This window comes from Chiloscyllium punctatum, chromosome 8 (genome assembly GCF_047496795.1).
Source record: "Chiloscyllium punctatum isolate Juve2018m chromosome 8, sChiPun1.3, whole genome shotgun sequence".
NCBI classification, from domain to species: domain Eukaryota; kingdom Metazoa; phylum Chordata; class Chondrichthyes; order Orectolobiformes; family Hemiscylliidae; genus Chiloscyllium; species Chiloscyllium punctatum.
In genome coordinates, this window is record NC_092746.1 from 24358017 (window position 1) to 24502195 (window position 144179).

At 41.1% G+C, this 144179-nt stretch overlaps 2 long non-coding RNA genes across 3 annotated transcripts; one reads left to right on the forward strand and one right to left on the reverse strand.

Moving 5' to 3' along the window:
* Nucleotides 1-10878: 10878 nt before the first annotated feature.
* LOC140480415 (uncharacterized) lies at nt 10879-26629 on the reverse strand. Of its 2 annotated transcripts, none has more exons than XR_011961287.1 (3): nt 26447-26629; nt 23715-23822; nt 10879-11337 (listed from the first exon to the last, which is right to left on the reverse strand). It is a non-coding gene; the product is annotated as an uncharacterized lncRNA (long non-coding RNA). The 2 variants fall into 2 exon arrangements; XR_011961286.1 differs by having other exon boundaries at nt 26340-26629.
* An 8-nt stretch (nt 26630-26637) lies between these two features.
* On the forward strand, nt 26638-111686 carry LOC140480416 (uncharacterized). The gene is made up of 3 exons (XR_011961288.1): nt 26638-26867; nt 44031-44163; nt 110615-111686. It is a non-coding gene; the product is annotated as an uncharacterized lncRNA (long non-coding RNA).
* Nucleotides 111687-144179: the final 32493 nt, after the last annotated feature.

The following is a 144179-nucleotide window of genomic DNA, read 5'->3' on the forward strand; positions in this document are numbered from 1 at the left end:
AAGCCATAACTATTCATTTAACCTGGGGCAGTGTTTTGCAGAGGAATAAGACGGTGTTATTTTCTGGGTCTGTAGATTGTGAAGGAGCAAAAATGGCCTTTAATAGAGTGATATGTACTTCTTGTCAGATGTGGGTGGTTAAAGAGTTTAAGGGTTACTGCGGAGTATATCTGCCATAAATGCTGCTGGCTGCGAATCTTATCAGATCGAATGGATCAGTTGGAGAGACAGTTAGAAGCGATGAGGAATTTGCAACAGCAACAGTTTGTGATGGATGGCAGTTATAGGAAGGGGGGAAAGTTTCAGATACAGTCACATAGATGGGTTAACTCCAGGAAAGGTAAAAGGAGTAGGCAGCTAGTACAGGAGACTTTTGTGGATATACCCATTTCAAACAGGTATGCTGTTTTGGAAAACGTAGGGGGTGATGGCTTCTCAGGGGAACGTAGCACGAACAGTCAAGTTTCTGGTATTGAGACTGGCTCTAATGCAACAAGGGATACATCGGGTTCCAAGAGATCAATTGTGTTTGGGGATTCTTTAGTTCGAGGTACAGACAGACGATTAATTACTTCACTGGCTTCACACAGAGTTCTTGGGTACACCTGATCAGTTCCTGGGGATTTATCCACTTTTATGCATTTCAAGACATCCAGCACTACCTCCCCTGTAATATGGACATTTTTCAAGATGTCACCATCTATTTCACTACATTCTATGTCTTCCATATCCTTTTCCACAGTAAATACTGATGAAAAATACTCATTTAGTATCTCCCCCATCTCATGCAGCTCCACACAAAGGCCGCCTTGCTGATCTTTGAGGGGAACTATTCTATCCTTAGTTAACCTTTTGTCCTTTATGTATTTGTAAAAACCCTTTAGATTCTCCTAAACTCTATTCGCTAAAGCTATCTCATGTCCACTTTTTGCCCTCCTGATTTCCCTCTTAAGTTTCCTCCTACTGCCTTTACACTTTTCTAAGGATTCACTTGATCTATCCTGCCTATACCGTACATATGCTTCCTTCTTTTTCTTAACCAAACCCTCATCCAGCATTCCCTATATCTACCAGCCTTTCCTTTCACCCTAACAGGAACATACTGTCTCTGGACTCTCGTTATCTCATTTCTGAAGGCTTCCCATTTTCCAGCCGTCCCTTTACCTGCGAACATCTGCCCCCAATCAGCTTTTGAAAGTTCTTGTCTAATACCATCAAAATTGGCCTTTCTCCAATTTAGAACTTCAACTTTTAGATCTGGTCTATCCTTTTCCATCACTACTTTAAATCCATTGGAACTATGGTCGCTGGCCCGAAAGTGCTTCCCCACTGACACCTCAGTCACCTGCCCTGCCTTATTTCCCAAGAGTAGGTCAAGTTTTGCACCTTCTGTAATAGGTACATCCACATACTGAATCACAAAATTGTCTTGTACATACTTAACAAACTCCTCTCCATTTAAACCCTGAGCACTATGGCAGTCCAGGTCCGAGGTTGAAAGTCCCAAACCACTGAAGTGTTCTCGGACTGGGAGGGAACACCCCTGTCTGTTGATTGTTGTGTGATGTCCAATCATCTGTTGCCATAGCCTCTGCTCGTCCTGCCAATGTACCATACCTCAGGGCATCCTTGCCTGCAGCGTATGAGATTGACAACATTGGCCAAGTCAATGTTGTCCCTGCTACGTACCTGGTGACAGGTGTCCCCATGTGTAATGGTGGCATCAGTGTTGACACTCTGACACGTCTTTCAGCGTCCACTATGGCAGGGTTGTATGGTGTCGTCCTGAAGGCTGGGCAGTTTGCTGCGAACAATGATCTGTTTGAGGAAGCTCAAACCTATTTGTTTTATCTCATGAGTGACTCAGAACTCCCTCTGCTGGCTTTTATTTGCAGTACATGACCAGAAGTATCTACTTGTTTACATTGAAAGTCTATGGATGTTCCCACGATCTCCAAATGAATCTCAACATATAGCTGAAGCTAACAGCAACTTCACCTTTGCTTACTTTTTGCCACTCACCTGTTTGCATCATGCTTGCCTCATTCATACGAGTTCTGAGGTTCAACATTGAAGATGATCTTAAGGTATCATAATTCAGATGCAGGGAATATATTTTGTGCACCCCTTGCATTCAGAAATGTATCTGCCCCAGAGGCTCAGTGTGATGGACTTTAGAGCTGTAAACTATGGGTGTGGGAGACATTAGAGACCCAAATGTCTCCCACATGGCGTGCATTTACTTCTGGTGCAAATCATTAAGACGCCATTTTTATTAAGAAGGAAGCCGTGTCTTGCGAGCATCTGCTTAAACTATGCAGAGTACACAGATGGCAGATGTCTGGGGTACCAGCAAAGTCTGACTGGAAGGTCCCTGTGACAGAGGTGAGCAACTGAGTTTGGGGAGGGAGTAGCTTAAGGGGATGGAGGAGGTGATTTAAAGAGAGGAAGGGAGGCGACACAGTGAAGTCCCTCTCCTTCATGTCTGACACCAGCCCACCCATAAAATCTGCCAGGCTACCATTTGGTTTGGACCTCTACCCGCCTTAGGTAGTTTGGGGGGAGTTAGGATGAGGCACTTGAGTCGCCAGTAATTTGATTGTAGACACCTCAACGCAGCTGGTTACACTTGTACATCTCGAACAAATGTTTTTGTGACATGCTTTGAGCAGTCACATTAATGGTGGATGCAATGGATATGAATTGGGACCCATTATTCAAAATGGCATCTATTTTGTCAATGTAGTCACGTCTGTTAACTTGCAAGTATATATGTCAGGGTTGGCCTTTCAGCCTTGCAATGCTACAACACATTCACAGTACATATGAAAACTGGATAAATCATTGGGATATCCTGCGATCCAAGTATTCAAATCTGCTGGGCTTTTCATACATATACAGTGTGGTAGTAACATGAGTGGTATTTCTACTCAAAGGATGTTGCTGCCAAGCGAAAAAGACATTCTGCCTGCCAGGATAATGAATAATGTGGTGTATGAGTTTATTATAGTCCTGGTTTATCATATTACAGGACAACTCAGATCCTAGAATTAGGTGTAGCTTGATAGCTCATATGATTTTTTAAAAAATTCAATTACTGTAACAGTTATTCACCAAAACAGTTACATGAGGCTTCAGAATTCCTTTAAAAAAAGAGTAGAAGTTTATGACACAAAAGAAGAAATAAATAAAAACAAGTTTATGTGCGAGGTACATGGGTTTTATGTTCCAATGATTAGAAACAGCACTTGGCTCAATCTGTGTACAACAGCCAGAGTGTTGACTGCACTCAAACCATAATAGGCCAGATTTTCAAGGAGCAGTAATCTCATGCTGGTTGCCACTCTGCCCTTCTTCTGTTATGAATGGATAGAGCTCCATATTTCTGACAGAAGATTCCAATCAAGTCACCTTCAGTACTTCCATTCTAAAAATTCCCTCCTGGTAAAAAATTGTCAAGGGAAGCTAAACCACACCGCATTTTCAAAGCAGTCAGCTGCTGTGTCCAGAAATGTAAAGTCCAGAATCACAGACAGCCACACCGACACTTTGCTGTTAGATGGTAAGTACTTAAAGGAAGTATGAGGTTCGGGGATGGGGTAAGGGTGCCAGGTACATAGGTGCATGGGGACCAGGGTCTCAATTAAATAGATTGTCAACTGAATAGGGATTAGGGTGCCGGCTGGGTAGGATGTCAAGTGGGCAGGCTGTAGGGTATGAGGTGGGTAGGATGCCATGTGGCTAAGTGGGTAGGTTGCCAGGAAGATGGGATACCAGGTGGGAAAAGTTTTCTGGGGGGGGGGGGGGGGCTAAGAACCAAATGGATAGGATGCCAAGTGTCTAGGAGATACATTGGCAGGAAGTAGTTTTCCAGGAGCATGTGAAGGAGGGTGGATTCTTGAGCGGGTGAAGGGGCTTTGGGACTGGAGCATATGAGGGAGCATCATGTCTCCACTGGGGGAAGTGGGGGGGGGGGGGAAGCGTAATTGAGGTTAGTTTAATTATGGCTGCTTACAGTTGGGCATGTGGTAGCTTTTTCATAGTCAGTACACAGCAGAAATCTGGTAGTAAGGTTGGGATATATTTTATTTTATATTTAATTTGAGAAATTAATAATGGAAGAACATTGCAGTGCATTTTTTTGCAACTCTTCAAGTTCATTGAGGGAAATCTAAATGGTTTCATAGACGGTGCTGTGTGTCGATAAACAGCTCAGTGAGTTCTTGGTACGTAACTGAATAAGAGAAGTGGCAGGAAAGAATATATTTAGGGACAAAGGGGGAATTCAACCCTAACAAAGAGACTCATGTAATTACAAAAGAAGGTTTTACATTTGAATGAGTGCAACTAAAGTTAGAGATAAAGTAAATGCTTTCCTCACTGTGTTGGAAAAGCATACTTTTGAAATAATTCTAATCAATGTTGCACGTGTAATCCATTACAATGGAATACAGGCAGTCCCCAGGATACAAATGAGCTCTGTCTTGAGTATAATTGTAAGTCCATTTGGTGTGCAAGTCAGAACACAATACAGTAGAATATAAAATAGCCATTCAGAAGTAAGAGCAAACATTTGCGTGTCAGATCTTAAAGATGATTAATATTGGATTTTGTTTGTAAATTGGACTTTCATAAATTGGGGACCACCTATATGCTAAAGTTATGAGATTCTGAACTCCTGTTCGGGCACGTCTAAGAATGTAAATTCACTGAGAATTGCATTCTATCAAAGTAAATAATTGTTAAGTGAGATTGTTGTAGATTACATTTTAGATTAGATTCCCTACAGTGTGGAAACAGGCCCTTCAGCCCAACCAGTCCACACCGACCTCTGAAGAGCAACCCAACCAGACTCATTTCCCCCTGACTAATGCACCTAACACTCTGGGCAATTTAGCATGGCCAATTTACCTAACCTACACATCTTTGGACTGTGGGAGGAAACCAGAGCACCCAGAGGAAACCCACGTATACACATGGAGAATGTGCAAACTCCACACAGACAGTCACCCAAGGCTGGAATTGAACCTGGGACCCTGGTGCTGTGAGGCTGCAGTGCTAACCACTGAGCCACCATGCCACCCTATCTTAAATTAAATAAACTTCTTCATCATTGTGGATGTGGTGCAAACTTAGAAATCAACCTTAGAGATACTTTCATAGGCATTCAAAAGAACAATAAAATTCAGGATTATCTTCTGATGAAAGACAATAAACTGATGTGGACAGGGCCAGTAGTGAGACCAGGGTCAAGGCAATAGCAGAATGTCCTCGTTGCAAATATTAAAAAGAATTATTTTCCTGAGCTGGTAGGGAAGGCTCACCACATTTTGAGGCTATCACAGCCTTAATGTCAGAAATTTAAACATTAACACTGCCCTTGGTAGCCACATCTCATTATCCACATTTTTAACCAAAGTATTCTATTGGTGGAAAATGCAGTCATACACAAACAGCATGCGTAATGTTTCAGGTCTCAGTCAAATTTCAGAAGATCGTAGTCATGTATCCGGTCGAGTTTATGGTGGGACTCCTTACTCCTACTTGCTACTTGCTGTAAAATGTCCATTTGCTTAAAATTATGCTGCAGAGGCAGATCCAGATTTTTAAAAAATTAGATGAGTGTTTTCACCTCAGCCAGCAAACTGGGCAGTGAATTCCAAGCACCTGCCATCCTCAGTTTTTCCTCATGTCCCCCTCTAATTCTTCTTAAATCTGTGCCGCTTGGCTACTGATCTTTTCACCAGGGGAAACTGGTCTCCCTGTCAACTCTCTCCAAGCCTTATTTTGTACATGTAAATTCGGTCACCCCTCAGCCTCCCTCAGTTTTCTAAGGATAACAACAATAATCGATCCAATCTTTCCACATGGCTGCAATTTTCAAGCCCCAGCATCATTCACATAAATTTCCTCTGTACTCTGTCCAGAGAAATTATGTCTTTCCTGTAATGTGGTGACCAGAACTATACACAGAACGCCAGCCTCTGTGCTAACCTGTCTCTTACAAAGTCCCAGCATTATCCTGCTATTGCAGTCAATATCTTGTCCGGTGATGGAAAGTAACCTCTATGCATTCTTTCCCACCTTATCTACCCGCCCTGCCATATTCAGGGACCACTGAATATACACTCCAAGGTTGCTCACTTCCTCTATGTGTCCCATATTTTTCAATATTCTTTTGCTTTATTTACCCTCTTCAAATGCAAAACCTCACACTTCTCCAGCCTAAATTTCATTTGCCACTTGTCTGCCAACTCACCCAAACCACTGACGTCACCCTGCAGTTGATAGCCATCCTCTTCACTATCAATAAAATGGCAATTTTTTTTGTGTCCCCTGCAAATTTCCCAATCGTGCCTTTCACCTCAAGCCTAAATCAGAAGCAGCAGGAATACAACACGGAGCCCTGTGGAGCATCATGAGAAACAGCTTTCCATTTGCAAAAGTCATTATCCTTTGTGTTCTTTTACTGAGATAATTTTGGATCCAGTTTTCGATGATTCTTTACAACATTTCAAATACATCTGGATAGTTACATGTTAGTAAGGATTGAGAGGGGTATAGGCCAAATGCTAGCAATAGGACTAGATTAACGTTGAACATCTGGTTGGCATGGATGAGTTGGAGGATCTGTTTCCATGCTGTATATCTCGATAACACTATGATATTCCTCTTGGCTTGTAACCCATTGGCTTTAAACTTTTGGACCAGTCAGCTGTTTAGGATTTTGTCAAAAGCAATGGAGTCAAACCCACGGCACTGCCCTCCTTAATCCTATTTGTTACTTGCTCAAAAATTCAATGAACTTATTAAGACAGAGAAAGCAAACTTTGTAAGGTTGAACTTGGTCCTGGATACTATTCAATTCTAAAGCAAGAAAAGCTAAAAATGTAATTTTTGCATCATGGTGTCATGTGTAAGATATGTGGGTCATCAAATAGATTAAAAAGGTATCCATTCAATGCAGAAGGTTGAGACAATTTAAAAGTAAAAAGACTAAAGATCAAGAACATCATAAATATTCATAGGGCTGGCAACATATTATTACTCTAAAATCACCCTTGACTTAGCAGATACATTCACGTTGTGCACAATTGCTCAAAGATTGACAGTGACCTGTAGTGTGCTGGAAAGCATTTAAATTTCTGAAAAAGGTTACAGACTAGTGATGCTGTTCAGACACACAATTATCTCAAAAAAAAGGTTTTAATGTGTGGTGCCTCACCGAAGGAGTTAGATTAGATTAGATTCCCTACAGTGTGGAAACAGGCCCTTCAGCCCAACAAGTCCACACCAACCCTCCAAAGAGTAACCCACCCAGACCCATTTCCCTCTGACTAATGCATCTAATGCTATGGGCAATTTAGCACGGCTAATTTACCTAATCTGCACATCTTTGGACTGTGGGAAGAAACTGGAGCACCGGGAGGTGCAGTTTTATCTCAAATAAGTGGAAGGTTGTGTGGCAAACCTGAAGCATATGCTTCACGTACTTTAATGAAGTTTGATCAAAATTACTCACTAGTTAACATAGACACATTCATGATCATGTCTGTGTTACAAAGTTCCACAAATACCTCTCTGGTAGGAAGTTCACTTTATTAACTAACGACCAAATTCCTAGAATCAGAATAACAGCATGGCTCCAGAGATGGGTATTGATTTTGATGGCTAATTAGTACAATATTGAGTATTATGAATCAGCAGTTCATGAAAATAGTAAAGAATGCAAATACTCACATGCAGATAGGGAGAAAGAAAAGTCAAATACACTAATTAAAAACATGTAGGAATTAAGAAAGATTAAGTTATTCTTTTCATTGTTTCTTCTCAAATGATAATTTTTTTGTGAAGCATGTTTGTGCGCTTAGGAAAATATATTTTATGTGTAAATTATATTACTAATATTGAATGTGTGTGTTTTGGTTGTGATTACTGTAAAGTCCTGCATGCACACAACCTTGTTAAATTTCAGGTATTCCTGATGTTGGAATATGCATATCACATTTTGGCAAGTTATGTGCATGCACCATTTTTAATGTATACGTTTTTTAAAAGGGAGGCTGCACATCTGCTGCCCTCTTTCTGAAGTTGTCAGTTATGAATCAGTTTTATGTCAGTTAGTTCAACAATATTTCTTTGCATTGAGTCCACACTAAGATTCTTTTCTCAGTGCAGTACACAAAATATACACAGAGATCTGTCAGAAAGGAATTCTAGAGCTTAGGGCCTAGGCAGCAAGGCCCAACCACCATTGGAATAGAGATTAATATTAGGGATGTTGAAGAGATAGAATTAGAGACACACGTCTCAAAGGGTTGTGAAGTTGGAGAACATTACAGAGAAATGGAGTGGTCAAATCATTGAGAGATTAGAAAAGAAGAATGACAACTTCAAAATCCTGGAGATTTGTAAGAGTATGTATGACAGCATTTATTATAAATCGGGACATGTGCAGCAGAGCTTTGAATGGCCTCAAGTTTAGCAGCTGGAAGAACGTGGGAGGCTAGCCATGGGTGCATTTGAACAGTCAAGTCTGGAGATAACAGCGGTTTTGATGAGTGCTTCAGCAGCAACAGAAAGGCTGAAGATAAATCATGTTACAGAGATGGAAATAGTTGTCTTAGTGATGATGCAGAAACATGATTGAAAACTCAGGAACAAATATGATGTCCAAGATAGCAAATAGTTCAGTTCTACCTTCAGATGGCAGGACGGACTCAACAGCTGGGGAATGGAGTTGTGTCGGAAAGCAAACATAATGGCTTCAGTTTTTCCAACATTTAATTAAAGGAGATTTCTGAGCATTCTGCACTGGATGTCAGGTCAGCAAACCAATAATTTAGAACTAACAGAGAGGGATGAAAACAGGTGGTGGTGAGATGGAGTTGGCTATCATCAGTTTTAATGGAAGAACTAACATTATATTTTCCATTGATTTGACAGAGAGGAAGTATGATTGGTTTAAGGATGGATCATTAGACATCACCAGAGCTTTCTGTATAGGAATGCAAAGAGAGGCTCCTAAGTACCCTGGCCAAAATTTAATTGTTCGACCAATATAAAGAAAATGATATCACCTGGTTATTATCTGATTGCTATTTGCTGGATTTCATTGTGTGCAAAGTTTTGCAGGTGTATTTCCAATGATACAACAGTGACCACACTTTAAAAAGTGCTTAAATTGCCTTAAAATGCTTTGGGTCATCTAGAAATCTATGTAAATACCAATTCAATTTGCAGAACAATAGTTGAGACTCCATATAGATATTTACACAAAACAAGGCCATCTAGCCTTTCATTCTTGGGCTAACTATTTGAAGATCAGCCAGGGATGAAAATGGAGGACAGACAAATAAGAAATAAGGAGAAAACATGAGGAAATAGAGGAGTTCTCATCTTCACACAGGGGTTACAAGGTCAGAGGCTAGGAATCTTCCAAGACCTCTCACAATCCTCTAACTCCCCTCTGGCTCAAAGCCTGCCCACCACCCACAAGGCACAGGAATATGGTGCACACTCTCCACTTGCCCATATGAGTGTGTCTTTAACAACACTCAAGGAGCTTGACACCATCCATAGCAAAGCAGCCCCTTGATTGGCACCACATTCACAAACATCCACTCCCTCCACCACTGACGGTCAGCAGTGGCAGTGTATACAATCTACAAGATGCACTTCAGAAACTCACCAATGCTTCTCAGACAACAGATCCTAACCCTTCCAAACTCACAAGCACTTGCATTGAGAAGGACAAGGGCAACTGTCACAAAGCTGGCCCTATTTCTAAAAGCCATTCCTTTTCTCAAGGATACTGTGTCCTTGATTTTTTTCAGAGGGATCATAAATACCTCCAGGCTCCAAAACATCTAGTTTGGTGCAGAGGTGAAAAAGGATTTTGAGAGGCCTTTTGTTTATATGAAAACAGATGAGACTTCAGGCCAAAGTGGTCATGTTTTAGAAGTGACCTGATAATGAAAGGGGAGTGGGCAGTTCTGAAAGCTGAGCAGTTCAGTCCAGAACTAGTTAAGGAATGCAGCAGTGGGCTGTGTGGAAACAGTCTGCTAGACTCTGTCCTTCTGCCCTTCTAATTTCAACCTGTAAGTATTTATTTCATTTTTACTGTGTTCCGAGGGTAATTGGGACTTTGGTGTATATTCGGAACAGCACAATTAAGTCTAGTTTGGATAGACTGAGTTCTGTAGGGGTTCTTTATGCTTCATTGTGTAATTTTATGAATCAATTTCTGTCTGTTTTAAAACCTGATAGTCAAACTAGCTAACTTACTCCAGCTAACTTTCACTGTATACTTGTGAAACAAATTGCAAAGTTATGATCTGGGTTGCCTGCTTAAGAATGTTTTGAGTGGTCTGGCCTAGTCCATAACACAGCAGATATATATGTGAACACCACCATTGGTAAGTTCCCTCTAAGCCACTCACCATCCTATCTTGGAAATATATCATTGTTCCTTCAGTGCAGAAGAGATAACATTCTCAAACTCCTTCCTAAATGGCATGTCAGTCTGCCAACGTCACATGACTGTATCGATACGAGGCAGTAGCTGACCATCACTTTCTCATTGGCAGCTAATAAATACTGGCCCAGCCAGTGACACCCACATCATGTGGATGAATTTATAAAAATGTACACCCTCCCCACAACAAGGAAGCAAAGCTTTGAGATGTTAGCATTCTCAGTTAACAGTGGTAATTCATTGTATTCTTACAGCTGAATTAAGGCTGAAATAAAACAAACAAATGTGACAAATCAAAAGGGTGTGCAAATGTACCCTGACAACAATGGCCAGTTTGCAGTAACCCTTTCCAACTCAGGCACGTTACACAGTGAGATACACAAAGGGAACACGAGTCAGTGGAAGGTCCAACACAATTTTATTGAACACATTATCAAGGAAAAACAGACACTACTATTATACACTAACTTAATTCTAATTTAAGTCCCTTCACAGGATTCTTCATTAAACAGTTTTAAATCTCTAAATAATCTCAAACCTACACTAGTTATGTATTTCTGACATGCCCTTCCAAGGATGTGCTACACCCTATCCTCATGTCCCCGTCACTGTACCTGAACTGTTTGTCTGAAAAGACTGGTAATACCCTTCAGTAATGCTGGGACAGACTATTCCTTGGTCTTTGAGGGTCAGCTGATGTTTCAGGATCTGGAGTCATCGATTTGGGCTTCCCTGCTCATGTCGGGATGGTTCTGGTCTTTGGGTTGTCTCACTGAGGTGTTTTTTTTGGGTCAGGTCGGTCTGATGATGCTCACCACAAGGTACAAGTCGCTGCCAGTCGCAGGTGCTCTCTGGAGATGCTGGTGAAGAAGGTGCAGAAAGCAGTGAGAGCTGGGGTTCCAGATTTTCTCTTTCTTCCCTGTTTTCAAGCCTTTCTCGCAGACAATGTAGCCTGAATCCAATACTAGCATTGGGTAGGGACAGCAAGATCCAATTAGATCACTACTTTCCATATTTGGAGGTTGCAGAACCTGGTTTTGAATGGTGAACTAAATCCAAGAGGGAGGATGGGCAAACATTATGACTGTTAGAGCTGCTCCTTTTTTTGAGATTTGTCAGTGTTGGAGCTGATTTCCTTTAATCTTTGGACAGTTATCACTATTTTATAAGCTATTGCATTGTTTTGGAACTTCAGAAAAGAAAAATCAAAGCAACAGCACTTTAAAAAAAAGGGAGAGAGACACAGCATATACCACATGGGAGGTGAAAACCAGAAAACTAAACCTCTGATGCACCAGAGAACCTGCACAGTTGACTGCCTCTGCTGTTTAGTAACAAGTATCTCTGGAAATCAGAGTTCAGTCTAAGAAAAATAAACAAATAGTGAAATTCACAGTTGACCTTGGAGAACAGTGTGTGTGGGAGCTCGCAGCACTGGAACAACTAAGTGGCGAAATTTAAAGTGTAACATAACTTTTTTTTGTAAACCTACAATAGTGAGTAGAGAGGTCCGTCTCTTGATTAAACTTTAAAAATATAAAACATAGGTACTAAGTTAGCCTGGAAAATTGTTTTTAGAGCAGTAAGATGGTGCTATTATTCTAGGTCTGTAGATTGTTAAGGTGCAAAGATGGCCTTCAGTGGAATGATGTGCTCTTCCTGTCGGATGTGGGAGATTTTCCATGTTACTGATGATTATTTCTGCAGGAAGTGTGCTTGGTTGCGAATCCTATCGGATCGCATGGGTTGGTTGGATCGGCGGTTAGAGGCAATGAGGAAGTTACAAGAACCAGGGGTATAATGAATATCAGGAAAAGAGAAAAACTGCAGATATAGTCAGGTAGATGGGTTACCTCCATGAAAGGTAGGATAGATAAGCAGATAGTGCGGGAGTCTCCTGTGGCTATCCCCACCTCAAAGACGTCTGCTGTTTTGGAAAGTAGAAGGGGTGATGGACTCTCAGGTGAGTGTAACACCAACAGTCAAGTTTCTGGTGCTGAGACTGGCTCTACTGTAACAAAGGGTATGACAGGTTCCAAGCGATCAATTGTGATAGGAGACTCTAACCAGAGGCACAGACAGATGTTTCTGCAGCCAACAATGAGACATCAGAATGCTGTGTTGCCTCCCTTGTGCGAGGATCAAGGATATCTCAGAGAGGGTTCAGAATATTCTCAAAGGGGAGAGGGTCCAGCAGGATGTTGTTGTACACATTGGAACTAATGACACAGGACAAGAAAAGAACGAGGTTGTGAGGAGACAACACAGGAAATTAAGCATCAAGGTAAAAAGTAGGTCCTTGGGGGTAGTAATATCTGGATTACTCCTGGTGCCACGAGCTAGTGAGAGTAGGAATAGGAGGATAGAGCAGATGTATGCATGGCTGAGGAGCTGGTGTATGGGAGAAGGCTTCACATTTTTTGGATCATTGGAATCTCTTCTGGGATAGAAGTGACTTGCGGGAAATTAAGGAGCAAATTTATCAGGTAACCTCAGTTATCTGTAAGAATAAAAGAGGGATAATGGTAGGGACTTTTAACTTTCCAAACATAGATTTGGACTGCTACAGTGTTAAAGGCTTGAATTGACAGGAATTTGTTAATGTGCTCAAGAAAACTTTCCGATGTACCTATGAGAGAAGGTGCAAATCTTGACCTACTCTTGGGAAATAAGGGAGGGCTGGTGACTGAGGTGTCAGTGGGGGACCACTTTGGGGCCAGTGACCATAATTCTATTAGGTTCAAAATAGTGATAGAAAAGGACAGACCAGATTTAAAAGTTAAAGTTCTAAATTGGAGGAAGGCCAATTTTGATGGTATTAGACAAGAACTTTCAAAATTTGATTGGGGGCGGATGTTCGCTGGTAAAGGGAGGATTGGGAAGTGGGAAGCCTTCAAAAATGAGATAACAAGAGTCCAGAGACAAAATGTTCTTGTTAGGGTAAGGGCAAGCCCGGTAGGTGTGGGGAATGCCAGATGACTAGAAAAATTGAGGTTTTGGTTCAGACAAAGGAGGTAGATACAGCAGCGATTCTCACGAAGAGTATAAATCCAGAAGTATATGTAAGAGGCAAATCAGGAGGGCAAAAAAGGGGACATGAGATAGCTTTGGCCAAGAGGGTTAAGGAGAATCCAAAGAGATTTGACAAATATATTAAGGGCAAAGGGGTACACAGAACTTAGAACAATACAGCGCAGGACAGGCCCTTCAGCCCTCAATGTTGCGCCAACCTTTGAAACCCATCTAACCTACACTATTCCATTATCAACACAAAGATACCCGAATGGAAACATACAGAGCCTTGGTATCCCAAAGCAATTCGCAGCCAATTAAATACATTTGTAATGCAGCTGCTGCAGTCAATTTGCAAATAGCAAGTTGCCACAAACAGCAATGAAATAAGGAACTCACTACAGACTTGGTTCAAAAACAGACAGAAGAGTTGAATTGCGGAGGTGAGCTGATGGACAGCCCTTGACATCATGGCTAAACTTACTGAGGGTGACATCAAGGAGCCCGAGAAAAACTGCAATCAGGGGGCACACTCTCCACTGGTTAGAGTCACAGATGCTTGTGGTTGTCGGAGGTCAGTCATCTCAGTCCCAGGATCTTCGCCAAGCCAGCAATGCCCACATCTCATCAGCAAATAGAAAAAAAAACTGAATAACCTGCTTAAGGCATTTGAATCCAATACCGCTGCCAGGGGCAGTATCCACTGAACCAGAAAGCACAGGTTCACATCTCTCTTGTCCGAATATGTCAGATCAGGTCCAATTACAAATATCCCTACACGTGCCAGGTCATCTTGCTTCCTTAGGATCAGTGCCTCGGAACTACTATGGCCAGCCCAGTGGGGAAGATGGTTCCTCACATTTAACAGCTCATCCAATGGCAACATTTATTGCCCCTCCCTAGTTGCCCCATGAGAATGACGAGAATGAGGGTAGGTCCGATCAAGGACAGTAGTGGGAGACTGTGTATTGAGTCGGAAGAGATAGGAGAGGTCTTGAACAAGTACTTCTCTTCAGTATTTACAAATGAGAGGGACTGTATTGTTGAAGAGGAGAGTATGAAATGGACTGGTAAACTAGAGGAGACACTTGTTAGGAAGGAAGATGTGTTGGACATTTTGAAAAACTTGAGGAAAGACAAGTCCCCCGGGCCTGACGGGATATATCCTAGGATTATTTGGGAAGCAAGAGAGGAAATTGCAGAGCTGTTGGCAATGATCCTTTCGTCTTCACTATCAACGGGGGTGGTACGAGGGGACTGGAGAGTGGCAAATGTTGTGCCCCTGTTCAAAAAAAAGGGAATAGGGATAACCCTGGAAATTACAGGCCAGTTAGTCTTACTTCGGTGTTAGGCAAGGTAATGGAAAGGGTACTGAGGGATAGGATTTATGAGTATCTGGAAAGACACTGCTTGATTAGGGACAGCCAGCACGGATTTGTGAGGGGTAGGTCTTGCCTTACAAGTCTTATTGAATTCTTTGAGGAGGTGACCAAGCATGTGGATGAGGGTAGAGCAGTGGATGTAGTGTACATGGATTTTAGTAAGGCATTTGATAAGGTTCCCCATGGTAGGCTTATGCGGAAAGTCAGGAGGTATGGGATAGTGGGAAATTTGGCCAGTTGGATAGAGAACTGGCTAACCGGTCAAAGTCAGAGAGTGGTGGTAGATGGTAAATATTCAGCCTGGAGCCCAGTTACAAGTGGAGCTCCGCAGGGATCAGTTCTGGGTCCTCTGCTGTTTGTAATTTTTATTAATGACTTGGAAGAGGGAGTCGAAGGGTGGGTCTGTAAATTTGCAGACGATACAAAGATTGGTGGAGTTGTGGATAGTGAGGAGGGCTGTTGTCAGCTACAAAGGAACTTAGATATGATGCAGAGCTGGGCTGAGGAGTGGCAGATGGAGTTCAACCCTGTCAAGTGTGAGGTTGTCCATTTTGGAAGGACAAATAAGAATGTGGAATACATGGTTAACGGTAGGGTTCTTAGTAAGGTGGAGGAGCAGAGGGATCTTGGGGTCTATGTTCATAGCTCTTTGAAAGTTGCCACTCAGGTGAATAGAGCTTGTAAGGAGGCCTATGGTGTATTAGCGTTCATTAGCAGAGGGATTGAATTCAAGAGTTGTGAGGCGATGTTGCAGCTGTGCAGAACCTTGGTAAGGCCACATTTGGAGTACTGTGTGCAGTTCTGGTCGCCTCACTTTAGGAAAGATGTGGAAGCCTTGGAGAGGGTGCAGAGGAGATTTACCAGGATATTGCCTGGAATGGAGAATAGGTCGTACGAGGATAGGTTGAGAGTGCTAGGCCTTTTCTCATTGGAACGGCGAAGGATGAGGGGTGACTTGATAGAGGTTTATAAGATGATTAGGAGGATAGAGTAGACAGTCATAGACTTTTTCCCCGAGTACAGAGTGTTACAAGGGGACATAAATTTAAGGTGAAGGGTGGAAGGTATGGGGGGATGTCAGGGGTAGGTTCTTTACCCAGAGAGTGGTGGGGGCATGGAATGCGCTGCCTGTGGGAGTGGCAGAGTCAGAATCATTGGTGACCTTTAAGCGGCAATTGGATAGGTGCTTAAGCTAGGACAAATGTTCGGCACAACATCATGGGCCGAAGGGCCTGTTCTGTGCTGTATTGTTCAATGTTCTATGTTCTAAGGTAGGGGTCAGCTGCCTTCCTGACCTGCTGCAGTCCATGTGCTGTGGGTTGACCCAGAATGTTCTCAGGGAGGGAATTCCAGAATTCTGACCCAGTGACAGTGAAGGAACAGCATTATACCACCAAGTCAGGACGGCGAGTGGCCCGGAGGGGAATCCGCAAGGGATGGCGTTCCCAAGCATCTGCTACCCTTGTCCTTCTAGATGGAAGCAGTTATGGGTTAGTTAGGTGCCATTAAAGGAGGTTTAATGTATTTCTGCAGTGAATCGTGTAGATGGCACACACTGCTGCCACTGTGCACTGGTGGTGTAAGGAGTGAAAAGTAAAGCTGGTCAATGTGGGGCCAATCAAGCAGCTGCTTTGTCCTGGATGGTGTCAAGCTTCTTGAGTGTAGTTGGGGCTGCACCCATTCAGGCAAGTGGGGGTGTTCCATCACACTCCTGACTTGTGCCTTGGAGATGGTGGACAAGCTACAGGAATTAGGAAGTGAGTTATTCACTGCAGTATTCCTAACCTCTGACCTGCTCTTGTTGTATTTGTATGCCTTTGTTTCCACTCAATGCTGCCCCATAGGATGTTCATATTGGGGAATTCAACAACATTAATGCAAGGGATTGTTAAGGGGAAGTAATCAGAGTCCCTCTCATTGGAAATGCTCATTGCCTGCCATGCTGCAAATGTTACTTACCACACAGCAACTTAAGCTTGGCTGCTGGCCAGATCGGACACTTGCCTAACCCAAAGGAAGATGTTCATGGTTGTTGGTCATCAATCACCCCTGTCCCGGAACATCATTGCAGGATTTCCTTATGGTAGTGTCAGTGAACATCCTCACTCTGACCTTTTGGTGGAGGGAGGTCATTGATGAAACAGCCAAAGATGGTTGAGCTAGGACACCACCCTGAGGAACTCCTCCAGAAATATCCTGGAGCTGATAGGATCCAACAATTATAAACATCTTCCTTTTTGCTAAATATGACTCCAACCAGTGAGCGTCCCCAGCGATTCTTACTGATTCCAGTTTTGCTGGTAACTAGGGAGAGAATAGGGCACCTCAAAGAACAGCAAGGCTGCCTATGTGTAGCATCACAGGAGATGGGAGAGATACTAAACAAGTACTTTGCACCAGTATTCACTGTGGAGAAGGACATCGAACATCTAGAACGTGGGGAAATAGAGGGGGACATCTTGAAAAATGTTCAGTTAACAGAGATGGTGCTGGACATCTTAAAATGCATAAAGGTGAATAAATCCCCGCATCCTGGTTAAGTACATCCTTCAACAATGTGGGAAGCTAGGGAAGTGATTGCTGGGCCTCTTGCTGAGATATTTGTATCATCGATAGGCCCAGCTGAGCTGCTGGAAGACTAGGGGTTGGCTAATGTGGTGCCACTGTTTAAGAAATGTGGTAAGGAAAAGCCAGGGAACTGTAGACCAGTGAGTCTGACATCAGTGGTAGGCAAGTTGTTGGAAGGAATCCTGAGGGACAGGATGTATGTGTATTTGGAAAGGCAAGGACTGAATAGGGATAGTTAACATGGCTTTGTGCAAGGGAAAATCAAGTCTTACTAACTTGTGCTCCTGACGAAGTAACAAAGAGGTTTGATGAAGGCAGAGTAGTGGATGTGATCTACGTGGATGTGATCTATGTGGATTTCAGTAAGGCGTTTGACAAGATTCGTCATGAAACAATGGTTAACAAGTTTAGATCACATGAAATACAGGGAGCAGAAGCCATTTGGATACAGGACTGGCTCAAAGGTAGGAGACAGAGGGTGGTGTTGGAGGGTTGCTTTTCAGACTGGAGGCCTGTGACCAGTGATGTGCCACAAGGATCAGTGTTGGGTCCACTGCTTTTTGCCATTTATATAAATGATTTGGATCTGAACGTAGGAGATATAGTGAGTAAGTTTGCAAATGACACCAAAATTGCTATGTAGGTGACAACAAAGAAGGTTACCTCAGAGTAAAACGTGATCTTGATCAGATGGGCCAATAGGCTGAGGAGTGGCAGATGGAGCTTAATTCAGATAAATGTAATTTGGAAAAGCAAATCAGGGCTGGACTAATGGTAAGGTCCTGGGAAGTATTACTGAACAAAGAGACCTTGGAGTGCAGGTTCATAGTTCATTGAAAGTGGAGTCGCAGGCAGATACAATCATGAAGAAGGTATTTGGTATGCTTGCCTTTATTGATCAGTGCATTGAATATCGGAGTTGGGAGGTCTGTAGAAGATATTGGTTAGGTCACTTTAGGGTCTCCCTGCTATAGGAATAATATTGTGAAACTTGAAAGGGTTCAAAAAAGATTTACAAGAATGTTGCCAGGGTTGGGCGTTTAGAGCTATAGGGGGAGGCTGAAGTGGCTGGGGCTACTTTCCCTGGAGCATCGGAGGCTGAGGAGTGACATTATAGAAGTTTATAAAATCATGAGGCGCATGGATAGGGTGAATAGCCAAAGTCTTTTTCCCAGAGTAATGGAGTCTAAATCTAGAGGGCATAGGTTTAGGATGAGACAAGAAACATTTAAAAGAGACCTAAGTGGCAATGTTTTCACACAGAGGGTGGTGCATGTATGGAGTGAGCTGCCACAGGAAGTGGTGGAGGCTGGTACAAATACAACTTTTAAAAGATATTTGGATGGGTGTATGAATAGGAAAGGTTCAGAGGGATATGGGCCAAATGCTGGTCGCTGGGACTAGATTAATTTAGGATATCTGGTCAGCATGGAGGAGTTAGCCAAAAGGTCTGTTTCCATGTTGTACATGTCTATGATTCTACAACTCTTAAATGTTATCCTTGTCACGTTATGCCTTGTCACTTGGACTGAGTTGGGTGCCACCAAGTCTGTGTAGCATTCTTCTAATAATGCAGCCTCACTGAAGGTCAAAACAATGGTTAATTCTGAAGCAAGGAGGCCACTAGTACCTGGCCAAGGAGATTCTGGTTTGACAGGAAGTTGATTGTCCAAGGCCTGGCTGCATGAATACTCTGTTCCAGCTCCGCAGTTTGCAAATTGCAGAATCCATTTCTTTTAAATTTTTAATCCATACTAATAAGAAAATGTCTAATATTTCAGTAACAATTCTGGAGGTCATGGGTGACCTGACCATAACTTTGGATAATGACAGCACCTAGCCTGCTGCAAAAGTTCCCAATTACCATTACATCCTGCAAGCTTCATGTTTCTGTTAGTCATTGTGAATGTCATTAGCTTAAGTGCTGAAACAACTTCCTAGTTCACCCTGCTCTCCTGATTTGCAAAGACTCCCACTTTCGAGGTAAATAATGTCATTTTGACTCCTCCCATATCAAGACAATCTACTCCAGTCTGCTATGTCCCTTCATCTCGATACAACGGAAATACCATAAGGCCATAAGATATGGGGTCATTATTAGGTAAATTGGCCTATCAAATCTATTCTGCCATTCAATTATGGCTGATATGTTTCTCAACCCCATTCTCCTGCCTTCTCCTCATAACCCGTGATCCCCTTACTAATCAAGAACTTATCTACCTCTGTCTTAAACACAGTCAATGACTTTCTGGATTAGTGGTGCTGGAAGAGCACAGCAGTTCAGGTAGCATCCAACGAGCAGCGAAATCAACGTTATAGTCAATGACTTGGCCACCATAGCCCTCTGTGGCACTGAGTTCCACACATTCACCACCATCTGGCTGAAGAAATTCTTCCTTATCTCAGTTCTAAAGGCTGTGCGCTCAGACCCTAGTCTGTCCTACTAGTGGAAACTTCTTCTGTATACGTCCACTCTATCCAGGCCACACAGTATTCTGTACCCTCAACATCCTAAACTCCAAGTACAGACAGAGAGTAAATAACTGCTCCTCATACATCAAACTCTCCATCCTCAGGACCATTGTAAGCCTCCTCTGGACTCATTCCAATACCAGCATATCTTTCCTTGGAAACAGGGCCCAAAACTGCTCATAATTTTCCAAATGTGGTCTGACCAGAGCTTTACAGGCTCAGGAGAGAGTGAGATCTGCAGATGCTGGAGCAGGCTCAGTACTACATCTCTGCTATTGTACTGTAGCCTTCTTGAAATGAATGCTAACATTGTATTTGCCTTCCTAACTGCTATCTGAACCTGCATGTTAAGCTTAAGAGAATCCTGAACTTGGACTCACAAGTCTCTTTGGGCTTCAGATTTCTGAAGTCTTTATTCTCTGCTGATTGTTAAATAGGACATTGGTTAGGCCACTGTTGAAATATTGCGTGCAATTCTGGTCTCCTTCCTATCAGAAAGAGATTGTGGAAACTTGAAAGGGGTGAGAAAAGATTTACAAGGATGTTGCCAGGGTTGGAGGATTTGAGATATAGGGAGAGGTTGAATAGGCTGGGGCTGTTTTCCCTGGAGCATCGGAGGCTGAGGGGTGACCTTATAGAGGTTTATAAAGTCATGGGGGGCATGGATAGGGTAAATAGGCAAAGTCTTTTCCCTGGGGTGAGGGAGTCCAGAAGAGACCTAAGCGGCAACGTTTTTATGCCGAGGGTGGTATGTGTATGCAATGAGCTGCTAGAGGAAGTGGTTGAGGCTAGTACAATTGCAACTTTTAAAAGGCATCTGGATGGGTATATGAATAGGAAGGGTTTGGAGGGATATGGGCCGGGTGCTGGCAGGTGGGACTAGATTGGGTTGGGATATCTGGTCAGCATGGACGGGTTGGGACCGAGGGTCTGTTTCCATGCTGTACATCTCTATTGCTTCACCATCCTCTCTCGCTTCCTCTTAATCTTCATCACAGTGTATGCTTTCTCTTTTGCTTTTATGCTGTCCCTGACTTTCCTTGTCATCAATGGTTGCCTCATCCTACACTTAGTACTTTTCTTCTTCCTAGACATTAATTTCCGTTATGCCTCCCGAATTGCCCTCAGAAACTCTTGCCATTACTACACCACTGTATTCCATTAGGCTCGCATTCCAATCAACTCTGGCCAACTCCTCCCTTATGTCTTTGTAGTTACTTTTACTCAATGGCAATATTGTTACATCTGTTTCCAGCTTCTCCCTCTCAAACTGCAGGGTGAATACTAAAATATTATGTCCACTATCCTCTAGGAGCTCCTTCACCTTAAGCTCCCTTATCAAGTCTGCCTCATTTGACATGACCAAACCCAGAATTTCCTTTTTACTAGTAGGCGAAAGTGAGGACTGCAGATATTGGAGATTAGAGTAGAGAGTGTGGTGCTGGAAAAGCACAGCAGGACAGGCAGCATCCGAGGAGCAGAAAAATCGATGTTTCGGGCAAAAAGCCCTTCATCAGGAATGAGGCTAGCAGCCTTGGGGGGTGGAGAGATAAATGGGAGGGGGGTGGGGCTAGCGGAAGGTAGCTGAGAGTGCAATACTTGGGTGGAGGTGGGGGTAAAGGTGATAGGTCGGAGGGGAGGGTGGAGTGGATAGATGGGAAGGACAATGGACTGGTGGGACAGGTCACGAGGGCGGTGCTGAGCTGGAAGGTTGGAACTGGGATAAGGTGTTGAAGGGGAAATGAGGAAACTGGTGAAACCAACATTGCTGCCATGGGATTGGATGGTCCCAAGGTGGAAGATAAGGAGTTCTTCCTTCAGGCATCGGATGGTTAGGGAGTGGTAATGGAGGTGGCCCAGGACCTGCATGTCCTTGACAGAGTGGGAGGGGAATTCGAAATGTTCGGCCACGGGGCGGTGGGTTTAGTTGGTGCAAGTGTCCCGGGGATGTTCTCTGAAGTCCTCTGTGAATAGGCATCCTGTCTCCCCAATGTAGAGGTGACTGCATCGGGAGCAACGGATACAGTAAATAACATGTGTGGAAGTGCAGGTGATACATTGATGGATGTGGAAGGCTCCTTTGGGGCCTTGGATGGAGGTGAGGGGGGAGGTGTGGGCGCAGGTTTTGCAATTCCTGCAGTGGCAGGCGAAGGTGCCAAGAGGGGAGGGGGGGTTGTTGGAAGGCATGGACCTGACCGGGTAGTCATGGAGGGAACGGTCTTTGCAGAATGCGGATAGGGATGGGGAGGGAAATATATCTCTGGTGGTGGGGTCCATTTGGAGGTGGCAGAAATGGTGGAGGATAATGCAATATATCGGGAGGTTGATGAGGTGGAAGGTGATTCTGTCCTTGTTGTTGTTGGAGTGGTGGGGTTCAGGGAAGGAGTTGCGGGAAGTGGATGAGATGCACTGGAGGGCATGATCGACCACGTGGGAGGGAAAATTACGGTCTTTAAAGGAGGAGGCCATCTGGTGTGTTCTGTGGTGGAACTGGTCCTCCTGGGAGCAGATACGGTGGAGGCAGATGAATTGGGAATAAGGGATAGCATTTTTGCAGGAGGCAGGGTGGGAGGAGGTGTAATCCAGTTAGCTGTGGTAGTCGCTGGGTTTATAGAAGATGTCAGTGTTGAGTTGGTCACCATTGATGGAGATGGAGAGGCCCAGGAAGGGGAGGGAGGTGTCAGAGATGGTTCAGGTGAATTTAAGGTTGTTTCTTTGTCAGCTACGTAGAACAGTCCATCTTCCGTAGTTACACCAGCACCACTCTCCATCTTTTTCTCCATTACATTGATGACTGCATCGGTGCCACCTCGTGCTTCCACTCTGACCTTAAAATCACCTGGACCATCTCTGACACCTCCCTCCCCTTCCTGGACATCTCCGTCTCCATCAACGGTGACCGATTCAACACTGATATTTTCTACAAACCCACTGACTCCCACAGTCACCTGGATTACACCTCCTCCCACCCTGCCTCCTGCAAAAATGCTATCCCTTATTCCCAATTGCTCCGCCTCTGCTCCCAGGAGGACCAGTTCCACCACAGAACACAACAGATAGCCTCCTTCTTTAAAAACCGCAATTTCCCCTCCCACGTAGTTGATGATGCCCTCCAGCGCATCTCATCCACTTCCCGCACCATGGCAAAATACTGTTTCTCTGCTCAAAAAGAATATCAGGCAGTTCAGGAAAAATACAGTTAACTCACTGTAAAAGTTTGGTTTGCGAAACTTTCAAACCAGGTGTGTTTGACATCTACAAGTTATTAAAAGCTGAGAAAGTCTAAGCCCTCAGTTTTATGAACATTCTTGTAAAATGACTTCAGGGTTCACAGGAAAGGACTGGAGAGAACCAGTTAAGTTGAACCTAAAGGTGTAATTTCTGTCCATTTGAGTCTCTGTAACAGACTGTGTGAGATGAGATGTGACTTTGTTTCGCTGTGTATATAAATTCTTTCAAACTGTGATTTATATATAGATATCTTGGTTTAATTTTTTTGTTTTGCCTTTTCTTCTGTTACATTGCTAAAGAAACTCTTCAGCCTTGTGTAATGGTTTCAGTGAGTGACCACCACCTTAATGAAAATATTTTTTTAAAAATTCAATAAAGTCAGATATTGTGTCTGACTTGTCCACTAGTACTATTAGTTTGGATCGTAACACTTGGCCAACCTCAGGAAATTAATCTTCTTCCTGAGGTGTGTAATAGTAAAGTTTGGACTGGACTGTGCATTTAGAGACTCTACCCTCAGACTACAGGAAACATTATCTTCCTGCTCTTATTTCATCTGGAAAGATACTTACTGAGACATTGACAAGTCTATAATCCTAAATGCAACAGAATTCCACGTGGACCACTGCACAAACCACTGATCTCCCCACAAACTTGTCTCTGTATCAGTCATTGCCACCCTGCAAGAAAGAAAAGAAATTTAATCACTTGTGTTTTAAATGCTGCTGCAGCCTTCTCTCTTAACCATGGTAATTTAGCTGGCAGTATTTTGTCACTGTTGTATCATTCACAGAATTAACATGGTTCTGTGAAGAAAAATGGGTGGACAATTGAATTCAACACTTTGCTTACCTATCAACTGAAACAAATACTAGCCCCAAGGATGTGATATGGAATAAATTTGGACAGTCTAAATTCCATTTCTTTGCTCACTCACAGAATGTGGGCATTTCTGGAGATGTCAACACTTATTGACCCTTTCAAATGCCCTTGAGAGCACAGTGGAAGCCAGGTATCTCCTTCTTAACCAAATGCTTTTCTTGGCCTCTTTTTTTAAAAACTATTCACTTGTGGGATGTGTACATTGCTGGCTGGCCTAACTGCCCTTGAGAAGGTGGTGGCCAGCTGCCTTCTTGAACTGCTACAGTCCATGCACTGTACAGAGACCCACAACATCCTTCGGGGGGGTATTTCCATAACTTTGAACCAATGACAGTGAAGGAATAGTGATATACTTCTGAGTTCGGATGAGTAGTAGCTTGGAAGGAAACTTGCAGGTGTTGTTCCAATGTATCTGTTACCTTTGTCCTTCCAGGTGGTGGTGATCATGGGTTTGAAAGATGCTGTCTAAGGAAATTTGGAGAATTTCTACAGTGCATCTTGTAGATGTTACACACTATTCATACTGAGCTTCAATGGTGGAGGGAGTGGATACTTGTCAGTGTGGTGCCAATCAAGTGGGCTGCTTAGCGTTAGATAGTGTCAAATTTCTTGAGTGTTGATGGAACTGCATTTATCCAGATTCAGACAAGTGAGGAGTATTCCTGACTTGTGCCTGTAGATGGTGGACAAGGGAGTCAGGAGGTGAGTTCGTCATGGCAGGATTCCTAGCTTCTGACTTGGTCTTCTAACTGCTGCATTTATACAGTGAATCTAGTTGACCTTCTGGTCCCAGGATATTGATATTGGGGGAATTCAGTGCATGTAATGCCATTGTAAGTCAAGAAGCAGTGTTGAGATTGTCTCTTATTGGAGATTGGTATTGCATGGTATGAATGTTTTTTCAAGTTTAAAAGATAACTAAGTCAACTATGTCACCATGGGTCTACAGTCATAAACACTTCAGGATGGAGGGCCTTGTTGTGTGATAATAGTATCCTTATCTCTTGGTTTGCCAAGGAGGTTTGTTATAACCTAACTGAACTGGAAATAAAAGCATCTAGGCCAAGTTGTGAAAGCATTTTTCTATCTTTTTTCAAGGTCTGTGGGTATTACTGATTGGCCAGCATTTACAACATATCCTTATTGCACTTGAGAAGACATTGATGAGCTGATTTTTTTAAACTGTTGCAATCCATGTGGTGTAGTTAGTAGTCAGCAGTGAGTTTCATGACTTGGAACAACCGAAGGAACAGTAATCTAGTTTCACATCTGAATGGTGTGTGACTTGTAGGTGGTGGTGATCCTACCCACCTTCTGCCTTTGTCGTTGTGTTTGGGTTCACAATTTGTAAAGTGCTGTATTTGCAGCGCATTTCTGGATGGCACATATTACTGTGCATGTTGAGGGAGGAAGTAAATGTTGAAGAAGGTGAATAGGATGCCAATCAAGCAGTCTGCATTGTCCTGAGCAGTGTTGACCTGGTCCAGTTCAATCTTTGCTAAATAGTAACCTCCAGAATGTTAATAAGGTGGCAAATTTCCTTCATTAAGTGGCATTACTGAACTGGCTGGAGTTTTAATATCAACTGTCAGTCGTTATAGTTTCAATATTACGAATACGAGCTTTTTGTTCCATATCTATTTAATTAACTGAGATTAAATTCTGGTGCAATTATAGGATTTGACCTCATATGTCCAGAGCATTAGTAACATAACCACAGAGCATTAGTAACTTAACCACCCTTCCTAGTGAGCGAAAGCTCAAAAACAACAAAAAAAAACTTGTTTCAGCATTAATTTGAACTCCTAGAGGCCACTAAATGCGGGAAATTTGTACAGCAAAAATTGGCATTGAGATGTTTGGACAGACCTCAAAAATCTTTGGAACTGACAAATCTAACTTCGGAGTACAGTCAGAGACTAAAGGTTCATCCATCCCCCACCTTGATGAGCCGGGGTGGGGGGGGGGACGACGAAAAGGTGAGATCTATATAAAAGGTTTCAGCTAAATCATAAAACTGAAAGCCAAATGATATTTTGACTTTGGAATGCAGTATGTTCGAACGCTGTTAAGTTATAGTTTAATTTTCCCTGGTTACGAGGCTCGTAGGCGAAGCGAATTTTGACATCGGCTTGTAATTAAACTAAGACGGTCGTAACTGAAATAAACTAGGAGTACACGAGAATTAAAAGCATGGGTGTGCTGTGAGGGTCTGTTAGCGTGCAAAATGCGGTCTTGCTTTTGGTTGTAAAAAAAAGATGAAAAATACAAATATTCAACTACTCGTGGCTAACACAGCCCGCTACAGTACTCACCAAAAAGGTATTGTCAAAATCGGTAAACATATCACAGTTAAAAAAAACATGGTACAAACGACGACATAAAAGAATGCAGCGTTTTATGCAAGAGGAAATTTGCTCACATTGCATTCCCGGTTGGGAGCACGTTTGGAGAATGCGGGTAAAATCGGCTTTGTTCAGTGCTGGCTGCTCCCAAACTGCTGCTGCTTGGCGTCTACGGTCATGTGGAGGCTCTCGGCGACTCCCCCTGGCGGAGCTCCGCACTGGGGCCATCGCTCACTTTTTCTGGGCTCAAGGTCGCTGTCTGCAGCGCCTCGGGGAGAGGGAGGTCAGTTTGGGATAACGCTGTCAAGGAGCTGCGAAGCCCGATCAAAATTTGCACGCCACCCTGGAGAGGGATAAGCCGCGCCGGCATTCTAACGGCAATAATGGAAAGTCGACCTGAAGAGAGAGAGAGAGGAAAAATGACGAAGGCGTGACGATGTGAATTTGGCGCGGTGAGGAAGGGCCACTTTTGAAAGTCCAACTTTTCGGGCGCCGCAGGTAAATCCTCCCTGAACAGCTGAGGGGAGCGAGCGGTGGGTGGTGCCGCCCCGCCCCCGGGGAATCACGACAAGGGCTTCAGAGTAAGATTGGGCCAATGTTTACCCGAGAGGAAAATGCTTGGAGGGGGAAAACATCTTTAAATGGCCGCCTAACATTGCGTCGGTGTGTGAGCGAGAGGAGCACTGTCACTTTAAAAGGACTTGTCTCTCTGCAGGTCCCTGGCAGCGCGAGCCGAGCTTTCCGTCTGCTCCAGGGGCGGAGTGCGCGCGCCGCAGTTGGAATGTATCGGCCTGCGGTGGCCAATGACAGCCGCCGGACTTGTCACTGTTTTTGCTACATTGAGGTGCACGTTCGATCCCAACTCGCTACATTGTGGCTGCACTTGAGGGAATTCTCTGCTGGGGCTCTCTCTGTCAATCGATCTCTCTCAATCACTTTCTAATCCAACTTCTTGGGGGTGGTGGTTCGCTATCCCCTCAGCGCCTGTTTCTTTTTCTCTCTCTCTCTCTCTCTCTCTCTCTCTCTGTCTGTCCATGGGGAAGGAGGGTTGGGCGAAATGTTTGTTGAAACGCAGCCCTCCCTCCCGCACTCTAAGAAAGAAGCCGTGCTCGCTCCTGCACGGGAGCGGTGCGCCTCTTAGGAAAATCCCGCTGGAATATGCTCCGTGTAAGTAGCTCGCATGAGACTGACACGTCGCCTGTGGAAGGCGTCCAGATTTTTTTTTAGGAAATGTCCTGAAACCAGTTGGTGTGTGCGGACCTCGGGGAGAAGTTGAAGGAAACGCTTTCCTTACACTGGAAGTAGAAGGAGTTGTTGCGATTTGTTTGTGTTTTCTGTGTGTTGGCGTTGCAAGTCACAACACCGTCGGACGCCGCCGAGTGTTCCACTAGAGAACTGAGTAGATCGTCGAGGCAATTTATTTAGTTTGGGGTGTGCATGGTATTTTCCCTTCCCGAGGAAGAGGTTGTAGCTAGTGTAGGACTGACCTCTATATTCTCTTAACACTTAGCCCATTCTGTGCTCCTGTTCTTTTTTTCAATGTTGATGTTATGGCAGTGACATTTATTTTTCGGCTGGTTGACTGCGGTCTTAACATAAGACGCAGGTTAGTCGAAGGAATGCTGAGCAGTCGAGAGGTGAAGCAAATACCCATCAGAAGAAAGCACTTGCAGGTTAACAAATGCACTTTTCTTTTCGCCGGGATAACTGATTGGAATAGAAGTCAGTTTAACTTGGTCCCTCTGCATTTAAGTATTGGTGTTTCAATACTTTTTTTCAATTTCGAGTAGTTTCTCATAATAAATGATGACCGTTTACCTTGGCCCAGCGATCGAATGTTTGGGGATTTGAGTTCCCCTGGAGAACTGAGCCTCTGCACTTCGGCTCACTGCTGAGGGAAGTGCTGGCCTGTCCGGATGGAGGCCTTTGAATGAATTATCACATTTCTGTTAATAATGCCATGAGATTGTCAATATTCAAAGAGCAGAAACCTCGTCAAAATGTATCTCTTTACCGACATTACTAAAACAGTTTGTTCTAGATGTTGTAGTAAAAGTGATGGGGAGACCACCAGCCCTCTCTGTTCTGAGTGACTCTGTCTGATAGTAACTCACAGCAGACCACATTGCACTTCGAACAACTCAGTTTCAGCAATTGTTTGTATTGCCTTGCTCATCCATAAGGTTAGCTACACTTGACATTCAAGTATGTGAAAGACTGTATTTGTAAGTTGTGTATGAATTTTTGTGATTTACTAATTTCTCTCCTTCCTGTGCCTAGTAGCATTTGAAGCAGATAAAGCATATGCTTACATCTGTTCCCAAAGCTGGTTTTGTTCTGAGTGCAGGTTGCCAATCTGTTTCTAGATTAGAGTGGTGCTGGAAAAGCACAGCAGTTCAGGTAGCATCAGAGGAGCAGGAAAATCGGCTGTACACTCTATGCTACTTTCTCCCCACCCCCACCCTCCTCTCGTTTATCTCTCCATCCTGCAGGCACTCTGCCTCTATCTCTATTCCTGATGAAGGGCTTTTTTGCCTGAAACGTCGATTTTACTGCTCCTTGGATGCTGCCTGAACTGCTATGCTTTTCCAGCACCACTCTAATCCAGAATCTGGTTTCCAGCATCTGCAGTCGTTGTTTTTACCAAGTTGCCAATCTGTTGTCAGAGACTAGAGCTTGAGAGGCAGTACAACGCAGTGTGATTGATGTACGGACGTGGATTGTTTTTGGGGAAGTGTAAATATATGAGAAGCAAGGATGCCATTTTTGGTTTAGAAACTTAATTTTGCCTTTTGATATTCTCTCCTGTACTATCATGTTATTCTATGCAAAAGTTCACCTTTTTTTTTCTTTCTCTATCTGTCTGTAGCATTGATTGCAGTCTTATAAACTATCCTCCTCCAACACGTTGTCATCCAGCGGAGTGGGACTGGTTTCTGTGAGGTTGCTTATTATGCAGCCAGTACTTGGATGTGAGGAAATGTTTTCCCCCCTACCCCTACCCATCCATCCCGATGCCTTTTAAATGTTGCAATTGTACTAGCCTCCACTTCCTCTGGCAGCTCATTCCATACACATACCACCTGCTGAGTGAAAGATTTGCTCCTTATGTCTCTTTTATATCTTTCCCCTCTCACCCTAAACCTATGCCCTCTAGTTCTGGACTCCTCCACCCCAGGGAAAAGACTTTGTCTATTTATCCTATCCATGCCCCTCATAACTTTGTAAATCTCTATAAGGGTACCCTTCAGCCTCTGACGCTCCAGGGAAAACAGCCTGTTCAGCCTCTCCCTATGGCTCAAATCCTCCAACCCTGTCAATATCCTTGTAAACCTTTTCTGAACCCTTTCAAGTTTCACAACATCGTTCCAATAGGAAGAGGACCAGAATTACACGCACTATTCCAACAGTGGCCGAACCAATGTCCTGTACAGCCGCAACGTGACCTCCCAACCCCTGTACTCAATACTCTGACCAATAAAGGAAAGCCTTCGTCACTATCCTATCTACCTGTGACTCCACTTTCAAGGAGCTATGAACCTGCACTCCAAGGTCTCTTTGTTCAGCAACACTCCCTAGGACCTTACCATTAAGTGTATAAGTCCTGCTAAGATTTGTTTTCCCAAAATGCAGCACCTCACATTTATCTGAATTAAACTCCATCTGCCACTTCTCAGCCCATTGGCCCACTACTTGAATTATTGCTTCTTGATTATTCCTGATTTTTAAATACTTCTATAGCTACGTGAAGAATAAAAGGATGACGAGGGTAGGAATAGTGCCAGTCAAAGACAGAAGTGGGAAATTGAGTGTGGACCCTGTGGAGATTGGAGAGGTGATAAACAAATATTTCTCATCTGTTTTCACTCTGGATAAGGAGAATATTGTAGAGAAGACTGAGATACGGAGTGTTTGACTAGAAAGGTTTGAGGTTATTAAGGAGGAGGTGTTATCAATTCTAGAAGGTGTGAAAATAGGTAAGTCCCCTGAGCTGGATGGGATATGTGAGAGGATTCTCTCGGAAGCTATGGAGGAGGTGGCGGAGCCTTTGGCTTTGATCTTTGAGTCATCATTGTCTACAGGATTAGTAGCAGAGGACTGGAGGATTGCAAATATTGTGCCCTTGTTCAAGAAGGGCAATAGAGATGACCCAGGTAATTATTGACCAGTGAGCCTTATGTCTGTTGTAGGAAAAGTTTTGGAAAGATAGGATTTATAATCATCTAGCAAGCAACAATTTGATTGGAGATAGTCAACATGGTACATCAAGGACAGGCCATGTCTCACAAACCTGATTGAGTTTTTTGAGAATGTGACCAAGCATGTGGATGACGCTAGGGCAGTTGACGTGGTGTGTATGGACTTCAGTCAAGCTTTTAATAATGTTCCATATGGTAGGCTTTTGGAGAAAATTTGGAGGCATGGGATTGAGGGTGATTTAGCAGTTTGGATTGGAAAGTGGTTTTCTGAAAGAAGGCAGCGAGCGGTGGTTGATGGAAAATATTCAGCCTGGAGTCCGGTTACGAGTGGTGTGCCACAAGGATCAGTTTTAGGACCACTGCTGTTTGTCATTTTCATAAATGACTTGAATGCAGGCATAGGTAGATGGGTTAATAAGTTGGCAGATGACACTAAAGTCGGTGGCCAGCTGAATTGGCCATGCTAAGTTGCCCATAGTGTTAGCTGCATTAGTCAGAGGGCAATGGGTCTGGGTGGATTACTCTTCAGAGGGGTGGTGTGGACTTGTTGGGCCGAAGGGCCTGTTTCTGCGCTGTAGGGAATCTAATCTAATCATGATGATGTTGGCTTGTATGAGGGGCATAACTGCAAATTGAGGGTGATAGATTTAAGACCGATATCAGAGGCAGGTTCTTTACTCAGAGTGATGAGGGTGTGGAATGCCCTACCTGTCAAAGTACTTAACTCACCCACATTAGGGACATTTAAACAGTCCTTCTGTAAGCCTATGGATGATGATGAGATAGTGTAGGGGGATGGGCTTAGGTTAGTTCACAGGTCAGCGCAACATCGAGAGCTGAAGGGTCTGTTATGTGCTGTATTGTTATAAGTACTATCTGCTGCAATCTTTAAATTCTGGAATTCCTGCATTGAACTATTTAGTTTATTTCTATATTTCCATTCTTGTTTAAGGTACTCTGCCTCTTTTTGGTTTCCTGCCTTTCTGTGTTCTTATGTGATCCAGTATCAATTTGCTTTGTAATGCTTCTTCAGAATTTCTTGAGGCTTTATTATGTTAAGGGTGTTATATAAGAACAAGTTCAAGTAAATGCTGCTACAGAATTGACTGTCCATGTCCAGCTTCCCATCCTTTTGTTCTCTGTAAACTTCAGTTCAACTAGAAGTTTGTTGCTGACATTCTGTCTGCACAAAGTCCTAATTAACTTACAATGAGTCCCACCCTCTTAATTGTTCCAATTTAAAATTCTTTGGATACATCTTTAAATTCTTCATGCTCTCCCTAACTCCACAAATTCCTGAGACCAACATTAGCTTGAGCTCTGCAATTCTCCGGTTCTGGACCATTGTCCATCTCTATTCCTTCTTGTCCACATGCCACATTCTGACATCCTCTTCCTCTGGCCCCTCTTTTCCTTGAAGTCCACCTTTTCTTGATATTAGTTTCTTGATGCTTTGCATTTCTGGACCGCTGTTGGACTTTTTGATGGCAAAGTTGTGATTTACATGCAAGGTTTTAATGCTAAGAACTGGCAACTTTAAAGCAAGACTTCTTGTATGAGGACATGTGATTGTGTTTCTTAAACCTATTGTGTGCAATGGTTTATTTGAATAATTTTTCCTGTTTAATTGATTTGTATTTTAGTGATTAATTAACTTAAATTCCTTCCACTGTGACTGGCATGTATTTGCTGGAATATTATGTCCATAATAAATACAATTCAAATCATGCTTCTCGGTGTTTATCAGAGTTTGTGATCATTTTAGCCATAAAGGCTATAAATATTTTGTTTGTGGCAATCCTTGTGACAATACTAATGTGAGATATTTAAACAAACGATTAACTTGTAGTAGATCTAGTTCACACTGCTGCAGCAATAAATAGATTGCTGCCCCCCAACCCCCGACTATCTCTCCCACATTCTCCTGTTCTCTTGAAGATCTTGATGCTGCCACTCTATAGATGTGGGTGGCTTATCCACCATCTGATCTACTTCATTTTGAAACTGTATTTTTTTCTGTTTTTTTTTTCTAATTCTTACAGCACGTTGTTATTGTAATGGATGGCCGTGCTACATATATGGGTGATCATGAGTAGAACTTCTGGACTACAGTTGCTTTATCTTGAGCTTTCAGCCATTCGCTGCAATCTCCACATGGAGATAATGGTCCAGATGTCTTGGGCTGTGGGTGTCTGTACAGACTCTGTCCTTGAGGCAGCTTCATCCTTATCACTAAGGCTCTTCAACTCCTTTTGTGCTGTAATATTCCTTTATTTACATCTGTTTCACAGATTATCAAATCCAGCTCTCCGGTGTATTGTTTCGGGCCTCTCTCTTTTCATGTGCTCATTCTAAACTGGCACTTTTGTGCTTACTGATAAGAGTCATGTCATAATTACTTCATAATTTACAAGAATCTAATTTTAAAACAATGACTTAGCGTAAATGGGAACCTGATCCACTATTCCTGAGTTGGAAGCAAAATATGCAATAACTAATGACAAGCCTGTCTTGCCTTGCTGTATGTTCAAATCAACATCATACTCTGTACTTCAGTCCTGTGATAGCTCAGTGAAGTTGGTGTAATTTTATTGCTTTTTAAAGATGATTGTGGTCTCTTGTGTTAAGCACAAGTGGATTAATAGTGCTATTATCTGAAGCTCTGTTAATAATGGTTGTATTATATACAAATTCTGTTTTTGGCATGAAGTGACTTTGAAAAATAGGTTTAAGTTGAATGCAGTGTGGATAAAAATTAATACTTTAAAAACATGCATTGTTTACCATAACAACTGCCTTTGAAGATAGCAAAAGATATTTATGTAGCTGTTTATAATAACCTCAAGTCTTTAAAAAGTACTTCTGAAATGTAGCCATTATAGTATGTAGAAAATAAATAACTTTTCACAAGATCACATAAACTAGAAAATTGATGACCAATCTATCCTCTTGATGCTAATTGAGAAATAACTATTGACCAGACCGCAGAGAATGATTTGTTGGCTTTTCAAAATAGTGCTTTGGAAGCTTTTTATGTCAATCAGCAAGAGCAGTTGGAACCTCACTTTTAAACTGAAAACAGAACCTCTGACAGTGCAGTACTTCCTCAGTGCTGTTTTGAAACATCAACATTGATTTGTTAAGAGAGATGAGCATTAAATCAACTTCATTGCATTGGGTTTTCATCAGAAAAGTAGGGAAAATTCACATCAGCTATTGGGAATAGGTAGCATTCGGAAATGCATACACTACTATGGGAGGTATATGAAATACAGTGCAAATTCACTAAGATGTTTTTAGGTAGCCTCCATGTGAATCTATTTAAAATAATTGACTTGCACATTTTAAGCAACTGTTTTATTATTTTTAATTCAGTGAGAAAATAAAGTGATTTGCTGTGTTCTTAGTAGTGAGACAAATGCAGTATGTTTAGTGTTTTGTTTGAGAAGTTCAATATCATTGTAGTACACTCCTCTCATGGAGACAGCTAACTTTTTAAATCGTGTTTGAATTTCCAGTGATCGATTTGAAGGAGTCATGCCAGATTTCAAATTTTAGACTTTTTTTTATTGTAACAATCTAACTAAAATCAACATTGACTAAACATTACTTGGGCAACTAATATTCTTAAAATACAAGTTGTCCTGATTAATGTCTTAAGGCACCAATAACCACTTACTGCAGGGAATAGAGTAAACTACCAGGGAGTCTGTAAGTCTACACAAAGCCAGTTGGCTTTGTCTGTGTTCCAGCTTGAAATATGGCACATGGGTTATTCAGTAAGTTTTAACCAGTGGTAGTCAACACTTTGCCTGTTGCCAAGCAATACTAGCAGGAGTTGCATGCTGATTGTTATTATTTTTCTTTACTTTGAATTTAAAGAGATTGTAAAAGATTTTTGAACATGTCTCAGACTACTAATACTTGAATATCCAAAGTCACTTTGAAACTAACTGGAGTTTCTTTAACTAATGGGTGACAATTGTTTAACTGCAGACAACATGCGATCAGAAAGGATAGTTGTGTTCATGTTGACAAATTGTTTGCTTTTTTTAAAGAGCTTTTTTTAAAATAGATGCAAACATTTCAAACGTTGTCTTAAATGGATTAGAGTAATCAATAATATTAACTTATTTGTATATGTAGCACTGTGTAGGATTTATACATAATTTTATGTTAGTACAATTTTTAAAAAATCTCTTGGAAGGAATATCAAAGTAGGCAAGGCCACAGGTGGTTCTCATATTTGCTTTTCCTTAGGAAAAATTTGAGGTTTTGTCGGCATTGCCTGAGTGGGAAAGTATTTATCTGGAGGTCATGTTGTGGTGAAATTTCAGTACTGATAGCAATGCTTTTTGTTCTTTTTGGAATGTCTTCAATTTACAGTTGAAGGATTTTTTTGTAGTTTTAATATTTTTATAAAATATTTTTGTAGTTACTCTAATTTTGACTGTTTCAAATTTATTTACTTAGAATTTCAAAGCTGAACTGTTTAACTCTAGGAAATTAGGTCCTGTCACTTCAATTTTTTTGAACTATTTTAACTACTATGTACATATGGTTCTTCAGTTTTTAAAATAAAATTAGAAGTCAAAATGCAGTCAAGTTAATTAATTCTGAACTTTTGACTTTTCACTAACCGATTAACTACACTACTTGGGGCTCAACAGTCTGACAGAGCATGCTCAACAGGCTGTCATTCAGTGAGATGAGAGCATATTTAGATCCTCACTCTAAGGTGGATCTTCTATCACTTGATTTCCTTGAATATATATATACCTTAGATTTAACTGTATTAATAGAGTTAGCATTTGTTCTTTTTTTTTATGGGAGAGTTCCACACTTCTTCTACCCTTTTTTATGTGAAGAAGAATTTGGTTACATTCCTCTTGAGTGATTTGCTCCTGTGTTATCTGCCACCATTGCCCTTTCCTCAAAGCTAAATATACTTGAACATGCCATCATTGTAAACTCTCAGTGCATTTCCACATTGCCTTTCATCCCCAAGTTCCTTGAATATATTGACTTCCAGATCAATGCCATTCTTCTTGGAACTCCATACTTGAATCCCTCCAGTCAGGTTTCCACGGTGATCCAGTTCTGAGCTAGTTCTTAGAATGTCATTTGTTACCTTGATATGTAGTTTTGACAAATTTGGACTCTTCTTCTTGACTTACCTGCAACCTTCAATGTAATTGGCCACACTGTTCTTTTTCTCCTGCCTCTCCATTGTCATTTAGTTCGATGGAATTTCTCTTGCCTGGTTTCAGTGTTCCCTGTCTCATCATAGCCAGGGCATCATATGCAATGTTTTCTCTTCCTGCTCCCATACCATTCTGTCTTTGTAATACTACTCATCCTTGCTCCTTCTGCAATTGAAACCTTCATCTGCGCCTTTCTTACCTCTCCAGTTGACTTTTGCAATGTAGTCAGGCTGTCCTCCCACATTCTGATATTCCTATCTGAAAGGTTATTCAAACCTGTGCTGCCCATGTCCTAATTCATCCAAGATCTCCTATCAGTCCTCTAACTCACTGACCTATATTAAATTCCAATTAAGCAACAAATCTACTTGTTAAAATCTCTTTTATTCTTTTTTTCACATCCTAATTGGACCAGCCTCTTATCCTTTGTAAACTCCTCCAGCCCTAAAATCATCCAAGATATTTGAGATTTTAGTTCTGGTCTCTTGAACATTCATGAGTTTTAATCACTTCACCATTGACATCCTTACCTTCAACTGCCTATTTCCTAAACTCAGAATCCCTCCTTAAACCTTGCACTCACAAGACATTTCATAAAAGGTGCCACGTTGACCAAGCATCTGCTCATCTATCCTAATATTTCCCCTGTGTATTGCAATGTCACACTTGGTTTTGAATGCAAATTTTTTGAGACCTTTTGTGCTGAAAGCATTGTGTAAATAATTATCTCTTATATTCTTGCTGTCTAGTTTTAAGGACTAGCGTTACATTAGCTGTTTTTCTTTAACAGTACTTTCTACCTGCCCACTACAATTTAGTCATGTACATGACTTCCTAAACCCTATGGACCTTCAGATTTCCACTGATTCTTCCTTAAAATAAAACTCTGATCTATCATTTAATGGCCCCAAGAGGTGTCTTCACACTTGCCTGTCTTGAGATTCTTCTGCTGTAGTTTTACATTTACTCAAAATTGGAAAGAGGCATTGATTAAATAATACCCCCATCAACACTCTTCAATATTTCATGAATCATTGTGTCATGAGCAAACTTAGATGATACAAAACAGCCCTTTATTTAAATCAATGTACCGCTGCTTGATGATAAACCATTAATGAAGGAAAGTAAAGCATCACTGATGCTGTTTATTTTCACATCATTTTACCACTAGCAGAAAGTTACACTATAAAGTTAAAACCCGATGGCAATGCTACTGATTTTGCCTGAAGAGAAATGTTGACCATGGATGTGGGCACTGATGTGTTATTTTATCTTAAGTCTTTTTTTTGAAGAGATTTTAAAGGCAAACTGACTACTGACGATGACTTAAGCAAATGGTTTAGGACGCCTTGCGTTTTTTAAAAAAACAGCCTGAATGGGTGTGGTCACCTCTCTCAGATCCAGATTTCTGTGTTTTGGATTTTTTTTTACAGTAACTCAGAAGCTGTCTGGAGTTTCAGAAGATTTGGGAGAGCTTGAGTGAATGATTTCCAGCTGCTACTTTCTCTGAAAATTCTCTTTCTGCTTTTTATTTTCCTCCTGGATTGGAGAACTGCATGTAAAAATTTGTCTGAATTTGTCTCTTTGCCAAGAGATGTGTTTATGGGATGTTACTATATTAGAACAGTTAATTAGCAATGGTTACTGTATATATTATTCATTTACGTCTTGCCAAAGTTAATTTATTATAAATTCCTCTTTCTTTTGTATTTTAACTATGGCGTTTTGCATAACATTGAGCAGTTTGATCAATCACATCACATCCACATTTAAAATAAGAAGTAGTTAGGGCTGCCATCTTAAAATATTTTGAGGGGATCTGATCTGGTCCATAACAGATGGCAAAGCTGACATTTTATTGATTGCTCTTATTTACCTTAGGTGGTGGTAGCAGCCTTCTTGAATTGATACATAGCATACGATAAAAGTACTGCCACAATACTGCTAGACAGACATTTCCAAGTTTTTTTTTTAAAACAGTAATAATAAAGGATTGATGGGTGGGAGGTGAACTTGGAGCACTTTTTCAACATGACCATGGGGATCTGGAACATTTTTCACCAAAAGGCTGTATATGCTGTGTTAGTTGAGATTTTCAAGACAGATTTGCATATCCATTTGGGTAAAGTATTAAGGAATATGGAATATAAGTTGCTAAATGGGGTTGAGGTATAGATCAGCTGCAATGCAATTAAATAGCAGCATAGGCTTGAGGGGCTGAATGACTTACCTTGAGTCTTGAGCAGGCTGACCTTACAAAGCATTTTGTACAGTTTGAGGTGTTGCTCTTTTGGATGAGACATTAATCTTTTAGTAAACATAAGCTATAGTCCTCTTCAAAGGAGCGCACAACAAATTGCTGTGTTCTGGTCAGTAGTTAAGTTTGAAACATAGGTAAGATCATTGATCTGGTCAGCTATCTCATCGCTGTTTGTGGGGCCTTGCTGCAAGTACATTTTTTAAATGTAGGAAACTTTAGATACAATGACTGCTCTTCAAACATCCAACATGGTCTGTAAAGCTTTTTTTTAACTTTCACTGGTTATGAAAGATGTACATAAAGCATCCTAAGGTTAACATGCAAGTTCGTTTTGCAGTTAAGACTGCAAATGCAGTGATAGCATTCATGTTGAGACGGCTAGAATACAAGAGCAGGAATATACTGTCAAGGCTGCATAAGGCTCTGGTCAGACCGCATTTGGAATACTGTGAGCAGTTTTGTGCCCAATATCGAAGGGTGGATGTGCTGGCCTTGGTGGGGGTCCAGAGGCGGTTCACAAGAATAACCCCAGAAATGAAATACATGTCACATGAGGAGTGGTTGAGGACTCTAGATCTGTACTCGATGGAGTTTAGAAGGGTGAGGGGGGAATCTCATTGAAACTTGCAGAATACTGAGTGGCTTGTATAGAATGGACATGGAGAAGATAGATCCACTCGTAGGAGAGACTAGGACCTGAGGGCACAGCCTCCGTGATGGCACAACCTTTTAGAACTAAGATGAGGAGGAATTTCTTCAGCCAAAGGATGGTGAATCATTGCCAGTGATGCCACACTGTAGGAGCAATACAGTGAGTGTGTTTCCAGTGTTTTAAATGAATTGTGATTCTCTCGCTGCCTGACTCCCCAGTAGCTGTCCAGCCTGTGCCTGCTCATTGCTGTGCTGTCTCACTGTTTGCTGTAGCCAGGGGTCAGGGAGAAAACGGGCCTGTTAAGTTGGGAACAGGACACCAAGGACATGGTGAAATGGCAAATTTGCTGAAGGTGGTGATGATCCATTATGTGTCAATGACATGGGTAAATTTGGCAGCAGGTTCAGCTTCAGGTGCACAAACAGCTCACCAGCAGTTTTGCAAGATGGATGGGGAGAAAATCGTGGCTGCAAGAGCTGCTCCTTTTTTTTTTGAGGTATTTTCATTGTTGGAGCTGATTTCCTTGACTATTAGGAGCAGCAATTACTGTTTTATAAGGTGTTGCATTGTTTTGGAACATTGGGTGGAGAAAAAAATCAAAAACACAGCACTTTAAAAAGGGGGGAGAGAGACAAAGGTAGTGACCATATGAGAAGTGAATAAAACTGAGCAGTAAACCTGCACATCTAATTGCCCCTGCTGTTTTGGTTTCAAATATCTCTGGACATCTGAGTTTCCCTGAGAAAATTAACAAACAAAGATTTACAAGGATGTTGCCAGGGTTGGAAGGTTTGAGCTATTGGGAGAGGCTGAGTAGGCTGACGCTACATTCCCTGGAGTGTCCGAGGCTGAGGTGTGACCTTAGAGGTTTATAGTAGCATGGATAGGGTGAATAGCCAAGGTCTTTTCCCCAGGATAGAGGAGTCCAAAGCTAGAGGGCATAGGTTTAAGGTGTGAGGGGAAACATTTTAAAAGGAACTTAAGGGGCAATTTTTTCATGCAGATGGTTGTGCGCATATGGAATGAGCTGCCAGAGGAAGTGATGGAGGCTGGTATAATTACATTTTAAAAGGCATCTGGATGGGTATATGAATAGGAAGGGTTTTCAGGGATATGGGCCAAATGCTGGCAAATGGAGCCAGATTTATTTAGGATATCTGGTTGATACAGACAAATTGCACTGAAGGGTCTACAGTATTTCCATGCTGTATATCTTTATGACTCTGTTTAGTATATGGTTCACACTTCCTGCAGTTTGACACTTAGGCGGCTTTATTGATTTTTAAGGGGCACTATTCTCTCTCTAGTTACTCTTTTACCTTTGTGTATTTGTAGAATCTCTTTGGATTCTCCTTAACCCTATTTTCCAAAGCTATCTCATGCCCCCTTTTGCCCTCTGGATTTCCTTCTTAAGTATACTGCTCCAGCCTTATACTCTTTTTAGGGATTCACTCCATCCTAATTAGCACTACCCGATATATGCTTCTTCCTTTTACTCGACCAGACCCTCAATTTTTCTAGTCGTTCAGCATTTGCTATACCTACCAGCCTTGCCCTTCGCACTAACGAGAACATACAGTTTCTGAACTTCCATTATCTCATTTTTGAAGGCCTCCCACTTTCCAGCCGTCCCTTTACCTGTGAATAATTGCCACCAATTAACTTTTGAAAGTTCTTACCCTAATACTATCAAAATTAGCCTTCCTCCAATTTAGATCTTTAACTTTTAGATTAGGTCTAACCTTTTTCCTTTTAACAATTTTAGAATTATAATCATTTGCCCCAAAGTACTTCCCCACTGACACCTCTGTCACTTGCCCTGGAAAAGGTAGAGTTTTGCTACTTCTCTAGTAGGTATGTCGGCATATTGAATAAGAGAATTTTCTCGTACATGCTTAACAAATTCCTGATCGTCCAAGCCCTTAACATTGATAGTCCCAGTCTCTGTTTGGAAAGTTAAAATCCCATGTTTTATGAAATAAATTAAATCTGCAGAGATACCTATTAACCACAACCAAAATATTTTCAAAACTGTCAATTGCCTCCAACATTTGATGCAAAAATGTTCATTAGATTTCTGAATTAGTTTGTCATTATCCAAAGGATCCCACTCTGGGTCAGATTTGGAATAAGTAATTTAGGCATCAAGCTCGCATACAGCATTTGGTCATACAGCACAGAAACAGAGCCTTTGGTTCAACATTCTGGAACACAAAAAATCTTCATTCGATTGAATGGCTACACCAGCCAGTTTTTGGTCTGAAGTCTTAGCTGGGTCTGGGTTTCATTTGGTCCAATTAAATGTGTGCGTACACATTGCATTTCTGGAGACTGTGTTTTGAGGACCGACTCTGATACATGTTTCCCAGGTTAATAGTCCTGTAGCTGGTCTGTGTTCCCATTTCCTCAGGGCAGATCCTTTCTTCCATCCTCACCTCAGGTTTTCAGCATCACTGAAATCACTTGCTATTGAAAAGTAATTTCACAATTTAGCAAATGTTACAACTTTTAGCTTGAAACACCTTTATACTTCTGCCATTTCTGTTTGTCATTTGACACAATAGGTGCTCTGTACTCTCCTGCTTTAAACTCCTGCATATCATCTTGGCAATACAGCCTGAATGATCTGCTTGATTCCACAGGCTGAATTAAGGTGAAGAATTGAACTCTATTCCTTAAAACAAGTATTATACTTCCCAACAGAAAAGAGGGTGGAGGAGTGACTTGACACTGAGTATGGGCATGAATATTTGCTGAGAAGTGGGATTGTCTTGTGTGTCAGATCAAAGTGTATACTGCGATCTATATTAATTATGGATCTTTGGCCTCTCTTTCTTGACCTATCGATTGCTGAAAAATGATACGCTTCTATCTAACCTATCTCTTCATAATTTTAAACACTTTTATCTCAATTTATTTTGTTCAGATGACAAAAAACCATATTTCTGTTTTTCCAAGTTTTTGTCATGTCTTTGTTTTCCTTTATTACATGCACCATTTTACTGTATCTATGTTGTATCCCCACTAAATCTTCAGCACCTCCTTACAAAATTTTTTGATATTGCCTTGGACAAAATCCTTTCTTTCTTTCTTTTTTCCTTTCTTTCTTTTTGTCGTATCTATCGATATTATTAACCCAAAGTCCTGGTTTTTATATGCTATGAACCCATAGCTCATGTCCAACTACTCCTCTTCTGAATCTATCCTACTTCTGTTTATGACATTATAAAGATCAAACCTTTTTTATTTTTCTGTGTTTTTGATTGTGAACCAAAATGGGAAAAAGACTATGGTTTTTAAAAACCAATGATTGTGGAAAGCATTTTTGCACTTTTTTTACAAAGCAGGTTGCACACTATTTAAAAAAGAAATGCTGTTTACACAGATTATTCTAGCGGTGGGGGGGTTACTGCAAATGGGAGGAAAACCAAAAGGAAACTGCGAAGAAGCTCTGATACAATTAATGAAGCCAGGGGAGAGTACAAAGAGATTTGGCCAGCAACAAATAGCTAATTGGTCTGTGGAGAGGTGACCAGTTGTCAACAATCAAGGGTTTCTGCCTGCCAACAACTGTGATTATTTCCCCGGTAGCTAAGCAGCTTGTGGATGTGAATAATACTGCCCAGAAGTGTTCTGATCTCTTGAAGGGGAGATGATGAGCTTTATTCTGAAATTTGAAAAAAAAACCTAAAACCTGGAGAAAACCAGTTTATTTTCTCTTGCTATTTGCTCCAAGCTGTTGCTTATAACCAACAAGTAAAAGACTTTTAAATTGTGAAGCAATCAGTCTGTGTCTTCTGCAAGCAAGTGAAAGTACCTGAGGAAGAGAGACTGAGGAGGGACAAGTCCTGACAAGCTAAAGGATCATCTCTGTGAGCCATGTGGATAGAAGCCATTGAACTGACTGTCCGGCTTTTCTCTTTGTCCAAAACACTAGCATCTTTATCTCTGTATATGCCTGCCTGTATGTGTAATGGGAGTTTTTCAAAGATGGTAAAGTTTGAACTGGTAGTGTTATATACTGAATGGCCATGAACTTTGTAGTTAGAGTCTGTTTGTGATAAACAGTAACTGTTGTTAAATACAGAAACCTGGTCTGTGCTTTCTATCAACCTGGACCTTAAAAGACAGGAAAATTGGGGAACTTAGTATTTTTTTATTATAATCTCCTAATATTTGTGATGACTCCAGGAATGTCCAACATGTTACCCCAATGTGGTGTAACAATATAATTACTACTATTGTTCTTTTAATAAAAGTTTATCACTCTCTCTGCTTGGTTACAATAGATTCCACTTGCCATGTTTTAGCATATTTCTCTTAGTTGTATCAGTGCATTTCCTTTTGGTCTTCTAATGAATTAATTGGTACCGCATCTTAGTGTGAAGTATAACTCAATCTTTTTCCCCCAAAAACGAGCAACACTGCTCATTCATGGGCAGCGCAGTGGTTCGCACTGCTGCCTCACAGCGCCAGAGACCCGGGTTCAATTCCCGCCTCAGGCGACTGACCGTGTGGAGTTTGCACATTCTCCCCGTGTCTGTGTGGGTTTCCTCCGGGTGCTCCAGTTTCCTCCGAGAGTCCAAAAATGTGCAGGTTATGTGAATTGGCCATGCTAAATTGCCCGTAGTGTTAGGTGAAGGGGTAAATGTAGGAGAATGGGTCTGTGTGGGTTGCGCTTCGGCGGGTCGGTGTGGACTTGTTGGGCCGAAGGGCCTGTTTCCACACTGTAAGTAATCTAATCTAATCTAATTCAGATCTGTTTGCAAAAAGGGGGTCATGTAAATTGTGTTTGAATTAAAAAGTCCCAGTTGTGACAATGACATTGTTTTAGGTTACAATCATTCATAATGGTATCATAGTTGCATTTTAAGGTTAACTTTACATCATAAAATATGGGATGCATTACTGCTTATAAAGTTGAACCAGTTGCCACTTACTTTGCAGACTCATCCATGTCTTAATTTGCATTTATTCCTAACTGATAGCTTCGTAGTTCAGTTTGCATTTAAGTCAGCAGTAGCAGTTTGAGTTCTTGTAAGAGCTTTCAGGATAATATCAGTGTGCCTACTTTGAAACACAGAACAAACCCAGTGCATGTCTGCAGACCACAGTCCAAAGCAAGATTTCTTTACTTTTTTAACTGCTAAAGGTGGTTCCTTTTAAAGTGCAGTTTTGCAATATGTTCTTTCCCTATCTTGTTATCTAATCACTAGAAAGAATGGTGGGTAATATTATTTTGATCGTAACATATACAAGTATAGTACTTAGCACGACTTAATTTTTTTTTCTCTCTGTTCTCTTCCTCCTATCCTCGCATTGCTGCATGGAAAATCTTGTCTCCAGCTCATTGTTGTTGCCAAAATGATGCCACCCAGTCAGGCCCAAGAATTCAAGTAATTGATGCTCCACTCCCAGCCAAAAGGTCACAAGCTCGGCTATCGATATCATCTAGTGTTTAGATTCCCACACTTTTTAGGTAAGTGAGATTGGTGATTTTTCTATGCTTCAATATCAGAAACTATCAATATCTTGGTTTTAAACCACATAATGTCGTAAGTTGACACAATTCTTTGAGCAAAAATACAAGTTAGTCTCTCCTAAGGTCAACAGTGTATTGTATTTTGATGCATATTATAAATATTGCATGAAATGCTTTAAATTTATTGTTAATTGCTTAGATCTAGGCCGATTGTTTGTAAGTACGTGTTCAATTTACTGTCAATTTCTAAGACTAGCTTTTTGCTTGATTTGATATTTTGATTAACGTTTTTTGAATTTTGACAGCCAGGAGCAGGTTGAGCTGGAGACTGGGGGAGTAAGCAAAAGCAAGAATTCCCTGTATGTGCAGGGCAAGGCAGACATTGGGCTGAGAATTAAACATATGGGGAGAAAGCCACAACATCTGGTCATATTAGGAATAGATGGTGCTTGGTTTTATTTTACTCTGTCATTGAAGTATTTGACAAAGTCTTTATTTGTATGCAGGTATTATTCTTGGTGATGTTGATTTGTAATTTAAGTGTGTATTTTGTAATGGATATGAGACCTGAGGTTTTGTTGTCAAAACAACAGATTAATGGTAGGTTAATCTGTGTGTGATTGTGTGCAAATAAGGACATATTTAAGGACACTCTGTGTAGTATTCATACCTTGAATTAGGAGAGCTGGTTGAAGCCCCATATGCTGTGGAAGTCAATCGTGACATTTTTTAATAGATTAATTTGAAAATACCTTAAGACGAGGTGAGCAAAAAATGTGTAGCCACATGTCTGTCTGAGTTGCGTTGTTACACTGTAGCTTTGCAAAAATGTTGCCTTACTATCTGAAATGGACTAAAATTGCTATATTTGTTTGGTACATGTCCAGATATAAACATACTATCAAAATCCATCTTACAAAGCATAAGAAGACAGTTACAATAAAACAGACCATCATTTCTTCATGAACATAGCGACTGCAGATGGAATTCAGTGCAGAGAAGAGTTGGGTATTTCCCATTGGAAGTAAAAAGAAAGGGGGAAGTGCCTAATAAATCAGTGGTGCCAAATTAGCTAAGTGCAAGGCAGAGAAAAATCCTGGAGCGATCATCAATCGATAATGGTATGACAAATCATTTCAGGGCAGCAATGACTAAAGCACTCAGCATTATAGATGGCCTCACAGGGAGACACTAGGGATATTATAATTTATTAATCCATCGAGCCATGTTATATTCTGGGGACCTAGTTTGAATCCTGTCAAACATCTGGAATGAAAGTGTGGTGGCTTTTTGTATGCACAGCGGTAGTGTCCCTAACTTGGTCAGGAGGTCCAGGTTCAAGCCCTACCTGCTCCAGAGATGTGCCGTAACATCCCCTGAACAGATTAATAAGAAATATCTATAAATGAAATCACCAGGTGATGAAGAGTGTAGTCTGAGGCAGTCATGCTCTTGGTTAGGCCTGGCTTTGAGTTTGGACCTTCCTTTGATTATTGCCTTCAATTTTAGCCTCTGATGTTCAGAATAGTAATTGGAACCCTGCAAATAGTGTCAGAGAAGGCTAGATGGCTGATCCTTTATGTAAGATTGGCCTTTACAGTCATTTGAATAAGAGTGGTGGATGCAGGAAGTACATTCCAGACCATAATATCTCAACTTTCTTTTGTGTATATAAATTCTCCTTTCCCCTCAGTTTAGTTTTTATTTGTCAATTAGAGTCATAGAGCATGGAAACAGAGCCTTCAGTCCAACTCGACCATACTGACTAGATATCCTAAAGTAATCTAGTTCCATTTGGCGCATATCCCTCTAAACAGTTCCTATTCATATATTCATCTAGATGCATTTTAAATCCTGTAATTGTACCAGCCACCACTTCCTTTGGCAGCTCATTCCTCTGCGTGAAAATGTTGCCCTTTTTAAGGCCCTTTTAAATCTTTATCCTCTTTGCTTAAACCTATGCCTTCTAGTTTTGGACACCCTTACACCAGGGAAAAGACTTTTGGCTATTCACCCTATCCATGCCCCTCATGATTTTATAAATCTCTGAGGTCACTCGTCAGCCTCTGACAGTCCCGGGAAAATAGCCCCAGCCTGTTTGGCCTCTCCCTGTAGTTCAAACCCTCCAACCCTGGCAACATCCTTGTAAATCTTTTCTGAACCCTTTCAAAATCGAAGATGTAGAAAAGGAAATTTTCTGGCTGTAATAGGCTGCTCTTTTTATTTTTGAGGTACTTTAGGTGTTGGAGGTGATTTCCTTGAATTCCAGGAGCAACAATTACTGTTTTATATGCTGTTACATTGTTTTGGAACTTTGGAGGAAAAAAAGTCAAAACGACGGCATTTCTAAAAGGGAGAGGACCAGACAAAGGCAGCAAATGCTCAGGCAGGTGTGAGAGAGAGAAAGAAACCCACACTGCTAACTGACGCAGCAGGGAACCTGCACAGTTGCTATCTAGTGATACGTAAATTCAACAGCAAAGACATCGGAGTGCATCTGGGAAAATTAACAAATGGTGAAATTCATAACTGACCTTGGAGGAACCTGTTTGGGAGAGGTCGCAACACAAACAGATAAGTGAACAGTTTTAAGTGTGGCCTTGCTGTAAGTCTGCAGTAGTGAGTAGAATGGGTTCTTTCTTGATCATATGTTTTATTGAGATATATCGCTTGATTAAACTTTAAAAATATAAGCCATAAGTATTAAGTTAGCCTGGAGCAATGTGTTGTAGAGGAATAAGATGGTGCTACTTTCTGGGTGTGCAGATTGGAAGAAGCAAAAGTGGCCTTTAGTGGAGTGATATGCTCTTCTTGTCAGATGTGGGAGTTTAGGGAGAGTTTACATGTTACTGAGGATTATATCTGCAATAAATGTCTTTGTCTTGTGAATGCTATCAGATCGAATGAAGTGAAGGGCTTTTGCCCGAAACGTCGATTTTACTGCTCCTCGGATACTGCCTGAACTGCTGTGCTCTTCCAGCACCACTAATCCAGAATCTGGTTTCCAGCATCTGCAGTCATTGTTTTTACCCGGTTGAAGAGACAGTTAGAGGTATTGAGAATTTACAAGAGCAAGGGGATGTAATGGATGGCAGTTCTAGGAAGGGAGAAATGTCACAGATACTGTCACATGGGTTAACTCCAGGAAAGATAAGAGCGGTAGGCAGGTGGTGCAAGTGTTTTCTGTGGCTATTCTCATTTCAAACAAGTATGCTGTTTTGGAAAATGTAGGGGGTGATTGGATTCTCAGTGGAATGTAGCATGAACAGCCAAGTTTCTAGTATTGAGACTGGCTGTAATACAGTGACGGGTATGTCGGGTTCCAAGTGATCGATTGTGTTAGGGGACTCTCTTGTCAGAGGTACAGACAGATGTTTCTGTGGCCAGCGGCAAAAAATCAGAATGGTGTGTTGCTTCCCTGGATGCCTCGGAGAGGGTGCAGAATGTTCTCAACAGGGAGAGGTCCCAGCAGGAGGTCATTGTACACATTTGGAACCAATGACATAGGAAGGGAAAAGGATGAGATCCTGAAGGGAGATTACAGAGAGTTAGGCAGAAATTTAAAACTGAGGTCCTCGAGTGTAGTAATATTTTTGGATTACTCCTGGTGCTACAAGCTAGTGAGGGCAGGAATAAGAAGATGAATGCATGGCTGATGAGCTGGTGTTCGGGAGAAGGATTCCTATTTTTGAATCATTGGAATCTCTCTTCTGGGAGAGAAGTGACATGTACAAGAAGGACAGATTGCACCTAAATTAGAAGAGGACGAATATACAGGTAGGGAAATTTGCTAGGGCTGCTCAGGAGGATTTAAACTAGTAAGGTGGGGTGGTGGACCCCAGGGAGATAGTGAGGAAAGTGATCAATCTGAGACTGGTACAGTTCAGAAAAGAACAGTTCAGACAGGAGTGGTTGTGGTGGTGTGTGGCCTTTTTGGTAAAGGAAAGCATTACAGCTGTGCTGAGGGAGGATATTCCCAGAAATACATCCAGGGAAGTTATTTGGGTGGAACTGAGAAATAAGAAAGGGATGATCACCTCATTGGGATTGTACTATAGACCCCCCAATAGTCAGCGGGAAATGGAGAAACCAATTTGTAAGGAGATCTCAGCTGTCTGTAAGAATAATACGGTGGTTATGGTAGGGAATTTTAACTGTACAAACATATACTGGGACTGTCAGAGTGTTAAGGGTTTAGGAGAAGAGGAATTTAAGTGTGTACAAGACAATTTCCTGATTCAGTGTGTGGATGTATCTGCTACAGAAGATGCAAAACCTGACCTACTCTTTGGAAATAAGGCAGGGCAGGTGACTGAGGTGTCAGTGGGGGAACATTTTGGGGACAGTGATCATAATTCAATTAGTTTTTAAAATAGTGATGGAAAAGGATAGACTGGATTTAAAAATTGAAGTTCTAAATTGGAGAAAAGCTAATTTTGATGGTATTAGGCAAGAACTTGCAAAAGCTGATTGGGGACAGATGTTCGCAGGTAAAGGGGCAGCTGGAAAATGGGAAGCCTTCAGAAATTAGATAACGAGAGGCCAGAGACAATATATTCTGCTAGGGTGAAAGGAAAGGCTGATAGGAAGAGGGAATGCTGGATGACCAGTGAAATTGAGGGTTTGGTTAAGAAGAAGGAAGCATATGTCAGGATCGATTGGGTGAATCCCGAGAGTTTAAAGGCAGTAAGAAGGAAATCGGGAGGGCAAAAAGGGGACATGAGATAGCTTTGGCACATAGAATTAAGGAGAATCCAAAGGGTTTTTACAAATATGTTAAGGACAAAAAGGTGACTAGGGAGAGAATAGGGCCCCTCCAAGATCACCAAAGTGGTCTTTGTATGGAGCCGTAGAAGATGGGGGAGATACTAAATGAGTATGTTGCATCAGTGTTTACTGTGGAAAAGAACATGGAAGATATAGAATGTAGGGAAATAGATGGTGACATCTTGAAAAATGTTCATATTACAGAGGAGGAAGTGCTGGATGTCTTGAAATGCAGAAAAGTGGATAAATCCCCAAGACCTGATCAGGTGTGCCCTAGAACTTTGTGGGAAGCTAGAGAAGTGTTTGCTGGGCCCCTTGCTGAGATGTTTGTATCATTGATAGTCACAGGTGAGGTGCCGGAAGACTGGAGATTGGCTAATGTGGTGCCACTATTTAAGAAAGGTGGTAAGGACAAGCCAGGGAACTATAGACCGGTGAGCCTGACATCAGTGGTGGGCAAGTTGTTGGAGGGAATCCTGAGGGACAGGATGTACATGTATTTGGAAAGGCAAGGACTGATTCAGGATAGTCAACATGGCTTTGTGCATGGGAAATCATGTCTCACAAACTTGATTGAGTTTTTTGAGGAAGTAACAAAGAGGATTGATGAGGGCAGAGTGGTAGATATGATCTATATGGACTTCAGTAAGGCGTTCGACAAGGTTCCCCAAGGGAGACTGATTAGCAAGGTTAGATCTCATGGAATACAGGGAGAACTATCCATTTGGATACAGAATTGGCTCAAAGGTAGAAGTCAGAGGGTGGTGTTGGAGGGTTGCTTTTCAGACTGGAGGCCTGTGACCAGTGGAGTGCCACAAGGATTGGTGCAAGGTCCACTGCTTTTCGCCATTTATATAAATGATTTGGATATGAGCATAAAACTTATAGTTAGTAAGTTTGCAGATGACAGCAAAGAGGGTTACCTCCGATTACAACAGGATCTTGACCAGATGGGCCAATGGGCTGAGGAGTGACAGGTGGAGTTTAATTTAGATAAATGTGAAGTGCTGCATTTTGGAAAAGCAGGTCAGAGCAGGACTTCTCCACTTAATGGTAAGGTCCTAGGGAGTGTTGCTGAACAAAGAGACCTTGGAGAGCAGGTTCATAGCTCCTTGAAAGTGGAGTCGCGGATAGATAGAATAGTGAAGAAGGTATTTGGTATGCTTTCCTTTATTGGTTAGAGTATTGAGTGCAGGAGTTGGGAGGTCATGTGCGGCTGTACAGGACATTGGTTAGGTCACTTTTGGAATATTGTGTGTAATTCTGGTCTCCTTCCTATCGGAAGGATGTTGTGAAACTTGAAAGGGTTCCGAAAAGATTTACAAGGATGTTGCCAGATTGGAGGATTTGAGCTCTAGGGAGAAGTTGAACAGGCTGGGGCTGTTTTGACTGGAGTGTCAGAGGCTGAGGGGTGACCTTTCTAGAGGTTTATAAAATCATGAGGGGCATGGATAGGGTAAATAGACAAGGTCTTTTCCCTAGGGTGGGGGGGGGGTCCAGAACTAAAGAGCATAGGTTTAGGGTGAAAGGGGAAAGATATAAAAGAGACCTAAGATGCAATGCTTTCACTCAGAGGGTGGTACGTGTATAGAATGAGCTGCTAATGGAAGTGGTGGAGGCTAGTAAAATTGCAACATTCAAAAGGCATCTGGATGGATATGAGAATAGGAAAGGTTTGGATGGATGTGGGCTGGATGCTGGCAGGTGAGACTAGATTGGTTTGGGATGTCTGGTCGGCATGGATGAGTTGGACTGAGGGGTCTGTTTCTGTGCTGTACATTTCTGACTCTAAGTTTCACAACATCCTTCCTATATCAGGGAGTCCAGAATTGCATGGAGTATTCCAAAAGTGGCCTAACCAATGTCCTGTACAATTGCAACATGACCTCCCGACTGCTGTACTCAATGCATTGACCAATAAAAGCAAGTATACCAGGCACCACCATCCTGTGAACCTACTTTCAAGGAACTATGAACTTGCACTTCCCTTCTGCTGCTTAAACTAATTCTCTCTTGGTTATTTTACCAAACTCCCTAATAATCTCAAACATGTCTATTATGTTTTCTCTTAACCACCTCGACTCTAAGGAGAATGACCCCAGTTTCTGCAATCCTTCATGCCTGAAACTATTTTAGTGAATATTCTCTTCAAGACCTTGACATTCCTAAGGTGCGATATCAGTGGTTTGACACAATACACTTTTTGAGGACTAATTGGTAATTTATAAAGATTTAGAAAAAGTTATTCACATTTGCATTCATTGCCTTTTTACAAAACCTTTTATCTTTAAATAACTTGCCCTGCCACCTTCAAAGTCTTGTGTACTTACAATATCAACATTTTCTGTTGCTATGAGCCATTTAAAATTGTTCCACTTAATGTATGTTACATGTGTCCTGTAGTTCCTCTTTCCCTCTTGTTTATTCTGTGTTGTTTGAGCCCTCTTTTGCTGCCCATTCTGTTGACTACTGTTGCCATTTCTTTGGCAAGGCTGGTGAGTTGAATTGTTTACAGCAGATTTTTTTTCCTGGCAACACGTAAAGAAAATGACCCAAAAGAAGTTAGTGCCTGACATCCAACTGCGTTTTGTTTGAAGCACGGAACTTTGTTGTGTTTAGTTAAACATAACCAGCTGGATTTGGCTGTTTTTGCAAATATTTTATTCCAGAAGTGCTCCATTGCTGCAGCTCCATACATGGATATTGTAACTTTATAGTTAATTTTTAATTGGGTCCTAGTGCATGGTATCAGTGTCAATGTCCTCTTTAATCGTGTTCGTAATGCAAAAATAAAAGCAATATCTGCATTGAATCAGGTAAGGTGAGCTTCCTCTGATTTAGCGCATTTGATGCTTAATTGTTAGGTACTGTTTATATTGAAAGGTTTACTGGAAGCCAGAAACTTGTTTGCAATGTACATATTTTTGTAATGATGCATTTTAATTAGCTTTGTAATTAGAGTTAAATAATGGCTAAAGCCACAGAATTGCGTAATTTTCAACATCGGAATCTTGGCCTTGACTTTCGTCGGTGGCAAAGGAATAACCGCTGTTGACCTTGTGGAAGGTTATTCATGAAGCTTTAGTAGACTCTAGAGCAGACTTCCTATTTCACTGATATTGGTTTGAAATGGTGCCTTCTTCAGCTCATCCCTTTGAATTCTCTCCGCTGGCAAAGATTAGATTAGATTAATTACAGTATGGAAACAGGCCCTCCGGCCCAACAAGTCCACACCGACCCGCCAAAGTGCAACCCACCCATACCCCTACCCTAACACTATATGGGCAATTTAGCATAGCCAATTCACCTGACCTGCACATCTTTGGACTGTGGGAGGAAACCGGAGAACCCGGAGGAAACCCACGCAGACACTGGGAGAACGTGCAAACTCCACACTGTTGTCTGAGGCGGGAATTGAACCCGGGTCTCTGGCACCGTGAGGCAGCAGTGCTAACCACTGTGCCACCGTGGGCAATATAAATTTCATTTGCGACATCATATACAGAAAGCAAAAGAAATACTCAAACAAAGACTTGGCATTGAGGAAGAAGTCTTGATATCAATGGTCAAACTTTTTTTTTTAAATTCCGTTTTAAAAATATTTTATTTCCTTCAGAGAAAATGAAATTCCATCATTGGTAAAAATTAGTTTTTCAGGATCAAAGATGTTTTTCAGTAATTATGACTGGTCCTGAATTAAACAAAATGTTTAACTTATTTAAATCAATGTGTTTGAATTTGTGCGAAATCAGTGTCTATGTTGAATAACTTGCAAAGAATGCAATGAGATACCATGTGGAGAAGCAGTTTCTGCATTTAACTCCGCATGTGCAAATGCTAGAAGTTCCTATCAGTTTTTCCAGTCATAATAATAAGTAGCAACAGCCACTAATTTTGGGCCAATGTTATAGTGAATGCATCCTCCTAACTGTTATAAATGGCATGTAAAATATAATGGGTGAAATCATACTTTTTTGTTGTCTGAGTGTAGGTCATATTGAGTTTGATGAAATGAAACTCACTGAAAGGCAGAGCGAGTCTTCATGCCGTATCTGAGCAAACATGCTGCTTTCGTTGCCATTGCTGACCCAGTGGCGAGTATCAGGTCGTATATCTGTCCTATTTTACCACAACCATTCCTGAGAGAACTATTCACTGACCACACGTTCACTGTAAAACCAGCATCCCTCGCACTATCTTCCAGAGCCTACAATGCTCCTGACTGAATAGTTTTGATTGATATGCAAATCCCAGAGTTTCTTTCAAGTCATTGAACTGAGATAACTTTACGTTTTATCAGAATAAAACAGGTGACATCTTAAGTCAGACGTTGCATTTTAGATGTGAGGTGTTCTTTAGGATTTGTCTGTGTCTTAACCTGGAATCAGACTAGTTTTATTTCCGAAGTGTGCTTTTTGAATAGAGTAGAAGGTACCTGCAAAAACAAATCTGCCAATGCCAATTCACCCTATAGTTTATACGTGTGTGTGTTTGTGGGAGTATATGTGTGAGAGAGGGAGAGTACGTGTGACACACATAAGCACATGGTTCCCTGCATCTAATCCCTCAATCTCATACGCTGTCTCCAAGCACATACATTCTCAGACTGTCAAGCACACTATCTCACACATGTACTCCCTCACTCTTGCACATGCTCTCCCTCTTACGTGCATGCTCACTTACTCTTTGACACACACACACACATCTATGGATAAATTGCTATTGGCAAATACACTCTGTTTTGTTCAAAAAGTACACAATTTGTAGACAGTCATTGTGGCATTTTATAAATTCCTACTTTGGAAATAAACCAAGTCTGACTTCAGGTTAAGACAGACAGACTCTAAGCAACACCTGCCACCTAAAATGACCTGATATGTCACCTGTTTAATACTGATAAAATTTTATGATCTCTTGGGTCAGTGACTTGAAAGAAATTCTGGGATTTGTGTATTAATCAATTGAAACCTGCACGTCCATTCTAACAGATTACATGTTTAACAGCCATCTTAGATGTGTTCAATTTGTTTGCATTGGTTGTATGACCCTTTTATCTTTTACTTAGAAACTCTGTGCCTCAGGTTTCCCTCTTTCACTAACACCTGTAGAAGGAGGAAGGCTCCAAAAGTTTGTTTTCAAATAATCCAGTTGGACGATAACCTGACGTCATGTTATGTTTGACCTCGTCCAACATCAGCACCTCCACCACACATCACACATATTTTCTTTCAAGACATGGCTTAACTTTGTTCAGTTTAACTCTTGTTACTGAGCAGAATAACATCAAAACAGTTGTTTCTATGCACTTGGGTATACTGTGGCAGCTGTTGCAAGCACCACTTCTGATGGCATTCTAGTCAGTGGTAGGGGTTTGGATTCTGTCAAAGGCAATGTAGTCTTGCAGTGTATTGGAACTTGAAATGCAAGTATTTCCAATTGGGCTTCCAACATTAACATTCCATGTTAGAGTGTATATTTTGTCAGTAATATAATTAAGTAACAGTATAAAGGGAATTTCATTGTGGCATTTCAGTGTACCATACTAAAAAAAAACACACAATTTTCTGGCAACAATTCCTTCTAGATATGGGTACGTAATAGGGTCACAATCTTAATGAAATTTTATGTGAGTGCTATCTCCACAGGCAGTTTGTGTTATAAGGCTTTGTAGAGAAAGTTTATACCTAGCCCAGTAGCTCAACTGGTAGAATATGGGATTCATAATCCCAGGGTCGTTATGTCTGTTGAGTAGTTTTTCTTTAATAATTTGGTCAAAATTCTCTTTGCTCTTAGCGAAAAATTGTCCTTAAATATTGCAATCATTTTCCATGTTGAAAGTTGAGAATCTCATTTACTATAATGTCCTGATTTTTTTTAAATGTATATATATTACTGAATCTTCAGAAATATATTTTACCAAGCGATGCAGTTCCTAAATGGGTGAACAAAATACAAGAACATACAATTGTTTAACGGACCTAATAATAAGTAACCTTTTTCTTTATTGTTAGTGTGTGTCGAACCAACCTACTTGTTTGAATGCTGCCAGCTAGCACTGAGACCACATCCAAGCAGGTATAGGAAGTCTGTTGCCTGATGGTGCAGCACAAATAAGTACAGCTTTTTAAATGCCAAACTTTCTAACAATGCTTGTAAATCATTGGAAGTATTATTTGTATTACTTTTATTTAAGAAAAATGTCCTTACTGGCAATGGCTGACTTAAGTGAGGCTCACTACTGCTGGAAATTGTCATTGGGCATAAATTAGTTGCTGAATTCTATCACGATGTTTACTGTTGTCTCATGTTATAACTTGGGAGCATTGTCATATTTTACATTAAGGTGCATTGCAACTTCTAACTAAAGCTTGAAATTTAAATTGATAGCCAAGGGCACATGCAGTTTGGAAATTTCAAAGTTTGGCATACTTCAAATAAATAAACTTATCATTCTAGTCTCAGAAGTAAACATTGTAGCAGCTCGTAGTGTTAACTTTCACAAATATGTTACAGTATGTTGGGTAATTCGCAGACTTAATCTTTTCCTCTGCTTTTACAGCACATCATTTCTATGGAATTTGCCTTTATTATTTGCATGTAGAAATTTTGTTGTGCTCTACTTTTGATCACAATATTTTAAAAAACATCTGTAAAAAATTTATTTCATTCTATATTTGCCAAACAGTTTCCACTTTGTCTACGACAAAGTCAAATTATACCACATGACAATCAGCAACTTCTCTGTAAAAATTAAAGTGGAAACAGCAGAAACTAAAGTTAAAGGTAGACGCTACTAAACAATTGCAGAGCATTTAGATCAACTTTGAACATTTTTAGTTTAATACTGATACATTTGAAGTATTGTCTCATGGAAGATGTTCCACATATATGTGACATGAATTGAGTAAAGGTGATAAATTAAGTCAGGCATCAAAAAGGTAGACATGTCTCATTCAATATCTAGCTAATGTAGTGAACCAACTTTTTAAAAAAAAAACACCGTCCAGAGCAGCAAAGTGCAAGTTTTGAGATTTTACTACCTTTGGCTAGGCTGCATATGATCCCTAAATATGCAGCAAGAATCAGTGCTGTTTTATTACTTCACAGGATGTGGGTGTTGCTGACTAGGCCAGCATTTATGGCTCTTCCATAGTTGCCCAGTGGACAGTTAAGAGTCAACCATATTGCTGTGGATCTGGAATCACATGTAGGCCAGACCAGATAAGGATGGCAGTTTTCTTCCCTAAAGGACATTAGTGAACCAGATAGATTTTTCCAACTCAGTAATGATTTCATGGTCATCATTAGACTTGTAATCCCAGATCTTTTTATTGAATTCAAATTCCACCATCTGATAAGTTTCAAACCCAGATCTCCAGAACATTACCTGGGTCCCTGGATTTGTTGTCCTGCAATAATGCATCACCACATTTACCGAGGTGCAAATGGGAAGAGTAGAGTATAGAACCAATAATGATCCCAAATTTGAAGTGGAAATGCAATCAGCTATTTAAGTCCACAGTTTAACGAAAAGGTTGAGAAGGATCCAACTGAAACTTGCAGGAAGTTAAATGGTGAGTTCTGAATGATATTCACTAATAATTAGGATAGTGGAAGACTAAAATCAGACCAATGGTAAATAAGCTGTAAATGCAAAAAATGTTTTGTTCAAAGTTATCAATATTAAAACAGTAAAAGAGGAAACTTAGTAAAGTCAAAAATTAGGGACGTGCACAAGATCGCACAAAGAAGGTTACGATAATGAGGTAATTAAGTTTTTTAGTTCTGATTTGAGAGAGAAATATTGGTTAGGATGCTGGGAAAAACTCCACTACTTTCAATGGCACCTTTGACATTCCATTTGAGAGGGCATGTGCTAGTGCTGTGGAACATAGGATGTGGAGTAGGCCATTAAGCCCTTTGAACCTGCTTCACCCTTTTAATAAGATCCTAGCTGCTCTGTGGCTAACTGCAATTGCCTGCTTTGGGGCCCATATCCCTTTATTCCTTAATAAAATGTTATTATCTCAGATTTAAATTTAACAATTGAGTTAGCATTGGCCACTGTTTGAAGAAGAGAGTTTCAAACCTCCCACTACTCTTTGCATGTAGAAGTACTTTCTACTAACTCTCTGAATGGCCTGGCTCCAAATCTTAGACTATGAACCCTAGTTCCAGAATCTTAATCTACCCTGTATTTCCTTGTTAATATCTTGAAGGCCTCATTACATCATCCCTAAACCTTCTAAATTTGAGGGAATAATGCCCTAATTTGTCTCCGCTCTCCCCATAACTTAACCACTGAAGTCCAGTTATCATCTTTATAAACCTGTGTTGAACTCCCTCCAGGGCCAAACAAGGTGTGGTGCCCAGATCTGCTCACAGAACTCTAAGTGGGATCAAACTTGGGTTTTATATAACTGCAGCATGGCGTTGGCATCCTTTTATTCCAGCCCTTTAGATATTAGATTAGATTACATTACATTACAGTGTGAAACAGGCCCTTTGGCCCAACAAGTCCTCACCGCCCCGCAACCCACCCATACCCCTACATTTACTCCTTACCTAACACTACGGGCAATTTAGCATGGCCAATTCACCTGACCTGCACATTTTTTTTTGGACTGTGGGAGGAAACCGGAGCACCCGGAGAAAACCCACGCAGACACACGGAGAATGTGCAAACTCCACACAGTCAGTCGCCTGAGGCGGGAATTGAACCCAGGTCTCTGGCGCTGCGAGGCAGCAGTGCTAACCACTGTGCCACCGTGCCGCCCACTTTTTTTATTCTTCTTCTATAAAAGACACCACTATCTTTTATATGAAGGCCAACAATCCATTTGCTGCCTTGACTATCGTCTGCACCTGTTTGTGGCATATTAAAAACGTTTGCACCTGAATCCCAAATCTCATTAGACATTCACTGTATTTAACTATGTGACTTATTCTTTTAAAAAGCCTTGATCTATCCTTCCTCAGTCCAAAAATGACAACCTCACACTTGCTTATAGTAAAATCTATCGGCCACAGCTTTGCTCATACACCACATCTATCTTGTAATCTTATGCTGTCATCATTGCCAACAATGCTGCTAAATTTTGTCATCCGCAAATTTTTTATTTGGTCACATCCCGCCAGTTTGAATGCGTAACCACAATTCACTGTTTCCTGCCACTCAGCCAAATTCATTTCTATGTCAACTATTTGTCCTCTATTCCATTGGCTTCTATCTTAACTATCAGAGTCTTGTGTTGGACTACAATCAAAAGTCTCCTGGAAGTCCATACAAACAACACCCATTAACTTACCCTTGTCCAACACTTTCGTCACCTCTTCAGAAAAGCAAGGTTTGTCAGGCATAACCTACTCTTCATAATCCACCCCGACTCTCCCTGATTAACTGCATTGTTTTTCAAGGTGATCAGTCATGCTATCTTTGATCATGGACTCCAACAATTTCCCCAACACAGATGTCAGTCTAACTGGTCTATAATTCCCTCGTTTCCCAGTCACCCTTAAAGAGTGGAATGGAATCAGCAAATTTCCAATCCAGAGGTCAAACTCCTGAATCTGTGGGATTCTGAAAGATTGTAGTTAGGGCTTTGGCAATGTGGTCTCCTACCTCCTTTAACATCAGTGGATGGAAACTGTCAGGTCCTAGTGATTTGTCATTGTTCAGTTCCATTAATTTCCCCATTATTGATAATGTACTTAAGCTAATTTTATTTAGACCCTATTAATTTATTTGTGACTTGCAGCAGATATCCTACTTTTCTGGTGTGAATACTGAAACAAATAATTGTTCAGCATGTCTGTTGTTTCTGCATTGTCTTTGACAATATCCCCACTCTCAACTTTCTGTGGACCAATAGGCATCTTAACCAGCTACTTTTCCTTTCTTTAACTATACAACAACACCCACATCCTGAGAATGTAACTAGTCAATTTAAGTTATGGAAGTAGAGGCTGGCTCAGTGGGTCAGTGGTTAGCACTGCTGCCTCACAATGCCAGGGACCCGGATTCAATTCCAGCCTTGGGTGACTGTCTGTGTGGGGTTGCATATTCTCCCTATGTCTGTGTGGGTTTCCTCCGCGTGCTCCGGTTTCCTCCCACAATCCAAAGATGTGCAGGTTAGATGAATTAGCCATGCTGAATTGTCCATAGTGTTCAGAGATGTGTAGGTTAGGCGCATTAGTCGGGGGTAAATGTAGAGTAATGGGGAATGGATTTGGGTGGGTGACTTTTTGGAGGGTCAGTGTGGACTTGTTGGGCTGAAGGGCCTGCTTCCACACTGTAGGTGTTCTGTGATCTAAATAAGCCTTGTTAATATGTTGGGGAGTGGGGAGGCACCTGGAGGAAAAGAGAGAAGCTAAAATGCAGTCTGCAGTTGTTTAAGGGAATTATTGTCGAAGTTCCATATTTTAACAATATGAATTTGGGTCCATTGAATTCCAGAATGACTTGTGACTGAAAATAACTTGCAAATTGGTCCCACAGTAACTTCCAACTTGTTATTTATCGTACTTGTGTCATTGCGAATATCTTGAGTTTCAGTTTTTAGTTGAGAAATTTTGATGAAATTTGATTTTGTTTTGTACGTAAGGTAATTTGAAACCATTGACACAGTCATTCAGTGTTTTGGTAGAAGTGGCACAGCATTATATCAGTACCAACATTTAATTCTACACCTTTTGCAATTTTCAGTTGGTTGTTCCTGGTATTCATTCAGATCTTTCAGTGTTTGGAGTGAGATTACGGCCTGAATTTTCATAAATGAGGTAGATAACAGGAGTCTGGAAAATTCCTGATTTTGTGTGCCTGCCTCCAGGGAAGATGCCTACAAAAGTAAGGTCTTCATTGTCAGTGAACAAGTGCTGTCTGCAATCCGGCCAGACAAGCTGTGGCAGAGGTCAGAGGTAGACACAGTCTGCTGGGTGTCAATGTGGGCTGATGTAACAGTTCACTTTGGTGCTGCCCGAGGGCTCACAATTAAATTGAATGGTGGATGAATTCTTCCCTCCTATATCCAAAGTGCAGATGAAAATGTCATTTCGTGGGACTGACTGATTAAAGTCACCCCACTTTGTGGGAGAGACAGAATGTGCTGTAGAGCATTTCTCCTTATCACAGCTTCTGCCACTGCTGAACATACTACTGCCCCATAATCTGGGATATGCAAAGTGGATTGGGGAGAGAATCTATCCTAAAAAAAAGCTTCATTTGTGTAGAAAACCTTCAAAATTATTAAGTATTCTTAATATACACGTTTCACTCTTCACTCTTCATCATTTAACATTCATTCTTCTCAGCCACCTGTCATGGGCCATCCCCAGTTCTCCAACCTGTTCTTCTTGCAGTCTGTAGAAAATTAAATAAATCCGCTTTAGAGCCGCGAATCAGATGAACCTCTTCATGTTGCCAAGTTGAGGCTGTTGGGTTCATTTGCCCTATAATTGATTCTCACAGCTGCTATGTCAACAATCAAAATAAAAGTGGACAAATTGTATGATTAAAATGGAGTAGGAAACCGTGTGTGTGAATGTGATTACAAAGAGCTAAATGTCCCATTTTCACCTTACAAATGTATATTTTCAGCATAGTGTTCAGTTGATCTGTCTTGGTATTGTTGGAAAAATCTTGAGAGGGCCATGGTTTGATTTATGGTTACATGAACATCTAGATTGGGTATCAGTATGATGTCTTATCCCAAAATAAATTGCTCCAGCACACAGCCCTCCTTTAGCATGGTACCGAAGTGTCAGCTTAGACCATGTGTCAAAATCCTGAAATGGAGTTTGAACCTAATGAACTTCTGCCTGAGCTAACCAGACCAATACAACATTCATTATTATTGATATTTAAGCATTTCCTCCAGAGATGCTACTATGGAGGGATTTTAAAACCGGAATTTTCAAGTCAAGACAGTGGAAATGGAGCCCAAGGAATTAAATGTAGCCATTGGAAAATTTCATTTTGCCCTCTGTGCTATGGAACTCTGTCTCAGTTATGATTGAAAAAAGACAATCTGCCAGCCCTCATCCCTTTTACAACTCTTTATCTGTCACGTACCCTGCCCAACGCCCTTTACGCTCCAAAGTCACCTCTTCCCACCCTCTATAGCCCCGCACAGCCCAATGCCAAGATATGACACACTTTGCTCATTGGTTCTATATCCTACCAGCCAAACACTTCTCATGTCCCCTCCTGAATCTTTTTCGCTCTCTCTTGTCCTTTCTGGCTAACGTATGGTTCAATAACCCCTATATTGACTTGAGAATGTGTTTCTTTTATTTAAAAGATTGCTTTGAAAAAACAGTCATTCATAACTTTTTGCTATTTATAAAAAGTCATTTTATTTTAGGACAATAAGTGTCAATGACCAAATCCTTTAAATATCAATAGCGAAAACGGAAAGCACTTGCAACCTCCTAAGCTTATGTAAACAAACGCTGTGCAGTTGACAGAGATCAGAGTGTTCTTAAAGTGTGGATTGATCACCAGAAACGTCCAACTTAATTTTTCTTCATTGCTAGTCAATAGAGAATGTTTCAGGCCCGCAACCTTTTGACTACAATCTTAAGGACTAATTAAAAATGATGTTTTGACTCTCAGATAAAAGTGTATATGCTATACCACTTAGAAATCTCCATGCTTCTTTATTGGATGTGAGTGAAAAGTGAATGTTCGTATTTTCATTTTTTGTGTTTTGAAAAATAAATCTTTCCTTTTTTTGTTTTGATTTAACATTATGAGAATGTCTGTGTTGTATTTATTCTTAAGTCTCAGCACTCAAGTTTATTGCACTCCATCTTAAAAATGTAACTTGAGGAGAGAAAAGGGGAAATTTGGCATTGTGTGCCCACCCACTAGCACCTCCAAATCTATTTGAATGTAGTACTATACTGCCCAGATTATGGGGGGTGGAGGGGTGGTGTCCTGTACAAATTTATACACCATACTTGCATACTCTGTCCCAATTGCAAATAAAGAGGGTGAACAGCACAGACTTGGGATCAATCGTTATGGGCTCACAACCACAAGCCCCCAAGCTGAATCATGTACATTAACTACAACATTTTGGTTGTGGGATTGGAGCCAGTTGTTAATTAGGGATTTCCTTCTGATTTAGAATCACTGGGTCGTACAGCATAGAAACAAACCTTTCAATCCAACTCATCGAGGCTGACCAAGTTTCCCAAAATAAATTAGTTCCATTTGCCTGCACTTAACCCATATCCCTCTAAACCCTTCCTATTCATGTACCTATCCAAATGTTTCTCAAAGGTTGTAACTGTTTCTGGATCTGCCACTTCCTCAGCCAGTTTATTCCACATACGAACCACACTCTGCATAAAAAAAGATGCCCCTCTGATCCCTTTTAAATCTTTCTCCTCTCACCTTAAAATTATGCCCTCTAGATTTAGACTGCACAACCCTAAGGAAAAGATCTTTAGCTCTTCACCTTATGGTTTTATGAACTTTTATGTGACCACCCCTCAGCCTCCTATGCTTATCCAGCCTCCTCTTATAACTAAAAGTCTCGATCCTAGTAACATCCTTGTCAATCTTTTCTGCACCCTCTCCAAATTAATGCTATCTACCCTACAGCAGGGCGACCAGGACTGTATGCAGTACTCCAAAATTGGCCTCCTCAACATCCTGTACCACCATAACATCCCAGTTCCTAAACTCAATCTTCTGAACAAAGAAGCCAAGTGTTCCAAATGTTGCCTTTTCAGCTATGTCTACCTGTGCTGCAACTTTCAATTAACCAAGTATCTGAACCCCTAAACTGTTAGTTCTGTGACACTCCCCAAGGCCCCATCACGAAATGTGCAAGCCCATCCCTTGTTCTTCTCCCCAAACTGCAACACCTCACCTTATCTAAATTAAACTCTATCTGCCACTCCTCTGCCCATTGGCTCAATTGGTCAAGATCCCTTTGTAATCTGAGATAACACTGTCCACTATACCACCAATCTTTTTTTGTTATCTGCTAACCTTGCTAGAAGTCAGTTAGATAGACAACCGGTTTGCAATGCAGAGTAATACCACCAGCATGTGTTCAATTCCTGCACCGGCTGAGGTTACCATGATGGGCTCTCCTCCTCCTCAAACTGACGGTGACCCTCGAGTTAGACCACCACAGTTGTCTCTCCATATTGAGAGTCCAGAAGGACTCTATGGCAAATTTGCTTCATAAGTTAAAGGTAATGTGGTGTAATCCCTTCTGAATGACTTCCTTAAATTCCAGGTAGTCAGTGACTATCGAATTTGTTTCAGCCACTACCCTAGTAATATCTTTTTAAAAATCATCACAGAAGTATAACACACAGTTTAAACTTCATCATCAGTGTGGTTTAACTTTAATTGTATAAATACAATTTTCACAGTTCTGGTCTCAACTTAATTCTGAATATCCTTTCATTCATCATGTCCTGCTTACTCGCCAAGTAATTGCGTGATAATTTTTGGAATTTTTCTGTGGAGTGCATGCTTCAGTTTCCCAGATGCTGTAATCCAATTTATTCAGTCACAAAGTTAATCTGCAGTGTGCTAAAGCATAATAGAGAAATGTACACAATCATTTCGACATTTTGTGTTTTGACATAAGTTTCAAATTTTTTTAGGACAATCTTTTCACATCCACCCTCAATAATATTGAACTAAAACGCATTTACTGAATTAACATTTGGTTAAATTTATAGATTAGATTAGATTACTTACAGTGTGGAAACGGACCCCTCAGCCCAACAAGTCCACACCGACCCACCGAAGCGCAACCCACCCAGACCCATTCCCCTACATTTACCCCTTCACCTAACCCTATGGGCAATTAGCATGGCCAATTCACCTGACCTGCATATCTTTGGACTGTGGGAGGAAACCGGAGCACCCGGAGGAAACCCATGCAGACACTGGGAGAATGTGCAAACTCCACACACACAGTCACCTGAGGTGGGAATTGAACCTGGGTCTCTGGCGCTGTGAGGCAGCAGTGCTAACCATTATAAGAAAAATCTAAATTTGGAAATAAATTAAAATTGAATTGGACATAATGGAATTTGACACTTTTTTGTTAAATTGGATTTTCTTTCTTTTTGAATTGTATTTCCAGATCTTATCTTAGTCACTGGAATATTTTAGGGGTGAAGTGAGTGGTGTGGCTGAAAATATATCTAAGGCATACCATTTAGGAAAATAAACCCTGTGATGGCCTATTGAATGAAGCTCTATTACTGGAAACTGAAGTAATTGTGTACGTAATTTTTCAACTGTGTAACCATAAACTAGTTACTAAAATTGTGATACTATTCCAGCTGTTAATCAGACCACTCCTTTCCACATTAATTACAAAATATATTAGATATTTGAAAAATATTTAAAATAAGCTATTATCCTGGAAGCTTTCACCACTTTATTCCTAACCATCAATACCTATAGATTTTCTTCTGTAGTGCTAGTCTCTTGGACTTGATCATCTATAAATCTCACCCATTGACCTCCTACTTTAACAGCATTCTGTATGATTTTTGAGAAGATTTGTAGCTCAGGTTGAGGTTCAGGTTGTATGTTTGCTTGCTGAGCTGTTAATTTGTTCTCGGACATTTCATCACCATGCCAGGTAACATAATCAGTGAGCCTCTGGTGAAGCGCTGGTGTTCTGTCCCACTTTTCATTTGTGTGTCTTGGTCTGTTAAGGTGGGTGACAATAATAAAATACCCTGCATGTACTATAGCAAACACCAATTGGACAGACAGGCAGAAAACTAGCCACCAAAATACATGACCCGGTATCGCTAGTATCCTTACATACAGATGAAGAATGACACCATTTCAACTGAGACAACGCATCCCTCTTAGCACAGGCTAAACAGAGACATGCACAGGAATTCCTAGAGGTCTGGCATTCAAACCAAAACTCCATCAATAAACACATCGACTTGGACCCCATTTACCAACCTCTGAGAAAAAGAACTGGAAATGCTATCACCCACCTTGTGAGTACAAGTCACATAAGTAGACAGCAGGACGTAACACCAGCTCTCCACCAGAGGCTCACTGATGATGTTACCTGGCATGGTGTTGAAACATCTGAGAGCAAATCTTTCTAAACCACTTTGTACTTCATTTAGTATTTCTTTAATTGTGGTTTCCACATAGACATTAAGGAGCAATGATAGTAGATAATCCTGCCTCGCCTCTTACCTGATTACATCAGACTCACTTTTACCAAATATCATCAGATTGTAGAAATTTGCCCCACGTGCAAAACTAAAATAATTCTTTTACCTTTCTAGTCAACTGCACTCACTTCCAGCATTTTCATCTGCTTCTGTCAATTAACCCAATCAAAAGCTACTTTTTCATAAAACATAAAAAGCTAAACATTTTGCTGGTATTCTATTTAATACTCTTTAATAAATGTAGTGGTCTCTAGTTCTATAACTCTTCGAAAACTAACTACCTCACAGCCAATGTAATGGCCAACTTTGGCTCCCAATTTATTTTCCACAATCTTTACCTTGTTATCGTGTGTAATCAAAGTTACAGTGCAGTGATCTTTGCCATTATCTCCAGTGGGTCTGTGGTGCTTCTCAAAAAGTCATCTTTATTGTGTATCCAGATAAGCAGTCCTGCAGCTTAGAGGCATTTGGTAAATGGTGCAATGTTATGGTTGAGTTTCAACAACATACACCAGAAAATTTGCCTTGAAGACTGTAAAGCTAACATTGTATGTTTTGTGATCAAGTGACCACAGGCCCTAAATTGACCCACAGCCAGAGAAAGCATGACAGAAAATTGGTCAAACTAAATTAAACAGCAGCCTGCAGTTATTAGCTGCTGAAAACAATGAAAACCAAGGTCACAAGGTTCAGGGTGCAGCAGTTAGCGTCAGTCAGCAGAGTGTGTATTAGCCTACGGTCTGTCTCCTAGGCCATGCACAGAGACAAGCATTGACTGTACCTGGATGACCATCAAGTCTGTGAAAGATTGGTCTCTGGTCTGCTCGAAACATGTTGGTCTTCCAGAGCACGTAGTTGACCTTGACGGAGTGTTGCAGACTGGCACATTCCAAGGTCCAGGACCACGTGGTGAGGGACATGTTAGAGCTTGGGACAACTGCCACCAGGGTGCAGTGGGAAAAGATTGCCATCTAATGTCTTCCTGCCAAAGTTAAATATGGGTCTGTGTCAGTATTGTACCCTTTAGATGCCTCAAATGTATGTAAATAAATCTTGCACAAGAAAGATGACCTTGGTTTGTTTGCTGGATACAGTCAAGTTCTGATTGATTATTTATTTTCTTATGCTACTGCACAGAACCAAACTGCTTTAGTGTCTATGTATATATAAAAATATATGTAAAGATATTTAACAAAAAGCTTCTGTACTGAAGAAGTATCGATCAGGCTTTCTGGCACCTTAACTTAGTGAGTGCCTGAGGGTATGCACTTTACACCTCCCTGGCATGGAAACAGTGAAGGGTGTTGGCACAACCCCATTGGATGCTTTGAACCCTGCTCATTACTCCATTGGCCGAAGGTCCAGGGTGGGCTGGGATACAAACACACACAGAAGTCACACCACTCGACGAAGACGCGTGGCGGAAGACCATGCAGCAACCCAAGATGACCCAGTAGAAGGGCCACCCTGACCTGAGAGAACCACCTTTGTGGAAGAGAACTAGCTCTACATCAGAGGAAGCAGATTCCAATGGTCCGGTTCGAACACATGGATCATTGGGGTAATATCCTTTCTCAGACAGACAGAGCTAGATAGAGTAAAAATTGTAGGAATTTGGGGCGTGCTCACATCGTAATTTTTAATAAGGAATTTTTTAAAAAATAAAATCGTGTAGAACGGCAAACCGAATTGTGAACCTTTGTCCACCTCACCAACAAGAGCACTTGAGTAAAATGTTTTTGATACATAAACTGGTCAAAGTGTCCAAAGCACAGAAACAGCTTAGAAAGAATTGATCTGTTTCCAAATGCAGTCAGGTAGATATGTGTAAAGGAAGCAAGGACAGTCCATAAACTTGGCTGATGGAAGATTGTTGTTGGAGGAGATGGTGTAGTTGAATATGTTATGAGGCTGTAATGAGATTAAGAAGGGTTAATGTACTTTCACAGTTACAGCAACTATCGTTTACGTCTTTGGTAAGCATGATGGGATAGTATGGATTTGTGGAGGAGTTTAAGGCAAGGTTGACACTATATTGGAATGCAGTGATGTGTGCAAAGATTTTTACGTATTGAGGAATGTTGTTGAAACTGGGTCAAGTTGCAGTGACTTGAGGCATGGAATATTGGTGGTTTTGAAAGGGTGAAATGGTCAGGAATTTAGGAACGAGATCAAGAAGGCAGGCAATAACCTGGAGAAGCTGAGTTGCTTTCAGACGTGAATTGGAAGATAGCTGTGGAACGCTGCGTGGTTGGTGTTGTCAACCTGGATGAAGGGGGAGTAGTCTTGAAAAATAGAATCAACTGTTACTCAAAGGCATTTCTGCATCCAGGCATATCATCAGACTCTATATGTAGTTTATTTGCATTTGTTTGTAAATGTCTCCTCTATCCAAGTCTTATTTTTTGTTTTTTGGAATACAGGTTATCACTATTCTAGAGTATTTCATGTTGTGAATCTCAGCAGAGTGTGTCAGCAAGCTACACAAATATGAAGAGCATCACTCATCTGAGCTTGATCCTTCCTCAACCGTTATCTGTTTTAAAAACTTTGAGAGACTTGACTGGTCAGGTAACATCTGTGGACAGAGGCCCTGTTCTGTGCTGAGATGCGCAGGAAACAGGTTTGGAGGGTCTGACTTACAGGGAGAGGTTGAATAGGCTGGGGTTGTTTTCCCTGGAGTGTCGGAGGCTGAGGGGTGACCTTATAGAGGTTTATAAAATCATGAGGGGCATGGATAGGGAAAATATCCTATCCTTTCCCTGGGGTGGGGGAGTCCAGAACTAGAGGGCATAGGTTTAGGGTGAGAGGGGAAAGTTATAAAAGGGACCGAAGGGGCAACTTTTTCACGCAGACCGTGGTGCGTGTATGGAATGAGTTCCAGAGAAAGTGGTGGAGGCTGGGCGATTATAGCATTTAAAAGGCATCTGGATGGGTATATGAATAGGAAGGGTTTTGATGGATATGGGCCAAGTGCTGGCAAATGGGACTAGATTAGGTTGGGATATCTGGTCGGCATGGAAAAATTGGACTGAAGGGTCTGTTTCTGTGCAATACATCTCCACAAATCCCTTTAAGTTAAAATAGCAATATATTGTGTCACTGTTAGTGTGCAGAACACATATAATTGGCTACTCTCTCCTGTCAATCTGTCAGTGTGAGACTGATTGCGCGTATTTTGTATCTAAATATGATCCACCCACTGCTGAAAAAATTGCCCTGCGTTTTTTTTGGTGGAACGTATTGTAGTTTCGTGTGTGTGTGTGTGTGTGTGTGTGTATGTGTGTGTTACATTTTCATAGATGGTTAGTGCTGCTTCATTGTTTTGTATCCTGCTCTAAATCCCACTCTTCATTGGAGAATGACGGTACTGTAGGTATTGTTCGTGATTTTTTGAGTAATTGGTTTAAAAGCATCAGACAACTGGTTGTAATTGTGGTGTCTGATTTCACATATGCTGGTGATCTTTTGGCAGGGCTGCAAAATCATCACCACAAGTACAGAAAGTTCTCTGGTCAGAGCTGAGCATGCTCATTGAAGCTTGTTTTTGCTGTCTGCTAAAAGCACACTGCTAGCCAACTCCTGGACTATTCGGGTAAGAAACTGCAGCCAATGAGTGAATCAAGTTTTGTTTTTTTTACCAGTTCCAACTATCTATTGACTGATCCATTGTCACTAGTGACTGCTTTTGTTTCCTTTATTCCTGTAATCTTTTAGCAAGGCGTATTAATGTGAAATATTTGGCAAAATATCAGGCCGAATGCCAATTCATATTTATTGTGTCTTCTCCTGAGTTTCATTCTGCATCGTCCGACGTAATGCAACCAACTGCTTTATAGGCCAATTATACAAAACAATTTTGTCCTGATGTCGTTCAGTCCAATATAAGATATTTATTAAATAATGGCAGGTGGCATGAAACAACCTCCAGGAGTCATTTTGAGCTGCAGTTTAATACCAACTTTTAAAACTTTGGAATTCGCTTTTTCTAATGTTGTCAGTCAGTTGGCTGTTTAAGGACATTTTAGCACCACAGTTTGACTTTAATTAATATTTGAATGACCTACCGTGGTGTAGAGCCAGCAGCATGAGTGAGGATTGCCAGCATCAAGTCATTCTCGCAAACTAACTCTAGTGACTTACAGCAAAAGGCATGGAAGGTAGACACCACCTTGTTTTTTATGACCAGTAATGTTTCTCAAAAGTAACTTTTTTTGAAAAAGCTGTGTTGATGTTTTCTTGACTTGTAGAGACAGAATTTGGTAGTTTATTGCATGGACTGTTTATGTACAAGCAGCTGTTATTGCTTCTTTGGACAATGTTTTTTAAGTCCTTAAAATGTTGAAGTATTGAAGTTTGTATAGTTTTGTGATTGGAATGCTTTTAATCCTCCTTTTAGGATTTTGTAGTTGTTGTATTTATTTTTTAAAAATTTGTTGCAAAAGCACTAGCTTGAATCTTTCTCAGAGTGGTAAAGATAGAATATATGTTGAGAACAAGTTGCTGCATTATTGGTCTACTCCCCTTAAATTTGCACCCTTGGTTTCATATGTTTCTTCAACCAGACTGCAGGCAATTTCCTGAGTATCTTCGTGAATAATTTCATAGCACTATCATTTTGGCAACCTTCCCCATTCACCTGCAGCTACTTTCCCCTGAGGTTCCTGAAAAATTGTGGGGGCTTTTGGGAACTCCACTCCATGTCTGTTTCCCATCTTCCTATCCCTTTTTCTTCTAAAGGAGACTTGTTTTCCTTACTTTACTCTCCTCACCCTAGGCCTGATCTTGACTTGGTATCCTTTTCTCTCCCTCTATCCCCTAACTGAATTTCTTTCTGAGCAGGCTTCCTCAGTCCACTTCCACAGCAGATGGTAGGAAGAATGAAAAATCTTGCTGAGTTTGTTATCCCAGCACGTTGCCAATGCCTAAACACTTGACCCACTTTGGTGGTGTTCCTCCTGAAAATACATAGGGCTTTCACATTTGTTGGCCGACATGCTGGTTATAATGAACTGGACAGAATTGCTGTCCAGTTTCTGTACTACAGTGAATTCATAATTTGGGCTGACAATTGCCATGATGTCCAGGGACGTGCAGACTTAGTGGGTCAGCCATGGAAAATGTCGGGTTATGGGGACATGGTTAGGATATAGGTCTAGGTTCCTTTGTAGTGTTGGTGTGAACTCGATGGGCTGAATGGCTTCTTTCTGCACTGTAGGGATTCTGTGATGTTTGCAGTGAGACAATGTTCCATCAAATGCTTCATGATCCTATTGATGGCCAGCAGCACTTGCTCTTCATTGAGTAATGTAACCAACACCTGAATGATAAATACCCCCACAGAAGACTCTGTTGATACTTTTGAGCATATGAAACGAACCGTTTAGCTCCGTGAGCCTACTTGACTGTTCTCTAGGTTCATGGCTGATCTGTTTGTTTCAAATTCCACACTCCCTCCCACCCCCACATTTAATGCTAACTTAATGCTGAATTAAGGGACATTATGTACTCCTGATTTGGGTTCATTTGAAATACTTTTAAATTAATTGCACATAGGATAAAGACCTTCGCTACAATCCTTGTCAAACTGCAGGCAGAACTGCTGATATTTTGAGAGATATGTGGTTGTGGAGCTGCCACATAATTGCTGAATTGTGAGCACTATTAAGGACTTTTTCCACAAACACCATTCACAGGCATACAGTAACACTGATTATCAGCAACTTGTATTTGCCAACCAACTTTAACCCAACTTTCTTCACAGGAGGACTGTAAATCAAGATTAGGCACTGAGCTCTATAGATGATAATGATCTATCGCTTTAAGAACCAAGAATACAAAGGACCACGATGACACCGTGAGGAGACCAAGAGTAGAATGTTGGACTCAAGGATGTGTACAGAGGTTTCTCTGTGATTGCAATTTGTTTAAGTAAATCTATTTGAGATCTTCAAATAAATTGAACCTATGATACTTCACAGTTTAATGTGAGAATGATAATTCTGTGAAGAAAACAACATAGAAATATAAAAGGTGGTATTGGGACAGATGTCCATAAACTTAGTCAAAGCAGTAGATTTTAAGGACCATCTTAAGGGATATATCTAGGTTTGCGATAGGAATAGCTAAATCAGAATATGAGCTTTGAGGAGGATACAAAGGCTGCAAAGAGATAAGAGTTAAAACAAAATATCAGGTAGCATGTAATGTGGCATTGTTTTCCTTCAAATTTATTCAAAAGTTTAAAAAATAGCATTTTTTTCAAAAAGTCGTGAAACTTATAAACATTGTTCAGAGAGACGCAGGTATGTTTATACAGGAGCAGAAAGTTAACAAGGTAAAAACAATGACTGCAGATGCTGGAAACCAGATTCTGGATTAGTGATGCTGGAAGAGCACAGCAGTTCAGGCAGCATCCCAGGAGCTTCGAAACTGACGTTTCGTGCAAAAGAAGGGCTTTTGCCCGAAACGTCGATTTTTGAAGCTCCTTGGATGCCGCCTGAACTGCTGTGCTCTTCCAGCACCACTAATGCAGAAAGTTAACATGCAGGTATGGCAAGCAATTAGGAAAGCAAATGCATGTTGACCTTGATTGCAAGGGATTAGAGAACAGGAATAAAGAAATTATACTACTTATCCATGATGTTTTGTTGAGACCACACCTGGAATATTACGTACAATTTTGATCTCCATATTTAAAGCAATATGTATAATATGACTTCCCATAAAGGCAGCATTTCTGAGACTAAATGTTTAGTCACGGGCTCAACTTTTCCACAAGTGATGTTTTTAGAGAGGTTGAAATCCACCCTCAAATTACAGCTGCTAATCAGGGAATGATCCCAAATATAGATTAAACAGAGTTGAAAGTATTCAGTTTTAATAACCTTTGAGGAAACTGATGAATTTAATTCATTTAGTGTACTAAAATTAATCAAATTCATCAGAAACAAATGCCTTGTATACAAGTTTATACACTTTTTGCAGTTCAGAAATGAATAATTCTTACTAGCTGACCATGCACTGAATATGTTATAAATCCAAAAAGAATTACTCCTCTTCATCTTCTGAAACAAGTAACTCATTACATCTTTAAATTGTGCCACTATATGTATCTTCAACATCACCCATAAGCAACCACAATATCACTGATAACTTCATTCCAAAAATTATCATCTTTTGCATCATTAAGTGCATTAGATGTAATTTTGTTTCTCAAACTTCATTGAGTTTTTTGAGAAGGTGACCAAGCATGTAACTGAGGGTAGGACAGTTGATGTGGTATACATGGACTTCAATAAAGCCTTTGATAAGGTTCCACATGGTAGGATTTGGAAAAAATGCGAGGCATGGAATTGAGGGTGATTTAGCAGTTTGGATTAGAAACTGGCTTTCTGAAAGAAGGCAGCAAGTGGTGGTTGATGGAAAATATTCAGCCTGGAGTCTGGTTACTAGTGGTGTGCCACAAGGATCTGTTTTGGGACCACTGCTGTTTGCCATTTTTATAAATGACTTATACGCAGGCATAGGTAGATGGATTAGTAAATTTACAGATGACACGAAGGTCGATGAAGTAGTGGACAGTGTGGAAGAATGTTACAGGTTGCAGGGGGACTGATAAACTGCAGGATTGGGCTGAGAGGTGGCAAATGGAGTTCAATGCAACTAAATGTGAGGTGATGTACTTTGGGAAGAATAACAGGAAGGCAGAGTACTGGGTTGATGGAAAGATTCCTAGTAGTGTGGATTGCAGAGGGATCTTGGAGTCCATGTACATAGATCCCTGAAAGTTGCCATCCAGGTGGATAGTGCTCTTAAGAAGGCATATGGTATGTTAGGTTTCATTCGTAGAGAGATTGAGTTCCGGAGCCGCAATATCATGCTGCAACTGTACAAAATGCTGGTGTGGCCACACTTGGAATATTGTGTACAGTTCTGGACCCCATATTTCAGGAAGGATGTGGATGCATTGGAAAAGGTGCAGAGGAGATTTACCAGGATGTTGGCTGGTCTGGAGGGAAGGTCATCTGAGGAAAGTCTGAGAGATTTGAACCTGTTCTCATTGGCAAGAAGAAGGGTAAGAGGGGATTTGATAGAGACATACAAGATGGTCGGAGGATTAGATGGGGTAGACTATGAAAGTCTTTTTCTAGAGGTTGATGACGTCAGCGTGTACGAGGGGGCATAACTAAAAATTGAGGGGTGATAGATATAAGACAGATGTCAGAGGCAGGTTCTTTACGCAGAGTGTGGTAAGGGCATGGAATGCCCTACCTGCTAATGTAGTCAACTCAGCCACATTAGGGAGATTTTAAAAATCCTTAGATAAGCACATGGATGATTTTGGGATAGTGTAGGGGGACGAGCTGAGAATAGTTCACAGGTCAGCGTAAAATCGAGGGCCGAAAGGCCTGTTCTGCGCTGTATTGTTCTATATTCCACATCCCCCGAATGATTCAATAGCCTTTGCAGGTTACTGCCAAAATTGGGAGAGCATCTCTGCAGGGGTTCCTCACGGTAGTGTTCTTGACCCAACCATCTCCAACTACTTCATCAATAACTTTCTCTTCTTCATAAAGTTCAAATATAGGGACTTTTGCTGCTGATTGCACAATGTTCACCACTATTCCTGACTCCTCAGATACTGAAGCAGTCAGTGCATAAATGCAACAAGAACTGGGCAATATCTAGGCTTGGGCTGACAAGTTGCAAGTAACATTTGTGCATTACAAACACCAGACAATGACCATCTCCAACAAGATAGAGTCGACCATTGCCCCTTGACATTCAATGGCATTACCATCATTGAATGCCTCATTGTCAATATCCTAGAGGTTACCAAATGACCAGAAACTGAACTAGATTAGATCTATAAGTACTGTGGTTACAAGAGCAGTCAGAGGCTAAGAATCATGCAGTAACACTCTCTATCTCTCCAAAACCTGTCTATCATCTCCAAAACACGGTCAAGTGTGGTAGCAATTGATTGAATACTCCCCACTTGCCTGGATGGTGCAGATCCAACAACACAGCCTGCTTGATTGGCACCACGTCCACAAACATTCAATCTCTCCTCTTCCTCCTCCAACACACAGTAGCAGTTGCGTGTACTTTCCATAAGATGCACTGCAGAAATTTGCCAGTGTTTCTTAAATTGTGCCTTCCAACTCTAAGACCACTTCCATCTAGAAGGACAAGGGCAGCAAATATATAGGAACATTATCACCTGCAGTCTCTCCTCCAAACCTCTCAGCATCCAGATTTGGAAACATCTCATTGCTCCTTCAGTACTGCTAGGTCAAAATTCTGGAACTCCCTCCCTAACAGCATTGTGAACTGCACTGATTCAAGAACACAGTTCACCACCACTATATCAAAGGCAATTCGGGATGGACAATAACTGCTGCCCCTGACGGTGATGTCCAATCCCGTGAGTGAATTTTTAAACAAACTCCATTCTGATTCTTTTCCAGACCCCTGAAACCCACTGACACAGGACTGCTAATGTCAAAGTCTGTATGCTACCTGTGAATGTTTTCTCTCCTCTGGTTATCCAGATATTTCACATTTTATTAGATCATCCTTGAAAACCTTGTTTTGGGAGACGTTCCAGTTGGACACTGTATGATCTGAATATGCCTCCAATGAAAAGGACTTTTGTTCTCTTGACTGTAAGCTCAAAACTTCAGTCAGCCATATTTTTAAGCCACTTTTATCTATCCATCCTTTACCATGGATTTAGATAACTACTTTTTGTAATTTGCCATTTGGAAGGATTTTTCTCTTGAAAATCATCATTAATTTAAGCTTTGATTGATGGGACATGTACATCTGTGAATCTATTCTTTTCATGCCCCAGGTTTCTTCACTAACCCTGCCTTCTCTCCAACTTTGTTCCGTGGCTGGCGTGTCAAAGGTTCATGGTAATCTCATCTATCTTCCCAAAACAGGTCAATTTGTATTCTCTCTTCTGTTAATTGTTGATTCTGAATTGTTGAAATGTGATAAACCTGTCTTTAAACACTGATGGAGGATGCAGTGAAATCTTGGTCTTATATCATAATACAATATTGTTTCTCATCATAAATCTAGTTCACAGTCTAATGCAATGAAATGTTTGAAATGCAATGCCTAATTATTTGTCTTGTTTCAGGGCCAGTAGATCCTTTTGCAACTGATGATCCATGATTTTCATTGACTTATTTTATAATTTCATTTTTCAACTTTGGCCACGTAGCTGGCTTTTCTCTTTGGCATTTGGCTATGTTCTCTAGAGATCATACTCCAATCTCTTGTGTTCTTCTCCAGTATCTTCAATTGTTCAGCAGCCAGAAAACTTTTGTCTACTTTGCTTTAGTTTGAATTAGGCTACGTATCTACTATTCTTTCTCCTTATCATGCTGCAGTTTTCAGGGATGAGATTCTCAGGAACACAGCATCTAGCAGTGAGATGGTACCTGTGACATCATGTGTTGACAGGCCCAGATACAAGAATCTGAACAGCTGTTCTATGATTCTGTTGAGTAGATTGGACTGGGGCATGTTTGACTTCAGCGACACGAGGGTCTAAGTGCAAAGAGCTTGGACTTTTTTTGCCAAATGTTATGGGTCAATTTTTAAATAGTGGGTCACCATTGCTCGAGTATGAGGTAACTCGGGCAACTATCTGTGTGGAGTTTGCACGTTCTCCCCGTGTCTGCGTGGGTTTCCTCCGGTTGCTCCGGTTTCCTCCCACAGTCTAAAGATGTGCAGGTTAGGTGAATTGGCCGTGCTAAATTGCCCCTAGTGTTAGGTGAAGCGGTAAATGTAGGGGAATGGGTCTGGGTGGGTTGCTCTTTGGAGGGTCGGTGTGGACTTGTTGGGCCGAAGGGCCTGTTTCCACACAGCAAGTAATCTAATCTAGTATTGGAGATGGTAGAGAAAGTCGAGTAGATTGGTCCCTGGATAAATGAGTTTTTTTTCCACAATGAGAGGCTGAGTAAATTGGGTCTGTATTTTTAAGAGTTGAGAAGAACGAAAGATGATCTCATTGAAACCTCATGAGATTATGAAGGACTTGACAAGGTAGACAATATGATATTAGATAGAGGTTAATGGGATGGACAGCTCATTCATCTGGAAGAACAGTTGGTGGCTCAAACTGACAGATGAGGAATAGAAACATCAAGCTCTATGGGCTGATAAATTAGTGTAGAGTGGGGTGTCAGCCCTTTACTGGGGAGGTCGTGCCACCATCTGAAGGCTAAGGTAGATGAGCAGAAGCCTGGAAGAACACAGCAAGCCAGGTTGCATCAGGTGGTGGACAGGTTGACGTTTGGGATGTAACCCTTCTTCAGGACTTGGGGTGGGTGTAGGGGGAGCTGCAGATAAAGGGAGTGGCTGTGGGAGCAGAGTAGTGAGTTGGGACAGGTGGAGACAGGTAGAGGGTATGACCTGGTTGGTTGATGGGAGGGATGAATCTGAGGAGTGGAAGAGGAGGAGGAGGTTATGGGAAGGGAGGTTATTTGAAATTGGAGAATTCCATGTTGTGTCCTCTGGCATCTGCAGTTTTTTTTGTCTCTAACCATCTGGAGGCTGCCAGCCAATCTGATTAATCAGCAGCTCTGACGGGACTAGCAGTGCCATGGGTTTGTCCTGGGCAATGCTGGCACTGCCACCAGGCACAAGAAGGCCAATAGAAGATCCAGGTAAGAGAGGGCACTTTAGGGCAAGGATGGTTTTACCATCCAAGGGAAGGGCATGACATGGGTGTGGAAGAATGGGGTTTAAAGTCTGTGCAGTTAGAAAGGAGGGGCAGTACCATCTTTCCCTGATGGGGAAAAGAGCACCCACCAAAAATACTACTCTCTTTTTGACTGCCATTTTAAAAAGAAATTTTAAAGTGATTGTCCACATCAACTCCATAATATGACATCGGAATGATGATATTATGGTCCAATGAACCTTTATCAAACAAATGTCAGTGTGCATCAATGTGAAAATGGAGAGTATTTCTAATAAAAGCCAGACTAGTTTATTCAACCTCTTCAAACGTGCTCTACATTTAATTAGTGTTACGTCTGCCACACAATGTGTTTTAACTCCTATATCCAGCAAAAAAATGACAATCGACTCTTAATAACATTAATATTCATGTATTTAAAATAATTAATACAATCACAACAAAATATACTATAAATTAACAGTTTACACTACAAATGCTATCTTGTGCTTTAACTGAATTCTGGATGATCATGTACTGCCATGCTCCATGTGGTGATGATATGAAGACCTTATGCTCGAAACGTTGTCTCTCCTGCTCCTCAAATGCTGTCTGACTGGCTGTGCTTTTCCAGCACCACACGTTTTGACTCTGGTCTTCTCGTGATGATTTCAGGGGTGCCTTCTCTTCTTGGCGGTTGATCTTGAGTTACCGCGCTGAGGTGGAGTTGCAGCCATTCTTATACCCAAAAGTCTTCATGCCCTTTTTGGGAGTTGGGGGGGTGAGGTGTCTTTAGTCTCCTACAGTAGATTGATCAGGGCTCAATCACCCTGATCAATCAGACCCAACCCGGCGTAGGCATGTTGATGGCAGCGTGGTTCAGCATTCCTAGAAGTGTTGGGTGCACATAGCCTCCTTCAAATAAGGGTGTGAGGCGCCCCTGTGCCTGGTACACACTTCAATGTTTCCGCTAGCCCTGAGGAGGACATTCCATTCAAACCCAAATTCAGGTGTGTATTGTAGGATCTGCAGCTACCAGGTTGATTGTGTATTGTCTGTCATTAGCTACAGCCTGTCTGGATTCTGCAGCATGTTTATTAGCACGGTTACTTGGATCAGGCTTACCTTAAATGCAGGATACTGGCATCATATAGACATGTAGGGTTGGGGGCATATCTTAATCATTGTCTAATCTTTGATGAATTTACGATGGATTTACAGTTTGAGCAGCCTGTCAGGCCACATTAGATTATAGCTGACCTCGTTGGTCTCCATTCCACTTTCTTGTCTATCCACCTTTTCCTTTAACTCCATCATGGGTGAAATGGTTGGAGAGAACTGGAATCGAAATCTCAGTTTGGCATTACTTTGTCTCAGGCTGAACCAGATTGTCAATGCCTAAAGAACTTCAGGCACAAATAGCAAGAGAATTGAACCTTTGCTAAGGGATGAAGACAATGAGTTTGTTTTTAAATACTGATTTATGGTGACTGAAGTGTGAAATAATTATGTGAATTCTTTTGTCCTTAATGATATGGCTGTCTTAGTTTGATTGTGATGGATAAATTGGTGCACTGCTCCATTGCATAGGACTGTCCTCCAATGTAATGGGAAATGTGTTATTTATTTGTGAAGTTAACTGTTGTATAATGGAACATAGGGTTGCCTGCACAGGCTGGGATGTGAGTGAGTAGAGAACATTTTTTTAAATGTAGAAGGAACTAGCAACAGGGAGAATGACTCATTAAGTAGAGACAGAACAGAAATGATACTCCCTAATGGAAGGCTACATGTCCTGGAGGAATCTAAAACTATTGGAGATATTGGATTGAAGGTTATGTAAACCTAGTGTTTCTGAGTTCAGCATCACCTTCAACCCCCAATTTTCATCTATTTTGCTCCCAACCCTACATGTCTATATGATGCCAGTATCCTGCATTTAAGAGAAAGCTAGTTGTTTCATGTAGGGTTCTGCACTGTTACAGCCAGAAATTCAGCTTAAATTGTCCTCAGAATTTTGCACCCAGCTTTTATTATTCAGTGTCTTCATGCTGGAAGTGATTGCGTAGATGAGTTGAAACGCAGCACCATTACAGAACCTATTCACAAGCCTGTTCCAACATTGCTTCTAAGTCATGAATTAGTCATTTTCAACACCAGTAAAATGAAAGTAATGGATATACCAAACATTTTAAAAAAGCTGGTCTTAATTAGACTGTTGGAAAAAACAGATAATAAAAAGAAATTTCAGTTTGTCTGTGCAGTTTTTGAAAATTCATTCCAGGATCTCTAATTTCCCTTGAGAAAGTGGAAGGGACCTAACTCATTGAACCGCTGTTGTCCTGGCGGTGTAAGTCTGCCCCCAGTGCTTTTCAGAAGGGAGTTACAGGACGTCAACACAATTCAAGAATGGCAATATAATTCCAAGTCAGGATGATTTGTAGCTTGAAAGGGAAGTTGCTGATGTGGTGTTCCCATGTTTTTCTGCTCTTCTAGGTGGTAGAGGTTGCTGCTTTGGAACATTCTGTTTAAGCAACCTTGATACTTTGTTGTTTGCATCTTATAGATGGTACACACTGCTGCCACGGTACATTGGCAATGAAAGAAACTGGTTTGAAGGTGGTAGCTGGGGTTCGAATAAAGTTGGCTGCTGAGTGGAGCTCTTGAATGTTTTTGGATCCACACTCATCCAGGAGAGTATTCCATCAGATTCCAGATGTGTACCTTTTAGACAATGGATGGAGGTGAGTTACTTATTGCAGGATTACCAGCCCTTGACCTCCTGTTGTAGCCACCCTATTGGTCAATTCAGTTTCTGGCCAATGGTTACCCCCAGGATGTTGATAGTAGGAAATTAACTGATGAAATGGTCAAGATTAGAGTGGTGCTGGAGAAAAGCACAGCAGGTCAGGCAGCGTCCGAGGAATGATAAAGGAGTTTTGCCTGAAATGTTGATTTTTCTACTCCTTGGATGCTGCCTTACCTGCTGTGCTTTTCCAACACCACTCTAATCTTGACTCTCATCTCCAGCATCTGCAGTACTCTCTTTCGCCTGATGAAATGGTCAATTAATGTTGAAGGTATTTTCTATTGTTAGAGATCATCATTGGCCCTCACTAGTGTGGCATCACTTGCTACTTATCAGTCCAGAGCTGAAAGTTGACCAAATGTTGTTGCATTTAGAGGTGGACTTCTTAAGTATTAGAGTTATGAATGGTACTGAACATTTTCCAGTCATTAGGGAACATTCCCACCTCTGATCCTATGATGGAGGCAAAGTCAGTGATGAAGCAGCTAAAGATGATTGGGACTCATAGACTCCCTTGAGGTTCTCCTGCAGAGACGTCCTGGAGCTGAGATTATTGAACTCCAACAATCACAACATTTTACTTTGTGCTCAGTGACACCAACCAGTGGAGAATTTTACTCCCAATTCCCATTTTCTGCAGTTTTGCTAGGGCTCCTCAATGCTGTCAAATTCTGTCGTGATGTCAGGGTGGTTACTTTCACTTTCTGGAATTCAGCACGTTTGTCCAAGTTTGAACTAACAGTGTAATGAGGTCAGGAGCTGAGAGGGCTTGGCAGAACCTAAACAAAATGTTAGTGAACAGGTTATTGTTTAGTTTTATAGCATTGGTGAACATACCTTCTACCACTTTGCTGTTTGAGAGTAGACTGATAGCATGGTAATTCGCTGAGTTGAATCTGTGTGGCTTTTTGTGGTCAGGACATATCTGGCCCATTTTCCACATTATTGGATAGGTGCCAGTATTGGAACTATACTGGAATAGCTTGGCTAGAGGCATAGCACGTTCTGGAGCAGTCTTCAGTATTGTATCCAGAATATTCTCCGATCCCACAGCCTTTACAGTATCCAGTGAATTCAACCTTTCTTGACATCATGTAGAGTGAACCGAATTAGCTAAAGACTGGCATCTTTGCTGGGGACGTCAGAGGGGAATGGATCCTCCATTTGAAAATGGTTGCAAATACTTCAGCCTTGTCTGTTGCGTGAATGTGCTTGGACCCCATCATCAAGGTTGTGGGTAAATGTGGAGCCTACCCTTCTTGTAAGTTATGTCATCCATTATCATTCACAATGTGATGAAACAAGGGTGCAGAGCTTTGATCTGATCATTGGCTGTGGGATTGTTGTGCATGTTGCACTGCTTTTGCTGCCTGGTTATGTGAATTGACTCATGTTGTAACTTCACTGGTCTGATACCTTGTTTTTGGTGTGCCAGGTGCTGCTCCTGGCATGTCCTCCTGCACTGTTCATTGAATCAGGTTTAATCCTCTGCCTTGATGGTAATGGAAGAGTCTCTGATATGCCGGGCCATGAGTTTACAGATTATGATGGTGATTGATCCACTGCGGTTGGTTTTTCAATAGTATTGCAAGTTAAAATTGGTTCTAAAATGCTAATTGAATAGTGTTTTATCTCTTGGTACTGGTTATTAACAGGTTGTGGTACTATATGGGTAAATTAGACTGAAATGCATTGTGACCTCATAACTGTAACCTCATTTGTATTTTTCTAACCATTTTGCAACTTCTAACAAAACCCCATACCTCAAGTACATGTCACCCATCATTGATTTTTCAATCTCTGACTTTGACTTTGATTTACATATGCGAATAATGCGTACATTCCACATTCCTTAATATGTCAAACATATTTAAGATTCTCTCATAAATTGTGAATGATCAAGTAAGGCTCCTGTAAACTTTAGTGATGTTTACACAGTTCCTTGAATCAATTCTTTACACTCTCATGGAAGGGTTATGTCCAATATGTTACCCAAATAGTTGGTATTCTTTAGAGTTGAGACATCACAATCCAGGTGCTAATAATCTCGGGACCATAGTTTTAAGTTGCATCGTGATGATTTCGAAATTTGAATTCAGTTTATTTTATTAAGTCTATAATTGTGGCCAGGACCACCAGCCAGATGGAGTAGCACATTTGCAAGTGCAAAATTGGATTGTTGCATTCAAATCCACATCATAGAAGTGTTTGTAATATTTAATATGATCTCCAGAAAACGAAAATTCTAACAGTGACTATCGTTTTGGTAAAATAAACTCTTTAAAGTCAGTTGTTTACTGCATTTTAGTGACTCACTTGACTGATTTGGGTTCTACTCCTCAAGCTCTGTGACTGGTGACAGAATTTGCTGCATCCTTAACTTAGACTGAGCAAAGGCCAAGAAGAAGACTATGAATCTAAACTGGGAAATGCTGCTAACGTAACAGGATTCCATCAATATCGTGGAGATCATTTGCACACATGAAAACTGAGGTAGTTGGGAGCGCACATTCCATATATACAAAATCTGTTACATGGCTTTTAACCCCATTCCTGTCCCTGTCAACTATCTTGGATGAAGCAAGTCTGTTTGCAACCTACATTTCCTTTAATGTCTCCAGCTGCTGCGTGGACCTCCAGGGCCTGCAGGTGGCAGCAGTCAAAGAAACCGGACGTGAATGCATTGCCCCAACATGTTTGCGTGGATCCTTGGAGCAACTGCGCAGCTGTGCAGATTAGAGGGAATATAGTTGGCAACTTTGGTGCCTGGTATGACCACAAATGAGCTTCCAACTGCATGGTTACTCCTCTATAAAACTGCATGATCCCTGTTTCAGCTCCTTTACTGCTGAACCCTTATTGATGCTTTGACATTCGAAGGATGGCATCAACGGCTGGGCCGGCATCAATAGCCCGGCCAACATTTATTGCCGGTCCCTAATTGCCCTTGAAAAGGTGGTGAAGAGCTGCATCCTTGAACTGTTGCAGACTATGGAGATATTTTATCTGCAGTGCTGTTAGGAAGGGTGTTCCAGAAATTTGTGACATTGAAGGAAAAGCAATATAATTCTAAGTCAGAATTTTGTGCCCCTTGAAGGAGAACTCAGTAGTACTCGTTTGTTCTGTTGCCTTTGTCTAGGCTTGAATATTTCACTACCCCCTTGCTGGCCTGACACATGCTACCCTCTATCATTAGGTCATCCAAAATTCACAATTATGACTGTTCCTCGCTTGCTCCTTGGATGCTGCCTGACTGGCTGTGCTTTTCCAGTACCAGACTTTTTGACTGATCTCTAGCATCTGCAGACCTCACTTTTTCCCAGTGTTGGCTGCTGATCAAGCAAGGCCTTTTTAAATATAATATTCTCGTTTTTGTTTATGAATCCCTCAATGACCTCTCCTCACTCCATCTTTGTCATCGCTTACATCCCTCGGCAGTAAATGTGGTTGTCTGATTCTGAGAATCCCTGATTTTAACTGCTGTACAAATAAAAGCAAATTACTGCTGGTGCTGGAATCTGAAACCAAAAGAGAAAATGCTGGAAAATCTCAGCAGGTCTGGCAGCATCTGTAAGGAGAGAAAAGAGCTGACGTTTCGTGTCTAACTGACCCTTTGCCACCCAGAAAGATAAGGGCAGCAGATACAAATGAGTGCCACCAAGGTCCCAACCTAACTTTGAATTATTTTGCTGTTCTTTCACTAGCTGGCTCTAGCTTTTGGAATTCCCTCCCTCCCTCCCTCCCTAACAGCACTCTGGGCGAAGAACCCTCTCTTGAACTGCGATAGTTCAAGATTGTAGCTCATCCCACCCTGTCGAGCAGTTAGGGATGGGCAATAACTATTAATTGCAAGTGTTTAAACACATTGGAAGCAGCGACAAGTTTATTTAATGGTTCGTTTTTCTTTCTTGGGTTACATCAATCTTGGATTCCTGCAGGTTTGGGACCCTCAAAGCCCAACTTTCAACCGAGCTAGTGAAGTAGCCGAGCAAATAGTGAGAATTGCTATCGGATATGACATTGCTGTTCAAGAAGCCAGCCCAATGCCATATGCTCAAGACAGCTAAGGATCCGCAATAAATGTCAGCTTTGTCAGCAAAGCACACATCCTGAGAATGAATAATATTTTGCTGAAGTCCTCTCTGATCCAGCTCTGGAATCTTTGTTTTAGTTAACTATTTCCTTCAGAGGAATAGGTACGGCTGGCTTCATATCTTTTTTTTCTGTTTTGGGAGTCTGAACAAAACATTGTCAGTTTCTACTTACAGACCATTTAATATTTCTGTCATACTGTTGAGATTCTGGCATTTTTATTGCGTAGTCTATGATCTTTGAATCATTTCCCTGGATTTACCTACCTTTACTTGGAACAGCAAATATTCTAAATGTATGCTTTATTCATGAGGCTACATACCAGTTGCACATATTCAGGAAATCACTGTGCCTGTAAATTTTTATTTTCTACCTGACAGAATTAGATTTATATTTTTATTGGGATTTGTGATCAATCCTTTCATGAAAACTGTTTAAATGTAGCCACTGCGGGGTGAATGTTTTCTTTCAAAACTTTCTATCAGGTTAGACTAGAATGTGATTTCTGCAAATGAAACTGATTTTTTAAATCTTTTCTCTGTTATGACTGAATTAAAAACAATGTCAAGATAAGTAATTAATCAAAAGATATCATTTTTAGCACAATATTAGTCATGCAAAAGCACCTCCTAAATTTTGCCACAGTCGGTCTTACTGTATCTAAATTTAGTTTAGTCCAGTATGTGATTTAGTAGACATCTTCATACAGAATTATGTAATATAATCAAACAGAATCACCATGGCTTCATGAAGGGGAAATAATATCTGACACATTTGTTAGAATGCTTTGATGACATAACAATCATGAAGCAGTAGATTTAATATAGTTGGATTTTTGGAACATGTTTGATAAGGTACCATACATTGGGCTACTGAACAAGGTAGGAGCTCACGGTGTGGAGGTGGGGTAATAGCATTGAGAGAGGATTGGCCAACAATAGAAGATAGAGTTTGGGTAAGGGGTGCATTTTCAGGATGACAACTTGTAACAAATGGAGTGCCAGAGTAATCAGTGCTACGGCCAAAATTATTAACGTATATTAATAATTTGGATGAGGATAGTAAATGTATTAAAGCCAAGTTTGCAGTTGACACAAAAATAGGCGGGAATGCAAACTGCAAGGATAACACAGTACCTCCAGAAGGATATAAATAGATTGTGAGTGGACAAAGGCTTGACAGATGGAATGTAATGTGGGAAATGGGAGTTTACGTACTCTGGCAGAAAGAAGAGAGGAGCTGAATGTTATTTACATGGAGAAAGACTACAGAAAGCTATGGAATACAGGGATTTGAGAATCCTTGTCCATGAATTACAAAACACCGGCAACAGTGTTCCGTGGGTAACGGGCAAGCCTAGTTGAATATTGGCCTTTATTTTAAAAATAATGTAGTACATATGTAAGGAGGTTTTGCTGAAACTATCCAAGTCACCAGTCAGACTGTAGTTGGAATACTGTGAACAGTTTTGGATCTCTAATCTAAGGAAGATATTTTGGCATTGGAGGCAATCCAGAAAAGGTTCACTAAACTGATCTCCGGTATAGTGAGACTATCTCATGAGGAGAAGTTGAGTAGATTGTGCCTGTACTCATTGGAGTTCAGAAGAATGAGAGGCAACCTTATTGCAACATACAAGATTCTTAGGGGAACTTGACAGGGTAGATGTGAAAAGATTGTTTCTCCTTTGGAAGAGACTGGAGCCAGATGGCATCATCTCAGAATAAGGGGCTGCATATTTAAGGCAGAAAGGGGAGGAATTTATTTTCTGAAATAAGTGCAATCTGTGTGATTCTTTACCACCGAAGATTGTCAAGGTTGAGTCATTAAGTATATTCAAGGATGGGAGAGACTGATTTTTAATCAGTAAGAGAATCTAGGATTTGGAGAAAATTGCAAGGAATTGGAGATGAGGATTATCAGATCAGCTATGATCTCATTAAATGGCAGAACATGGTCTAAATGGCCTACTTCTGTTCCTAAACCTTTACTATGAATAAATAAGTTTTCATATACCATATATTCTTGCTGTAACACTCTCTCTCTCAGCTGGGCCAAAACCTTGAAATTTACATTTATAAACATGAATGATAGAATTTTATCTGGGTTGTGCAGCTCTGTCATTGCCATTTCTGAGTGATAGTTTCAAGGAAAATGTGACACTTGATTGGTTTACTGCTTTTTAAATTTGTGCTCATAAAGCTGTTAACATTCTTGCTGTTTGAGGTGGATGAAGCTTCTTTCAGTCCTGTGGTTTGGAATTTGCCCTCTTCATGGCCCAGATAGAGCCTCGACATCTCGCTAGAGAAACCTAGGTTTGCTGTTTTCATTCCCTGGGGGAGGCTTTATTTTTGTTTGTTTTTTTTCTCATCTGTTATGGTTTTCCATTTTTCAAACTGGACAGAATAAAATGCATAGCAGAGAATGGCTAAAAGATGAATCAGGAAAAATAAATTACGGGTATGAGAGGAATCTAGGTCGAAAGATATGAACAGTAAGAGTTTCAACAGATATTTTAAAAGGAAAAGTGTAAGTAAAGTGAGTGTTGGACCTCTCTAGAGTGAGAATGGGGAGGTGATAAGCACTAAAGAAAGGGCAACTGAACTAAACACATTTTGCTCTATTTTCACTGAAGAGGGTAAAACATTCTAGTCATAAGAAGGTGAAGGAGAGGGGAACTCATTGAAATTATCATTATGGAGGTCAATCTGAGCAAACTGATGAACCTTCAGACTGACCAGTCCCCCACATCCTGATTGACTTTATCTTAGGGTCTTAAAAAAGGTGGCTCATGGGATAGTAAATGAGTTATGTTACTACCCACTGAGGTTGTGGGCTGTAAATCAAGCCCTTCTGCTCCCAGATTGTATTACCAAATATTAAAATCATGTGAAGTAGTGTCACTGGACCCAAAATGTTAACTCTCATTTCTCTACATAGATGCTGCCAGACTTGCTGAGTTTTTCCAGTGTTATCTGATTTTCAGCATCTGCAGTTCTTTTGGGTTTTTTTTTATTGCGTTTTTTTTTAAGCCACGCACTCTCTCTCAATTTATCTGTCTTTCAGGTCACTGTCCTGTGTTAAACTAGACTTATTTATTGTACACAATCAGACTTCAGCTACAAGTAAAGCTTATAAATCTTTGGCATGTAAAACTAATAACTAAACTCTAATCCCTTAACAATCTCTACCCTTATGCACATGCATGCACACGTACGCATGCAAACCAAAGGGGGAAATCAATTATGGATGGAAGCAGAAAAATGCTTGAAAGTCATTGTATACTTCCCAGTTTTGATGTTGAGATGGTGCTATTTCAACCAATGAGGATCTTCATGTTAATTGCCTCTTCCTGGAAGCTGCTTCTGGTTTGTAAGAAGTACAGAGCAACAGATTCACTTGGAAAATGTCTCTGATTTATTAATTCAAACATCACAACTCACCACAATTGCTGCAGGAAAGATGAGTGGTTTCCTTCAAATTTAAACTTCAGTTTTTTTTATTGCTGAGAACAGGCAGTTATGGATAGAGTTGTTTTTAAACAGTTATTTCTCCTTGCATTCCACAGTTTTTAAAGACGCCAAAACAAAAATACATGGTCCTTACGGTTTGTGTTAATATTCCAAAATTTTGTCAAACTGGGAAGTAACAAATACAACTGCTTTACTCAAAGAGTGGGAGGGAAGAGCTCAAAGCTATAAATTGCATGTCAATTATCAATGTGAGGATTGCATTTGAATTGACCCTAGGATTTCTCCTCCAGAATCACCCAACCTGCTCTCATCAACGGTTCACCGCAATCGTCATGTTTCAAAATGGGGCCATAGTTGGAGAGGATAGGGAAATACTGATTTTCTTTTTCTTTAAACTAATTTATTGCAGTTCTTTGAGTAAAATTAACCTTTGCAGGAAGGGGAACCTGTAGGTGTACTATACTTGAATTTCCAGGAACATTGGTGCAGTACCACAGTTAAAGAGTTATTGCACAAAGTAGGAGCCCACTGCTTAAGGGGTGATGTAATAGCATGGATAGAAAATAGTGTGCTTTAATGGAGTCCAGTAGAGTCTGTGTTGGAGTCTCAGGATTTTGCAATTTCTATCAATGCCTTGGTTGAGGAGACCAAACATTCAATAGTTAAATTTGCAGACGACGCAAAGATAGTTGGGAAAGTAAATTGTGAAGAAAACAGAAAGGTGATGTAGATAGGTATAAATGGGTTGAGTGAACAGAGTATAATGTGAAGTTCATATTCAGCAAGAATAAGAAAAAATTAAATAACTGTAGCATTCTAAGGAGCAGTTTGTTCTGGTTGATGAAACACAAAACATTACAACAAGATGCAGCAAATAATTAAAATGTTTAATGGGATGCTGTCCTTTTAAGGGTATTATGTTGCAGTTACATAGGTCATTGGTGAGATGATATCTCTCAAACTGTGCATGGTTTTGGTTTCCAGTTCAAAAGTTGAAGTTACAAGGTGACTTAAACCTATCAAGGTGTTTAAATACAGGCATCTTGCTGTGAGTATTGTATGTACTTTTGGGCATTAAACCAGGTGTATGTTTTGGATCGTGTTGAAAAGGGTTTCTTTTCTTTTTCAGTTTATGGAGAAGTGTTTTGGGATTACACTTTTACTGTGTGTCTAAATTCTTTGAATTTATTTTATATGTAGATAGTTTAAATTATCCTATTTTATCTTCATTTGCTTTAATAAACAGTTCCATTGTTAACGCAAAATCTGCAGCACTGTGTGCTTATTTCAGCAAGAAACTACTTAATTACAATCAAGATATGATCTATCAGGTCAGGTTTCTGTCAGGGATCATAACAAGAATGAGAGGTAACATGATTGACTTGTGAAGACCTTTCGGATCTTATATAAGGTGAATGTGGAAAAGATAATTCCTCTTTTGGGAGAATCCAAACCTAGGTGGCGCTGTTTAAAAATTAGGGGTCACCTCATGAAGAAAATTCTTTGCTCAGAAGGTAGTACAGCGTTGAAAATTTTAAAATCTCAGGAACCAGTGCAAAAGGTGTCTTTAAGTATTTTTCAAGGCAGAGATAGAAAGGTTTTTGTTCAGCATGAGAACCAAGGGTTATCAGGGCTAGCTGGGAATGCGGAATTTGAAACTCAACAATCAGCAATGAACTCACTGAACGACAGGATTCTGGGTAATCCAAAATACAGGACAAGAAAACATTGTGGCTATAAGAGCTGCTCATTTTTTATTTTTGAGGTATTTTCAGTATTTGAGCTGATTTCCTTGCATTCTTGGAGCAGTAATTACTGATTTATAAGCTGTTGCATTATTTTGGAACTTTGGGGAGGTGGGGAGGGTGGAAATCAAAACAACTGCATTTTAAAAAGGAGGAAGACAGACAAAGGCAAATGATTTAAAGAGTATGAGGAGTTCCTAGTCTCAAATATTTCACTTTTAATATGTTCCAGTTCTGAAGAAGAGTCGTACAGGAGTCTAAACGTTCACTCTGCTTCTCTCTCCACTGACACTGCTGAGTTACTCTAGCATTTATTAGTTTTATATCTAATTTTCAGAATTCACTATGTTGCATTTATTAGTTTGCTTATCAGTATCTGTACTTTTTCTTTGATACAAGCCTAAGTTTTCAAATCATTTTACCTATTTTAGGTAGTTTACAGAAATAAGCTTAACTGGTCAATTTTATATGCAAAGAAACTACTACTTAGTTGAGAATGGTTCCTTTCTATTTGTGTGTCTGGTTTCACGAGCACACATAGAGATTAAGAGTAGATGTGACCATTTGGCCCCTCTGCTGTTTGATGAGATTGTGGCTGATGTGGTTGTGGCCACAGCCCATTTTCCTGGCTATATCCCCATACCCTTTTGCTCCTTTCTGCATCAATAATCTGTCTACTTCTGCCTTTAAAACTGTTCAATGACTGCTCCAGTGCTCTTTGGGGAAGAAAATCTGACAGCTCCCAAGCATCTTAGAAAAAGAAATTCTCCTCACCTGTGCTTAAGTTGGAAGCACCTTCCTTTAAACTGTGTATTTTAGTTCTAATCATTCATCCAAAAAGAAAAACCTCCTTACAGCCTTTTAATGCTGTCAGATTACTCAGGATCTTGCTTTGATCCAATCACCTCTTATTCCCCAAAGCGCCAATGAATACAGGGCCAGCCTTTCTAAAATTTACTCATTAAATAATCCCATGGTCACAGGAATCAGTGGAGTGAACAGAGCCTTTGCGTGCCTTTCTGCTATCTAGTTAGAGACAAAACAAAAACTGCAGGGATCATCACTCCTCTCTGCCTTCTGCATGAACCGTTCCCTTCGGCAGTACTTGGTTTGCGCCACTCTCCCCACCAACACCCCCGAACTCCCAGTTACCTTTCCCTGCAACCAGAAACGATGCAAAACCTGCCCGTACACCACCTCCCTCACCTCCATCCAGGGCCCCCAACAGTCCTTCCAGGTGAGACAGAGGTTCACCTGCCTCTCTTCCAACCTAGTTTACTGTATCAGGTGCTCCCAATGTGGGGAAATCAAACGTAAACTTAGGGAATGGTTCACCAAGCATCACGGCCATCCGCCAACTCCCTTCCCAGCATTCCCCCCCCCCCCCCACATCTTCTACTACTCCCAGCCACCTACTGGATTTGTTCCTCCCATTGACCAACCAGGTCTTCACCTGACCCACCTCACCACCCTACCTCTGCCACCCCCTTTATCTGTATCTCCCCATACACCCACCCCCAGTCCTGAAGAAGGGTTACACCTGAAACATAGACTTCTTCACCACCTGATGCTGCCTGGCTTGCTGTGTTCTTCCAGTCTCCTGCCTGTCTACTTTCTGCTGTCTAATGTCTGACAAGCTAACTCAGTGTTCCACTATTTTTGTGATTTTTCTACAAATGAGAACCAGAATTAGGAGGAGGCCATTCAGCCCCTCAAGCCTGCTTCACCATTCAATGAGATCATAACTGACCTGCTAATCTCAAATCTACATCCCCATCTACTCCCCGATTACCTTCTAATTCTTTACTTAACAAGGATATATCTAACTGTGCCTTATAAACATACACGGGCTATCCTGTTAATGGACGCTGACCAAATCTGGCTGAGATATAAATCACCTAAGAGGTGTAACTATCTCCTGGTACAAAGAAGATTGGTAATTTTCACATTCCCTGATCTGTTTCAGTATCTGTAGTTCAACCTCTGGCTTATAACACCTGACTTGGAGCTACGCGTACTTCAGATTCTTGCCATAAACATGTTTGCTCAAAACTAAACTGGGATCAAGAATCTTCCATAAACTATGACAGTCACCTGTCCTGCCATTCTTAATGCATTATCAGGAACTAAATTATTATATTCAACTTGATAATTGATTCCGGCTTTACATATTGTATTAACCTTACCACTTGCCGCCATGCTATCTTGCACCTTAAAAATAGAATAAACCTTAATCACTTAACCAGGTACTCACCAATTAACCAGTTTCCTCCAATGTAGCAGATTGGGAATTGATTCCTAGAAGCTAAAAAGGTTTTTAGGCAGGGGGAAATGCAATATAACGTCTTTTTCCTTCCCTGCATGAATGCCATTTAATCAGATTATTTTTAGATTAGATTGGATTTCCTACAGTGTGGAAACAGGCCCTTCATCCCAACAAGTCCACACCGACCCTCCTAAGAGTAACCCACCCAGACCCATTCCCCTACGCTTACTCCTGATTAATGCACCTAACACTGTGGCCAATTAACCTAACCTGCACATCTTTGGACTGTGGGAGGAAACCAGAGCACCCAGAGGAAACCCACGCAGACACGGGGAGAATGTGCAAACTCCACACAGACAGTTGCCCAAGGCTGGAATTGAACCCTGATGCTGTGAGGCAGCAGTGCTAACCACTGAGCCACCGTGCCGCCCTTAGAATGTGGAAACACCATGCAGTCACCCAAAGCTGGAATTGAACCCAGATCCCTGGTGCAGTGAACCAACAGTGCTAACCACTGAGTTACCGTGCAGCCCTGTTAATTCCGGCACTCTATTTTAAGTCAGACTCAAGTGCTAAGATGCAGTAAGTTGCCTAGTTTTATATGCTCTTAAGGCCTATATGACTCAATTTAATGAGGATCAGGTTACAGCTGGTTCTTAATTAAGCTTTGTCACTGGACCTCTTGAAAAAGACCTGTTTAAGACTGACAACTATAAAATTTAAACTGTAGGTTTTAGTTGAATGCCAATTACAAACTAAATTAGATTTATACAAAATAAACATTCAAACTTTCTTACCCAACAACTGCATGCAGTCAGTCCTAGGTCAAAACAAGTGCACTATCTGAATTTATATACTCCTCACCACAACCAAAAATCTTTTCATTGTTCAAATACCCCAAAGCCAGGTAGCATCACTCTCTTCCAGACTTTCTGTGCACCTGTCCACGCAATAAATGCTGATGTTTTAGAGAATACCTCCTTACAAATGGTTCAATTTCTCAGATCAGGCATTAAACCACATTCCTATCTCTTTGGTTGGGTGTGAAAGATCACATAGTTCTAGTTTGGTTATCTACTCGTATACTCATTTGCTCATCATAGGCAACTGTTCACACAAAGCTTTAAGTAACAACAGCCCCTACACTTCAAGTTAAAGCATTAAATATAAACAGCTTTGGGACCCTTCTGAAGTGGTGATGAACATTACATAAAACCAGTTTCTTCGACAATTACTGTTGCCATAATGGATCATTTACTTTAAGAATCTAATCTTGATGAAGAGGATCTCCTTAAATTTTAGGTCCTGCAACAGTTTTCAGCTTCTGAACAGGCCCCAAAAATAACCCTTTTTCCAAAATGGATTAGTTTGCATTCTACCTCTCCTTAATGGCTCAGTACTTCCCCTACTGGCCTTAATTCAGAATTGAAATTATGGAAGAGCGGTGAAAGGATGTATGATCAGTTCTGTTATAACGCGGTAGTTCTGTTTTCTTACAATCCCAAGTTATAAGAAAATGGTATAATAGCAGCACCATTTTAACTAATGGGGCCAGAATCCCATTACAACTAATGCATGCTTTAAAACTTTGCACTTTAAAAAATGTCCCCAATTGATCAATCATATTATAGTATATTTGTGTTAACAAAACTCGCATTATAGCAGAACGACCTGTAGCAAGACTGCAGTAGCTACAAGTCCCCAACAGAATTTTTATCTTTGATGGAGAAGTATGAGAGATTACTGGATCACATTTGTGGTACTTTTGTGGTTGAATTTAGTGGTAATTTCTCCTATTGTAGAAGAGTAGTGCATATTTGGGTATTCTGTCTAATATAACTATTCACCTCTTACATTCCTCACCTATATGGTAACCACTTGGTGAATTCAAATATACGTATCAGATTAAATTCTTTGTATGACTTTCAGCTCTACTTCTGTTACCTGTAGTTCTTTGACCCTCATGGCTTCTCTGCTTTCACAACACCATTTGGTATTAAACTATAGGTGACCCAGAATTTCCTTGGATACCTGGAAAGGTATATTATATATTCTTTGGCTATAATAAAGCACTGTACACCCAGGGAATTACCTTTGAATTATGGGCACTCTTTTACGTGGGCATACAAAACAGTCACATTGCTCACAGCAATTTATTGCATCCACTGATCTGCTGATGTTTGAATAGAGATGTAGAATCATTGATATTTATTTGTCTGATGGGATCTAACGTAATATCTTGAATGAGAAATGCAGCATTCCTGCAGTACTGTACCAAGAATATGCTCAGTCCTAGATCGGAATTTGAATTGATGACTTTGTTGAATTCTTACCATGTAGACCAATCTGATGCAATGGGGTGTAGGGGAAGGGGTAAGAGAGAATGAGATTGAAGGAGGTAAGAAGAGAGAGTGCTGTAATGAGGGAATAGGGCGACACTATCGGTCTGCTGAAATTTGTGGAGGTCAGATCAACCCCTTGAACAGTTTCCCTATTTGTTTGTCTCTAAAATTCCCATGAGTCCCTTGGTCCTAAATTACACTATCCCAGCTAAATCTCCACTCCCCCCACCCCACCCCCCACCAACAATGCATTGTTGGACTATTTCTCATAATCTTTTATCTGTTTGATTACGCAGAGCATCTCACTTGCACTCAGTGACTGTCATGACACCCATTCTGTACCACCAATATCCCACAAGCAGCATAAGCGATGAATTACCATGTACTCATGTACAAACTACAGCTTGACCACTCAAAATAAAATACAACTGAATAGGTATTGCCACACTGAGTAAATGAGATTTACATTTACATATTTATATATGATGCATGTAGTCTTAGTGAAAAAATTAGAGTAATGCATTAAGACAGCTTCAGATTTTTGGCTCCCAGCACATTTAGGTCTGGAAGCAGTCACACTGTAGAAGTGGGTAGCAAACAAAGAAACTTCGCAGAAAGATTGCAATACAACAGAAATTTCTGGGTTTAGATTAGATTAGATTCCCTACTGTGTGGCAACAGGCCCTTCGGTCCAACAAGTCCACACCGACCCTCTGAAAAGCAATCCACCCAGACCCGTTCCCCTACATTTACCCCTGACTAATGCACCTAACACTATGGGCAATTGAACATGGCCAATTCACCTAACCTGCACATATTTGGACTGTGGGAGGAAACCAGAGCACCCGAAGGGAACCCACGCAGACATGGGGAGAATGTGCCAGCTCCACACAGACAGTCGCCCAAGGCAAGAATCGAACCCGGGTCCCTGGCGCTGTGAGGCAGCAGTGCTAGCCACTGAGCCACCGTGCCACCCGTAATGGGTTCATGGAGAAAGTGAAGACTGCAGATGCTGGAGATCAGAGCTGGAAATGTGTTGCTGGAAAAGCGCAGCATGTCAGGCAGCATCCAAGGAGCAGGAGAATCGACATGGGTCATGACCAAGCCTGTAGATTCATCTGAATTGTAGAGGTCCATCACAGCGGAGATCTCACTTAAAGAGTTAATGAAAGAAGGTACACTATCTGATCAGCACTCCCTTGCAATCAAAGGAGCATTCATTCAGTTACCATGAAATCTAGCAAATCCAGCTTGTCACCTATTTGATGGAGTTGACCCACCTTATGGTGTTAAATTTAAAAAACAAATGAACAACAACCGTAGATAGATGATGATCATTTGCAGCATGTTGTTCTCATGAATGTGAAAATGAGTGATGATGTTGAAGTCTTCCCATAATGCTATATACCCATTAGAACACAGGACTCAAACAAAAAAGATCTGCAACTGATTGAGCACTCCCTCCTGTTGTATACGGTAATGGTTCTGAAACTGTTAATGTTTGAGCTACACTGACCTCTGCTCACTCTGCTGATACCATCTGATTTCTCTAGGTGGAAAATCAGTTAGTTGAACTGTGGAACAATCTCCGACTGGAGGCAAATGTGTCTACTTCACCTCCACATCGTAAGAGTTAATATCCAGAGAGTTAATGAAACTTGTATTTAGATGTTGAGGTGTAAGAAACTGCATCTCATTGTGAAACACGGTGCCTCTTGTTGAGACGTGTTTGTGATATAATTGTACATTCTTCTACTAACATAGGAGAATTTGTGGCAGCATTTTACTGCAACTACAAACCACCATCAAATATTTGGTGTTTAAGCATCTCATGTTATAATATGGAGAGGTGTAGTGTGGAATCCATTTACCTGGTTCTTACCACATGTTGCCTGTATTGTGGAAAGAGTCCAACAGTGAAAACTTGAAGCGGGAATAAAATTATATGTAAGTGAATTTAAGAGCGTTGCCATTTTAAGAAAGGGTCAATTAGTCTGTTGGCAGATGAATGCATTTAAACAGATGCTAGTTAACCTTAGTTTTTGGAAGTAGTCACAGCTGAGCAGCTGCACTCCAACGTGGAAAAGTGGCTAGACCAAGCGGGAAGAAAGCACAGTGAAGCTGCATGGGCTATAGGTGGGCATGCTAGGCCAGCAAGGAGCAGATCTGCAGCAAGGTGAACAGACATCGGAGACTCCAGCAAGTTAATCTCCTGAGCGGGAAGAGTAGAAAACTAATCTATTGTTACCAATCGGGATGGGATACTGGAAGAAAAACCAGTAAAGCAAGTATTGTTGCAGTCATGAAGGAGCACCATAATATGCAACTGCATAATTTAAAATGGGGACGTACTTTTAATATATGTCATGGTTGGCAATATTGGCAACAAATTTAAGCATTGAATGACCATTGCAGAACAAAACTAAGGCCAGTCAAGTATTTCTGACGGAAGAAACATTTTTATAAAAATCTGAATGTGTTTTCATACTGGCAAGAGTGAAAATACACTTTTATCAGGGAAAAGGCAAAAATCATCCCGAGAAGGAAGGATGACACGAACCCTTCATTTTGCTTAAAATGATGGGGAACCTACCAAGAAGAAGCAAAAAAGGAGAACTTCTCTTTCGATTCCTGAGGCCACAGAGTACACTAAATTGTCTGAAACATTTAAGAGAATTTACAACTTTTAAAATGTCTCAAAGAATTTTAAAAGCTTTACTAGAAAATTAATGCTGCAAATAATCTTTTACAAACCTAATTGTCAGAATCCAGGTGTCCTACAAGGAATTTCACTTAAAACTTGGAAGCAGGTGATCATTTCAAAGCAGTTTAAAGCTTTATTAGAAGAGTTTGATATATTTTGACAGTGATTAGAGAATTAACAAAGAAATTGTTAAATACAGAAAAAACTGAGAAGACACTATGCAGCTTGACAATAATTTAAAATAAAACTACATTCTTCGATTTAAGATGACAAGCTTACGCAACATCAATTTATAAGAAATTTTATTAAAAAGACACAATATTTCCTAGCACTTCAAGATCAAAGATGGTCCTACACAGCACAAGATTGGACTTTGTGTGGAAAACCATTCCTAAGGTACAGAATTACTTTAAAGCTGAATACCAAACCAGAAGCAGAGCAAGTTAATATGTGACTATATGCAGTAGAGTTAACTCTCTCAGAACTATTACCATCAGGGAGTATAGCTGATCATGTTAGGAATTGTCAGACAATAAGTTGCAAGCACTCTGAGTTTGTAATATCTTCAGCAGTTACTTCAGAATGAATAGCATTGCTGTACAGCCAAACTTTAGCAGAAGCATTCAACTTCCAGGAGAATTCATAGACAATTTTAATATGATTTCTACAGATTAATTGAAACTTGTGAATATGGAGTTTTGCAATCCATATTGGTCACAGACAGATTTATTTTAAGAAATGTTTTTGTCAGTCTTTTCCAGACTATTATATGGCAAAGAAAATCTTAACCTTCCTTCCAATCCAGAGACCAGGAAAATATCACAGACAAACCCTGACAGGAGAAGCATAGTCTTACTACAGAAGTGCAATAGAACCTATTAACTTAACAAGGTTTGAATGCTCTGAGCAGAAGCATAACAAGACAGCATAAAAAGTAGATAAGGATGTGCAGAAGTCAGAAACATTTCCAGGATGGTCAAAGTACTAGAAGCTACACACACACAAACACACACACACAAAACTTGACACTCTACGTCATCGCTCTCCACTTGAAGAGAGATTGGTGCTTTAAGATATACCTCCATTGAAGGAGATACCTGAGACATTTCATATGGGAATATAAGCAACTAATCGGAACCTGGGATGACTAAACTTCTTTGTGCCAATAGACATCCAACTCTCTTTAATATTGGTGCAGAGATGACTGACATGATCTTATCCAACTTGTATACTTTATCTTAAGCACATAGAACTGCAGCTATCTAGAGATACTCTCTGCAGATGGAAGGACCCCAAGTTAAAAAAAAATGTACTGGCGTCACTATCCGTAAAGAATACTAGATGTTCAAGAATGTGAATGTCATTCAGCATCAACAGAGTTCACCCTTGAGTAAGGAAGTGTGTTTTGCCTTCTACCTCCTACAATTCATTGATATAATTCCCGCCTCAGGCGACTGACTGTGTGGAGTTTGCACGTTCTCCCCATGTCTGCGTGGGTTTCCTCCGGGTGCTCCGGTTTCCTCCCACACTCCAAAGATGTGCAGGTCAGGTGAATTGGCCATGCTAAATTGCCCGTAGTGTTAGGTAAGGGGTAGATGTAGATGTAGATGTAGGGGTATGGGTGTGTTACGCTTCGGCGGGGCGGTGTGGACTTGTTGGGCCGAAGGGCCTGTTTCCACAGTGTAAGTAATCTAATCTAATCTAATCTAATCTAATTCAACTACTTCAAAAGGAAGCTACCATTGACCAACCTAGGAAATTAGAGCTGACGGAAGATTGAATCAGCTTTCCAAGTTTAAGGAGAAGTTTAAACAGTGGAAATCACATATTGGAATTCTAAATTTATTTCACACTGTTGGCATGACAGATTCGTCTGGGTTGCAGAAAATGTTTTACATCCCTGACACTGCTGAAGAATCCACAAAGCAAGGCTTGAGATAATAACCAAATATGACAGTTCAGAGTAAATCTGCCTGAGATCATTGGTTGACTTTGCATTGAAGCAGATCCTGACAACACAGCAACCCATTACACACAGATGATACAGAGGGGTTAATATAACTGGTGTAATTGGTATGAAAGAAATCTTCTGCACTAGACAAAAGAAAATATTGCATAATGGAAGAAATCCAACATTTGCAAACTTTTGAGGGAGCTACCAGCATGTAGCACAAAGGATTAAATGACCTCTTCATTAGCACAGCTGTTTTCAATGATGGAGATTCGTGCGGTCGAAGGCCCTCCAAATATTGCAAAGGGCTCACACCAACACCTACAAAGAACAGCAACTTCTGCAAAACATATCAGCGAGATAAAAGATGGCCCAGTGGAGAAATGAGCCAAAGGTCAAGGTCAGCTGTCTTCAAGTTAATGACCTGTCAGTTTTCTACATCTAAAACAAATACATTCTGGAAGAATTGTGAAACCTCCAAACCACTTGAATTTGTGAAATCAGGGACCTGGTGCAAGGGAGAGGAGAGAATGTAAATGTAATTTGGTTACAAATTTGATTATATTATGGATTCACAAAGGCTTGAGGAGGAGAGGAGAAGGTGAGGGTGGGAGTGGACAAGATGTTTCATCAGGTAGCGATTCTGAAAGAGTTGATGTTTGAACTACACCAAGCTTCACCCAGTCTACATTGGAAGCATTTCAAAAAAGATTCATGAGGCTAATTCATGTGGTGAGGGAGTTAACTTACCTTGAACAACTGAACAGGCTAGGCGTTTATTCATAGGAGTTAAAATAATGAGTGATCTTATTGAAACGCAAGATTTTGAGGGGGTTTGACATATAGCTGCTGAGATGATGTTTCTGCTCATTGCCGAATCTCAAACTAGGAGACATGCTGATAGAATAAAGGGCATTCATTAAAAATTGAGATGCAACGGAATTTCTTCTCCTGAAAGTGAGTAGTGAATGTCTGAAAGTTTCTACCCCATGGAGTTGTGGTGGCTAAACCACTGAAAACGTTTAAAAAGGAGATGATAAACATTTTGAAATATTTTAGAGTTGATGGTTCTGATGAACTCGTACAAAAGACGAATTGAGTTCTCTGACAGATCTGCCATGATGTTATGGAAAGGCAGGGAAGATTTGAGGGGTTGGCTGGCCTACTCCTTTTCCTATTTATGATGGTGATTTCAGACACGCTTGTGGTTGAGAAGCTGTTGGAGTCTGTTGCACTCTCCTAATGGAGACACATCTCAGTAATACAGTTGGTTCTGATAAAACATGATAGTTCTGTTTACATGCTATCTCAAGTTATAAGAAAATTGCACAATAGCTGCATCATTTAAGCTAATGCTGCTGGAGTTGTATAATAGCCAATACATTCTAGAAATCACAGTCTAAATTCTTCATTTGGGTTAAAGCCAATTCAAGTTGAAGAAACCCGCACTATAGCAGATCCGATAGTAGTTAATATTGCCAAAGATCAATTGTAATCTAAGTATGGCTACTGGGAATTAACAAAACCTGCACCTTTGTTACCTAAGATCACTGATTCTTCTACTGAGACTTATTTGTAGTCCATAATCCACCACAGACTAATGAACAGTCCCAATGTCTAGTAAAGGGAGATGCGATTTTAGAGAAGATGCATTAAAGACATCTCAGAGTTAACAACCAGACTACTCCAGCCCCTAGGCATCATAGTATCCCCCAAACCTACCACCACACTGAAATAGCTCCTGATGAATTTAAAGGACCCTGTACCAGTAACCAGCAGAACGAATGTCATATACAAAATACCCTGCAAAGACTGTAACCAACGTTACTTTGGACAGAGAGGCAGGAAACTAGCTACCAAAAGACATGACCAACTATCACTAGTATCCATACACAGACAAAGAAGGACACTAGTTCGACTGGGACAATACATCTGTCCTGGGACAGACTAAACAAAGACACACGTGGGAATTCCTGGAGGCCTGGGGTTCAAACCGGAACTCCATTAACAAACATATCAACTTGGACCCCATTTACCAACCTCTCAGAAAAAGAACCGGAAATGCTATCACCCACTACAACAGACCAAGATGTACAAATAGCAAACAGGACAGAACACCAGCGCTTCATCGGAGGTTCACTGATGATGTCACCCACTATGGTGAAGAAACATCTGAGAACAAATCTACCAGCTCTTACAATCTGATCCACAACCCGAGCTACAAATCTTCTCTAAAATCACAAACACCTATGGGCGCAATATGCTCAAATTAGCCTGAAGATGGAAAACCAATGTCATCCAGCTGAGTGCCACCCACCGACAACCATGCCTCGGGAACAGGGATTACCACAATGTGTCAAATACAAACCACCTCTCAACACCCCACAAGCCAGAAGAACAGCAGAGCAGAACAGAACAACTGCAGAATGCTACAAAAAATAATAAATGATGCCCACAGCCGACTCCACAAATATGAACGAGAAATTGTCCGCCAAAAAAGTCTGTACGCTAACATGGTGACCATGAATGGACAAGTGCACTAGAACGAGCCATCAACACTAAACAACAGCAGACCAAGACAAAGAAAAGACTAGCCCTACAAGAAAAACTGGCCAAGCTCTCTCACAGCAATAACACGGACAATTCAGAGACTTGGATAAAAAAGCCTGTCTGACCGACAACTCTCAGAATCGGAAAAAGCCGTCCTAGTACTAAGTATGAACCACAGGGACGTGGATAAAAAGGACTTCATAGCAGCACTAGGATCCACCCAGAAAGACAATGGACTTACTGAAGAAACCCAGCAGGCCATCAGACAGACAGTAGCACCAACACTAAGCAGAAAGAAAGAAAGGACCACCCTCAACACACTGGAAAGGAAAGCCCTGGAAGGATTCAGAAAAGACAGAAATATCGTAATCCTACAGGCAGACTATCATCCTGAACAGAACGAAATACATGGAAAAGGTAAACACACTAATCACAGATACAGATATCTACCAGCAAGTGGTGATGGACCAGACTCCATAGCTAGAAAGCATATTACAGCATCACTGAGGAAACTTCACAAGGCAGGTGAAATTGACAAGACAGACCTCCAAAGAGTGAAACCTGAAGGATCCAAAACATCCAGTTTCTACAGATTGCCAAAGGTACATAAGCAAGCCCCACCCCCCGACCCATAGTCTCACGTCCTGGTACACTGACATACAGACTAGCAAAGGAACTGCAACGCAAACTGAAGTACTGAGTAGAAGGCTCAAACATCTCAATTCACTCCACCCCGGAATTCCTCAACTTCATCAAAGACACCAAGGTAGACGACAGCGAGGTCATGTTTTCCTTCAACGTGATGGCCCTATTCACATCAATAAACATCACCCTAGCCAAAGAAACACTGGCCTCACTGCTAGACAAACCAAGGACACAAACACCTGACAGCACCAACTCTGTCAGCAAGGACAGCATCCTCAAAGTGGTAAACCTGTGTCCCTCAACCCACTTCATCTTCAACGACAAGACCTACAAACAAATCAATGGGATGCAGAAGCAGTTATGCAGAGGTTAGAACAAACAGTCTTTCCCATGATCCAGCCCAAGCTTTGGGTTCGCTATGTGGATGACACCTTTGTCGTCACGAAACACAGAAAATTAGAAGAACCCACAAACACATAAACAACATCCTTACTGCTGTGAGGTTCACCAAAGAGGAACATAACACCAATAGACTCCCCTTGCTAGACGTCATAATAGAACAAAAAGCCAATGGAGAGCTGCAAACCACCCTCTACAGGAAAGCCACACACACTGACCAGATACTCAACTGCACGAGCAATCATCCCTACGCCCACAAATCGAGCTACATCAGGGCATTATTTAAAGAGCCACAATACACTGCAGCACCCAGGAACTACCTGAAACCGGAATTCCTAGAGGCCAGGCATTCGAATCAGAACTCCATTTACAAATACATCAATTTGGATATCACCCACCACAACAGACCAAAATACATAAATAACAAGAGGGAGAGAACACCAGCGCTTCATCAGAGGGTCACTGATGTTACCAAGTATGGTGACGAAATGTCTGAGAACAAATCTACCAGCTCGGCGAGCAAATGAACAACCTGAGCAAGGTATTTCTTGGCATGGCCAGTAGCAAACTATTTCTGTACATCCTCACTGCTCAATAATACAACTTGGGTATTTAAAATCCTAATTCATGCAGCGTAATGATTGTAATGTCCAAATGTCGCAACTGAAATTTTCTCTTTTTCCTTTATAGTTTTTATTTCTTTTCTTCATGTTTCGCCATGTTCTTCACAGTCTGCAATACATTACCAATGAGGATGAGCACCTCCCTAAATCCTCCCCACACATCCAATTGTCACCTATAAACAACCACCAAACCTCAAATCATTATGTGTAGCAAACTGCCGGTTTTCAGGAAAACACCACATAACCTTATTACAGTAAATCCTGTAAGACGTGTCAGAGTGTTGACACGGATACTACCGTTACACGTGGCAACATGTGACTCTGCCAATGTTGTCTATCTCATACGCTGAAGGCAATGATACCCTGTGGCATGGTACATTGGTGAGACCAAGCAGAGGCTATGGCAAAGGATGAATGGACACCGCACAACGATCAACAGACAGGAGTGTTTCCTCCAGTTGGAGAACACTTCAGCGGTCCAGGACATTCGACCTCGGACCTTCGGGTGACCATCCTCCAAGATGGACTTTGGGACAAGCAACAACGAAAAGTGGCCAAGCAGAGGCTGATAGCTAAGTTCGGTACTCATGGGGATGGCCTTGACCTGGACCTTGGGTTCATGTCACACTACAGGTGACCTCATTGCACCACACACAGACACAGACACAGACACTCCCACACCCACACATGCACCCTCTCATAGACTTATACCCCTTTACACTCAGACATATACACACACTCTCACAGACACTCATAACCTCCTCCTTCCCACCCCCACTCCCCCCCCCCCCCCCCCCCACACACACACACACGTTTGTGTGGTGAATTTATACTTGCAGAATTACACTTTACTTTGCTCAAAAACTGCATGAATCCATGTAAGATTCTGTAAATCCATATTTTAGATTCAAATCAGTCTGATCATTGTGGCACAGACAGTCTCACACAGGACAGCTCACACCTTAAATGCATTATCTGGGCCGACATGACACCAATTGTTAAAGTTCACTTGAGAATGTAACTTTTAAATGTTCTGCGATTTACATTTGAAAGAACTGAAACCAACATGTTCACTCTAAAAGATGAGAGACTTAACAAACAATCCAGGTGTTTTTCAATATATAATTGCAGTTACAGCACACTAAACTTTTGCTATAAATTCTGTGTCTTACGATCTTATACTCTGCAACTGATGAAGGAGCAGCATTCCGAAAGCTAGTGCTTCCAAAAAAAAACTGTTTGACTATAATCTGGTGTTGTGATTTTTAACTTTGTACACCCCAGTCCAACACTGGCACCCCCAAACCCTTACTTCTTTTCTACTTGTTTAGTGGTACATAGTCACACGATACACATAGTACATTTTTATAACTACAGCAGATGTCTGATTTGCATAAAAGTGCAGACCGCTTCAGTAATTATCTTTTAAATGCTTCGGTCTTTTTTAAAAATATAAAACATGCTCTTCTATATAGCACCAGTAAAAACGGAAGAACATAATTTGTGAACAGTGGGTGCTAATGCCACTGTTAATAATTGACTTTGGGCTTTTAAACTTCTCTTAAACTGCATGTTTGATAAATATTTGAAGGATTTTTCTTTATTCTGTTGTGTTCTTTACTCTTCTCCCCACTGTTTCACCAGTTCAATTCTTAGTTTCCTCTACTCACTGTTGCAACTTACTTTGGTTTAAAGTGAAAATCACTGAGCTTTCAGCCACCAGCTTTTATTTTGTACGTTCCTGTCACTTATACTTCTCCTCACTTCTGTAGAAATTCCAAAATTGTAATAGTCTTTAAAGATCTAGAATGTAACAAGGTTGAATGCATTTTCTATGTACTGATGGAGACCTTGAGCTATGTTTGAGTCATTGTACTGTACAGTCCTTTGTCCCAAGATCTGTCAAGTGCATCACATGCTCGTGCTTTCTTTTGTGAGAAATAATTGTAATTATATTCAATGTCTGAGTGATTGAAATATTGTCTAATAATGAAATTTCACTAGTACAACTACTCAAACAGTGTGTCATTGATCTCTGTCATTATTTGGTGTAATTATTTTTTTCCTACAGGTTGTGAAGGGTATATTATAGTTATTGGGACTTGTTAATAGGATTTTGTTCTATCAAAGAATGTATGGATAACAACCATTTCTAAATCAGAACAGAGGTTTATAAAATCATGAGGGGCATGGATTGCATAAAAAGACAAGGTCTTTTCCCTGGGGTGGGAGAGTCCAGAACTAGAGAGCGTAGTTTTAGAGTGAAAGGGGAAAAATTTAAAAGGGACCTAAGGAGCAACTGTTTCACGCAGAGGGTGGTGTGTGTATGGAATGAGCTGGCAGAGGAAGTGTGCAGGCTGGTACAATTACAACATTTAAAAGGCATGTGGATGGGTATATGAATAGGAAAAGTTTAGAGGGATATTGGCCAAGTGCTGGCAAATAGGACTAGATTAGGTTAGGATATCTGGTCAGCATAGATGAGTTGAACCGAAGGGTCTGTTTCCATGCTGTACATCGCTATGACTCTGATCATTCTTTAAGAGTTAAGTGCCATCTATCTGTCATAATAGGAGATATTCCTTCTGCAATCTAGCAAAGCCTATCTATTTAAGATCAGTATTATTAAACTAAGATGTTAATAATGCTCGTCTCTCTACACGGCTTCTGGGTATTCTTGAGGCCCTCAATGGCAATCTCACCCAAGGGGGTGGCGTCGAGGTCTTGCTTAGGCATGGAGGTCTTGTATTCCATCCTAGGGTGGCAGTCTCTCTTGTCCCAGAGGGATGGCCGCGGCTTGGTTTCCAGGTTTGGTGGTCTTCTCCTGGCATGGAGGTCTTCAGTAGCGGCGGCTTCAGGGTGTTCAAGCATTCGTTGCCTTAATCAAGTCTCCCCAAACTGAACTTGATCTGAAATGAGCTCTGTCTTAATTTTTACTTTTTTTCTTCTTAGCCATGTCTTCTTTCATTAATACAGGTGCCATGGTATAGCAACTAATTAGTCTTTTAACTTTTCTTTGTAAAAATGCTTGTGACAATAAATTGCTACTATATTCTCTTCTAATTATTGCCTGACATTCTGGCATTGCTTCTTACAGATTTGCTACAAGAAATTGCTCATCCCTAACTACAAGGTGATGTTGAGCTGCCCTCTTGAGAGAGAGTGAGAGAGTTCTAAGTCAACTTTGCTTGTGGCTTTCAGGGAAATTTGGCGCATTACAATCCAGAGAAGCAAGTTGAATCCAATCAGCCTTACTCCCACTGGATTCAGAACTCTGTGAAATTAAAATGTTCAGAATTGTGCAATTCCTCCTATCCAGACTTTATGAACAACAGATCTTGGACATCACATTTATAACTTAAAACAAAAAATAATAATCTATTATTAACACTGTAACTTTAGCAGGACCAAGTTAAACAACGAAGTCATCTAATTGTTATCCATGATGTAAACCCAAATTTAAAGTCCACTCTCACACAGGCAGACTGACAGACAAAGGGAAGGGATAAAATAGTAAGAAAATGAGGTGTAGTTTCCCAGTTTACTTAAACAGTTGCAAATGATGGATGCCAAGCTTCCATGCAGTCCTCGGATAACCAGTTATTCACAGGCACGTTACAATAAACCTATTTTTGAAGTCACCTGGTGAACGTGAACAATTTTAGTCAACTTCAAATATTATTTACTGATTTCTTACAGACTGAGATTCTTTTCTCAGGACATTCAATAATATTTTAATTAGACAGAAAACTGGGGAGAGTAAAAAACAGGAGTCAGTCCTAAAGTTTCCAAAATCACACTGAATCTGACAAAGCTGGTCAGAAATTATTCTCTCCTTGTTAAAATTATTCAATGTTGTTTTGGTTTGCTAGTTAACTGTATATCTATCCAGCTGCCAGGGCATGGTGATACTTGGTGCTCAGTCATCCTGAGCAGTGCTTCCTTCTATCAATTAAGTTGCATTACCTTCCATGCCCATTACCAGCAGAAAACATTTGAGTTTGTTTTCTTTTTATAACATGCAGCTATTCTGAGTTTGGCTGACCCAAACCTTGACTCTCAGTTCCAACAAAAAAAGAACAATAAGAGAAAAATAGTGCTGGTCTTTGCAGGAGGTGGTGGTGTTCCTGCGCTTCTGATGCAGTTATCCTTCGACATCACCAAGGAGAAGGTGTTTGAGAAACTGAAATGTCTGAAAGTGGATAAGTCACCTGGACCAGATGGGCTCCACCCTAGAGAGTTCAGATGGAGATATCTGGAGGCTTTAGTGTGATCTTTTGGGTATCACGAGAGTGAGGGAGGGTGCTAGGGGACTCGGAAATCGCTAATGTAATCCCCCTGTTTAAGAATGGAGTAACGCAAAAGATGGAAAATTACCGACTGATTAGCCTGACCTCAATCGTTGGTGAGATTTTGGAGTCTGTTGTGAAGGATGAATTTCTGAATACTTGGAAGTGCATGGTAAAATAGGGCAAAGTCAGCATGGTTTCATCTAAGGATGGTCATGCCTGACAAATCCGTTAGAATTCTTTGAGGAGGTAATGAGTAGGTTAGACCAAGGAGAGCCAATAGATGTTATCTGTCTGAACTTCCAGAAGGCCTTTGACAAGGTGCCGCACAGGAGGCTGCTGAGTAAGATAAGGGCTCATGGTGTTAGTGGCAAGGTGCTAGCATGGATAGAAGATTAGCTGAAAGCAGACAGTGGGGATAAAAGGGTCCTTCTCAAGATGGAAGCCAGTGACTAGTGGTGTTCCACAAGGGTCTGTGGTGGGACCACAACTTTTCACTTTATACATTAATGATCTAGATGAAGTAACTGAGAGCATTCTGGCTAAGTTTGCAGATGATACAAAGGTAGATGGAGAGGCAGGTAGTATTGAGGGGGTGGGGAGGCTGCAGAAAGATTTTCGACAATTTAGGAGAGTTGGCAAATGAGTGGCAGAAAAAATACAATATGAGAAAGTGTGAGGTCATGCACTTTGGTAGGAAGAATAGAGGCATGTACAATTTTCTAAATGGGAAGTAAAATTCAGAAATCTGAAGTGCAAAGGAACTTGGGAGTCTTACTCCAGGATTCTCTTAAAGTTAACTTGCATTGGTAGTTAGGAAGGCAAGTGCAATGTTGTCATTCACCTTGAGGGGACGAGAATATAAAAGCAGGGAGGTACTGCTGAGGCTTTATAAGGCTCTGGTGAAAACACATTTAAAGTAATGTGAGCAATTTTGGACCCCATATCTCAGGAAGGATATATTGGCTCTGGGCCGGGTCCAAAGGAGGTTCAAGAGAATGATCCCAGGAACAAAAGGCTTAACATATGAGGAATGTTTGAGGACTGTGGGACGATACTCAATGGAATTTAGAAAGATGAGGGAGGATATAATATAGAATACTGATTGGCCTGGACAGGGTAGATGTTGGGAAGATGTTTCCATTGGTAGGAGAGACTAGGACCTAAGGGCACAGGCTTAGAGGAAAGGGAAGACCTTTTGGATTGGAGATACGGAGAAACTTTTTCAGCCAGAGAGTGGTGAATCAATGGAATTCATTGCCATAGAAGGCTGTGGAGTCCAGGCCAATGAGTATGTTTAAGACTGAGATAGATAGACTCTTGAGTATTAAGGGGATCAAAGGTTATGGGAGAAAGAGGGAGAATAGGGTTGAAAAGCTTAGCTATGATTGAAAAGTGGAGCAGATGAGATGGGCTGAATGGCCAAATTTCTGCTTCTGTTTTTTATGGTGTTTTGGGAGAATTTGCTGGTTGAGAAGCTGTGGCCTTGATAATTTGCTGCTGTGCATCTTGTAGATGGTGAACACTGCAAATACTCTGTGTTGGTGGTGAATGTCCAGGGCTGCTTTCTTCTCCTAAATTGTGTTTCAATCTGACTTTAAGTTACCTTTATACCCTCTCAATTTTGAGAACAGCTTTGAATTTTCTTCTGCTCTTTCACCAGTGCTGCTTTTTTTAATGTAATTTGGCGATAACTAGGGAAATTGGACTCGTGTTTGTTTTGTGTACAAAACTGAGAGTGGAATCTTCTCTACCCTTCAACCATGTGGGCATTAGTGTGTCAGTTTGGAAAAATAAGGTGACAGTGGCAGATATTAGATTCTTGACAGTGAGGGCAAGGAGTCCGACTCCCCAAACAAGTGTTGAACGTTGAGCCAAGAATCTTACTAGATGAGAGGCCTATTTCCAACCATTTGCATGCATTAGCATATCATTATTACCTAATATCACCTAATTTAAATGAAGTTTCCTTTTCTTTTTCCCACTGGATAGAAACAAGATGGTGACGATTCCCAGCATGAAAGTCAGTGGTCAGCTGGCTGCTCAAATTCACTTCTGACTACTTCACACCTCTATCTTGGACAGCGGTTACATGTGTTGTGGTTCTGTTCGCCGAGCTGGGAATTTGTGTTGCAGACATTTTGTCCCCTGTCTAGGTGACATCCTCAGTGCTTGGGAGCCTCCTGTGAAGCGCTTCTGTGATCTTCCCTCCGTCATTTATAGTGATTTGTATCTGCCGCTTCTGGTTGTCAGTTCGAGCTGTCCGCTGCAGTGGCCGGTATATTGGGTCCAGGTCGATGTGCTTATTGATTGAATCTGTGGATGAGTGCCATGCCTCTAGGAATTCCCTAGCTGTTCTCTGTTTGGTTTGTCCTATAATAGGAGTGTTGTCCCAGTCGAACTCATGTTGCTTGTCATCTGAGTGTGTGGCTACTAAAGATAGCTGGTCATGTTGTTTCATGACTAGTTGGTGTTCATGGATGCGGATTGTTAGCTGTCATCGTTAGCAATTTCATCAACAGATGCCTGAGGGAAAGACAACGGAATGCGGACATGCCACAACCCAAAGGACTAGCCACACTACCATGCATCAAGAGCATTTCTGAACTGACAGCCAGACTACTGCGACCACTAGGACTCATAACAACACATAAACCAACAGCCACTCTCAGCCAACAACTCACCAGGACAAAGGACCCAATACCCAGCATGAGCAAAACCAATGTAGTGTACAAAATCCCATGCAAGGACTGCACAAAACCCTACATAGGACAAACAGGAAGACAGCTAATGATCCGCATCCTTGAACACCAACTAGCCACGAAACGACATGACCAGCTATCTTTAGTAACCACACACTCAGAGGACAAGCAACATGAGTTCGATTGGGACAATACTACTATTATAGGACAAGCCAAACAGAGAACAGCCAGGGAATTCCTAGAGGCATGGCACTCATCCACTGATTCAATCAATAAGCACATCGACCTGGACCCAATATACCAGCCACTACAGCGGACAGCTGGAACTGACAACCAGAAGCGGCAGATACAATTCACTATAAATGCCGGAGGAAACATCACAGAAGTGCTTCACAGGAGGCTCCCAAGCACTGAGGATGTCACCTAGACAGGGGACGAAACGTCTGCAACACAAATTCCCAGCTTGACGAACAGAACCACAACAACGAGCACCCGAGCTACAAATCTTCTCCCAAACTTTGAAAAGTGGTTACCAATATCTCGGGCCAGGCTTTTATTTCAGAGCCAGTTTCTAACTACTGCACTATTGCAACCACTTCAAGGTTGTTAGATGCATATATGGAGGAGGAAGTGAAGAGAGATACAGGCAGAGATGGAGCAAACGAAGTGGAAGAGGCTCATGTCAAGTATTAATATCAGGATATATTAGGTGGCAATGTAGTATAACGTGGGAATATTTAGTGTAAGAATTTGGATTATATAATGCCAAATTTGCAAATTTATATCTGGACAGTTTAGTCCAGTGAATTTATTTTCTTTTGTACCAGCATCTGTGCAGAAATTTTAGGATCACGTTTACCATCTCAATCTGTTTTCTATTGCGTGTTACATTGTCAGCAAAAATGCAAAATGTGGCTGTAAGCTGTGTCTGTTGGAAAGTGTATGTTTTGATAGGCAAAATGTATTAATGAAAGACTAGCTCTACAGTGAATTGCTCAGCATTGACAGGCAGATAAACAGTACCAACTGTTCCTGCAAAGATCTTTGCTCGACAGGCTATTCTTTTTGCTTTCACCACATTTTAATACAAATTTATTTTACTTGTGTACAGCAAATACAACAAAGATTTGAACAGGTCAACAATATGTCCAAAATAGCTGTACTTGTAACTCAAAGCTTCCAATTTGTCACTACCTTTACAGCACTCCCAAAAGAAGCACTGTTAGGATTTATGAGCAACAAACCAAGGCATACACAAGAGACGTACATGCACAGCAAGAACTAGAAACTGGAGAAACTTGGCATCACCACCAGCAGTAGCCAAGCTTACCCTGGCACCACAGTGGAAACGTAGTCACCGCTGGGAAGTTGATCGTCAACTTATCGGACCACACCCTTCAACCGGAAGAGATTGAAGTTCTTAGCAGAGGTCTCTATTTCTGTCCCACCACCAAAATGGATCCCATGGGTCTTGCACTGAGGAATTCATCAGATGAACGAAATTCCAGGAATTCTTTCAAGATGCCAGCAGTGAGTCCACCAAGGAACTGGAACAGGTACCACAGGGATCTGTAGAGGAGCAAGCAAAGAAAGAGTCAACTTGGACCACACCAGAGGGCAGATGCCCTGGGCTTGACATGTATGCTCAAACCATCAGGAAATATTTAAATGCTAGGTTCATCAGCCACACCCACAAGGTAGAGCAAATCATCATCCAATCACAATGCAATGCCATCCATGCTCTCAAAACCAATCACAACGCTGTCATCAAACCAACAGATAAAGGAGGAGCCTTCAGAATAGAACAGATTACTGCAAGGAAGTGTACCGACAATTGAATAACCAGGAACACTACAGGTAACTACCGACTGATCTGTGAGCACACCCATGAACTAAACACATTGATCAAGACGTTGGAGCCAGTCCTTCAGAGTTCCCGAAGTGCCCTCATCCCACATATTTCACGCATAGGTGACTTCTACTGTCTTCCGAAGATAGACAAAGCCAACACAGCAGGCCATCCCATCTTATCAGGCAATAGGACTCTGTGTGGGCGGCACGGTGGCACAGTGGTTAGCACTGCTGCCTCACAGCACCAGAGACCCGGGTTCAATTCCTGCCTCAGGCGACTGACTGTGTGGAGTTTGCACGTTCTCCCCGTGTCTGCGTGGGTTTCCTCCGGGTGCTCCGGTTTCCTCCCACAGTCCAAAGACGTGCAGGTCAGGTGAATTGGTCACGCTAAATTGCCCGTAGTGTTAGGTAAGGAGTAAATGTAGGGGTATGGGTGGGTTGCGCTTCAGCGGGGCGGTGTGGACTTGTTGGGCCGAAGGGCCTGTTTCCACACTGTAAGTAATCTAATCTAATCTATCTGGCTATGTCAAAGGCATCTTGAAACCTATTGTACAGGGGACCCCCAGCTTCTGCCACGACACTACAGATTTCTTATAAAAACTCAGCACCCATGGATCAGTCGAACTGGAAACATTCCTCGTCACAATGGACGTTTCAGCACTCTAGCAGCTGAAATTTCTGAACTTGAAGTCTATTTAGAATGAATGTATTACCATATTTTTTTAAACTGTTTTGGATCACTAAGTTTATATAAAAAATTGGAGAGGAGCAGAATGTGCTGGAAATCAAGCAAGCAGTTATAGAATGGAATCTGTTTAGAACAGAAGGAAGCCATTGAACCTGCCTTGTCTATGTTGGCTCTGTGAAAGAGTTTTCCAACTTAGTTTGATACTCAAGGTATAACTCTCTAAATTGCTGTTCAAGTATATAGCGTTTGGAATCTGATTCCATTATCCTTTCAGGTAATGTCTTCCAGATCAAAATAAATCAGAATAAAAATAATCTTGTTTTCCTTTCTAATTCTTTATTCCATTAGTTTCAGTATATAGTCTCTGAATGTTGACGCTGTTGCCAAAGGAAACCTCTCTCCTTTCTCCAAACAAACCTTCATAATTTTGAATACCTCAATTAGGTTCCTGTTTTAAGAAGAACAGTGCCACCTTCTCTAATCACTCTACATTGCTGAAGTGATTAATTTTTAGTAAGATTTTGGTAAACCTCCTTTCCAAGACCTTGAAATTAAGTAAAGTGTAGTGCCCAGATCTCTGCATAGTATTTCAGTAGAATCTTGCCTAGAAATTTGTAAATGTTTAACCTGACTTCTTTGTTTATGTATTCAATGCCTCTATTTATAAAACCAATATCCCACATACTTTCCCAGCTCTGTTTTTGACTGAATCACCTTTACAGATTAGTGAAATGGACCATCCTGGTAGATTATACTCCCTTTTCATTTTCTTTCTTCCAAAGTGTACAACTGCACATTAAATTGCACCTGCCATTTGTCTGACCATTTTACTAATCTATGGTCTCCAGAAGTCAGCTCTTATACTTTTTCTACGTTGCTTGATATCAAAATTCTGTTTCCTACTGAAGTTTAGGTAATTTCTATTGACAAAGAAAGCAATGGTTTTAATACTAACCATAGAGGACCCCACTGCATACTTATGCCCAATCAGAAAAGCATCAGCTTACCAGTCTATCTCCCTCTTATTCCTTAGTCCATTAAGCACCACCCCCCCCCCCCCAACCAGTTACCACAGTCCTTGTACCGCCATGTTTCTCTTTTCTAAATAAGCTTGATATGTTGTACTTTATTATATATGTGTGTGTGTTTACTGGCCTACCTTGATTTTCACTGTAACTTCAAAAAATTCAATAGGATTGGTTTGATGATATTTTCCTTTAACAAAAGTATGCTGGTTGACCCTGAATGACTGATGTCACTGAGTGAGAATTAATTTTGACATTGGACTCTGGTAGCAACTCTAAGTGGTAATATTGAATTTTGCTTTTACTGACCAGAGAAACAAATGTATTTAGTGTTCCCCAGAAGTTGGTATTAGCATCAAAAACATAAATTGCTGGAAAAACTCAGCAGATCTGGCAGCATCTGTGGAAAGAAAGCAGAGTTAACATTTTGCTTCCAGTGACCCTTCTTCAGAGGCTGAGTTTCTCCAGCAATTTTTGTTTCAGAATTCCAGCATCTGCAGTTCTTTGTTTTATGTTGGTATTAGCTTCATTGCTTTTCTTGTTATATAAGATATTGAAAGCATAGTCCAGGAAATATGAAGTTGTATAAATGTGACAAAAAGTGTGAGATTTATATGCGTCAATGTAATTTTTATTAGAATTTTTATTTTAAACTAGTGGCATGTGGGTGTTGTTTTTAACTTTTTTGAAGAGATTAAAAAATTAACTAGGTCTGTCTTTACAGAACCATTATTTTAAATCAGTATGTTCCTTCTGGAGTGTTAATGGTAGTTTGTTTATGCTGTAAAGGTTCACAGCTGGAGAGAGAAACCATCAAACCATTAGTTTAGAGGAGTCTAGGATGTGCAAGTTTTAATTTAGTTCAAAATATTTTGGGTAATTCAAAGGAGACCTGACTGGGATCTGAGTGAGCATAATATTTCAAAGAAAAAGCAGATTGTTCAAGAACAGTGAAGGAACTAACTTACTTCAGTGAAAGAGTAAAATTTGTGAAACTTCCAAACCAGGAGTGTTCGGTTAGAGCTCTGCAGAAAACTAATAGACAGAAAATCTAAATTGAGTTGTGCATGTGGTTAAGGGAAAAAGGTTTACAGCTCACAGAACTGGTCCTGAGAAGTAGTAGTTAATTGAAATATACAGATTTGATTAGCATGGAATTTCTCTCGAATCTTGAGTCACTGTCATATAATGGTATTAGGTTGAAGATGGATTTTGTTTTATCGTGTGTTTTGAAATCATTCAAACTGCTGATAGATTTGGTTTGTCTTTTCTCTTTAGTGTAATAAACATCTGTCTTAATCCTAGTCTTTATAAAACCAACAATGCAATCTTGAGTGTTTATGTTTCATTAAAATTATCACCACTACATATATAAAAGACAATAAATATGACCCATCAAGCCATATTCATTGAGATTTGATTTGTCAAGTAATAACATTAGCTGAGATCATAATACAAAATGTGACTATTTTAAAAATTGAGCAGAATGATAACAGACTTCAAGTAGCCATAGACTGGTGAAATGGGCAGACATAATTTGGGTGCTATTTAATGCGTATGTTCCAACCATGACATTTAATTGGTCTGAACTTACCAGGTTTATCCCCTGACATTTTTTGAATTGGCATGGAACTTCTACGATCTCTAGTCCTCCATCAAAGGAAGATTGATAAGGGTAGTCAGAGCTATGACATCTCCACCTTTTCCTCCTCGACCTAGGGGTGCACCTTATTTGGGGGACCTATCAAAATTGAATGATGTGAACTTATTTAGCATCCCCCTCCAACTGCACTATTTTAACTCTGTACAACATCTCCAATTCCTCATCCAGTTCTTTTGAAAAGACATAGCAAAGTATTCATTCGGCGTCTGTTAGGTAGTCTGTATCCACAAAAAAATGTTTTTGTTCGTAATTGGCCTCGCATTCCTTTGACTATTATTTTCCCTTTTTATAAGTTTATAAAATGTTTGTGTTCCTCTTTGTTCACTACTAGGCTTTTCTCACACTATCTCTTTGCTCATGTATCTTTTTGACAGCTTCTCCCTAAACATTGTATTTTGCCTAATTTTCTACTTTATTCAGTTCCTGACATTTCTCTTTCCTGCCTTATATGGGTCTTTACTTTAGCATTTAGGGAGCTCAACCTTTGGATCCCTTGACTTTCCTCCATATATAAATATGCTAGGGTTGAACTGATGTACTCAGGATACAAAGTGATCAGGCAGCTCTTCAAGGGGGAATTAATCTGATCATTTCAGACAGGGATGGAATTCAGATGGTAAAGCAAATCTATGCACTTGGTTTAAAAAGCAGGATAAATGTCTAGTAGGTCTAACACCACACTTTAACATCTCAGTACAGAATAGGAGATAGACTGATTCAAATAAAAACACTCTTTATTAATTGCTGTCTGTCTCTGTTGGTGCCTGTCCCAACCTGTTTCAAATCCATCCCATAAACTATACCAAAAGTAACTCAAGATTTACCTGGTGACTGGAGTCGCTCAAATTCCCCAGATAAATTTTATATATTGTGAACTTTTGGTTTTATGTCACTCAAGGATTTCAATTGATAAATTGAGAATAAATCTGAAGTAATCAGTAACTATCATATAAACCCAGGGTAAGGTTGTAAGTTTTCAATTTCTCCCAGGTATCTGGTCTTTTCAATTTGCAGTGCAAGGATGTATGTTTACATTTTGTGTTTGGCAGGCTGTTCTTTTGACTGGCACTTGTGTGACAGATAGTGCCTGGTATAGGTGGCTGCTATCCAAATGATCACTGTGGGTTTACTGAGTGATGATCTATCCACGTGATTCTTCATAATCTGCAATGAATGTATGTACCATATTTTTTTGAAAATGTGGATGTTTGAATGTTTTTAAAAATCTTGTTTTTAATCTGTTGTCGTATAGTATTTTGTTTTGTTCTTTCATAGGATATGGGTATTACTGGCTAGGCTAGTATTTATTGTCCAAATGTAATCATGCTTGAGAAGATGGTGGTGAGCTGCCACCATGAACTGCTGCAATCTGTCTGGTTTAGGTACACACCCAAAGCAGTTAGGAAGAGAGTTCCAGGTTTCTAATGAAGCAACAGTGAAGGAGCAGAGACATCATGCTGCATGGCTGGAATGGGTGCTTGCAGGTTTAAGGGCACCTGTTGTCCTTGTACAAGTGGCAGAAATCATGGGTTAAGAAGGTAAAGACAAAGGCATCTTGGTAAGTTGCTGCAGTGTTTCTTGAAGATTGTACACATACCGCTGCCATTGTATGTTAGTGTCAAAGGGTGTGGACACTGAAGGTGGTGAAACAGGTCCTACTCAAAGAGACTGCTTTGTCCTGGATGGTTTGAGTTTCTTAAGTGTCATTGGAGCTGCACTTACCCAGGTAGGTGGAGAATATTCCAGGATACTCGTGGCTTGTGCCTTGCAGATTGTGAACGGTTTTTCAGAAGGTGAGTTAATCTCTGCAGAATTCCTAGCTTCTGATCTGCTCTTGTAGCCGGAGTATCTGTATAGAGTAAGAGTCATGGAGATGTACAGCACAGGAGCACACCCTTTGGTCCAACTTGTCCATGCCAACCAGATATCCTAACCTCATCTAGTCCCATTTGTCAGCACTTGGCCCATGTTCCTCTATTCATATATCCATCCAGATGCCTTTTAAATATTGTAATTGTAGCAGCATCCACCACTTCCTCTGGCAGCTCATTCCATACACGCACCACTCTCTGCATGAAAACGCTGCCCCTTAGATCCCTTTTAAATTCCCCCGCCCCCCCCCCCCACTCTAAACCTATGCTCCCAGGGAAAAGACCTTGTCTATTTACCCTATCCATGCCCCTCATGATTTTATAAACCTCTAGGTGGTCACCCCTCAGCCTCTGCTCCAGGGAAAACAGCCCCAGCCAATTCAGCCTCTCCCTATAGCTCAAATCCTCCAACCCTGGCAACATCCTCGTAAATCGTTTTCTGAACCCTTCAAGTTTCACAACATCCTTTCGATAGGAGGGAGACCAGAATTGCACACCATATTGTTTAGTTTCTCATAGAATAGAATCCCTACAGTGTGGAAAGAGGCCCTTTGTCCCAACAAGTCCACACCGACCCTCTGAAGAGTAATCCACCCAGACTCATTCCCCCTACCCTATATTTACCCCTGACTAATGCACCTAATCTACACATCCCTGAACACTATGGGCAATTTAGCATGGCCAATTCACCTCACCTGCACATCTTTATGACTGTGGGAGGAAACTTGAACACCCGGAGGAAACCCACGCAGACACGGGGAGAATGTGCAACCTCCACACAGACAGTTGCCTGAGGCTGGAACTGAATCCAGGTCCCTCATGCTGTGAGGCAGCAGTGCTAACCACTGAGCCACCGTGCCAGTGGTAACCTCTAGAATGCTGAGCATAGGGGATTTGGAGATATTAAAACCATTGAATGTTGAAGGATTGGAAGTGAACATTGTCTGGCACTTAGGTAGCACAAAGTGTTTGCACATTATCAGACCAGCCATGAATGTTGTCTTGGGCTAGGATTTTCGAAGCAGCAGCAATTGCTGTTGGGTTGTCACTGCACACAAATTCCTCCTCCCCCATACTGCCTCATTTTTATTCTTGGATCATCTAAACTTGTCTCTGACAAATGTGGAGCGCTGTGTCCCTCAGTGAATTCGGTGGAAATGAAGTAGAGCTGGAGAAACCACAGGTTACAGTCTTACATTTAGCATTAGAGTCATAGAGTCATAGAGATGTACAGCATGGAAACAGATCCTTCAGTCCAACTTGTCCATACCGACCAGATATCCCAACCCAATCTAGTCCCACCTGCTGGCACCCAGCCCATATCCCTCCAAACTCTTACTGTTCATATACCCATCCATTAGCTGCTGAACATTAAAGTTTAAATGATTTAGATTTTACATTTTGATTTAGGTTTTATTGTCAAGCGTACTGAGTTACAGAGGTACAGAAGTATAATGAAAAGTGTATAATGTCACGTGAATAATGTCACCATTCCTGGCACCATCTTAAGTACAAAGGTACCTAGGTACGAAATCTTAGGTACAAAAATAGAAAAAGAAAGAAATAAGTTTAAAATGTTCAACACTACAGTTCTTCTTTGTATAAAATAGAATAATAAATAACATTAAAAGTTAAACATTACAATCATTTCTTAAGTCATGGGCCTGCAGATGATCCACACTGGGCTTTCCCCATTGAAGGCTCGCTCTGCCTCCGTGCTGGGCTAAGTCCTATCTGGGCTCACCAGCCCCTTCGAACCTGACCACTGTCTGAGATTGCGCTGGGCCCCAGCTGCTACCACACTCAGCTACCATTACTGCTGTCTCCTCAACCAAGCTGTCTCCACCAGTGAACTGTCTACAGAAGCTCGGTAAAACAACACTTAAAAAACTGAAAAGAAAAGAGGGAAAAAAAGGGAAAAGCAGATGGAATGGATGAAACTCAACCTCATGATCCCAAATGCTGCCTACTCTGCCACCGTCATTTTCTTTTCATACAGGCTTGCGATTTACACAAATATTTCAGAGGCCACCTTGCCCAACTGCAGCCCAGTCAATTGCACGTCCCGTCCAGCTCGTTCTCACCGTTTGTGGATTTGAAAAGCATAAAATTGACCATCAGCATCCTGGAGAAAGATTCCGATTATGTGTGCGTCATACCAGGAGGTGTTGCACCACAGTCTTTTGTCTAGTCTCTTGAAATGTTTGCGAATAGATGAGTGGGAATGGTGAGTGAAGTCGATGGAGTAGGTAAGTTGCAGAATGAATTGGTGAATGTGGGTTAAATTTAGGGTTTAGTGGGGGTGTGGTCACAGTGGGTGGTCATGTCTGGTCAGACAGAGGAATAGTCTGTTTGGGGGCATGGGGTTGGCCTGACAGGTAATTAGAGGATCAGTGAGTCATAGCATCACATAGCATGGAAACACTTTTGCACTGACCAGATATCCCAATCTGACCTAGTCCCAGTTGCCAGCATTTGGCCCATATCCCTTGAAAGAGTGATTTGAATGATCAGTTATAGAGTTATGTAAGAGTTAGATTTGTTTATTTTCTGTTGCTATTCAAGTAATTATATTGTAGCTGTCCCAGGTCTCTGGCTGTAACTCAGAGAGACACTTGCTGAGAGTCTGGGAGCTGGCGAATTGGTGATCAAAAGTTTAAACTTCCCAGGAAGTTCCAGTGAAGCTCAGGACATCAGGACTTCCACAGAGTCCCGATGTACACTGTCAGTTGTAAATTTTGTCCCCAAATCGGAGACCTTCAGAAAAGCCTTCAACTTTAGGCTTCTAGATACAGGCAGCTTCAGTACCTGGGGAGTTGTGAACAGTGCAGAACATTTTACAATCATCGGCAGACATCCCCACTTCTAACCTTATGATAGAGGGAGGGTCATTGATGAAGTAGCTGAAGATGTTTGTCAGTGTGTGGTAGTGGTTTCCAGAATCGATGCTTTTGTGTAACAGCTCACATGTGCAGACTTTCCAAGTGGTCACACTGTTTTAAGGGAACATTAACTGAGAAGACTGACCTTAGATACCTTCAGACAACCTCTTTTATGTTAGATATGACTCCATCCAGTGGAGACCCTGCTGAACAATTCTCATTGATTTGAGTTTTGTTAGGACTCCTGTAATACCACATATCGTCAGCTGCTGCCTTAAAGTGTAGATTAGTTGTTTAAACATATCAAATTACAATGTACAGAAATTGGCAGTATGTGGTGGTGAGTTAAAGAAGCAGTGCTCACAGTTTGGTCTAATGTGGGTCCTCCAGGTTGTCCCCAGGGTGGTCCAAAACAAAAATTACAGATTGTGATCTTGGCAGAAAATCTGACAGACTTTCAGGACAAACTTATGTACACATTCTGGACACACTGAGGCAACTCTCAGTACTTGCTGCCATTTCCAACCATGTATGACACTGTATGGCTTGAGCAAAAGAGCTTTAGAATGTTACAGTCTGTTCTGATGCAATGCGATAGTCCCGTTCCTGTGCAACCCAGTGTTTATAAGAAAACTGTGTATTAGCAGCACCATTTAAGATAATGGGCTGGATTTGCATTATAGCCAATACAGGTAAGGAAAGTTTGTATTAATGGTCTAAATTCTTCAATCGCATTATAGCCAATTCACATTGAAGAAGTGTGCATTCTAGCAGAACAGACAAATTACCGAACCAGCCCTAAATGTTGTCCTGGGCTGGGATTTTCCAAGAACTGATGGGTTAGCACTCCACACAAACCCCTCTGCCCCCACTCTGCCTCGCATTTCTTCTGGGGTCTTCTGAACCTGGCTCTTCGATAAATGTGCTGAAAATGTGTTGCTGGAAAAGCGCAGCAGGTCAGGCAGCATCCAAGGAACAGGAGAATCGACGTTTCGGGCATAAGCCCTTCTTCAGGAGCTTATGCCCGAAACGTCGATTCTCCTGTTCCTTGGATGCTGCCTGACCTGCTGCGCTTTTCCAGCAACACATTTTCAGCTCTGATCTCCAGCATCTGCAGTCCTCTCTTTCTCCTCTTCGATAAATGTGAACACTGTCAATTTGGTGGAAATGGAGTAGACCTGGACAAAGACCCAGCCTTGCATATAACACTAGCTGCCGAACATTAAATTTAATTATTGACGAACATTCCCTTATTTAATAAAGAGCAAATTGCCCCACAACATACTTTTTAAGATCTTTGTTCAGCTTTGGGAAAAATGGCTATGTTGTTAGGAATAATTTAGATAGGGGATGCAATCATAAATAAAATTTCATATTTTGTTTTCCAATAAATGAAATAATTGTATTACTAACAGAGAATGTATATTTTTCAGGTATACAATTGTGAAGTCATGTTAAATTAATAAATTACCCTGCCTTTGTGCTAGAGAAAAAAGTCCTGGCTAAATTTGATTCATATTTTGAATGTTAGCCATTAAATCTGAAATATACTTTGGCTGCCTGGTTGACAAACATGTCTATTTTTGGTATACTTCAATTTTTTTGAAAATTACACATTTGTCTTGTTGGAATAGCAATCTAGTTTACGTGAAGCAATACAACCTGGAGATTATTCATTCTTGATTCCTTACTAAATGAAATGTCCACAATCGTCTTTTAAATTTGACACTTGTTTTCCCACAGGGACAGAAGGGACATTGTTTCACTGGCTGCACACACATTTTCCAATGGATGTCTACTCTGTAGTTTGGCAAATTGCTAAAGTAGGGCTTTTTAAATGAGGGCACCACGGTGCAGGGGAAAAAGAAAAAAATGAAAACTTGTTTCAAAATCTCTTTCCTTGTTCTTTCGCTTTAAAAAGAGCAATGAAATCAAGAAGCCCATATCAAGAAAATGGTAGAATGGCAACAGTCTACAGTGATTATGTACGCTCTGTGTATGTTACCAAGCAGTTACAAAATAATGTGATACACTTGTTTCTTCTCACCCATGTAGCACTCACGTGAAGTAGTTTCAGCCTTGATGTTCATTTGCAGTCTCGTTGTGACAGTCTGCTAATCTGGTGGGTTTTGTTTTCATTGAACAAGCCATACTTATACATGGTCATAATGGCACAGATTTCTCTGTCTCCAGATAGCCGGGGCCTCTCAGAAGTTTCAACATACTGACTACACAGTAGCTGTACAGGAAGCCTAAACTTCTGTTGAGCAATTATCCAATGTGTGGGATCATTCAGAAAATGTTCCCAACTCTTGAATTAGAGCGCTAGCTTGGAACGGTTAGAGAGATTAAAACCTGCTTACTATAAACCTGATCCTCCTTTCCTCACTTCCCCAACTTCTCAATGACCCCAACATTCCCACTCCCTGATTCTCGACATAGAACATAACAGCGCAGCACAAGTCCTTCAGCCGTCTACATCGTGCCGACCTGTGCAACCAATCTGAAGCCCTTCTAACCAACACTATTCCATTCTCGTCCATATACCTATCCAATGACCATTTAAATGCTCTTAAAGTTGGGGTGTCTACTACTGTTGTAGGCAGGGCGTTCCATACCCCTGCTACTCTGACTGAAGAAACCACCCCTGGTATCAGTCCTATATCTATGATTTGGAGATGCTGGTGTTGGACTGGGGGTGTACAAAGTTAAAAATCACACAACACCAGCTTATAGTCCAATAGGTTTAATCAGAAGCACTAGCTTTCGGAGTGTCGCTCCTTCATCAGGTGGTTGTGGAGGACACAAGTGTAAGGCACAGAATTTATAGCAAAAGTTTACAGTGTGATGTAACTGAACTTATACATTGAAAAATACCTTGATTGTCTGTTGAGTCTTTCACCTGTTCGAATACCATGATTATTTCACTTTTTTCATGCGTAAATCACAAAACTTTTTTTTAAAAAGTCGCATTCTCAGGTTAACTGTAACAATTGGTGATAGCTAGACAATATGTTGAAGGTGTTAGCCCCCTGTGTTCTCTGTCTGTGCCATGATGTTTAGATTGATTCTAATCCATCAAACTCACCATGGACTATTCTTGACTATCTGTCTCATTCTTGGACACATGCATCTCCATCAAGGATGGGCACCTCAGCACCTCAGTCTACCGCAAACCCATGAATAACCTCACGATGCTACACTTCTCCAGCTGCCATCCAAAACATATTAAAACAGCCATCCCCTATGGACAAGCCCTATGCATACACCGGATCTGTTAAGATGAGGAGGAACGTGACGGATGCCCTCATAAGAATGGGATACGATGCTCAACTCATCGACTGCCAGTTCCAACGTGCCACAGCAAGGAACCGTAATGACCTCCTCAGGAGACAGACATGTGCTGCAACCGACAGGGTACCCTTCGTTGTTCAGTACTTCCCAGGAGCTGAAAAGCTACGCCATGTTCTTCGCAACCTGCAACATATTGTCAATGAGGATGAGCACCTCACCAAAACCATCTCCACACCTCCACTGCTTGCCTTTAAACCACCTCCAAACCTTAAACAGATCATTGTCCGTAGTTATCCTGAAAGCCGGGCTTTCAGGACAACTCCATACAACCCTGTCACGATAGGCCTACAAGACGTGTCAGAGTGTGGACATGGATACCACCATGACACATGGGGACACCTCCCACCATGTACATGGCAGGTACTCATGTGACTCAACCAACGTTGTCTATCTTATACATTGCAGGCAAGGATGCCCTGAGTCTAGGTACATTGGGGAAACTGAGCAAAGGCTACGGCAACAGATGAATGGGCACTGCACAACAATCAACAGACAGGGGGGTTCCCTCCCAGGTGGGGAACACTTCAGCGGTCTAGGATATTTGACCTCAGACCTTCGGGTGACCATCCTCCAAGGCGGACTTTGGGACAGGCAGCAGTGAAAAGTGGCCGAGCAGAGGCTGATAGCTAAGTTCCTTACCCATAGGGAGGGCCTCAACCAGGACCTTGGGTTCATGTCACACTACAGGTGACCACCATTGCACTATACACACACACACGCGCACAGTCCTATACACAGACATGCACACAGACACACACTCACACATACATCCTCTGAGACTTAGACCACTCTACATTCACACACACACATACACTCTCTCACACTCACAACCCCCCAACCCAGACAGAGACAGACACACATACACGTGCACACATCTACATAAAGGTTTGAGGGGTGAATTTGTACTTGGAGAATTACGTAGTACTTTGCTCAAAAACTGCATGAATTCATGTAAAACTCTTATCTCACTTTTTAGCTTAGAATCAATCTAAACATCATGACATAGACAGAGAACACAGGGGGCTAACACCTTCAACATATTGTCTAGCTAACACCAATTGTTAGTTAACCTGAGAATGCAACTTTTTAAAAAAAGTTTTGTGATTTACACATGAAAGAAGTGAAACTATCATGGTATTCGAACAGATGAAAGACTCAACAGACAACCAAGGTATTTTTCAATGTATAATTTCGGTTGCATCACACTGTAAACTTTTGCTATAAATTCTGTGTCTTACAATTGTGTCCTCCACAACCACCTGACGAAGGAATGGTGCTCTGAAAGTTAGTGTGCTTCCAATTAAACCTATTAGGCTATAACCTGGTGTTGTGTGATTTTTAACTATATCTATCACCTCTCAATTTAAAGCTATGTCCCCTCGTGCTAGCCATCGCCATCCGAAGAAATAAGCAGTCATCATCCAAATGATTAAACTCTCTGATTATCGCATATGTCTCTATTAAGTCACCTCTCAACCTTCTCTCTAACAAAAACAGCCTCAAGTCCCTCAGCCTTTTCATGAGACCCTACCTCCATATCAGGCAACATCCTTGTAAATCTCCTCTGAACCCTTTCCAAAGCTTCCACATCCTTCCTATAATGCAGTGACCAGAACTGTATGCAATATTCCAAGTGCAGCTGTACCAGAGTTTTGTACAGCTGCAACATAACCTTATGGTTCTGAAACTCAATCCCTCTACCAATAAAAGCTTAACACACCATATGCCTTCTTAACAGCCCTGTCAACCTGGGTGGCAACTTTCAAGGATCTATGTACCTGGACGTAGAGATCTCTCTGTTCATCCACACTACCAAGAATATTACCATTAGCCCAGTACTCTGTATTCCTGTTACTCCTTCCAAAGTGATTCACCTCACACTTTTCCACATTAAACTTCATTTGAAAACCTCTCAGCCCAGCTCTGCAGCTTATCTATGCCCCTCTGTAACCTGCAACATTCTTCATCACTAGCTACAACTCTACTGACCTTAGTGGCATCCACAAATTTACTAACCCATCCTTTTATGCCCTCATCTAGGTCATTCATAAAAATGACAAACAACAATGGACCCAAAACAGATCCTTGCAGTACACTACTAGTAACTGAACTCCAGGATGAATATTTCCCATCAACCACCACCCCCGTCTTCTTTCAGCTAGCCAATTTCTGATCCAAACTGCTAAATCACCCTCAGTCCCATACCTCCGTATTTTATGCAATAGCCTACCATGGGGAACCTTATCAAACACCTTACTGAAATCCATATACACCACGTCAACCACTTTACCTTCATCCACCTGTTGGTCTCTTTCCTAGAGAAACTCGACTCTCTTACTTGCCATCCTTTTACCTTACCCACCTGCTACCTTACCCGCCCATCACCCTACCTTCCAGCCATGAATTTGCCACCCTAAGTCCTCACCCACTTAGTTTATGTACTTGTTTTTTTCTCAGTTACCGTAGGAGAGGCTTTGGCAGCTTTAAACTGTGCTTATTTACTGGAATAAGGCAGCTATTGCTATAAAATGGCATGTGGCTTCTGCAAAGATTCTGCCTGTGTGCTTTATTAAACTACATAAGTTGGAATAGATTTGGCATCAGAAGTGAAGCCAAAAAAAAGTACTGAGAAAGTAAACAGACAACATTACCATTCGACATGGCAGATCATCCAACTCCATGCCCTGCTTCTGCTCCATACCTGTTGATCCCTTTAGCCCTTAGTAGTATAACTCAGCTTTCAAAACATTAAATATTTTGGCCTAACCACTCTCCCTGGCGGAGAGTTCCAAAATCTCATCACTGTAAGTGAAGAAATTTCTCCTCATTTCAGTCAAAATTGGCCAACTCCATATCCTTAGACTGTGATCCCTGGTTTTGGACTCCATAGTCATTCAGAACATCCTTCTTGTATTTTCCCTGTCTTGTCCTGTTAGAACTGTATAGGTTTCTAAAATACCACCCAACCCCTCATTGTTCTAAACTGTCCTGAGTATAGTCCTTATCAATACATCCTGCCATCCCAGGAATCAGTCTGGTAAACCTTTGTTGCAGTCCTTCCAAAAACCAGAACATCCTTGTTCAGATTAGAAAGACCAAAGTTATATACACTACTCTAGGTGTGGTCTTACCATGGTCCTGTACAATTGCCCAAAACATCGCCGCTTCAGAATTCAAATCATCTGGCTATTAGGCCAACATACCACTTGCCTCATTCACCACCTGCAAGCTTACTTTGTGTATAAGGTCATTCAAGTCTTATTGAAGCTCCCCCTTTCCCAATCACTCACTACTAATACCATAATATGCCTTCCTTTTTTTGCTACTTCACATTTATCCACATTATTATTTCATCTGCCATGCAATTGCCCACTTAGCTTGTCCCAATCACACCGAAGCATTTCACCCCATACAGCTCAGCATCCCATCTAGCTTTGTGTTCTTTAGGTCTCACCAGCTCCAGACATGTCCACACAGGTTCATTAAAATACCTGCAGTAAGTAACTGTGAAAAAGGGTCAAAATTGTATTTATGAGCTGACTTGTGTGCCTGACAATGTATTTGTGTGGTTTTGTGGTTATACTGTCCTTTCCAATATATGTTGTATGTTCATGCACCATCCTAGTATATTGACATTCCTTTTGATTAATGAACTGAAAGATTCAGCTTTACCTCTGTGCAAAGTTTCTGGTATTTAAATTGTGATGTTATTGCAAGACTATTAATCCAGAGATCCAGGTAATGCTCGAGAGACCTGGGTTCATATCGTGCCATGGCAGATGGTAGTACTTGAAATGAATAATATTCTGGAAATAAGAGCTTAATGACTTAATGAAACCATTGTCGATTGCCAGGAAAACCCATCTGGTTCACTAATTTATTTTAAGAAAGGAAATCTGCCATCCTTACCCAATCTGGCTGATATGTGAGTTCAGATCTACACAATGTGGTTGACTCTTAACTGCATTCTGGACATTTCAGAATCCAATCAGTGATGCCCACATTCCATGAATAGAATTTTTTTTAAAATTCAGTATTTACCCTACTGCCCCAGTTTGACTTAAGGTGCTGCTAACAGTTCTGGTCCCCATATTTCGGGAAGGATGTGGAAGCATTGGAAAAGGTGCAGAAGAGATTTACCAGAATGTTGCCTGGTCTGGAGGGAAGGTCTTCTGAGGAAAGGTTGAGAGACTTGAACCTGTTCTCATTGGCAAGAAGGCAGCTAAGAGGGGATTTGATAGAGACATACAAGATGATCAGAGGATTAGATGGGTTAGACAGTGAAAGTCTTTTTCCTAGGATGATGATGTCAGCGTGTACGAGGGGGCATAACTACAAATTGAGTGATGATAGATTTAAGACAAATTTCAGAGGCAGGTTCTTTACGCAGAGAGTGGTAAGGACGTGGAGTGCCCTACCTCCTAACGTAGTCAACTCAGCCACATTAGGGGATTTAAACAATCCTTAGAGAAACACATGGATGATTTTTGGGATATGTAGGGGGACGAGCTGAGAATAGTTTACAGGTCGGCACAACATCGAGGGCCGAAGGGCCTGTTCCGCACTGTATTGTTCTATGTTCTGTGTTCTAACAAGCAGAATGACTGACTGGAGCAAGCTGCCGTGTAAATTCAAACAAGTGGTATTGGCTTGAAAAGGAAAACGCCCTTTTCTAAATAGACTGATCATTATTTGGCAGTCCTAGCAGCTCAACTTAAGTAATTGTAGCTACGTACTGAAACAGAGGCTGGATAATAGAAGGCAGCAGCTGGCCTTTCTAGTACATGTACTGAAGCCGTAAACAAGAAACCAATTAGCAGCTGGTCTAGGAAATGTCTCTGAGAAGTGTCAATTATACAGTGAGAAGCCAAACAGAATCAGAATCAAAATAAATACAGAAAACTGGCAGTAATGTTGTGCTACGCAAAAAAAATGTGAACCACCAGCACTGTTTACAGTCTAGCCTGTACAAATTGATCTTGAAGAACATGTTAGGGGAAGTCTCCCCCATGTGTTAGCATGGGAGCAAAATTTTCAAAGCTCTTAGAACCATTTCAATTTTTAAAGCTCTCATTTATTTCAATTCTTGTGAACCACAACAGTAAACCACCCAAAAAGCAATGTTGAAACAAAACGAATTAAAGTACGGACGAAGTTGAAAGTTAACACACTCAGCGTTTATCCAAGCCCATAAATGAGAGATTTGAATAAAAGGTGGAATTTTGAAAGGTGGAATATGATCCATCTGAAACTAAACATTGTTCATGTTGTCCAGATATATCGAAGCACTGAATTACTTTTATTACATTCCGACAGACCACAAATAAAATAAATAGCTAAGTAATTTGATTTGATGCTGGTAATTGAGATAGCAGTTTTGCTCAGGATGCTCTGAGAACTCAGTGCTCCTTGATTAATGGCACATATCTTTTTGCCAACCTGCACCATCAGTTTAAGTCTCAGATTAATGATGCACTCGAGACAGCACGAACAGTGTTGTACTGTCTGTATATTTGAAGAGAGTTGCATCATCTGTTGTCCAACCACCAGCTTTGCACTTCATTCAGTGAAGATAGAAAAATTATGAAATCCCCTCACCCTGTTTCCATTCTACTTCCTTCATTAATATGAGATGTGAACCATTTCTGCAAAGCTGTAAGCTTGGCTTTTCCAGTACATTCATTCTACCAATTTTTATTCCATTTATTATCTTTACCATGTCTGTTGTGATCAATTGTTTAAAGGCAAAAATACTACAGATGCTGGAATCCAACGTAGACGGCACAGTGGCACAGTGGTTAGCACTGCTGCCTCACAGCGCCAGAGACCCGGGTTCAATTCCCGCCTCAGGCGACTGACTGTGTGGAGTTTGCACATTCTCCCCGTGTCTGCGTGGGTTTCCTCTGGGTGCTCCGGTTTCCTCCCACAGTCCAAAGATGTGCAGGTCAGGTGAATTGGCCATGCTAAATTGCCTGTAGTGTTAGGTAAGGGGTAAATGTAGGGGTATGGGTGGGTTGTGCTTCGGTGGGTCGGTGTGGACTTGTTGGGCCGAAGGGCCTGTTTCCACATTCTAATCTAATCTAAAAAAAAATCTGGAATCAAAGTAAACAATCCAATAGTTTAGCAGCATCCACTTGCTGAAAGAATACTTTGTATAAATGTTTATTAAGTAGGCAAATCCTTGCCCTAAATTTTCCAGAACTGTCCCATAATTTGGGCCTTTTGTCCCATTTGCCAGATGAGGCCTTCTCAGGACATGTTCAGTCATACTTGACTGTTCAATTGCATCGGCTACAGCAACCATTATGCACTTGGTGTTTGGGCTGGTCAGTGGCTGTCTAGGATTTGGGGCCAGAGGTGGTGGCAGTATGGGGATTGGTAAAATCCAGGCTGTTGGGTGATGAGCAGAACAAAAGGCCAGGCAGCGTGACTCAACATCAGTCCCTGACACAAGCTCCCCGACACCACCACTTATTGCTTACATGACTTGGTTTCCTTTTATTTTTGGCTTTATGAAGGACGAATCGTGTTTGACTAATTTGCTAGAGTTCTTTGAAGATGTGAAATGGATAACGGAGATCCTATTGATACGGTATATCTGGACTTACAGAAGGTATTTGATAAGGTGCCACACAAAAGATTAATACATAAGGTAAGGACATATGAAGTCAGGGGTAATTTATCAGCTTATGTAGAGGTTTGGCTAACCAAATAAGAAATCAGAGTTTGAAAAAAATGGATATTTTCCTGTTTGGTATGATTTAATTAATGGGTACCACAGGGTTTGGCCCTTGGTCCCTGACAATTTACATTCTATATTTATGACTGATGCAAGAATAGAAAATACCAATGTCAAATTTGTAAATTTCACCAAAATCGGTGGAAAAGTAAGCCTCAACATAGAAATAGGAAATAAATGAATATGGATAGGTTAAGTGAATTGGCCAAATTTTCACAGATGAAGGTTACCGTGGATAAATGTGGGTTATCCATTTGGTCAGAGCAACATAAAAGTAACTCAGTATCTAAATGGAGAGAAACTTCAGAGTGCTTCAATGAAAAGGGATCTGGGTATGCAGGTACAGCAGGTAATAAGGAAAGCAAATTAAATGTTGCTAAAGGAACAGAGTATAAAAAGAGGGATGTGTTGCTGCAACTGCACACAGCATTAGTGAGACCACACCTGGAATATTGCATATAATTTTGGTCCCCTTACTTAGAGAGATGTAATTGTACCGGAGTGGGGGGGGGGGTTCACTGGATTCCAGATGTGAGCAGTTTCTCTTGTGAAGAGAGATTGAGTAATTTTGGCCTATACGGTCTAGAGTTAAGAAGAATGGAGGGGGATCTAATTGAGGTATATAAAATGCTAACAGGAATTGACAAAGTAGACTAAGAAAGGATGTTTCCTCACGTGAGTTAATCCACAACGAAGGGTCAGAGCCCTAGGATAAGGAGTCGCATATTTTAAAACAGAAATGAGGAGAAATTACTTCTCTCAAAGATTCGTGAATCTGTGGAATTCAGTACCCTGATATGAATGCTGGAATATTGAGTAAATTTAAAGGAGAAAAACAACAGATTTTTAATCAGTAATGGATTAAAAGGATTGTGGAGAGTAAGTAGGAAAGTGGAGTTGGGGGTGAGATGAGATCAGCCATAATTGCATTAAATGGCAGACCAGGCTCGAGGGGCAGAACTGGCTACTTTAGAACTGCTCCTAAATCTTATGTTCTTACGTTGACTACCATTCTATGCTCACTTAGCCAGTTGTGCTTTCTTAATCTCATCCTCTCTCAACTGACTAGGCCGAAGATTCTGGTCTTTGGGTTGTCAGAGCCCAGACATATAACTGAAGAAGTGTTTCAGGATCCTACAGTAGTCCTGATATATAGGCTTACATCTGAATTGCTTGGAAAGTTAAATTGTCTGATGGCCAGTAACATTGCTCCTTGGGATCCTGCATGAATGTCTCCAAGATCAGTTAGAGAGATGGGCAGATCTGTAGTATTTATCTGGACTGTTACCCAAGGAGCATTAGACAAACTACACAACCTTTCCTGCAACAACTGCCCCCCAGCCCCTGACCAGTGGACAAGACCCATCCCACACACCAACTTGGCCATCTCCCTTATGACCCGATTACCTCTGACCATTTGACTAACTCCCCCACCCCCATTTTGACAACTGCCATAACCTGACTAACCACCAGACTTGGCCACCCTCTGAGCAGCTTCGACTCTACACCCCTATCCACTCACACACTTACCATGTGACCTACTCACCCACCCATTAACATTCAAAGACTAGACCTTTAAAGTTAACATACAACAGCTAGTGCTGTATAAAAGGCAACATGCTCCATCTTGTTCCAAATCTATTCCGCCTCTACAGAGTTCCCTGAAGAATGCTGCACAGTGTGTTATAGATACCTGTGATCAGAAGAACCTGGATGAAATGCACAGCAGTGATGATTTAATAATTGCTACTCAGAAGATTTGGACATTTTAAGGTCATCAAGTTTTATTTGAAGAATTCATCGAAAGTGTATCATACACTTCTGTTTTTGTTTCATCATATTCTTTGCCACTCCCATCATCACTGAGCAAGTATGCAAAACATCATCCACGCAAAGGATGGCCATTATTCTATCATTGCTTTTCCCATCCATTTACCCTGTTGGGTCCTCTCTCATTCCAACCAAGTTCCAAATTCAAGTTCTTCTTTAGATATTTCCTCACTCTTTGTCAGAGTCATCTGGTTTAGGTTAGTAATGATCACAGTTACCCAGTGTTTTCCCCTGCACACAGTTGGTCCATCTCATTGTCTAGTATTGGATCCAACAATGTCTCCCTCATTAGATCATGAGCATACTGGTCAAGGAAATGCTCCTGAGCACTCTTCAAAAACTACCCCCTCTTTACACTTTACTCAAACATTATTCCAATTGATATTTCAGTAATTGAAGTCCCCCAATATCACAACTCTGCAGTTCTTGCACATCTCTCTGAATTCCCTTCAAATTTACTCCTGTCTTTCTCGCTCATGCACATTCTTAGGAGGCGTATAGAATTATCCCAGTGGTAAGATTGTCTGCTTTCTTGCTTCTAAGCTGTCATCGAGTTGGTTCTCTATAATTCTTCTTGTGATCCTTTCTTTCCAACACTACAATGTCTTTTGCAAAGTAATCCCAAGGACAGCTTCTCTGCCTCCCTTTTCAGCACTCTTTGATTTCCTGAATTGTCCACACCATTCTTTGCCTCTTTCTATTATTCCTGCAATACAAGAATCTCATTCCATCATGCACTTTGTTCTTCTTTTCTACTTCTATTGTTGGTGTTTATTTCTGTGGCATTTCAGCTTAAATCTTCCCAAACACATTTGTGAAATTCTTGGCCCGCTTGCCTTCATTGGTCAGAGCATTCACTACAGGAGTTGGGACATCACGTTACAGCTGTTCAAGACCGTGATAAAGGATGCTTTTGGAGTACTGTGTACAATTCTGGTCGCCCTGCTACTCGAAGGATATTATTAAACTGGAAAGTGTGCAAAAACGAGACTGGACCTCCGAGACTGGAAGGTTTAAGTTATAAGGAGAGACTGGATAAGCTGGGACTTTTTCCCTGGAGCGTAGGTTTATAAAATCATGAGGGGCATAGATATTTTGAATAGCCAAGGTCTTTTCCCCATGGTAGCAGAGTTCAAAACTAGAAGGCATAGGTTTAAAGGTGAGGGGAATTTCTTTCCATGCAGAGGGTGGTGAAAATATGAAATAAGCTACCAGTGGAGCTGGGAGAGATGGGTACAATTACAACATTTAAAGACATTGGGACAGGTACATGGATAGGAAAAGTATAGAGGGTTTTGGGCCAAATGCAGGCAAATGGGACAAGTTCAGTTTAGGAATCCAGGTCAATATGGACGATTTGGGCCTAAAGACTTGTTTCCATGCTATATGACTCTGACATAATTAGATTAGATTCCTTACAGTAGGGAAGCAGGCCATTTGGCCCAACACTGACCCTCCGTAGAATAACCCACCTATTCCCCTACCCTGTATTAACCCCTGACTAATACACCTAACACTAAGGGCAATTTAGCACAGCCAATTCTCCTAGCCTGCACATTTTTGGATTGTGGGAGGAAACCGGAGCAAACCCACGCAGACACGGGGAGAATGTGCAAACTCCATACAGACAGTCGCCCGAGGTCCCTGGTGCTGTGAGGCAGCAGTGCTAACCACTGAGCCACTGTGCCGCCCAAAGAACCATATCCTGTTGTGGTGTATCCTGCCCGTATTTGAAAAAAATGGCTCCTGCTTCCAAAGTCCCAAGAATCTGAAGCCCTTCCTCCTACAGCATGCCTCAAGCCATGTATTGATCCTCCTTTTCTTCTGATTTCCATTCTCACTGGAAGTTACCGTTAGCTGAAATCTGGCAACAAGTCAAGGGATCCCCACATCCCTAGCTATAAGGGACATCAAGCAGGCTAAGCAGCCAGTTACACTGAAAATCCTAAGAGAGCACAAACCAGGGTGTACAATATACTATATTCCTTTACATTTTAAAAAGTATTTACCATGAACATAATGAAGATTGAGGCACAAACATTATTAGAGTCTACAGTGTCATAAACATAAATATTTTTAAAAGTTTATCAATAACATTTTAAGCATAATGGAAAGTTCGATGTTACACAAAAGTAAAATTGGCTTTAATGGTTGCTCAACAGTACTTCTGACAATAATATAGAACTTGCTTTGCAATATTAGAGTATAAAGGCAATTTCTCCCTAGTTCAGTCATTTATTTGGAAAAAAAGCAGTTGCAGGGGCTTCAGCAGTGTACAGTGTGGATGTGTAGAGAATTGTTAACTGCACCTTCTGGATTTCTGCTTTCAGAAATTCTGTACAAGTATCACCAGTAAAAGCTGCCAACAAATGCTGCAACCTTTGACCATAACACAAAATGCATGATGTGCAACTGTGTCAATAATTTATCCAGACTATGAACATGATTTTACCAGTGGTATCCCTCCATATTTATTTATATTTTAAGTACTGTGTGAGGCAAGTTTGAGGTTAAAAAAATATTTAACAGACAATATAAAATTTAACTCTCTCTCTCTCTCTCTATTTAGTTTGATTTCATTGCAAAAGGGGGAGAAAAAGGGCATCTACTTTCTTGAGATGAGCTTTCATGTTTTACATTTTGTAGCAAAGCCTCCAAAAGTTTAAAAGTACAGTTTATATAGGAAAAATGAGGGTTGTGTTATTAAAGAAGACTGCACTTTTATTTTCACAAACATTTTTTGTTTCAGCATTCAAAAGTGTCCCACCAAGTGCCAATGTAAATATATTCTGCACACAATAGCAGTATCTCTCCTCAGGAACACCAGCTATTCTTGGGTTTATGTTTTTATTTTACTTTTTCTTTTCAAGTTTTTTTCAAAGAAAATAATCTTCCACTGGAACAAAATCCTTTTTGTCCTCATTGTATTTGTGGTTGCTTTCAAAGACAAAATGTAGTCTTTTTTAAAAAAAATTCATGGATTATACAGCAAAACTTCCTTTTGAATGATAGAATTTGTGTCCAAGGGCAATAAGTTTTGTGGAAAACAAATAGGATACCATGATATGTTCATTTTGTCAAACTACTGTAATTCTGTGCCTCTACAGTGGATGTGTTAAAGTGGGGCTATGCTATACCGAGTGAAATCAATTGGTCTGACAGCAATAATTATTTCTAGATTTTCTACATTTTGTTCTGCTAATCCCCTCATTCCTTGTCAAAGAAAACTCACTTTTATAATTATGTATTTAGCAGTAATTAGAGTGAATATTTGGAAACCTTTCTCGGCAGTTTGGTTCGGGATCTCAAGAGGCGACTGTGGTGCAGTGGTGCAGAAATAATAAGACTAAGAAATTGGAACAGGAGGCAGCCATTCAGCCCCACAAGTCTGCTCCACCATCCAATTGGATCATGGCTGATCCAACACTCCTCACCCAATTTTCCTGCCCTTTCCCCATAATCCCTGACTCTCTTATTGATCAAGAATCTATCATGGCCTGATATGTAGACAAGGACTGTGGCCTACTGCTTTCTGTGGCAAGGAGTTCCAAAGCCCCACTACCCTACGAGACAAGAAATTCTTCCTTGTCTCAGCCTTAAACTTAGTTCTGAGACTATGTCCTCTTATCCTAGATTCTCCCATGAGAGGAAACATCTCTCTCAGTATTTACTCTATCAAACCCCTTTAAGAATCCTAAATGTTTCAATGAAATCAACTCATTCTAAGTTCCAAGAAGAGGCCCAACTTGTTTAATCTTTGCTCTTAAGACAGTCCCTCCATACCAGGGATCATCTTAGTGAACTTCTCTGAACTGCCTCCAATGAAATAATATCTTCCTTTAAATAAGGGGACCAAGTCTGCACACAGTACTCCAGGTGTGGTCTCTCCAGCATGTTGTCCAGTTGCACTAAACTACTTCTAAACTACTAACCCTTGAAATAAGGGCCAGCATTCCATTAGCCTTCCTGATTTCCTGGTATACCTGTGTGCTAGGTCTGTGTTTTGTACATAAGTACCACTAAGTCCCTTTGTGATGCAGGTTTCTTTCATTTGATGTCCTTACCTAGGACTCATGAAGTCTGGGTTCAAGTCCCACCTGTTCGAGGTTTGCAGAAACATATTTAAACAGATTGATTAGGAAATATCTGAAGAACTTCAAACCAAGTTAATGCTTATCTTTCAATTACCTGAATCAAACAATTAGATCTTGCAACTGAAAGACTTACATCACAGAGACTTGGAAACGGATGTTGTATAGATATGCATGCAATTAAATGTGCTGATACAAATAGTGATATTGATAGATATTTCCCAGCCAGCTACCTGAATATTAGATTTTAGCTATGCTCCTTTTACTGATGGAGACTGTATCAGCTCTTCATATATCAAAAGTGAAATATACATCTGGAGCAAAAGCTTGCCCGATAATGAGGCGGATTATTATGTTACTGTTATTGATTCATCTCACTCTCAAATAAGTTTGTTTTTCTCCATGAGTTACCTTCCAATGAATTAATGGCTACAATTCAATAAGTGGAGCTGTTTGCAATCCTGGAGCATAGGTCATGACATGATCAAATTATTATATCTGAGTCCCTGCTATTCTGCTTTCATAAATTCTGGAACCAACCAGGGAATAGACTACTTTGGATCTCACCATATGTTATGAAGCAGGGTTAAAGAATGACTTTGTAGGCATGAGTAATCATAATATCATTAAATTTCATGTTAAATTTAAGTATAAGAACTGAGTGGAACACAAATTGCCTAAAATTAATTATGATAAAGGAATGAAAACAGACGAAAAATATAGTTTTAATAGTAATATAGTCAATGGACAATGTAAGAGATTTCAGGAGATTTTTCATAATTTTGACAAACATGAATTGTACTAGAAATTAACTAAGTATCAATTTTGGCTAATTTCATGGAAAAGTTCTCTCAATGAGACCTAGTGAGGTAATTCACAGTATCTTCTCAAACTCATCGTATTATTTATGCACCACATCCTTTTTGGCACCCTGCTTGTCTACACGCCCGCTAGCCATAGGCAGAAGTACTCATTAATGGTAGAATATCTCAGGCAGCCTTGCGCCAATGCCATCTTTAAAGCCCAGCTTTGTACTTGGTCAAGCATTAGCAGTCCAGAGTTGACCTACACTGTGAGCAGTCAGATGGCAACAACAAACAAACCATCTGTGCATACATAGGTGGAAATACTGTCACTTCATTGTACAATCACATTATACATCAATTGCTATTTAAGCACCCAAGTAGCACAGTTTACCCAAGTTTAGTGACTCTTGTATGAAAGTGTTAATGGCTCAAGTACTACCTCCTCCAGATGTGTATCATTACACCTGGGGTGGCACGGTAGCTCAGTGGTTAGCACTGCTGCCTCAGGTTCCTCGATTCCAGCCTTGGATGCCTGTCTGTGTGGAGTTTGCACATTCTCCGTGTCTGTGTTTCCTCCGGGTACTCCTACAATCCGAAAATGTGCAGGTTCGGTGAATTGGCTATGCTAAATTGCCCATAGAGTTCAGGGATATGTGGGTTAGGTGCATTAGTTAGGGGTAAATGTAGAGTAATAGGGTAGGGAAATGGGTCTGGGTGGTTACTCTTTGGAGGGTTGGTGTGGACTTGTTGGGCTGAAGGGCCTGTTTCCACACTGTAGGGATTCTATCTCTGGACAGGTTGATTTTAAACATTCATAACCCTGTTTAAGGGAGTGCTACTGTCTCCCTGTTGCCCAATGTGGCCTTCCATCTCATTGTTCAATGTGGAATGATCCCATATGAAAGCTTTCTAAAGTTCATATGGTTATTCAGCAACAGCAACAGTGAACACACAAAATAAAACGACTTATGAGATCACAACCACTTGAATGAAGGATGATGGTTGACTTGACTGAGGGCTACTTCCTCAAGACTTTCCATCAACCAATTAATCATTTCTCAATATGTTTGCCTCATACATTGCTGGCAAATGGTGCAGGTGTGAATTGATGTAGCACCAGGCCATACAGCAAGATATCCATCCCCTCAGCTGATCACTGCTGACAACCATGACAAGCTTTCCTGGCTCTGTGTCTGTGCTGAAAGTAAAGACAAGACAGGGGAAAAGCATGAAAATGGAAGGCAAGTCACACACACCATGAGCAAACCAGCAGATATAACTTGAGTGAGTCGGTGAGTAAGAAAGCAAATGAATATCCCTGAGATGTAACCTGGTCGAGTTCCTGAGTTGGGGTGCCTGCCCACCCCTCCCTCTGTGCAGTATCCTTGCAGGATGTTGCATTGAAAGACACTGGAGCATTCCAAAGTGCAGCTTTGAATGTAAAATCTTCTTGTCAGTGATCGCAGTCAGCTAGATGGGTGAGGGTTGGTTAACTCGATTGACTGGATGGCTGGTTTGTATTGCAGGGTGATGCCAAGAGTGCAGATTTCAGTCCCATACCTGCTGAAGTCAGTGTGAAGGTGCTACTTTCTCAGCCTAGCCCCTCGTATGAGGCGTGGTGACCCTTTGGTTTAACACAATAATCACCTCTCTCTTTAACGAGACAGCAGCCCTGTGGTCCTCTGGGATGGACTATTGCAACATTTATACATCTGATTCCAATGTCTGTGGACAAGGGGTGCATGCAGTCGCTGCCCGGGGACTGTGCCCCATGATGTTGGTGACTGCTAGCTGAGATGGTGGCCTAGAGAAGTGAACTGGAGACACCAGCTAACTGCTCTGACTTTGTTGTCAGAAATTGTCGCCATCAAGTTTCCATCTGGTGGATGGGAGAATGTGAAACTTTATATTAATGAGGTGAGATTAATAATGAGATGTTAGTGCATGCACATATACCTGCAACCGCTCACGATCTCGCCATTGAATGTTCAGTCGGAAAATGGGACATTTTTTAAAGGAAAAGTCACTAAAATAATTATTGGTCCCTTAGAGATTGAGACTGTAAAATTAATACTGGGAAATAAGAACTGGCAGAGACTTTGAAAACATATTTTATATCATTCATGATGGTAGAAGACAAAAATATCCAAAGATTCAGAGAAAATCAAGAGGAAACAAGAAAGGGTGAATTTAAAACAATCACAGGGGAAAAGGTAATGTGAATACAATTTGGACTTGGAAGTCAGCATGAGCTCTGGATCTAATAGCCTTCATCCTGGGGTGTTAATAGTGGTGTGGATGCATTGCTTGTAATATTCCAAAACTCCTGTTCTGGACCAAGTGGATTGAAAAGCTGTAAATGTAACACCTCTTCAAGGACAGAGCCAATTTCAGTGCTTTAACAATTTTATATAATAGCTTAACAAAAGAAAAGCAGAATTTGATACTAAAATCTCAATTATTTGCCAGTTTGAAACTTGGATTTCTCTGTCTCTCTCTCTTCCTGCTCACCTACCCCCCCCCCCCGCCCCCCCCGGCCCCCAGCAAATCAGAGATCAGGAAATTGTGAAAGCCCTTTCGGAAACTGTCTTTGACTGATGCATCTTAACTGCTTCGCCAAGGACATTTCTTCTTTAATAACAACAGAGTAAGGATGATGGTTTCACAGTTCACAACTTGTGCAGTAATGAAACCTTCCATATCAACTTGCAGAAAGACCTGCAGCTGAGTGGCAGTCTAATTTCACTATTAAGTGCCAAGCAACCATGGAATCCCTATGGTGCAGATAGAGGCCATTTGGTCCATCAAGTCTGCACCAACCTTCCAAAGAGCATCTCACCTTATCCCTGTAACCCCTCATTTGATATATTTAACCCACTCATCTGGACATCCTGCACACTTAGTATGGCCAGTCCACCTAACCTGCATATCTTTGGACTAGGGGAGGAAACCGAGCACCTGGACAGACACGGGGAGAATGTGCAAACTCCATACAGTCGCCCAAGGCTGGAATTGAACCTGGGTTCCTGGTGCTGCCAGCAAGAGAAAGTCCAAATATCTTTCTCTTGGATTTTGAAGGAATAGCTATGGATCACCCCACTGAAGCCAATGTTCCAAGTATTGCAACTAACTATGCCAAAGCAATTTTCCCAAGGTTACTTTGACTGTCCTGTTTGCTGTACCATCGAAACAAAGAACAGCAACAATCCCAAACCTCCACTTTGTGTTGAACTTTGCCAGAACACTGCAAAAATCTTAGGACAGAAATGTTAGAGCCAGGTGGTGATTGAAATGACAACTGATTGGAGGTTAGGGTCATTCTTACAGAGTGAGTGGAGCTGTCCCACAAAGTGGTCACTAGTGCCTGTTTGGTCACTTGTCAATATAGAGCAGACCACATTGTGAGCAGCAAATACAGTCAACTAGACTGATAAAAAAAAACAAATAAATTGCTGCTCTTTATGTATTGAAGAGGTGAAAGAGCAAGCTTTACATCCTGGCAGGGTGAAGTAGTGTTAGGATTTTCGCTTTCAGATCTTCAATAGCTGCTGTATTTTGCCCTTTTGTTTTGGGCAACTGACGTGTCTCCTTGTTCCCACATACATGTTTCATTCAGGCATTTAGGCAGCCATTTTAACACTGCCCTATCAGAGATCAGACAACTCAGCAGCAGTGGAATTTGGGACTTTTCCAGTCTATTTGATTCATTTGAATAAATTTTGTTAATGTATTTGGGAGTGTGGGTAAACTGGAAGAGAGTTTGCTGGATTTGATTCAAGAGTAACATTCTGAGGAGATCGCTTACGCTGACTTACATCAACAATTCACACTTTTGATGGATTAATGAGTAAGTACCCTTGTAGAGACCATGCAGCTGTCACTGTTAGATGATTTTAAAAATATATGGACACATCAAGCACCCTCTCAATACGCACTGTTGGTGGCTAATAGTAATTGCAATTTGTTGACATATTAATGGTTTTGTTGGCTTGTAAGTACTTTTTATTTACTATTACATTGTTGTAATGTCAATAAATGAACAACCTTGTGTGGATGTTCCATGCTGTTAGTGTTGATGCACCAATAATGTCATCCAAACATTTAGAAATCTTTAGAAAAGTAGTAAACACAGCATAAGAATTTGAACTAGGGGTGGCTTAAAAACAAGCTTCAGATTTTTCTGCAGTCTGCAGCACTTTAAAGCAGATCTGGAGAGTCAGAAGTTGTCTAAATTTGGAGTGGTTAGGTACAGGAATCAAAGCGAAAATATTTTAAGACTTTGTTTCCTCGACAGCTATCATTCTCCTGAGTAAAAGTCAGCAAACAGCTGTTTAATCATCACTGTGATTAAAAACTTTAATCAACTGTATCTTCAAATTGGCTTTCAGAAACTTCACAAGAGGTGCCTGGTCTGACAGTGCATCACCATACAGAACACGTGAAGTTGCAGCATTGTTGCTGATCTCAAAATCCAGACCAACGTGCTAGTGCTTGCTGCTGATCTTGAAGAGAGGTGTCTGTAAACTGATTTCTCTGGCTGAGATTTCAGTTTTCCTAGTGTTAGGTTCATTCTGATAGTGAGATCATCAAGCTAAATATTCTCACTCCTCGGATGCTGCCTGACCTGGCAAAATAAAAGGTCAAGAGTGAAGACTGGCTTAATAAGGTTGAGTTGATACAGCCTAACCAAACACTCAGAGTTTTAAAAAATTACATTTTTATTAACTAATGCAATATTCCAGAAATATTGTTTCACTTTTGCAAGCCTTAGGTAGGTTGTTCAGCTTAAGTATGCCATTAGTGTGCTTATCAAAAATCTAATTTAGCAGCACAATTTTTCAAGGGTTTTTACAACAAGACTTTATGTAAAATAGGAGTACACATCAAATCACTGCTTCCAAGTTGATTTACATCTGCTACGACTTCAGGACTGCAAACTGGAAAAGTAAGGACAGCAAAATCAAGATTTCTGCATTCAGCCATACAAATGTGGAGCAGACTTTCACAGTGATGATAACAAATATTGATGGCCATTACCTTAGCAAAGTCAGGGCCATTATTTTCTGACAATTGCAAAGTTGAAATTAGAGGCAAAATTCACAGGGCAGGAGCTTCGGTGAGAAGTAGCAGGCCCAGGGGAGTGAGTTCTCAGTGGGTTTCTTCTGGTGTTCCAGTAACTAATCCCACAATCAGGCAGGGGGATCTTCCCATCCCAAATCTGGCTGCTATGCAGTCTGCATTGTGATAGGCCTGCCTACAGCTGGGATGAGCCTTTTAATTGATCATTAATTGACAATTTTTTTTACTCAGCGGGTTGAGAGTTCATGGAATGCCCTGCCAGTAGCAGTGGTGGACTCTCCCTCTTTATGGTCATTTAAGCGGGCATTGGACAAGCATATGGAGGTTATTGGGCTAGTGTAGGTTAGGTAGGCTTCGGTCGGCGCAACATCGAGGGCCGAAGGGCCTGTACTGCACTGTATTTTTCTATGTTCTATGTTCTAAGACTTCAGTTGGTAGTGGGTTGGGAAGGTGGAGGCAAGAAAGGGGTGAGGCTCAGGCAGTCACCGATTCCATGGACATACAACCACTTCCCACCTCATCACCAATGACAGCAGGATATTCCCTGCTCTTTTCACTCCTACATTGTTATTTATTTTAAAAGCCCTAGGCCTAACCATCTTCAACTGCTTCATCAATGACCTTCCCTCCATCAAAGGTCAGAAGTGGGGATGTTTGCCAGTGTTCAGCACCATTTGTGACTTCTCAGTTCATGAAGCAGTCCATGTTTAATTGCAACAAGATTTGGACAATATCCAGACTTGAGTTGACAAATGGCAAGTAGTATTTACACCACATATTGCCAGACAAGAGACAATCCAACCCTGTCCCTTGACATCGAGTGTTACTATCACTAGATTCCCCACTAACAACTTTCTGAGGTTTAGAAACTCAACTGGACTTGTCACGTAAACGGTGGCTATAAGAGCAGGTCATAGGCAAGGAATACTGCAATAAGTAACTCATTTCCTGACTCCCCAAAGCCTGCTTGCCCTCTACAAGGCACTGCCAAGTCAGGAGTGCTCCCCACTTGCCTGAATAGGTGCAGAACCAGCAACACTGAAGAAGCTTGACACCATCCAGGATGAAGCAACCCACTTAATTGGCATCCCATCCACAAACTCAGTCCAGCGTTGATGCTCAGTAGCAGCAGTGTACTATCTACAAGATGCACTGCAGAAATTCACCAAAGATCCACAGACAGCACCTTCCAAACCCACGACCACTTCCATCTAGAAGGACAAGGGCAAAAGGTACATTGGAACACCACCACCTACAAGTTCCCTTCACGATCCTGAGTTGGAAATATATTGCCATTCCCTCATCACTGGGTCAAGATCCTGGAATTCCCTCCCTACCGCCATTCTGTGTCTAAGCACAGCACTCGGACTGCAGCAGTTCAAGAAGGCAGCTCACCACCACCATCTGACTGGCCCAGCCAGTGATGCCCATGTCCCGCAAATGAATTTTAAAAATGACCACAAGGGGTCACTATGTATTCAATGTTGTAATAATCCTTTGTGTTTTGTTTTAAAATAAATTAATGTTCTATTAATTTATCATCCATAAAATACTTAAGGAACTAAGTATGGGTAAAACAGAGCAAATCTGGACATCATTTTTACAAATTCATTAAATCCTAATTGGAGAAGTAAAATGTTTTATTTAAACTGTATTTAAATGTCAGCAGTGTCTTAAATCTCAACACACAGCCAATAAAGAACATTTTTAAAACCTCAAAAAAGAGCTATGCTTTTAGATCTTTTTGGGGTTTTTTTTGAAAATGGTTCAGCTGATTTTTATTAAATTGCTTGAATTTCATCACAATGTGTTCAGAACAAAATACTTGTTCTAAATTCAGTGGGAAATAGTATTACTCCTAGAGGTAGTAACAAAGACAAATTGTACTCCAGCACTATATCATGGGTAGATGTCTATTGTAATTTTTTTTAGATTATATTACTTACAGTGTGGAAACAGGCCCTTCGGCCCAACAAGTCCACACCGTCCCGCCAAAGTGCAACCCACCCAGACCCCTTCACCTAACACTATGGGCAATTTAGCATGGCCAATTCACCTGACCTGCACATTTTTGGACTGTGGGAGGAAACCAGAGCACCCGGAGGAAACCCACGCAGACACGGGGAGAACGTGCAAACTCCACACAGTCAGTCGCCTGAGGCAGGAATTGAACCAGGGTCTCTGGCACTGTGAGGCAACAGTGCTAATCATTGTGCCACCGTGCCACCCACTGCCACTGTGCCACCCATGGTCAACTTGTAGTCTCACTTGCATACATACTTGCATGGGTAACCCTGTTAGTCTTAAGTTGATTGCAGTCTCATCATAGGCTATGTCTTTGGAGATACAACTGTGTCCATTCCGTTTGTGACTCAGCCAATGAAGTCCCTGCTGATGAAGAGTGTAAACATGCTAGTGAATAGGTTTGAGAGGCTGTGGCTGTTCTCCTTAATGAAGAGAACGTAAGAGATAATTTGATGGAGTTATTGGAGGTAATGAGGTGTGGAAAACCAGAATGTGCCAATTTGAGATGAACAGCAATGGAACCAATTGGAAAATGAGAACAAATTTTGTTATGCAATGAGTAGTTTAAATCAGGAATGCACTGCCTAGGCGTGTGGGTGGAGGCAAATTTAGTTAGGGCTTCCCAAAAGGATTAAGCACCCGAATAGAAAATAGGCAAAGCTACAGGAAAAGGTAGGGGAGTGGAATTTGCTGCATTGTTCTGGAGAGAGCTGTCATAAACATGATGGGCCAAATGGCATCCTTCTGTGCTGTAAAAATTCTATTATTCTAAAGGTGAGTACAAGGGTAGAGCAGTATTTTAAGGTCAACTGTGGAAGAGTACAGGTACAAACTGACTTATTTAAAAAGATAAATTTAGTGTG